Source organism: Nipponia nippon, unplaced genomic scaffold (genome assembly GCF_047370975.1).
Source record: "Nipponia nippon isolate SJK-2023a ecotype South Korea unplaced genomic scaffold, ASM4737097v1 scaffold_7, whole genome shotgun sequence".
In the NCBI taxonomy this organism is placed as follows: domain Eukaryota; kingdom Metazoa; phylum Chordata; class Aves; order Pelecaniformes; family Threskiornithidae; genus Nipponia; species Nipponia nippon.
This window is the reverse complement of record NW_028262391.1, coordinates 43,389,444-43,503,884: the sequence shown is the minus strand read 5'-3', so window position 1 is coordinate 43,503,884 and position 114,441 is coordinate 43,389,444. Positions and strand designations below refer to the sequence as shown.

The 114,441-nt window shown below is 45.4% G+C and overlaps 1 protein-coding gene and 1 long non-coding RNA gene across 3 annotated transcripts; one reads left to right on the top strand and one right to left on the bottom strand.

Annotated features, from left to right (window-relative positions):
- The first annotated feature begins 6,034 nt into the window (after positions 1-6,034).
- WTIP (WT1 interacting protein) lies at positions 6,035-90,458 on the top strand. 2 transcript variants are annotated; one of them, XM_087738823.1, is made up of 8 exons: positions 6,035-7,954; positions 39,334-39,435; positions 67,125-67,192; positions 80,751-80,813; positions 83,278-83,408; positions 84,515-84,566; positions 86,442-86,510; positions 89,339-90,458. In XM_087738823.1, the coding sequence occupies exons 1-8, from the start codon at positions 6,478-6,480 to the stop codon at positions 89,489-89,491; spliced, it is 2,115 nt and encodes a 704-aa protein (XP_087594949.1). In that variant the 5' UTR covers positions 6,035-6,477; the 3' UTR covers positions 89,492-90,458. The 2 variants fall into 2 exon arrangements, with proteins under 2 accessions (XP_087594949.1, XP_087594951.1); XM_087738825.1 differs by lacking the exon at positions 39,334-39,435.
- LOC148051045 (uncharacterized) lies at positions 89,298-93,571 on the bottom strand. Its single transcript, XR_015700352.1, has 2 exons — positions 91,557-93,571; positions 89,298-89,487 (listed from the first exon to the last, which is right to left on the bottom strand). It is a non-coding gene; the product is annotated as an uncharacterized LOC148051045 (long non-coding RNA).
- Between the last annotated feature and the right edge of the window lie 20,870 nt (positions 93,572-114,441).

Sequence of the window (114,441 nt, the reverse complement as noted above, 5' to 3'; positions counted from 1 at the left end):
CTGTTTAGATACACGTCATTATCTGTCTTTCTCATCAGCACACTTCTTCACTCACATGAGAAGAAGTGAGAAATTTGCAGTATGATTTCCTAACGAAGAGATACTTACGGAATTGCTCTGCCAGCCCTCTCCAGCAACGTTTGAAGCTACTTGCAAACATTAAGCAATTACATCAGTGATCTCAAAGCTACTGCAATTCTACAAGTAAGTGCCTGTAGGTAAGGAGACAGACCCACAGACCTACCTTCTGCGGGAGCACTTAGCCTTTTTAGGTGTGGTACGTACACACCTGCCTGCTGGTGGGTCCGTATGCAAGTCCACATGGGAGTTTGCTGTGTTTTGTTTGTCTAACCAGTGGTAGCTGGAGGTAGCAGGAGTGTGCTGGGGAAAAGAGGGCGGCTAAGATACCTGACTAGAAGCTTAGGAAGCTGCTAGGGGCTGTGGATATTACACAGGGGACAGAGAGAAGGTGTAGGTGGACGTGGGAGAGAATTAAAGATGATGTAGAGGAGGAGTGCCAGAGACGGAGGAGCACTGACAAGGCTATTGGGGGAGGTAGTGAATACGGTGGGAGGCACCTGGAGGTACTGCATGGAGTGGCTGAGGACTGGGGTAAGTCGTGTAGCAGTGGCAGAACTCTATGGGACAAAGCGGGTGACAGGCCGGCAGCATTGCTGGGGATTTGGAGAGGAGGTTACAAGCTGGAGAATGCAAAGGATGCAGAATACAGACCTGTAGGAGCCCGGCCTTCATTAGTTCCATTGCTTATGGAGCAGCTCTATACTTCTTGCAAATTTGTTCATTATTTTCACTTAACAAGTGTTATCTCTATAATACCATTTTATATGGAAAATACCATGAAATGTAAATGTAATTAGTGTTCTCAACAAACCAATGTCTTCTTTCTTCTAAAATGATCCTTCTCATCATAGCTGAAGTGCGGTGTACTGCCAGGTCAGGAGGTCAGTGCCCGTAGCCTGCCTCGGTTATCGAATGGGTATAAAGAGGCGCATACAGTCAGTCTGATACTTTTCACCAGCAGAGGACGGGGGGCATGTGTATAGCGGTCTGGCCCTCACGCAGTGTTTCTATTTTTTATTAAACGCACTAATGCTATCTGATTTCTTTGCTGAATGATGGTTTGCAGTATTGTAATCAGAGCTTTCTTTTTATCACGTCAAGAGAAATTTTAGCTTTCTAGAGTCCCTAGTTCGCTTTTACATTTCCAAGTCTCTGAAATAACAAGCTATATAACCTAAGACCTCCTTAAAAGTACTAAGCGGGTGCACTGCTAACTGAGCTGGCCAACTAAATAATGTATTTACGCAAATGTAGCGGCCGCTGTTAAGCTAACTGATTGGGTTTGAATATACGGTGATTACGTCCTGTGGTTGCAAGGAAGTATGACTAAGGCCATATGCAGTCCCCGAAGTATGAGCCCATAAACTGCTTTGGCCAGAAGTGTCATCATCTGAAATATGTCAGAGAAGTGCAAGATGAAACTATAAAAGAAATAAGATACATAAATGGTGTATTAATCGTAAGCGCTTGGACATATATTGTCTGCCTAACCTAGCACGTTCACAAAGTGCCTGTTGTGACTGGAATTTTACAGGGTCTGTCCCAAGTTAGATTTGTGCAGCACGGTGAATAGCTGCATTTGTAATGAATAACAAGAATGTAAAAAATGTTAAACAGTGTTTTATTGCAGATTTAGAATGAGAAATGACCTGTAAGCCTGCAGAGTGGTGTTAGTCAAAAATATTTTAAATAGTTGTGCCTAGCAGAGGTAGCCATTCAAATACAATGTGTTCTGTCTACCAGAAGATGGTGCCGTAAAACACATTCAATAATTTCAATTTTTAAAAGCCGTGATCAACCGCAAATGAGTATTTTCAAAAACACATCAGAGCAAGGTGATTTACAAACTAATCACCCAAGTCCAAAAACATACTAATATCCAAACTTAAGATTCCAAAAGCTTGCTTATACTTAAAGGTATCACAACACAAATTAACATACAGGACCCAAACAAGCAAAACAAAGCAATATCAAACACAGTACAGCTACCACTTCAAAGAAAATAAAAACTTCAGTCCCCCCCTCCCAGAATAAAAACATTCCTCAGCATAATTTTTGTATGAATTTCACAAGTTTTTTGGTGTTTGGGTTTTTTTTTTTTAAATCAGGCCTAAAACAGACCAGAGAAAAAGAATAATCATTATATTCCACACCAAGAAACCAATCAATTTTAAAACTGGAAATCAGAACAGTAAATCCCTGAAAAACAGTGAGTCTTTATTTACCTTGCAGACTTCAATGTATAATTTCATTGTTTTCTTATTGTTGGAGACAAGAAGGGAAATTGCAAAAAAAATGAGGCAGCATCCAATTCAATAAGCAAATCTGTGGAGCAGCTTCAAATTGTTAAATTGATGAAGTGAGACAAAGAACTCCCTCTTGCATTGTGTCAGTAAACCCCCGTCTGATAAAACATACACCGCAAACACAGGTCAGTGAGGTTTCTGCCATTGTCTTCAACAGGGCTAAAGTTTCACCCGTGAATCCTTACATTTACGGATTCTCTGCTTTCTTGGTAATAAACTGTTTGCAAACTCGGGGAGACAAAACCCCCAGCTGACCATCAGGTCCCCCTGCCTCTTGGCGTGGGCAGCATTTCCTTGAAGGCACTGGCAATTAGAAGAAACGGGAGCACACTGCCTGTGAGGCCCAGCCAGCTGATATTCACAGATCAATAACTCCACCTGGCTTTTTTGCTCCCTTTAAGTCTTAGACAAAGGAGTTTATTTAACAGAAGCAGCTGGCTTTCCTTAATATCTGATTTACTGATATAACTTAAAATCAGGTGTCAGGATTACCACGACAAATTAAGAAATGAAGTTCAGGTTTTATAATACTCCGTGACAGCTCTTGTGCTCTTAGTTGTACAAGTCTTTTGCAATATATACATTTTACTGCTGATTGTTAAAATTAAGCAAATATATTTAAAATAAAGTGGGCAGAAAAACATGTCAGGATTGTCAAGCTGTAATTGCCTAGTACTTTGGGTTTTCTTGTATATAACAGTAAGGAGAATGATGGGGCTACCTATTACAGCAACAGCAGCTTTAACTCTACACTTTATTTGCACAGCCCGGCACATATGGTCCTCTGTGAGAAATGCAGCAGTGCTTGAGTGTGCTATGCACCACTGCAAACATATTTATTTCACCCATGTGGGCTACATCTGTGGCTACAACGTGGATAAATGTTATGTTCGTTATGTGTATGACAGAAGGACAATTTACGGGGGAAGAGCGGGTCTGTAGTATTGCCCCTGCAGCAGGGCTGGGATGGGAATGCTGCAGGGATACGCTGGACCAGGGCTGCAGCAGGCTCGGCTGGGCCTGGCTCTGAGGGTTTGCTTATTGAGCATAAGCTTTCAACAGTGAAAGTAAGTGATTTTTTGTCATTTGATCCACATTGCTTACTGAAAAGGGCTGTTTCCTTAGATTCCCCAGATGCTCTCGGTCCCCAGTGTGTTTTTCCCATGAGTTCATTCTCAGCAAAGGTGCTTTAACAACTTACGTACCAAGAGGCTTTCCGTAGAAACTTGCTACCTGCTGGCGGCAGAAGCAGTATAGAACTGTGCTGCCTCAAAAGGCAGAACAAGGGCAGATTTGTGGATCAGGAGGACAGAGCTACAGAAGGACAACAAGCTCCTGCTATAGCTTACAATTCTGACTTCACACAGCATCAGCTCTGCAGTTCTACTGTAAAGACAGCTGCTCAAAATGCTTCATTGCATGAGCACACAGGCAGGGCCTTCCAGTATGTCGTACCTACTCTGCTAGATTAATAGTGAAGTTATCTAATACAGAGTAAACTAATTCTTCTTTACATGTGCTCTGATGGACCGAGTTCCCAGGTTGTCCGTGAGCCTCTCCTAGCTTCTCAGGAAGACAACCTTATAAAGAGGGGCCGTAAGTAGTTCAAAGCCAGTAGCAGGATAGAACATCCTCGTACAGGCCCCAGAAATGACTGAAGAAGGAGCTCTGCACCGGTGCACTCGAAGGCACCACCCCTGCAACACCCACAGCCCCAGACGGACTTTGTGCAGGACGCCCAGGTGGGGCAGATGAGGGCCCAAGTTAACGGTCATTTCCACGTGCTCTGTGGAAGGAACCCTCTTTGTTCGTGACAGGTACGTGTCCACGCTATGTGGCTAACGGCACAGTTTGTGTCTTTGCTGACAGCTTTACCAGAAAGCCCGAGGCTTGAATGGGACGGGGACTTGAACTGCTGCTTGGATCCCACTCAGCGCCCTGGCACATTTGCTGGGCAGCTTCTGCTGCTGACGCCGCGGGCCCGCGCTGTGTGTGGGAGCACCAGGACGCACAACTGCAAGAGGTGCTTTCGACCATCACGCTTCTGCAGACTGGAGGTGAAATGTAACTTGCTCCACAAGTGGTAAGCTGCAGAAGCAGATGGCAACAGCTTGTCTAGGAGATGGGCAAAAAGTGTAATGAAAGATGTGAACATGTATTAGAAAAGAGCACTTGACTCCCGGGATTGGTTGTGTTTGCACGCGTATGTTCACGTTGGCAGTGGACCACCTCTCCCACGTCTTAACAGATTCGCTTTTCAGGTCTTGCTCTGCACATTTCCATGGTTTGTTGGATTTTTTTTTTGCTTGCCACTCCTGCACACACACACAAACAGATTGCCAATCAGTTGCCCTCCACAGCTGGGGACATTTTTGAGTACACAGTTGCTTTTAATGTTTAATTAGGGATGATAACAGGATAAAATGTTCTTGGCATGGCAGAGTACCTACAGCTCAAACTTGCAACATATTTCTCTCCTGGTGGTGTGCTCAGCACCCAGCAGTGTAAGGACACCGCTCAGGTACCTACTGTTAGGGCTTCGCCAGCTTTTCTGCCATCAACACAAGTAATCATCAGGCATTTGCAGCTTAGTTGCAAAAAAATTAACTGTAGGCTACGGTTTAGTATCAGAGGTCTCAGTTTCATAGGCTTTTTGGAGATGTTGTTTTCCGACAGCCTTTTTCGTGTGTATACAGGTGTAAATGGCAAGCAGAGCTGGGTCTTGTTTGTTACTGGATCAACAAATGAAGCTCTTGCAAAGTTACACAGATAGTAGCACACTTTTTTAAACTCGTGTCAATTCATAGATTGCTTTAGGCCACAATATGTTTATCATGTGTCTTAGCACTGCCTTTTTTTTTTTTTTTAAAGGCTAAATAACTAACTGCAAATAATGATCAGCTGCTGCGCTAAAGCACAGGTCCGTTCAGCGGCGGCACCTGGCCGGCTCTGGGGATTCCGCACAGGTGTGAGTCATTCGCAGCAGCGGGGCTGGCCTGTACCCCGGCCACCGCAGACACCACCGCGATGCCGGGTATCCACCCGGCGCTCCGGGCCGCAGCCCCGGCAGGAGGCCGGGCGAGAACTGCCCCTTCCCGCGGCGGGACGAGGCCGCGGGTCCCGCCGGGAAGTTCCAGTCAGGGTCGGGAGCGGCGGAGCCCCCCGGAAGGCGGGAACCCCGGGCGGTCGTTCGCCGCCTCGCTCCCTGACAGACCCCTCCGTGCACGGCGTCCGTCAGGGCGCTCCGCCGAGCCCCCGCGCGGGGACTCTCCTCAGCCCCCAGCTTCCCGCCCGGCGGCGGCGGCCCGCGGCGCGGTGACAGCCCCGCCGCCTCCCGGTCCGCGGCGAGCAGCGGCACCGCCCGCCCGCCGGCCGGCCCCGGGCAGGGCTCGGCGAGCGCCGGCCGAGGAGGAGAGCGGGCGGCGCGGAGGGGAGCCGCCGGCCCCGCCGCCGAGCAGCGCCGCGGCCGCCCTCTCCCTGACTGACTCGGTGAAAATCATTGTTTGGCTCCGGCATTAACTACATTCCAGCGGGACGCAGCGCCCAGTCTCCTTCCTCGCATTCCTGCCCCACACAAAGGAGTCCCTGCCTCGCCGCGCCCCGCGCTCCGCTCGCCGCGCCGCAAAGCCCCTCCGGGCCGGCCGCCGCCTTCGCCCCCCGCCCGGGGGTGCGGGCCGGGCCGCGGCCCCGCCGCGGGGCGGCCGGCCGGGGGCGGCGGGGGCAGGGAGCCGCCGAGCGCAAATTCCTCCGCGCCGCGCGCCATTGACTGGACCGAGCAACTTATTTAAGGCTGGAAAGTGACACAGGGGCTCCTCGCCTCCGCTCGCCGCGCTCCGCCGGGCAGCCCGGCCGCACCGAGCCCAGCGCTGCGGCGCGGGGATGCCGCCGAGGTGACTGCCGCCCCGCCCGGTCGCCGGAGAGGAGCCGCGTCCCGCCGCTGCCCCGCCAGGACCGCGTGAAGGGGCTTTCTTTTGGGGTGTTTTGGGGGGGGGTTTTGGCTTCCCCCCCCCTTTCTTTCTCTGCTCCGGGCTGTGCTTTCGCGGAGTTCGCCGTCCCTCCCCCGCCCCGCGCCGCCGGGCTCCGGCCGAGCATGGATAAGTACGAGGAGGACATGGCACTGAAGGCCACCAAGTTCATGGAGGATCTGTCCCTCTACGAGCCCTGCCCGGAGGCTCCGTACGGCCGGGGCGGCCGCCGGGACCTGGCGCTGCACCCCGACCTGGAGGAGACCAAGCGGGTCATCGCCGCCCACATGACGGCGGAGCAGCGGGGCCGGAAGATGAACGGCACCGCCGCGCCGCCGCCCGCCGAAGCCTTCCCCGCCGCCGCCGCCCCCTGCGGCAAAGCCTACCCGCCCGCGGCGCCGGCCGCCCCGCTCCGCGCCGCCAACGGCCGCGCCGCCGCCGAGCCGCCGCCGGCCGCGGGGCCGCCGTGCTGCGAGGAGGGGCTGTGCACCCGCTCCGAGGTGGCGCTGCCCTGCTACAGCGGCTTCGCCGACAAGGGCAAGCGGTACTCGGCCGAGGGCTACCGCTACGCCGCGGGCAGCGCCTACGAGGGCGGCTACGTGGCCAAGGGCGGCGGGCGGGCGGCCGGCGGCCCGGACGGCAAGTACGGCGCCGCCAGCCCGCGGGCCAGCCTGGCCGCCTCCTCGCCGGGCCCCGCCGCCGAGCACGGCAAGTTCTCCAGCCCGCGCTCCAGCCTGGGCGGCGCGGCCGCGCTGCCCTACGAGAAGTTCTCCAGCCCCCGCTCCAGCCTGGTGGTGCCCGGCCAGGAGAAGTACGGCAGCCCCCGCGCCAGCCTGGTGCAGTACGACGGGGCCGCCCTCAGCCCCCGCTCCAGCTACGCCAGCACGGCCAGCGACACCAGCAAGCACTCCAGCCCCCGCGCCAGCCTCACCAGCTACGACGGCGGCGGCGGCGGCAGCAAGCCCAGCAGCAACCGCACCAGCGGCATCAGCATGGGCTACGACCAGCGCCACGCCAGCCCCCGCTCCAGCACCGCCAGCCAGTACTCCTGCACCACCAGCCCCCGCTCCAGCTACTCGGACTCCAGGTACGGCCCGCCGGGCAGCGCCGAGCCGGAGGGGGCGGGCGGCGCCGGGCTCGCCCTGGCCAGCCCCCGCTCCAGCCTCTGCGGCCCCGAGGGCCGCGGCGCGGCGGGCGCCGCCGTGGTCAGCCCCCGCTCCAGCATCTCCAGCCAGAGCTCGCGGAGCTCCCGCGGCTCCATGAGCGCCTACCCCGAGCTGCAGCTGCCCTCGCCCCGCTCCTCCCTGCTGGGGCCCGGCCTACAGGAGGACGGCGCCGTGCCCGAGCTGGGGGACGTCTACCACAAGATCTATGCCCAGTCCCCGCCGCGGCACGACCAGCAGCACCCGGCCGCCCCCGAGGCGGCGCCCCCCTACGCCTACAGCCCGACCAAAGGCTCCGCTTCGGCTCCCAAATTCAAGCTCCCCTACCAGGTGACGCCGTGCCGGGAGAGCGGCCCCAGCCAGGCGGAGAGGCGGCTGGAGGCCCTGACGCTGGAGCTGGAGAAGGAGCTGGAGATGCACATGAAGAAGGAGTACTTCGGTGAGTGGGCTGCTGGAGGGGGCGAGCGGCTGGGGGGCGGCGGTGTGCGGGGCCTGCCCGGACCCGGGGGGTTTGGCTGCGGAGAAGGCGAGAGTGTGATGCCCGGGGCTGCGCTGGACAAGGTACCTGCTCAAGTCCCGTAGCGCCACAAAGGCGGTTCGTTTAACTGGTGTCAGAAGCGCTTGCACCATAGCTCGTTCCTGGTGCTTGATCTCTCTGCCGTCTATTCCGTACGCCGTTTACCGGGGTGCGTGGTGCTTCCCCTTCCGCGTGCGGATGGGAGACTTGGCTGAGGTGTTAGAGAAGCTGTTCGTGCTGTTGGGGCTCCCGGTGACCCTCTTCACCGATAACCTCCAGCATCCCTGAGGCTGTGGCGTTTGTGGTCATGCTCTCAGGCCGTCTGTGATAACTTCTGTAGATGATAAGTGTGGCTGGTGAAGCAATTTTTAGTGCCTCCTTCAATAAAATCTTTGTGCTAGATCAGAGTGCCTGTGGGAGCCCCAGCATTGTTTCTGCCCCGCGAGGCCTTGCAGGGTCTGCTCAGCACGCAAGGCTGGCAGGGGTCGGTGTCATGCCTGGGACAGGAGGGCAGTTTGGGGGAGAGGAGAGCCCTCTGTCCCTGCTGAGGCTAAATCAGCCTGTTGGCCGTCTCCTGAATTTCTGTTGAGGCTTTATAGAACAAAAGTAACTTCTCAAAATGAGTGAACACATTTTGTAGTCACACAAGTTAGGATTAAGCTCCCCTGTCTTTCTTACTTTATACTGGGTGGAAAAGGCCAAAATGCCTTTGAAAGATGATCCTGGAGCGTGTAAATGCTGCCGTGTTTGTCCTGCACTGGGGACTGTGGATGAGCCTGGCAGCCCTCAGGAGCAGTTTGTTCCCTGCTGGAACGAGGAGTGAGGGCTCTCGCATAGGAGCTCCCGGCAGCGGAGAGAGAGAAAGGGGCCTCAGAAGATGCAGGGTTGTGGATGAGCCAGCCCTCATCTGCGGCCTTTGAGGGGACGGTTATCTCTGCCCCTTCGTGTGCTGCCTGGGCGCAGGGTGGAGGCTCCCTGGTGGTGTGTGATTTCTAACAGACATGAGCATTGCTGAGGATGGAGATATGCATTACCTTGGTTGCTGATTTAAACACGAGGATTCAGACTGCTTTTGGCACAGCATTAGTGTTCTCTGCATGGAAAGGAGGAGTTGTAGGGCTCCTTGCAAGCGTCTGCAAGATGCTTGTAGTGAGACAGATCTGTGCTGATCAGCAGAGGTAGCTGAGCGAGCAGTACCCTCTCCTACAAGGAAAACTTTTCTGTGCGCTGCAGTGGCATAGTTTCTACAAGCTCTTGTGCCCAGACAGAGGAAGCTGAATGCAGTGCTTACTGCCTCTCTCCATCCCATCTGGGGCTGATAAGAAAGCTGATGGTCCCCCACCGCATCCTTTGTGGGGCCTGGCACCTGGTGCGGTACTCCTCACCAGCTGAGCTACTCCAGCTGAGGACAATAATGGTTCACTTCTGAGTAGCTGCAGAAGCTGAGTGGGAGGGCTTGTTAACACACTAGCTGCAATAAACGTTGCCTTCAAAATTTCTGTGGTATACAGTGAGAGATTGAGAAATAAAGATGCATTCAGAGTAAGAAACAAGTTACAGCTGTCCTGAGCCTCTGAGAGGTGTTTGCAGTGGCCAGGGAAGCTGGGTGTGCAATCAGGGACTCCAGGAGCAGCCCTGGGGAATCTGTTGTGAGTGAGTTTTTCTTATTTATAAGAATTTGCCTGTTGCAAGTGTCACTACTTGCAGGTATATTCTGTAGCAACGTGTTGCAGCATGCCCTATACCTCAGCAGATGCATCCTATGTAGGATCAGCAGTAAGCTTGTGCCTTTATGCCTAGAGTGTACGTACCGGCTGCTCTGTAGGTATTTGTTGTAGCAGCACAAAGCACTGCTGTGACTTGCGCCCTGGAAGCAGATGAAACCCAGAAAACTGGGGTGCTTTAAAAGAGAAAGTTGATTTCTGTGGGTTGTTGAGGTTTTGATAAATCCTTGTGGGCTTGATCCCGCATTTCTGGTTCACATCACCCATGGAGGGCGAACGCTGAGCTTCAGCTGAGCAAGCGCATGAGCGGTTGGCAGGGACGATCACAGGCTGATGGGTCAGAGACAAGGAGGGCAAGAACAGGGTGGGGAGGAGTCTGCTATTTAGTTTGACTTACCTGAGAGGGTCTTAAACAAGGTTGATAAAGGGAAGCAAGGAGAAATGCATTGATTTGGGTAGCAGCTTGCACGTACCACAGCTGAAGTCTTTGCTTACGCATTCGCTCCCTTAGCGCTGGTGTCTGGCATACTCCGAAGGCAGTCGTGGAGTGCTCTGTGATGCCCATGGAGAACAGAAGTGTTGAGCCAGTAGCCTAACAAGGTAGAGGCAATGGAGGAGATGGTTTAGTGCTCCTTGATTAGATGAACTCAATTGTCTGGTGTGTCAATGCTTATATGAGGACACTGGTAATTTTACTGTGTTCTGGCCCCCCCGCCCCCCAAGAAGAAAAATTTGAAAAATTGAGCAGTGTGTTATTTTGAAACTGAGGTCAAGCAACTAACCGGTCCTATTTGGAGGAGCAACAACTCTACCCTGCCTTCATTCTGTTTGTGGGTCAGTTTGTCTGAGTGTTCCCCTAACCACGCTTGTGCTGGCAGTCCCTGGCTGTTCTCCCACACCACGCTGCTCCACTTCAGGAGGAACCTGTAGTCTGGGGCAGACACATACATGATGGAGGACATGTGCAGGGTCTGAGCATCTGGAAGGTGCCGAGGGGGCCAAGCAGCATGCAGCCCGGCGGGTCTAGGGGACTGACAGCTGTCTCTGCCCGTTCTGGTGTGAATGGCTTTGAGCAGCGCTGTGCTGGGAGCTTGGCTTTCCTGCCTCACCTTCTCCATCCTCCCCGTTCTTCTGGCAGGCTTCAGTGCATCTGTAGAGAGCTTGAAAACGCCCTTCCGCAGTTGGTTTAATCCGACTGAAGATGACAGTGCCGCAAAAGGAGTGCTCTGCATCTGCCCTACCCCCTGTTGCACAGCTGAGAGGTAGCACCCTGCCACTTCCAAGTGCTCCCACCAGCATGTTGCAGCCACATGCACTCACTGCTCTTGGAGAAAATGAAGCCTGCAGAGAAGGAAGGGGAGAGGGAGGGTTGTTTTGGGCTGGATTGGTGAGCTGCTCCAGTTTATCCCTGTTGATGAGGTGGCTGGAGCTGACGCAAGGGAGAGGGTGCAGACAGAGGGCTATGGGAGGCTGAGACCGTTCTGTTGGCAGCAGCCTGCGGTTGGATTGGGTAAAGCTGTGAGACTTCATTCCCTTGTAGCTGCTTCCTATGCAGCCCCTGCCCAAGCTGCTTCATCCGCAACCCTCTGAGATCCCCTGTCTGTCCCTTGTCAAGGTACCAGCAGTTCAGTAAATGTGCTCGGTTTAGTGGCAGATGCTGAGAAAAGAGGTAATAAAAAAGTGCTTTCACTCACTTTCATAACTGTTCTCAGCTGAGCATTTGTATGTGATGAGGTGAATTGTCAAAGTTGTGTTTCAAGGATGTTTTAAATTGAATGTGCATCCTGAGGTGTCAACAAGACATTTGTGGGTGTTGGAAAGTTATTGTCTCAGGCGCTGGCTTAAGTTCTATTTACTTTGCAGCATTCTTCAGTCTGATGTCTAGGTGTTGAAAAAGACAGTTTAAGGCAAAAACTGGATTCTGGCATGCTCATCCAAGTCAAAGCAGTCCTTGTGGGACTGACTGTAAACCTACGGCGTGCCATCTACCGGGCAGGGAAATGTCATCGTGTTGAACAGTCATGCTGATTTGGCGGCTGTTTTTGAACAAGATCTCTCTTTATGTCCTGTAGCTCTGCTGGTGTGCTGTCAGAAATGGAAGGAGACTCGATGGAGGGGTGCAGGCAGCAATCTTGTGCTCCCAGCAGCCCCTTCTGTGCTATAGCCATCACCCAACAAGGGCTGTCTGCTCATCTTGGTCAGGGTGGTGGGATCCAGTGCAAGAAGTGACTTAATTACCTCACCGTCTTGAACTAAAGAGGAGATGGAAAAGGCACCATGAGACTAGGGAGGCGGAGGGAGTGCAGATTGTTTCCTGCCTGTGCAAAGTCTAGAGAGAGACAAACAAGTTTGCAATCTTGCTGGCATCCTGCGACACCACTGTGCAATGCCCTTTGTGAAGGTGCTTTTCCCCATCTCTGTACGCCAAGTGTCTTCCCTGCCCCTTGCTGCCACCTCACCCCCGTATCTCTCATGTCTGATATGCAGAATACAGCAAGTCCATCTCGCATGCGGTACTCCTCAGTGAGAAACAAGCAGTCCTGTCACAGAGAGCTGTCCCCTTTCTTGGCTTCCACGGGCACCCTTGACCCTTCTCCGCACTGAGGGAAGCGGCCCCTTTCTCAGTACCCTGTAGGAGGTTTACCAAGCGAAGCAGGGGTTGGTTGATGTCTCGGAATGAGACAAAGTCTGGATTCTGTTACTACCTGCAGCCATCTGTCTAGTAAAAGCCTGTTCTTACACTAGCAAGTAGGCTTGACATTTGAGAGTTCCTGGATCTTTCCAGAAAGCCACCCAGTAGTACCAGCACATGTTTTTTGCAGCACCACCAAGAAATGCTGCTGATAGCATCCTGTTGAAAAGCCTTTGGCCTGGTAGGTAGGTGAAGGGAAGAAATAGATCCCTAGACCCACCTGGGCCCTTTCTGCACTTTGTGTACGTACTCATCCATGCAAATCTGTTTCTTTGCTTTGAGAAGTCCTGCTGGTGTTGCAGGATTGGCTTTTGGGCCCTACAGTGTGCTTGTGAGTTCAGAGTTGTATGTTCATGTTTCTTTTGTGTGTGCAGGTTGATGTGACAGAAGGGTGTATGTACAAGTGAGATCAAAATTAAGACAGGTAACAGTGCTAAGTCCCTAGAAGCTGCATTGCTTAAAGATGAAATTTGAAAATGAAATGAAATTGAAGTGAGCTTGCAGTTGGTGACCAGACCACTTGAGATATTTGCTAAAGTGGTGTTTTCTGTCTTATGATTTCCTGAAGCTTTCTTTGTGAAATATTAGATCTTTCCCATTTCCGTCAAAATAGAGGTAACGGTTGATATCTCAGTGTTTTTGGAAATAGGCAAAGATTTGTTGTCTGGGAATTACTTTGTATTTCTCTTTATCCAGGCCTAGAAATCCATTCAGCTTTGATAAGCAGTGGAGATCCTTCAGCTTTTGCAGTTGAGGCTGTCCTGTGTAAAATGATTTCTTTTCCACCAGATTTGAGCCTTTAATAGGCAAACATCTAAATAGAAATAAACTTACATGGTGTGGCCTCCTGAAGTGTTCAAACAGGTCATGTACTTCAGAGTTTGGTTTTGCTAATCTCCCAGTTACAGCTGGAAAATATATTGCTGAAACTGATTTGAAAGTGGTCAGCGTTTTTTAGCTGAAATGCAAGAAAGCCCTCAAAAACGGGGTCAGACAAGGGAGGTGTGCGTTCACTGGGGAAGGTGCAGGAAGAGATGCTGGGGTACGTGTGAATTAGCAGTATCCTGGTGGCTCGCAGCTGCCGGGAGCCTGCCCTCCCGTCACTGATCCTACACTGAGACAACAGGCAGCACAGACTGCGTGTGTGTCAAGGGGGGAGCGAATGGTGCTGCTGCATGTGCCTGGGTGCGTGAGAGGGGAGGAAGAGGGGAAGGGAGTGAATGATGGGCTGAATGAGTCAAGAAAATAATGGTAAATAGTGATAGGGAAAGCCTGGAGCTGGAGGGTCATCCAAAGGGAAGAAGAAGTAGGAAGGTGTGGGGGGAGAATGTAGAAAGAATTCAAGACAACGAAGAGGGATGCAAAAAATAAGTGTGATAATACAAGCCAACAGAGCTGGAAAAAAGCCTTTTTTTTGTCTGTGGTATGAAATGTCCTGTGAAGGATGTGGGAGTGGTTCTAGATGGCTTCTTGCAGTCCCTGCTAGCCATGCTTGTGAGTCTCCGTGAAGCTGGGAAGTGGTAAACCGTGCCATATGCAATAACAGGAGGGGAGAGATGGGGAATATAAGTGTGTTTATATTTTATTAAGTACTAGATGTACAATTAACATTAAATGGAAATTTGCACGACTATAATTTGCACCGAAGCACGTGGTGTAGATGGGGACAGCTGCTTTCTTACCTTCAGTTGCAGGAAACTTGACTGTGAATAGGGGTATTATTTGATGGTGAATGTTTTTTGCTTGGTTTTGTTGTTTGTGCTTTTACTCTTGTGTTCTCTCTGCATTGTTCCAAAAGCACTGCATGCAGAGGGGGGGGTGGTGACGTCGAAAGAACTGCCACGTGTTTTATTAGGGCTACCACAGGTGAGGTTTCTGATACAGAGATTTGAATGTATAATACAAGAGTTGGCATAGGCATCTGCACTGCTGTGGTATAGTAACTTCTGGTTTAATTGTTACCCTTTCCTGCCGCCTTATGGTTTGGGAAATGTACCCGTTCGCATACCCCTGCGGACATCGTACATGGTTGCTTTTGCGCCACGGGGTGATGCAGCAGTGTGCCAAGAGGCGGGGAAGGGACGAGCCACCCAGCTCTACGGGTCTGAAGTAAAGGAGATTGTTTACACGCAAAATGCGTGCGGAGAAGGAAGTTTCTTTTCCCCTGTTTCAAAGTGTCCGTATCCTTGTGGAAAGGATACTGGTTTGCAAGGGTTGAGTGGAGCCCGTGTTGCAGTTTGCTTTGGTTTGGACCGTGCTGTGCCTTTGGTGATCACAGAGCTACGGGGCTGCTGTGTGAAATGCTGAGCAGTTCATTAGATCTGCTCGGTTTTTTTTTAGGGCTCTGTCACAAGCTCCAAGCCAGGTCTGTATTGCATTCCGCAAGTAAGAGCCACTCAAATTCCCAGAAGTAACATCAGGCTTTTAAACACACCCTTCCCTCTGTGCCCACCCCGCAAAAAACCCCTATCGGGTATGCCCTCTTAAGGGAGTCAGGGAGACATCCTAAGCAAGATTCAAAGTAAAAAACTGTTCCTCTAGTGGAGTTTAACTAGTATTGGCAGCTGTTTACCTAGCCTCTGTGCCTGGTTGTCCACAAAGATTTATGTGTGCGAATGTCCTAGTTTGATGTTAAATGACGCACTGGAAATTTGTACGCAGTGGCCTGGGAATTGGGACTAAATCATTTAATGGATTCTGTGGCCGCTGTATTTTGCAGAGTAGAAATGTGACCCTGCTGTGAAGGAACAGGTAATTGTCAAAGTAGCTGTAGTTACGTGATTGAAGTTGATGCTTCTTAGTGGAAAATTTCCCTGAAGATGTATCATTTTTATGTTTAAAACATGTAAATGATACAATTTCATGTGTTCCCGCTGATGGCTTGGTGGCAGCAGCAAAGATACCAGTCTAGGCTGAAATCCTTAATATCCATGGTTAATAAATTATTATATAAATGTCTATGTTAGAGCCATGTGGATATTGGATGTTTAGGAAGCCTTCTCAAAGCAAGAGAATTTGCCAAATACTAAAATGGTTATTAAAAAAAAAAAGGAAAAAAAATTTGGCAAAGTAATTTCCAGGTGTTTAAAAGGGTTGTTCATCAATGGAAAGAAAATATAACAGCAGCAATAAGCCAAACAGTTTTACTAAAAGAAAAAAACTTTTGCAGAAGCTCCATAAGCTCTGGGCTTGGCCTCCTACCTACATCATATGTCCTGAAAGCCGTCACAGGACAGTGCTTCACGGCATGTTGGCAGAGTTACAGTCTGGGGTTTTCCTCAGCAGCGCCTGGAGCCCCGCAGTGTTGGAGGGATGTCATCTTTGTCCCAGACCCAGCTCGGGCACTGGCAGAGGATGTGGTGCCGTCTGGCGATGGCGGCCTGCCAGCCGGGTGCTTGGGCAGCTGTCCTTGTTGGGGTGAAGGTGGTGGGATCCCACGGGACCCTGCTCCCCAGGTCCCCCGCCCCACTGGTGGGAGAGGAGGTGCAGCCACTCCTGTGGTGTTTCAAAGTCTGTGCTTTGTCTTGCAGCCTGCCAAAGCGGAGTGGTTCTGCTGTTGGCATTAGTTGTGTCCAAAATAATTTCTTATTCTGTGGCTGGAGAAACTAGGTGTCTCTTAGAGTATAATGTGGTGTTTGATTTTTATGCCCATCCCGGACAAAGTGCCTCCTCTCTGACAGGGCTGGGAATGTATGATATAAAGCAAAACTCAAGAAGCAAAAAGGAAGAAATTCAGGATTGTGCATGGTGTCTGTAAATTTTATTATGAGCTTAAGGCTCGTTTTGGAGGGCTGTGTTCAACTGCCTGAAAGGTTCAAGTCCTGACAGGACGGAGGTACCTGGGGCTGTGATGTGGAATTGCTTGGAGATGCTCCAGGGGTGTGACGGCTCCCAAGGCTGGCAGCAGGATTCCTGTTGGCTTGTCTGGGAGCAGGACCAGCCTTCAGCTCTTAAGAAAATCAGCAGATGTGCTAGTGATCAACCAATAAATGTCAGTATTTGACTGGATTTTTATGTGATTTTTCACTGTGCCTGTGTGGATGCTGTCTCTGAAAGTGGATTTTGTCCCCCTTTTTTTTTTTACATTGGAGGAGGTATTTTTGTTGTGTGGTTATGTTATCTCTTTTGATTAACCTCACTGTGTTGTTTTAACTCCCTATCAGCATAGCCTTGTTTGTTACTGTGCCGTGAGACAGTGAAGCACAAGAAAATGGCCAAGCAAGTTGTATATCTCTTCCAGCTGGAGTATTTCACATTGTCTGAAACTTCATTCCTTGTTTTTTGGAGCAGTTTTACTAAATCTCTAATGTCACATTTATGTGTTCCAGCAAACTTCTAAGAAAAGGCCTATGACTCATTAAGGAAAAAGCCCCAGCACCCCAGAGCACAAACACTCATTTAATGCTCAGCTGAGAACTACTGTGCATATAAAACGTGTAAGAGCTTACACAGGGGGACTCAGCTGGGGGTGAGGATTTATCGCTAGTGACACCTATTTCCAAATTTGAGATGCTGGAAAAGTTCCTCTCCGCAGGTTTTGCACGAAAACCTGTAGGCAGTTGGGTTTAAACCTCTGTGATCCCGTGTTGCTGGGGTTGTGGTGGTGCCTGTGTGCTGACAAGTGCAGCTCAGCTGTCGTCTCGCCCAGCGTGGTTGCAAGCCCGGACGCTCCCTGCCGCTGAGAGAAGAGGGCAACAGTGGCAGCTAGTGTGTGACTTGGAAGAAGGGATATATATTGGGCTGATTTGGTTGGTGCTGCCTGTTGGGGTTGGGCTGGTGTGGCATTTGCTGATGGGTGCAGCACACTGCCCGCACACTGCAGGCATGCTTAGAGTTTTCCCTGTGATGAGGTTTTGGGAGCTGAGGTACCTAACAGAGAACTGAGTTCCTCGAAGTGCCAGGCATGAGAAGTCAAATGACTTTGAAGAAGGATGTGATCGGGTTGGTTCAACAAGGCTCAGTGCCAGGTCCTGCACTTGGGTCACAACAACCCCATGCAATGCTACAGGCTGGGGGAGGAGTGGCTGGAGAGCTGCCTGGAGGAAAAGGACCCGGGGGTGCTGGTCGACGGCCGGCTGAATATGAGCCAGCAGTGTGCTCAGGTGGCCAAGAAGGCCAACAGCATCCTGGCTTGTATCAGGAATAGTGTGGCCAGCAGGACCAGGGAGGTGATAGTGCCCCTGTACTCGGCACTGGTGAGGCCACACCTCGAGTACTGTGTTCAGTTTTGGGCCCTTCACTCCAAGAAGGAAATCGAGGTGCTGGAGCGTGTCCAGAGGAGGGCAACGAAGCTGGTGAAGGGTCTGGAGCACAAGTCTTATGAGGAGGGGCTGAGGGAGCTGGGGTTGTTTAGTCTGGAGAAGAGGAGGCTGAGGGGAGACCTTATTGCTCTCTACAAGTACCTGAAAGGAGGTTGTAGCCAGGTGGGTGTTGGTCTCCTCTGCCAAGTAACAAGTGATAGGACAAGAGGAAATGGGCTCAAGTTGTGCCAGGGGAGGATTAGGTTGGATATTAGGAAAAACTTCTTCACCGAAAGGGTAGTGAGGCACTGGAAGAGGCTGCCCAGGGAAGTGGTTGAGTCCCCATCCCTGGAGGTATTTCAAAGATGTGTGGATGTGGTGCTTGAGGACATGGTTTAGTGGTGGGGTTGGCAGTGCTAGGTTAACAGTTGGACTTGATGATCTTAAAGGTCTTTTCCAACCTAAACAATTCTATGATTCTGTGAATAACAACACAAATACTTAAGGCTAGATTTGGGGGAGATGGTTAATTCTGAAGTCTGTAGTTGCAGGCAGCACTGAAATGCATCTGGCTTGCTGTGAGGGTTAATGTGTGTATTTGTGAATATTGGGAGAAGTGCAGGGAAGGCAATGTGCAAATATAAAGAATATTAATACCACATATTGTTATGAAATAGCTAGGGAGTGGATCAAAAGAACAACGAAGAGGCATTTGATAGGTTACAAAAGGTCAAGTCCAGCCATATACCATTGCTTTTTTAAGAATTTGGCTGAACAAGGCTCATTTCAGTTCAGAACATGTTTATAGTTTTTGTGAAAAGTAGATACCTATTGCGGCAGAATTGCTGGGGTTTCTGAGATGTTTTCCTGTCCATCCAAACATTTATTTAATTGGTGAACTGTTTCACTTGCGACACCACAGAACTTCTGGAAAGTGAAAACAAGATGGTTTTTCCCTTTTAATGTGGCCATTTGGAAAAATTAGAAAATTTCAAAGTTAAAATAAAAAGAAACAAAAAGCCATTCCTAAATGCAGTTTGACAGTTGTGCATATTTAGATGCTCCAGCTTGCTTGGATCATATTTCCTGTGGCCCGCAGAGACCCTGTGGCCTCCCCCAGCCATGGGAAATACCCGTTTGTTCTGGCGGTCATTGCGTAAACCTTTCTTCTGTGCCACAAGCTCGTCCCCAAGCGTATGCAGTGCAGGGAACTGGGATCACATGAGTAAAGCTCCTGGGCTGGAAGTTGCATGGTTCTGCTGTGCTTTCTCCATCTCCTTCAGTGTTACCTCTGTGCTGGCAGTCCCAGCCTGTGGGGTTTTGGGGAGCATCGAGTAAGGCCAGTCCTGAACACAAGTCCCTGGTTGGGTCGGTGTGGTGTTGAACTTGAAACACAGGGCCGGGCAACTGTTTGTGGATGTCCCAAATTTAAATGTGAGTAATTTGAGGTTCATTTTTGTGCATGGACTTTGCATGTGCAAAACTGCAGCATGCGTGCAGGGAGTAGTTGATTGGAAACCTTCGCTAGAAGGGGACTTCTAACAAGGTGGGGAGAAGTATGATTGGTTTTTACTGTAATAAATCAAGTGCTGGCCTGACTGAATTGAGACAGCTGAGGTCTCTGCTGCTGTGGCTTGATTCTGTTTTCCTGGCCTTGCAGATATGACATTGCCTTCAGTAGTGTTAGAGTAGGATCTTGGGTTTGTGTTCTGTCTTTGTTCCTGGTGTGAAATTCTTGCTAAACCCATTTGTTTGGGCCCAATGTTGAATGACTGGAAAATAATCAGTTGGGGAATGGTTCTGAGCAAGACTTTGCCACTTATCCATGGTTTACTCTGCCCAAAAAAGCACACTAGCCCGGCTGTGTGCTGCTGTCTGCTGCCCTGCCTGTTCTTGTCATCGACATGAAACGCAGCAGGATTAGACCCATGATCTCTGTGGACTGTCTCACATGTCATTCTTCTTTCCACCTCTCTATAACTAAGTTCAAAGAGAATGTTGATTTTTGGTTTTGGTTGGTGGTGGTTTTTTTGTTGTTTGTTTGTTTTTAAAAAAAAAAGGTAGAAGAAGTGAAAGGTATTGGAGCCCAACATCAAGCTGAGACAAAACGACTGTTTATACCAGGCAGTGGAAAGAGCTATAATTGGTAAAATGTTGGATCTGTCGATGTTTCTGTCTGTGTTGAGGCAGTTGCCATGCTGTTAATCTTGAGCATCCCAATTCTCAGGTGTAGATGGGGGAAACAGGTAATTCCTCAGGGGACAAGTCAGAAGTTTTGATGAATGGCTAATAACTGTTGCAGCTCTTTTTTTGCCAAGCAGTTATGTGAAAATTCTCTGCAATTGGTGGGTTGCCCATTTTTAATCAAAGCCACGTTTCCCAGATCTAAACACTCAATAGAAAACAGAACTGCGCAACAACCAAGTTTGTTAGAGTCCAGATTTTGAGCTGGTTTGAGAAATAAGCATGTAATTTTCTGAAGTGTAGGTCAGTAGCTGGTCTTCCTAGAAAGTGTGTTGGGCTGTTGTACCTGTTCCTGGCTAGAGCAGGGCCGAGCCTTTGCGGTGCAGCCCTATGAGGTAGCAGTGGTTCACAGCAAGCGATGCCCTTGCTTTGGTGGAAAACCACTGTGGTTCAGGTGCAGACCTTAGTAACTTAAATCAGAAAAAAAAGCCTCGACATCTAAAAATAAAATTCAAACAAGGTATTAACTAATTACATTTTTATTTAGAAAATGGAACACCTATCTGATAAATCCAGACCTCCTTCATTCATGATAGTCCTGTTTAGGTCACGGGGGCATGTTTGACTTGTTTCTGACAGGTTGGAGTCATCTCTAGTTGTTTTTATTACATCACAGAGATCGGAGAGTAAGTAAATTCACATCTGTGTTTTACACTTGCCATGTTTCTCTGCCTGGTCTGCCCAGCTGCCTCTGTACCTCCCAGGACGTATCCACCATGGAGCTGTTGGGTATATGGCTGCTTTGTGCTTCAGCTGTGCGGTTTGCCTGGGAACTTGGTATCTTGACAGACAGACACCAATTTCCTGCAAATTATGATATAAATAACAACAAGCAGGTGGAGTTAATGGTGTGAAGGAGGGCTGTGATGTTCTGTTAAGGCCTGCTGACCTCTTTGGCTCTTATACAAAGCCAGCTATTGGCACTGAGTTCCCAAGTTGCTCTGCTTGCTCGCAGGAAGATGCATTGGGTTTATGGAAGATACATGTGAATCCTAGGAAAGCTCTTCACTGCAGAAGCTGGGATCCCACTGTCTCGGGGCACTGAAGTGTCAGTGTGAAGAGACTGGATCCAGAGCCCAAACCCGACTTTTCTGTGCATGTGATTTCGGCAGGGTGGGGTAGAGGTTGTGTCCAGAAGTGGAGTTCTGCATCCTCTGCTTTTCCTCTCCTTGTAGTCTTCTGCCCAGAACAGAAGTCACTTAAAGGTATCAAGACCTAAACCTGGAGAGGCTGTAGAGAGCAGAGGAACAGGTACGGACATGGGTGATGCATGTGACACCCATTGCCTCTGATCTGCAGGCAGTTGTAGAGAGCACCCTGACACTGTGTGTGCTGTGAATGCAGTACTGGGGGCTCTGGGTACTGTTGCCACTTTTTTCCTTTGGTTGCCTTTTTTTGCAGCAAAATAATAGGTCCTGCTTATTGATACTTAATGTTTTTTCCTGAATTTTGGGCGGCCATCAGGTGTTGTCTCAGATGCTGTTTTATGAACAATTAGAAAAACATTTGTCGTTTTGCTTGGCCTGGAAGGAGAATCTCCCAGTCTTATTTCTGTATCTTAGTTTTGAGGGAGACATTCCTGTGCAAGGTTGGCTGTGCCAGGAGGTGTTGCCCGGTCTTGGAGAGTGGTGCAGGCCTTCCTGGCAGCTGCACAGGCAACACCTGCAAAGCAGGTCACTGCTGAATTCAGAGGCACGAAAAAAAATCAAATCCACAGCAGGTTTGGGCTTGGAGCTTTGAACGCAACACAGGGCAGGCGCAAGGCAAGGTTTGCCCCTTGCTGTAGTTTCTGGCAGGGTGGAGGTGTGGCAATTCACTTGCCAAATCCCACATTGCCCCAGAGCTTCAGAGAGCCCTTGTGCTGAAGGGTGGAAGGACTCAGGAGTGCCAAACCACGCTCTTTAAAAGACAAAACCAAAAAAGCTTCCTGACCTATTAGGAAAAGGGGAAAAGAGAAGGGGTAGCTTGGGTTAGGCTGAAACAGCCTTGCATGCTGTGTAAGAGCAAACTGACGTTACTCTTTTGGGAAAAGGCTTTCTCAGCCCCTGTTCCACACCTGGGAGGAATTCAGGCCAATGAAGAACCACCCCAGAAAGAGGTGATCCCCAGAGGCTGATTTGCATTTATTCACAAAGAAAATACTTTGAAGATGCTCCAAGTGCACCCTTGCAAATCAGCTTCCTGGTGTGCCAAGTGTGCGAAGCTCTGCCTTTTCCTGCTGCCGCTCTGCTCCCCACCTCGCAGGGGCTCTGCCTGGCTTCCCCGTGGGGGTGGCAGGAGTGGCGACGGGAAGGAGCAGGGAGCAGCGGTGGCCTGGCTCTGGCTGGGCACCTTGTCTCACTTGTGTCCATCTAATTTCTGTAGCTCATGAAAGAAAAAAGAAAAACCAACAAAACAAAACATGCTAGCTCCTGAGCTTAAAGCCAAATCTTGGACTACTTTGTGGGCAGAACTTCCTTTGAAATTACTGGGTGTTTTGCTTGGTTAAAGACTGGCAGATTGGGAAACCCAGTGTTAGATTATTGCAAGGTCAGAGAAAGGGTGCATTGCAAGGTCTGGAGGAAGTACTTTCTTTTGTTTTTTCTGACAAAGTACTCCATGAATAATGAGTATTGGCTTAGAGTTTTTTCATTTCCAAATAGGTCGGTTCACACAGTGTGCCAGTATGGGGAATTTCTAACGCTGCTCCGCAAGTAGGACAGCAAGCGGAGGGGCTGCCGAAGGCCACTGCGCCTGGGTTGGAGCAGAGCGGGGGAGTTGCAGACCTGACTGCCCTGTCGACCAGCAGTGCTGCATGCCGTGCCTGGGGACTTTTGGCGTGGAGCTGAATCCCACCCGTAGGATGAACCGGAGGTCAGTGGCAGCAGCGCTTGTGGGGCGAGGGGAGGCTCTGGGCTGCTGCTGAGAGCACACAACCACACGCAAATGTTAGCTGGACCTGAAGCCACAGATGTCAGGGTAACAAGCGATACAAGAACTTTTTCCTTTCATATACAAGTGTTTCTTCCTCCAGCCCTTCCAGCCTGCATGGTTGGATGAGGACGATGTGCACCAGCTGATCCCAATAGCTGGGGTTCCTCTCTTCTGATCTTAACTCCTGTCCCCTCTCAACCCACAAATACAAGGCCTGTGCCGGCTTGTACGAAGACCATGGCTTCTGCAAGGAGGTAGCTACTCTGGTCCCTCAAGTTTGCTATGGATTTTGCTGTGATATTTAAAAGCAGAGAGGAAGAGGCATGCAGTGGTGGTGGGGGGGGCGGAATGGCTCTTCAGAGGGTGAGTCGCTCTGGCAGTGCCCACTGTGGCTGGGTGGCTCACCAGCATGTGCTTTTGGGGAGCTTTTAAATTAATATTCCTAAGCAATGTATAAAACTCAAGGGAGAACTTTGATTCAAAAGGCTGCTGAGAGCTCTGGCAAATATGTGGCAATATTTCCTTAAATTTTTGAGAAATATGTTATTTCACCTTTATTTTTAAGCTTACGCCTGTGCATTTGCCCCCTCACTGTTTTCTAGGCTTTTGCCATATCAAGGCATTGTTTGTTGGTCCAGAGCCACCAGCACCAGGGCTGAGCTGAAAGTGGCTGTAAAACCACTTTGTTTTCATTTTGAGCACAGAACCAAATTATAGGGGCACTGTGGGGGAACGTTAGGTTGTAAGTTTTATTTTGCTTATATATGTTTTAAATTGGATTAGGAGTTCAACCAAACTGCAGTGAGATTGATGGGAGTCTTCCCTTCTCAAAGGACAAGAACTGCACACCCAGGTGGCAATCACTTGTAAAAAACATCTCCCTGAACAGTAGACATTCCTGGTTTGAAGAAATAGCAGCAGCCAGGGCTGGGGTACTCTGCAGGCTCAGTTCTGTACACATCATTTCCACCTGTGATGCTACTGTGCTGAAAAAACTAGTTACTGGCCAGAAAAAGTATTCAGTAAGCCTGCAAACAAATTGTTGTTGGAAGTTCTTGGACTATGCAGCTTGCAGTTTCTCACAGAGCAGTTGACTTAAGAGAACAGACTAAGCGTTGTCTTGCAGTCTAAAGCAGAGTAAGACTGACTCCAAGGTCAAGTGTGACCATTTCATAACAAATAGTCGCGTGTTTGTGTTTTATCCTGCAGCTCAGGGCCAGGGCACTAACTTTCAAGCCCGGGTGGGGGGAAGGTGAGATAAGGTTGTTCTGTTCTGTGCAGTCTGGAGTGTAGATTTGAACAGAGAACGGTCCCCATGCTTGATCCTAAATAGGAATAAAATATTTCAAGTTTTCTTCTCTAAAAGAGCTCCAGGATCAGGTCATTGAGAAATAGTAGCAAGTAGTGCACTAGGCAATATTATACAGGGAAAGAAGAGGTTGGAGGCTGGGGGACATGCAGTATTTCAGGTCTGAGTTGAAGGTCCTGCTGCTGTCAATGATACTTAGCTATTACTTACTTCAGCAGGTAAAGCCCTGAGATATCTGCCAGGATTTAAACCTAGTACTGTAGAGGAACACAACTTTTTTCTAGGTACGGTGTAAGTTGCTTGGCTAACCCTTACGTGATATCACACATCTTTACAGCATGCCTGTTGGTTCAAGGAAAGACAGGGAAAAGGCTGCGTGTTCATCCTGTGTTCTCCCTGCTAGAGACCTGCGCTAGCCGTTCCTGTCAGCCTGAGTCGCTGACACCACTGCAAGATAAAAGCTGTTTTTTCCATCAGATGAAAACCAGTGGGGAGCAACCATTTGTAGTGATCACTTAGTTTTTCTTGCTTTGCTTAGAGACATCTCTCTCTTCCTGGCTGTGGTGGAAGACAACCAGAGAAGGCGTTTTGTGACTGGTACTGGATTGAAACAGAATCTGTTTTAATTGACGATAAACAATGATTCCTTCTCTAAATTGGACAAATAGCTCCTCTCCAGAAATGATAAAATCCTTCGTCTCTCAAAGGCACCAGTGGGAGAAGCAGGGGATGTGTAGGCACCAGCTCAGTACCACTCTTAACCTTACAGAGACAGCACAGTAGAGAGATTCTTCATAGATTTAGTAAAAGCTACTGTTATTTCCATGGATATAATTACAGAAGAGACTAGATTCATCTGGAAACAAAGGCTCTAGTAATTTAAAGATTAAAAAAGCCAAAAATAATTAAAAAAAACCCAAAACAACAAATACACTAATTCTTTCAGCTAGTTTTCAAAAGAGAAGTTTTGTGAGTGTTTTTTTGTTTTGTTTTGTTTTAATAAAGGGAACATTTACAAATGTATTTCTTAGTGGATACAGTGTAAGAAGAGATTCCAAAAGGGCTTTGCTGCTATTAAGGGAACAGTTGCATTAGGTTGTGCTGCAGTGATTTAGCGTGTGAGAAGGAAAATCCCAACTGAGTGATTTACACACTGATCCTGAATGTTTTGATTAAAGGTCAGACTCAGAAATGCATTTATGCTTATTTGGAACTCTAAAGAGAATCCACCAGGGAGTTAAATCTCTAAGTAGGAGTTGAATGTGTAAATATTCACAGGTAGCTCTTTACTTACCCGTGTCATTTTGTTGTGAATTTAGTTAGAGAAAGCTTTACTTGAAAACTAAAGTCCAGTCTCTACTATTACCTACAATAGGGGAGAGCATTCCTGTAGACTGTCCTGACTTAGGATATCGTTTATATATATAAGTTCTGTACCTTACTGACTTAAAGGAGTTATGAAGTAGCCAGGAAGAAGAGAAAAGGGGTCCAGGAGAGCTGGTTGATTTTTCAAGGATTGCTGTCTCCAAGCTCAGGAATTGTCCATTCTGACCTGCAGGAGGTCAAGCAAGAGTGACAGGAGGCCTGCATGGATGAGCAAGGGGCTCCTAAGAAAGAAATGAAAAGGAAATGTATGAGAGGTGGAAGCAGGGACAGGTGACCTGGGAGGAATATAAAGTCACTCTCTGAACACACACAGTTGGGGTTGGGAGAGCCAAGGCTCACCTGGAGCTGGATCTGGGGAAAGATGTGAAGGTCAATAAGCGCTTCTGCAGATGTATGAGCAAAAGGAAGACAAGGGAAAATGTGGAGCAGGGGTACTGGGGTGGCCTTCTATGATGAAAAGCTTGGTGAATAAGGAGAGAGCAGTGGGTGTTGTTGATCTCAGCTTTAGCAAAGCTTTTGATACTGTTGCCTGTAACATCCTTCTAGACAAACTGATGAAGTACAGACTAGGTAAGTGGACTGAGAGATGGACTGAAAACTGGTTGAGCTACTGGGCTCAAAGAGTTGTGACCAGCAGGACGAGGTCGAGTTGGAGATCAGTTACTAGTGGTGCACCTCAGAAGTCAATGCTGGGGTCAGCACTGTTTATCTTCATTAATGTCCTGGATGATGGGACAGAGTGCAGCCCTGCCAAGTCTGCAGATTGTACTATGCTGGGAGGAGTGGTTGATAGACTAGGTGTATGTGTTGTTATTCAGCAGGACCTTGACAGGCTGGAGAAATAGGCTAACAGGAACCTCATGAAGTTCAACAAAGGGAAATGCAAAGTCCTGCACCTGGGGAGCAACAACCTTGTACAGTGGTGTGAGCTGGGGGCCCAGTGGCTGGAAACCAGCTCTGCAGAAAGGCCCACTGGGGTCCTACTGAACATGAGCTGGCAGTGTGCCCTTGTGGCAACGAAAGCCAACAGCATCTTGAGCTGTTATTCAGACCTGCCCGTCTTGGATCATGGGAATACCTAAGCTGAACGTGTGCCCTGGATGTCTGCCTGGAAGCTGGGTGCCCCCATGCTCTGTCCATGCACTGCATATCCCCAGCATCTGGGCAGTTTGCCCACAAGAGCTGTGTCTAAACAGGGGACCACAGGGCTTGGAGGGTTTGGAGTGGGTTGGTCTTGGGTGGGAGAGGCACCAGCTCCCACCCAGTGCCCACACAGAAGGTCCCACTGCTGTGATGTGAGCCCACAGGGCAGCTCAGGTCTCATCTGGTCTTCCCAATAGCAGCCCCTCTGGTGCCTGCTTCTCAGGTGGACCTTCTGAAACTTAAAAGGCCACAAAATACCTACCGCATAGATCATAATCAGGTGTGAATTATCTTTTATTGCTTTTGTCATGATCCTAATATGAATCACTGCTTTAATAGTAGGGAAAATATTTACCACTGACGTTGTGTGTGGGGTTTCCACCAGGCTCTGTAGTGATGAACAGACAGCACAATTGAGGTGGAAAGGGTTGCCTCTCTTTATCGCTCCTCTGTGTTTTGCTGAGTATTTTAATTAAAACCAGATAGAGGAAAATTTTTCACACTGTTTCAATTTTTAGTGATTTCACCTGCTGTTGAAAATTGCATCAAGACATAACACTGAAGGGCTGATGTAAAGAGGAATGAATGCTCCTTTTAGCTGCTATGAATAGAGGCTTCTCATATCAGTTAAGTGTTGACGTCATAATTATGAGAAGATTACATGTTTCTGTTATTTTTTAGCTGGTCCTCTAAGATGTAAATTAACTAATATTTCACCGCTTCATGTAACCTTTCAAAATGGAGAAGGGAGGTTTGGCTGATAAATTGCATAAGACCACATTATGTGGAGATGTTTACTGTAACTAACAAAGTGGAAAATTACCTTCCTAACTCTTCAGTCTTTTCTGTCTGCTCACTCTTTCCCTGGTTTTGCAGTTCTCGAGTTTTCTTTTTGCTGCCTCTAAAAAGATTTTTAATGACTAATTGTCCTGGAGGTGTTTGCTCCACAACTGTGCTTTAGTTGTATTTTTGTAAGTGTTGCTAAAAATTTAGCCACAACTCCTTTGCTGTCTGACTGTGGGTGGTGGCTGCTGAGTTACTCACTAAATGAGTGATGTCTGGGAGGTAGGATGCTTGAGGGGGTGGTGGGATGTCAGGACTGGGAGAGAAGAGCGTCTTGCCTCTTGTTTGCCACTTTGACTTGAGTCTGGTATCTAGCTCCACAAGAAACAGAGTCCATCTTCTAGAATTCAGCTTAAAAAGAGGATGCCTTGCCACCTTGGCATGGAGACAGTGAGCAGGGTGGGTGTGGAGAAGGCACCCAGTGCTGGTTCTGGGAACAGGCCTGCTGTGTTGCGCCGTTGGGTCCCACGGTGCTGAGGGCTGGTTGGCAGCTGCTGGTGTCTGTTTCGTGAAGACAAGACTTGTTAGGCACTGGGGCGCTGGGGCCAGTGCTATGCACGGTGATCATTTCGATAGATAAATCCTTTCTCCCCTCAAGCAAATAGCCTTTGACATTAGCCATTGAGGCCAAAGTATATTTTGCTATTTGCATCTCGGTGCCAAGTGCTGTCATGGGACACGTGTTCTTTAACAGGAGCGGCTTAGCACTTTGGCTAAGTGGTTGCAGGTTTCTCTGTAGAGGTTATGGGCCAAGGGTTTGGCTACAGGTGCAGTGGGCAGGTTGCGAAAAGAGCAGATGCTGCCAAAACCCCCTTACAGTTGGGGTTTGCCTTTTTTTGCCAGGTCCTTTCTGAGATAACTCGCTGATCAGCATCTTGTACTTTTTTTCCCCCTCTGTGCCTAGCTTTTGCAGAGGAGCCAGGCGCTTCTACCATTGGTCTGTCCAGGAGAATGTAAAAGGTGGGTGGTAAAAAACCAAGTGTGTTTCTAGGCATGCAGTCTGCTAACTCTGGATGATGGTTTATCCCTAGCTGGGAAACAGTGTATAACTGAGTGCATAAGTAGAGTCTACGATGCATACTTCTTAGTTGAGGGCTATGACCATGCCCATTTCCCGCTGTTTGCATCTGAGAAAACTAGCTCTACTTTTTTCTAATTTTCTGGCCTTTTATACCCACTTTGTTCCCATTTTGTGTCAAGATGAGACAGGGACAAAGCAGGGGAGAAGGATAGTCCCGAGTGTGATATTTGTGCATTTCTGGATCATTCATCGATGCTAATTGGATGTGGATCAAGCGCGTGTTCACATTTCTGTCAAATTAGCCAGACAGACCACGTACCCTGGAGCTCACGCCAGCTGCTGGAGAGCAGACTGCTACCCGGTCCAGAACTTGACAATACCTGATCCAGCAAAAAGTCAAAGTAGTCCAGACAGACAATACCTCTGACCTAGCAGAAATCCTGCCAATATGAAGTTAACCATCAGTACTTTACACTCTGTGGCATCTTTTTATATGTTACTGAGTTGTAAAGCTGGATTTATTCAGTCATTGGAACATGGCCTCATCTACTGCAGTGCTGCTGCCTGTCGCAGTGGAAGGGTTGCTCTTGAGCGAAGTGAGATCTACCCACTCCGGGTCTGAGGGGTGCTGGCTGGCTGCAGCTGCCTTGGAGAGCAAGACACCGAAGGTAAAAGTGGAGCTCAGGTCCTTTCATGGTTATGTGAAGAGCAGAGTTATCCTCTTGTAAGAATCACTGCAGACAGGAATCTAGCTAAAGCCTGGAACAGCCACCACTTGTCTGCCTTAGGTCTGCAGTGGAGAGCAGCCAATGCATGGGACTGCCCAGGTCTGTAGAAGCCTCGTTTTGCTGTGGAAGTTGGCAGTGTGTTGATTTTCTGACTTTTACTTCCCCCCCACCCCCCACCCCAGCTGGATCCATAGGAAGGAAATGAGCCTACATATATAGTATGTAGTGTTACTCTTTCCCGGAGGTGGAGGAGGCAAAATTAGAATATCCTGTTTACATGTCGTTAGTGCTGTATTTGACCAGCTGTCCCAAGGGGTTTCAGCTTGCTAGACCAGGACAGGCTTTTCTTATGGCCTGAGAGTCTTCCTGTCCTGCTGGAGTAGAGGAGCGTGGCTGTTTGCACTAGCACTGAGCACCTCCCTGGCCTGGGCCTTACAGCTGCGGAGGAGACTGGGCTTTTCACTGTAGCCAAGGCAGGGAAAGTGAGGCTTGCCAGGATAGGTACTTTAGAACTAAAATCTTTCATGAGCTGAAGGTGGGAGAAACCTATGGCAAATGACTTTCTGAAATGGTTGTTCCTGCAGGATGTCCTTACAGGAAGGTATATCTCTCCTCCCCAGGCTCTCAAAGCATCCTTGAGTCACTTGACTTGCAGTGTCTGAAAAAAACCCAACCTGGTTCAGAGGGTTGAGGTGACAACGGTTTTTAAGATGTTTCTGGTTTTCCTTAAGCGAATAGTTCAGTCTTTCTAAACAGCTTGGTATAATACCTACCTAGATGCATGCTTTTGTTTAAGCAAACCTATTTATACTTCTGGAAATGATGAAAAACTTCCATGCAGCAGGTGGGCACTAGCGAGCCAGTGGCACCTTTGCGAGGTGGGTGGTGGAAAAGTGGGGCTGCCGTGGACGTGTAGTGCTGGGGTACTGCTTGTGGAAGGAGCTGCTGAATTTATAACCAAATGTGGTTGTGTAATGCCATGCCTTTTCCAGACTGTCGTGCTTGTTCTGGAAACAGACCGTTATCTAAGAAAATAGAAAAGTGCACCTGGAAACTTTTAGACTAGTCTCCTTGTTTAATCATGAACCCATTTCAAATATGTCAAGGAAGGCAGCTGTAATATATGACCTTTCTCTGCCATGTATTAGAGTGATGACTCATACATGCAGTGTCAGGAGAATGTAATGAAAAGTCTTTCCAATTTGACGTCTGTGCAGCTGATGTTTTCAGGTCTGACATGTTGTGGAGTTCAGGATATTTGGGCTGCATTGTTGGTGTCTTCACTACCACTGTTACCTGGGGATTGCAGGGATTTTTCTAAGCTGAAGCATTTAAATGGATTCTGTCTTCCCCGTGTCATCTCAGAAGGTTTAACTGTATTTTCTCTGAAGACCACACAGGTGTCAGTGGCTCCCATTTCATATAGAAAAGAGCCAAGACAGAGTGACTAAATGGTTTGCTAAAGACAACTAAGAAAGTCAAAACTGGAAAAGGGGGCTGGTATGGTAGAGCTGCTGGCTGGTTCTGTACTGTGATCGCTGTCATTTATATAGGAAAATCCATAATGTGTAGATAGATACACTATTATTAATGTGTGGTATCAGTAAGCAGAAATGAGGTGATGAAAATACAAGCTTTAAATATTTTGTTTATTGTTTATTTACTGTAACAAAACTGTCTTGATGTCTGTAAACCCTGCCACTAGAAACAGGTTAAATAAAACTTTCCAGGTCCGCATTCTGACCTGCATTATGCCAGAGTAAATCTAAAGTAATGACATGGACAAGCATCTCGTCCCAGAGCTCGGATGATCTCCAGTTGGTGCTACCAGCTAAATGAACTTGTAGAAATCAAAGTGCTGGTAGAAATTGCAGTATCCATGTTAATTAAAAACCAAATGTTTATGTGTGAGTGCATTTGCAACCTGAATATTTTTGAGAAATCTCCTCTCTCACCATCTGTGAACTGCCACGTCTGTTGCCCATTATTTTGGGGTATGCAGTGTGAAGGTCTGCCCTTTTCCTAAATCAGTGTGGATATACAGCTGGGCTGAATGCCCCTGGTGCTTTACACCAGCTTCCCAACAACAACAACTGGGGACCTTTGGATGTTAGCATTAGATCTTTCTGGACTGAAACCAGGACCTGCAGCAGCATCGCTCCTGCTGTCTGTGTGACTGATGTGTGTGTCTCTGGGCTGGCCTGGCGACTCTGGTTCTGGTGGTGCTCCTCTGCCAGCAGCTGTACAAGCTCAAGTTTTTGCTGGCCCCAGCCTGTCTTCACCTGATTGCTACTACCACTGTGCTACAAATGTTACACTCCTCAAATACACTGAATTATATGTGTGATCACACTCATGTTCCAGGCAAAATAAGCATGGTTTGAGCTGAAAGGCCTTGTTGACCTGGTCCCTGTGGGCTGTAAGAGGATGCATGTCCACAGCGAGACATTCAGATGTTCAGCAGTGGAGGGGCAGTAGGACAGGGAACGTGCTTTACAGACATGCTTTTCCCTCCAAGTCATTCATTCCCAGTGTTCTCCTTTACCACTCCAGCTGCATGTGTCTCCTTGCTTTGCTCATCCCAGTAATCACAAGGTACTTTTAGAAGCAGGATTTTTTTCTCTGTCTTTTCTTTGGTCAATAATTCAGTTGCTAAAGTTATTTGCAAGTCCTCTTGTGCTGTGGCTATCAACTTGAGCATGAAGCTTGAGCAGTTAGCTGAGCTCTGAATCACCGACAAAGCAACCCAAAGTGGCACAGACGACAGAGCAGCCACGAGAACTACTTGGTCTTCCAGTTCATTGCCTCAGTAGCAAAAGATCTTTCTATAAATGCCAAGTGAGAAGTATAAATCACCCTGGAACTGCCATGCACTAAATCAAGAAGCAGAGAAATGAATGAATATTTGTAAACGAAGTGTCAGTGTAACTAAAACACTGCACAGAACAATAGGCCTGTGATATGCCTTGTGCCATCAGGAGGCTCCGCGGCAGAGCCGGAGATCCACACAAAGGGAAGTTATGCAGAGGCACGCCGGCTGCGGCCAAGGCAGGATGAACTCTGTGCAGATAGTGTCAGTAATTTCATGGTTCAGAGCAGTAATTTCGCATACTGTATGAAGCAATAAGCATTTGCTGCGCTAGCTTCAGGCTTTCACTGCGCGACTGGGTGGATCTACTTTAACAGTAACAAAAGCCTTCCAGTTTTCCAGCAGCTGCTAAATAGAGCTGATACTGGCTCCCATGACATCTCCCACTCCACAGTGCTGACCTGGAGCTGCTGTGGTTTTAATTCACCAGCACAGACATGCCCTGGGCTCATAGCTGTGAAAATATGAAGTTGGGGAGGGTGGTGTTTGAGAGTTGTTTCTATGGTCTCCTATGTTCCCAAACTCTCGCCCATCACCTCACCCTACATTTGAAACTCTGGAAAGTTTCTGACAAAACAGAACAGCCCAGGTATTTACTGAAGCAAGTAGGAATAGGCTGAGGCTGAGCCCTGCTGACCTGCTGGCAGCGCTGATCCCTCAGGCAGGTAAAGCTCAGCTCCTGTGTCCTGATCAGCACTGTTGTTCCTGGAACTGGTCCCAGCACCTCCCTTTGTGGCCATGACCTCTCCCAGCAGCTTTGTCCTACGCGAGCCACAGCCTCATTAAGCAATAGGCAGAGTAGAGGTAACGAAAGTTATTCCAGGAGCTGGAGTTAGAACCCAGAGCTTGCTTCTACAAAACTTCCAGTTAATGTGAACTTCACTGTTTCTGTAACCAAACATAAATTAATCTCAAACTTTGATTTTTCTGAGTAAGTTCTACACACGCATCCCTCCTGCTCCAAGCCTGTCTATTAATTGAGTAAAGCCTCCTGTAGAAGGCAGGTGCTGAAGCGATGGAGATCTTTTAAGTCAGCAGATACATATCTCAAGGGCCTAAGCAGTTTATTGGTGGGGTTTTTACTTTATTTCCTTGAGGAGGAAAGTAAGGTTGGGGGCAATCTCAATAAGGTTTAACAATGACAGCAAAAAGTTTCGCTTTGCTTAAGCTGTGATTTGTGTTGGGTGGTGTGGCCCATCTTCCTCCAGTTTAACCTACTCCAGCCTCTAGCACGGTCGCTGCAGGGAGCACATGGGTACTTGCAAGCCAGAGTTGTGGTACTGGATGGGGTCAAGTCCCTCCTGGCTGTGGGGTGTTGTGGTGCCAGGTATGGATGGGCTGTGCCTCGGGAGGGGAGCTTAAAATGTTTACCTGAGCATTTCTCACTTTGCTTAGTCTGTCATTTTCAACCTTAATTCAAGTTGTGGCGTTTTCTGATCTTCCCCTGGGGGAGAGGGCAGTGCTGGTAGCTTACCCAGATGGTCCCTCCATCGTTCCTATCACAAGACAACTTAGGCCAGGTCTTCGTGCAATTGTTACATTGCTGCTGAGTGTGTCCATTTAGTCATGTATAACTTGTATATACCAGATTCTATTTTATGTAGGGTATTCAAACCTTGGTGTGTTTGCCAGGCATCTGCTAGCTGACAAATTAAAGCCCTCCAGTGAGAGGGCGAGGGCCCTCCATGGTGGTGAGGGCCAGGAGGGTTTCCCAGGCTGCCTCCCTCATTCCTGCCCACCTGCTGGGAAGAGGCTCTGCTCCTGCACCCTGTGTAGGTGCCTTGTTTCTTCTATCTGCCTCTGACTGGGAGATGACGTGTGTGTCGGAAGATTCCTCCTCCTGTGGTTGTTGGAAGGAAGGGAGCATTTTTCTTGCCTGAAGTCACCTCTCGGTATCCGAGCTGCCGCAGCCCAGGACGTCTGCACAGTAGCTGCCTTCAGCTTGGGCAGGTACTGCTGGAGTAGTGGCACGGCTGCCCAGGCTTGGGGCAGCTCTGATGCTTCACTATTTACCTAGCTTCTTAGCAGAATATTTTTTTAAAGGTAGTAGCAACACCCTGTGTAAAACCTGCCCGGGTGCGAGATAACTGGCTGCAGGCATTGCAGCCCATGTGGGAGCACCTCCCGTGGCCAGTGACACCTGCAGGGGTCTGGTGCAGCCCCTCCACAGTCCTCCCCATCTTGCAGCTGGCCCCTATTGCTGCAGTATGATTTCTGGAGCTGAGTTAAGGCTTCCCTCCTCATTTGTTCTTCCTGCTTCATGGCTGTAGGTTTTCATTTCCCTGCCCCTGCCCCTTGGCTGGGCCACAGGTATGGAAAAGCTTGTTGGGGACTTACATAGAGATGGTCTTTTCCTGCCCGAGGGAAGAAAAGGCGATTTTGCCCAGTGTTATGTTCACCCGCCCTTTTCCCAGCACTGCAGCATGAACAGAACTGTAGAGGCAGGGAGGGAGTCATTTGTGCCATGTGTTAGTTGTTAATTTTAGCTTTACCATAACTCTTGACGACAGGGCTTGGTTGTTTCCTACTGTAGGCAGCATGTAGCAGTTATCCTGGAGATACGGTGTGGCTGTAAGACAGTAAAGCTGCAGCTCATCCTGAGCTGTGGCACGCTGTCAAGGAGTGCGATAGCCAGATTCCCCCTCTGACTCACACAGCTGCTGCGTGCTGAAGTTGAGAGGCCATATGGTACCATTTTTCTTGCATTTGTGCTAAACTTTTGACTTCAGTCACCTTAAGTGAGGATGGTATTAGGCACAGGCTGCGTTCCACACGTCTGAGGACGAAGCTTGGCCGAAAGGTGGTTATATATCTCCTATTATATGTACTCCATTTAACCTTTGCCTACTGCCTTTTTCCCAGTTCTGGGTACCTGGTGAAGTCTGTATGAAGTACTAGCCTGCACTGGCATGGTCAAAAGAACATCCCAGGATTGATTCCCAAATGGAACTTCTTCTAATGCATAGGCTACTACAGGGAACTCTTACAAAAGTACGTTATAGCAGGCTAAACAAAAATTGTATAGCTTTAATATCTTCTCTAGGTTGTTGCTCATACCTTTGGTTGCTATAATGCATTACGTTCAGTCTCTTGCGTCTAGAGCAAAACAACTGACTACATCAGAAAATACCTGTCTTATTTTCTCCTGGTGCTGATATTAGCATTTTGCGAACGCATGAGTTACCCAGAGAACATCGTGCTTCTGACGGCTGTGTTGCAGTACAGTGCTGGCGGCTTGCCTGGTGGCGTCCGGAGATGTTCTGACTGACACGGTCAGGCTCAGTGAAGGGGACTGGCTAAAGGTGTGGGGAGCGCTGGCAGTGTGCTGTAGCTAACTCCAGCATGGAGTCTCTGGGAGCTCCTTCTCTTTCTACTGTCATTTTTGTTGGTGGTCTTTTGCTGCGGTCCACAGAGTGTGTTTGTTCAGTCTCTACTCTCATATTTGGTTAAAAACTACGTAAGGATGCAAACATCTCCTCACCACAGCAAAGGAGTGCTGTGACACTGTGCTCCTGCTCAGCCAACCTCTGTCCAAACTTTGGGTATATGCAACATCTTATAACATCTTTTTCTAGGTAAAGAGAGACACCAGATCTGTAGGAGAGTTGGTGACCTGAGTGGAAATGCAACAGTTGATGTGTTAAAGAACTGGAGGCACAGTGGGCTGCTTAGAATAGAGGTGTCAGGAGGGGCAAGGAATCGTGTAAAAGCTGAAGCAGTTGATCTGAAGTCATGTCAAGTGAAGTGTCAGAAACGAGACGTGCTTGCTCTGCAACAGAACATTCTTCATAGGCGGTTTAACAAGCTTTGGAATCAAATCTGGGGGGAAAAAAAAAGTGATGTAGCTGTTATGTCAAGGCTTTCACAAGCTTGCAGTGTGCAGTCTGGGCTGTGACTGGTGGAAAACCAGACCTGAGCAGCCATGTAATCAGTGCTTTTCCTAGGCAGTTATGAGCTCACGCTATACTCACACCACAGCTGCATATATATTTTCCAAAATATACTTTTGGAATTATACATGTGCTTTTTTAGTATGCTAATCGTCTCTGTGGTTATTCATTCCTGGAGTTAATGACTAGTCTCTTAGAGAAAATGAGTTAACGAACTGACAGCTGCTCATAACAGATCACTTGCTGGAGAGGCCAACGTAAGTTTAACATCCACAATAAATCCCTCTTTTTCTTCTGATGGTTCACTGGAGCAATGGCAAAGAAATGAGGCAATAACTTCATTTATCAAAGCAGTTCATGGCTGTCGTAGATTTGTGCTTGAGAGCTCATAGACAGAAGTGCCAGAGAATTGCAGACTGTGGATTTCTGCTCCTCTTTGAGTAATATTAAGTGTAAATGGGAAAAGGTAGATCTCTCAGTGTAACCTCACAGTCAGACAGACTATCAATAGCTGCCAGTCCCGGTACATGGTTGGCATAAAAAGATGGTTGGCATAAAAAGATAGCTGGGGAGCTCTGAAAGGGCTCTCTTCTGGTACCACTGCCAAGAGCGACGGAAAGGTCATACCAAGACCTGACGCTGAAATAACAGATTGCTCATTTCTTATGTGAGCCCCATGTTCTCTGCTCTGTGTGCAGCCCCTCCTGCCCCAGGGCCAAGAGGGACCAGGGTTATTGCAGTGCTCATGGTATGTGGTGAGACAGAGAGCAGGTTTGTGGATGCTGTGCTGCTGCTGGGAGCAATTCCTGCAGCTGCTGGCTGATGGGATGCCTTTTCTGATCAGTGTCCGCAGTAATCAATAACCATCTTTCATCAGCAGTTAACCATTAACTCATGGCAAATAGTAGACCATTTTCATAACCTTTGGTTACAAATAAATAAATAGATGTAACAGCCTTGGAGAAAGCAACAAATATTCTGAAATTCCTGTTTCCTATACCAGAGCTGAGCTAGCCTAAGGACCAGCATTTTCTTAATACTTTGTTTGCAATGAACCGATGGACCTAGCTGGCAGCTAGTTTGTGTCACAGGTTTAGCGTGGGACATTGGTATCTGATAATATTAAAGTTATAGTTCCTCCTTCACTGAAACACTGAAATCATATTTACGATTAAAAAAATATCTATTATTAATAGATTTATTGTTTTTTAAAATTATTGTTTCATTTGGCAAATGCGCTCATGGTCCAAAACGGCAACATTGTGCCAGGATGCTGAGCTAGCTGAATGAAAGGCTAACTCTCTTCATGATTTGAAATGAGGGAGTTAAAGGTGTAAACATGAAGAATCCCATGATTTATGAAAGGTCTTTCCATTTCAGTATTTGAATATTAGTAGCAGAAGAAGGTTGTTTTTTTTCTTCAAATACAATTTTTAACTTGACAGAATCCCATTTAAACCGCTCACACTACACAGCCCATACATAACACAGTGTGTTAATGCTGTACTGAACTGAAACAGCTTGGTTTCAGAAATGAGGTTTAAAATGTGTCTTGAATAGCTTGGGGCGAGGGGGCAGAGATATTCATGGGCATGGTATTGTCTACGACTGTTTCCTCATTGATAGCCCGGGTGAAGCCTAAGCTGTATTACTGGGTACTGCTCTCCTGCCAGCTTTACTCATCTCCGTACAGCTGCCTGCCGGGGACAGACAGCATTTCTGCCTCTGGCATGGCAGCTTACGCCAGTTCATATACTGGGAGTGAATAAAAGCAAAACCTATGGAAACTGAACTGACACACCCAGTGCTTTGTTAGCATAACTTTGTTCTTTCTGCTATTAAAGTTTCTACCAGTTCATAATATGCTAATTTCCCCTGTGAGCAGCTTGCATTTGTATTTTCTGTGTGTTTATGTGTATAAAATGTTCACAGCACAGCAGGGGAGAATTCTGGATTGTTAAAGCCTAATTCTGTAATTCTCGAGTTCTTAGACTCTTAAGTATATTAGCAGTTTTGTTGATGCTGATGATTAATGCTAAGCTTCTGCACACATTTGTAGAAATAGGACCTCAAACAGCACATGGAGCACAGCAGCTTCATTATAGACTTATATGAGGCAAAAATCTCAATTTTTGTTTTCTATTGTAGTGTTTTGAAAAATCACGCAGCCTTGTCTTGAGATGTACAATCAAATAGAGACCAATGGACATCTCGGAAAAATTTAAAATCGGTGGTCCTGTGTATGTGACAGAAGGACATAAATTCTCCAGCATTTTGTTTCCTCTTCATGGAGATACAGAAGCAAAGGCATTCTTGAATTATCTCCCTGCCCTGGTTTGAGTGTAGAGAGGTTATGCATAGAAATAAATAAGTGTAGAGGCAAACGACTCTTAAAGCTGTAACTATGAGGAAAAAGCTTTTTAAAAACAAACAAAAAACCACCCCAAAACCCCTCTTTGTAGCGCTTATTGAAATCACGACCTTTCTGGTGAGTCTGCCACGTATGGAGCTAACTGCTGACTCTGCCAGTGCTACACTACAGTGCTCTTCGTATTTTGGTCTGATGCGGACTTCATGGGAGTCATCCCCAGCATCACCAAGAGCAGGCTTGGGCAGCAAAGGTGAATTTCTGACCCCACTGAGGCAAAACTGCCAGCTGGAATTTTTGCCCTTAGCCCATTAGCAAGGTGGAAGCCTTGTTCTTCTGTTTTGTAAGGTGCCAGGTTATGTTTATGAGGTTACGTACTACTATTTCTGGAAAGTTAAACAATTATTAAATGTGACTGACAGATGCGTTTTCCCAGTATTCCATAGATTCTACCATGGACCAATGCTGTTGATGTTGCATTGCTGGAGAGGGGCAAAGAGAAGTGTTTTGGTTTTGGACTGAATTGTTTTTTTATTAGTGATTATTGAATGTAATGTGGTGGAGCACCTAGTTGTGAAGGTGTCACTAAATTATTTCTTGGGAAAAGGAATTATTTCCATGGAGTGTGCAGATTTTCTGTCCTCTCGTTGCACCTGCCTGCTTTGAATTTCTGTCTTTAGCCAGCCTCAGTCTCCATGCGTTGAAACACCAGCAGAGGCCCCCCCCCCCCCCCTTTATTTTGGGTTCATTTCCATGCATTTGTTTCACTCAAGCTGCCTGCTGCTGTCTTGGGTACTTGAATCTATTCAGGATGAGGAGCTCATTGATTTAGGGCCTGATGGGGGTATCGTGAGTGTTACAAATCAATAGCTTGGAGCTGTTTTTAGGAGCTGTGGAGGATTCTAACTTCCATTCTCTTTCTGCTTTGTAGGTATTTGTATAAAATGTGGAAAAGGTGTGTATGGAGCGAGCCAGGCTTGCCAAGCAATGGGTAACCTCTATCATACCAACTGCTTCACGTGCTGCTCTTGTGGTAAGTCAGATCTACTGTAGCCTTATTAAGTGGCTTCCTTTTCTAATACATATTCCTGTAGCAACCAGTGTACAAAGTGAGACCTCATCTTGCCTTCTTCCTGAGGCAAAATTCCCATGCAAGACTCCAGCTTCAAAAGTTGTTTTTTATTTGCCATCTGTAAGTGTTCAGTGGTGTTTCCTTAAGCAACAACCCCAAAAAGTAGCATTTGGTTGTTTTAAGGGCTGCGTTTACAGAATGGCTTCAACCTGGCCATTATAAGCACTACATACTTTAAAATCACTTGTGTTTAGGGAACTGTAATGTGCATTTATCATTTTTAAAGAAAAACAATAAAATTTGTGTAGTCAAAACTGTATTTTCCCTCACTTTCTATTTGCAAATGCAACTCTAGTCAAGCACGTATACTTGTAATTTCTGTATATACATAATGCTCGAAAATTGTTCTCTTATGTTGAATGTGATAAGAACAAATAGAAACTGCATGTTTCACCTTAAGCTATTACAATATTTTATTTTTGTAGAGGAAAGCTTGCAAGTAAATCACTGTCTCCTCCTTGCTGTTCTCAGGACCTTTTTAGGTTTCTCTTTTAATCTGAACGCATCTGGAAGTGATGCATTTGGTATGTGATTTGGGGAAGTCATGGCTTTGCTGGGGAAACAGGACTTGGAAAATTGAGGGCAGCACTTTCGGAAGTGAGAGCTCACAAATTCCCATCAAGTTCAAGGGAAGTATGAGAGCTCAATTTTCAGGAGTCGGGTAACTTTTCTTGATATACCCACACATTTATTTAGGTTCCTAATATATGAAAATATTTGCCTGGATGTTGAAGATCTTGTTGCAATACATATACACAGCAAAAGATTTACTCTGAGCAGAATATGCCGAGCGTAAATTGTTTATAAAAAGGATTAATGAATGATTAGAAAAAGAGTAAAAGATTATTGGCATAGAACCAAATAAGTTGATAATGAAAAGACCATTGTAAAGTTCACTTGTGAAAGAAGTGTTGTCTTTTCTCCTGAGATTTGTACAGATAAATATTGGTTTAAAGAAACCTACAACCTGGGCATAGAATTTAGTGACCTTTATAAATGACTCTGGACCATTACCAGGTTCTAGAATAAACTCATCTGAAACCTTCAGGGATCGCTCTTGACTTTGCTCAAGTCTGACAGTGAATGAGTAGCTATTTTGTTGGCTCCCAAAGCATCCTGCTTAGCAGAGGATTACAAAATACGATATCGGATAATATCTATCCACTCATTGCCAACATTAACCCAACCTAATTGCATGGGTGAATTCCAGCTTCCTCTCTGGGGCAGGCGTGTTTTTTTTAAGTAGTGAGGATGTGTGTTTTCTACCACAGGGGTCTGTACACAGGTCACTCTGTTCCTCAGAAGAATGTATAAGGGCCGAGGAATGTATTTTAACAGCAAAGTACAAACCCAGCTCAATTATTCAAAAGCACAACAAGCTTTTCTGACCGTCCTGATGTGGTGTGTGTGGCCAGTGTACATCTACCATAGGGCAACTTGAGACATGTCCATTCAGAGTGTAGTTTTGCCCCACCCCACGGTGCCTGTGGAATGTCGTGATTCACACAGCCTTCCGTGAGTCATGCACACGCAGGAGGAAGTGGTGCTCCAGGTTGTCTTCTGAGCTTCTCGCTGTACTGCTTGTGGGCTGGAGGGTCCAGCTATCATCTGCCAGGATGTTTCGCAAGCCAGAAGGGCTTGGATTTCCTTCTGTCTGCAACCTCTGGTACAATCCCATCGAAAGGGGAATGTGGGGGGGCTTTCTTCCATTAGGCACTGAAAAGGTGGATGTGCTGCTAGTGTGGCAGAAATGCCTGAGTGCAGGTAAAAAAACTTGATCAAAGCTTAGGTTCAGCTACATGCAACTGTGAGTCAAAAGCAGAGCTTTTCCTCTCCAGTAAGCTCTGAAATAGTATCAAAATGAGCATAGCTGGAAAGGGGGTGTTGCATTAACTCTTTGGTTTCCCACTTTATTTGGGGCTGTGCGGTCCTTGGCAAAACCAGAGTGATTCAGGACAGCGCCAGTAGATCCAGACCTTAGGAACGAGGCATGCAGGTCCCACCTATGGGAATTGCATCCTGGAGTGTGCTGCTGAAAAGGCTTTACAGGACCTCTCGTACAAGCAACCAAACACAAACTTCTCTCAGTACTGCAGTTTATGAACAGGGAGTTCATTTTACCTTCAATGTGACATTGGTGGGACCCAGGTGAGAATGCTGCGCTTTGGTGCCCGCCTTTAAAGACATGAGGAAAAACTGGAGAGAGTCCGAAAGGAGTTACGTAGATGATTAAAGGCTGGAGGAAAGCTAATCGTGAGAGCCCAGTGTATTTTGGGTATCAGAAAAAACAGGAGGGACATGTGGCTGGAGCTCGTAAATACTTTTACCAGAAAACAGCATTAGAAAGTGGTCTCATATGTACTAGAGACAAATGCAAGAGAGATCTTTTCTGGAGGCTGAAATTACACAATTCAAATAGGAAATCATAAGACAGTTTTTATACGATGAGGATGATTAACTGCTGGAATGAAATAGCAAGAGAAGTGGCAGATTCTCTGTTGTTCTTTGTTTTCAAATTAAGACCGAATGTCCCTTTGGAAGTGTTTTAAGTTGAGCCAAGCTTTTAGATTCAATACATAGGTAACTGGGTGATCATTAATGACCTTTGTTAGGCAAGAGGTCACAGCACACGGAGTAACACTCCTTCTGAGCCTTTGACAGGAGAGTGGATAAGTACGTTAGTTCTCTGCCTAAAACAGTTCCTATGCACTAGTTCCTATGTGTACTTGGAAATCTGAGGGTAGAGTAAGAGCGCAAGCTTGCCTTTCTTTTTTTCCCAAGTAACAGGAATGATCCAAACTCTCCTCCAGCAGTTATCAGTCTTATTTTCGATATAATGAATCTAGAAGTAGAAGGCAGTAACTGAAGAAGAAAAATTCTGTACCTGAAGACATCTGATTTAGATAAGGGACCAATATTTAACCAGCTACAATTAAAAAATTAAAACCAAAAAATATTTCAAACCCTTGGGAAAAGTTGTGGTTTGGAGACCACTCAGGCTGAAATGTGATAATGAGTGATGGAGCCTCCAAGGGCCTCGTTTCAGCACTCGGCAGTGAGTATTTTCAGCTCAGTAAAGTGCAGTTCTGCAGAGAAGTGGGGAGAGACCCTCAGTAGGAAAGTCTGCCTGAGTCAGAGTCCTTTCTTGGGCACTTCTTTGAGTTTAACTTTGGTTTCAGTGCCAAGTGCCATCTGTCAGGGTGCCCTGGTTGAAACGGGGAGCATGTGGCAGAATGGGCCATCCTGCGGCTTCCAGGGAGCATACAGCGCTTGCCCCAGTGCTGTCCCTTTCCACTCCCGCTGTTGTATATCACACTATTGATGGAGGGTTTGTGTTGCTTGTAATTAAGAGGAAAACCTAAAGTACGGTCGCAGGTGCAGGCGCCTCTGAGGGGAGTCCAGCCTTGCTAGCGTAGAAGTGTGAGGATGCAAGGATGGATTCTCAGGGCTCTTCTGCAGTGATGGTGGTTGGCTCTTGAGAACATGAACACAGAAAGACGAGGAAATATTTCAGAGATACAGTAAATAAACAGAAGATTTCTGTCCCCTTTAGACATTTTGGTAAAATGCTCAGATGGTAAATATCTTCATTGTCTTCCTAGGTTCTGGCAACTTTGGGATAAAACTCAGTAATATATTGATTCAGAGCTGTACAGGATCTCCTCAAAAAAAGCAAATCTTGCCAGTGAACTGAAGTCAGAAGAAGAATGGAAAGGAAAAGTAAATGACCTACCTAGCAGGCATATTTTATGTTTTAAAATAAAATGCTGCATTTCTGCCTCTTTAACATGTTCAGCGGGCTTTGGATAGTTGAGCCTTGCTCCCATAACTGAGCAAGTTCGGCATCTCAGAACTTTGCTCTGTCAGTTAATTTTTGTTATGTCTCTGTGTAAACCCCTATTGCCTTCTGCAAAAAGCCATGCTTCCCAGATAGCTTTTTTTGGAGGTCAGATTATTCTCTTCAGGTAATGTAAAAGCCAAAGCGATCTGGTTTCCTTGGGATAAAATAGTTCAATGTAGATCTTTATCCACAATCTCTTAGAGGAAACAACTGAAGCTTGTTAGGATGGTTTTTAAATGTAGGTTCAAATCCTCTCTCAGCCCTAACACCAGTGGAATCTCTTTTAGGCCTTGATTGAGCAAAACACTTTAACATATTTAAGCACTTGTCTTATTACTCATATGTAAGCATGCTTTGCTGAATCTTAAGTAACCGAGATTAATTCAAGCAACAACATACACTGTCCCTTCTGTTAAGTGTAGAATTTTAGTTTTGGCAGGAGTTCAGTTGCAGATTTTGCTTATGGAAGACGAGCTGAAAAACGTCTGCCTGAGAAGCTCATCATCTAATTCCTCTTGGTAGTATTTCAGAGCATGACAGGATTTCCTGAAGAATAATTGCAATAGTGCCAGATCGCTTGTGTGCTCTAAGTGCAGGTGATCGGTTGCAGGAATTAATGGGCTCTATTTAATACACATTACAGAAGATAACTTATCAGGTGCCTCCAGTTTGCAGATCATAATGCCATCCACAGCATCGTTTCAGGCTGAAAATTTTAATCCAGTGGCAATGATTGTAGAAACTGCAGTAAGATATATCTTTACAATGAGGAATACTGGTTTGTTATTTGTTACTCTGAGGGTGTAGGAGATGGGCAGGGAATGAGCTTTGCAGAGCTAAGGGTCTGAAGTTTCTGTACTCTCAAAGCTGAGATGTATTTCACCATAAAAACCAGGGACACGTTCTGCTCTCTTACATGAAGGCAACGTTTGAGCGTGCCATTCATCTTTAACTTGCACTTTTGCCACTGGTTTTAAGGCGCAGGAAATCACCACAAGATCAATCAGAAGCCTAAAGCAAACTGTATAATCCCAAAGGTATGCAGCTCATTTCTTACCTGGTAGCTATCGATCAGACTGGAGCACTTGCGCGGGTTTCGTACAGCAGTTTGATTTTAAGGGACAGCTCATAAAGGTATCGCAGTTCAGTTGATTACTGGCGCTGCTGCTGCCTCAGCACCAGCCTTGGTCCAGACTTCGCAGGCTCATTGCTACAAGCCTCTAAGAGAAGGATCACGGCGAGGGCTGACAGCACTGCCATTTTAAAAGGCCCAAGTGGGGCAGCTGTAAGTATTGTTACCCTGAAGGTAGAAAGAGCAGTTCTGAATTAGCCTGTGCCCTCCAACTGATGTGAAAGGGACGCAACCTGCCTTTTGGCTCGTATTAAGTCTCGGAGGCAACAGCTCCATTCTGACTGAGGCCTCTCAGTGCTACTGTATGTAGATGTCTATTAACGGGAGGTTGCTCATGTCCCGGCTTGTAGGGAGAAGTTCCTTGCGACACTGGAAATGCTTTTGCGTATTTGCTGCCCTGGGTTGAACCTTTGTTTGCTTTTGGTGGTAGTAAGGCACAGAACATCTTAAAGGAGCTGTGTCCCTTCAGTGTATATTTATCAGCAGTTGGTGAGTTTTTAAAATACCCAAATTCCCAGTGGAAGGTTCATTTTCAATTCATATTTGTTCTGTCCCCACAGCATATTTATAAGTTTGGCATGAGTCACTGCATCCAAATTGCACACTGCCAGTACTTGCTTTGTAGCCTTAAATTAAATTCTCTGTGAATGTGATCTTTGTGTAGACTAAAACAAAATTCAGTGTCACATCTATGAGCTCTACACTGCGTGTCCACCAACGTTAGAGTTGGTGATCACAGCGGTACAAATATGTGTGTGTGTGTCAGTGGCTTTTAACTCTTAAGTGCCTCGCGGCTGACCTTTGGGTGGTTCAGCTGCAGGTTCAGTATCTGTTCATCTGACTGCCACCGCTTTGTGCAGCTATTCTGAGCACCAAGGAAACATGGCAAGAACACTTAAGGGAGAGGAGCTAATGAGTATTGCTGCGAGGGGTGCATTGCTGTGCAGTGAAAGTCTGCTGGGTAGCTCATGGCCTTGCACACTTTTCCCTGCCATTTTCTAACCACATACTGTCGGACCGGAGCAGACTGGAATTTTGGGATTTTTGGTCTGTAATCCTGCCAGAGCCATTGGCTAATACCTGGTGCTCAGGGGAAGACAAGCCGGCGGGTGATTCAGTGCAGTGCATGTGGGAACATTCCTCCCTGACCCCCATGGCCTGGAGCATGAGAGCTGGATGCCCTCAACTTGCATAACTGCGATTGTTACTCATCCCCGACTCAGACCCTGCGTTCGGATTGAATTCATGGCCACCTGAATGTTTGGTGGTTTCCAAGCCATAACTGGAGCTGGCAGTAGGTCCTGACGCACTGTGTGTGGGGCAGTTACTTTGAGGTGTGATTCACAGGAAAAGCCAAGCACTTTGGAGAGGTGCGAGTTTGGTTAGGAACGAGGACCGAAGGATCTGCTCTATGTGCTGCTAAGACTGCGGTTTGTGTAGACGTGTAGCTGAGATAACTCACAGCATTGCTGCAGGAGTGCAGAATTTTGCCTGAGTCATTCTGAGTCTTTGGGATAAGTTACAGCCTGTGCTTAGCCCCGTGCTTTCTGTTTTAACACCTATCAAGACAGATAGTTAAAAGCTATTTCAGGTATGTCTGCAACTGCAGTCCCAGACGAACCCATTAATGCAAAATTCACGGAAAGGGAGGTGCTTGCTGTAAAAAGAGGCAGTTGGATGGTAGAGATGACAGCTGGCTTCAGACGGTTCGGGTTCACCTTGTGCAAGACTGAACCATGAATGAGTCTCAGCAAAGGAATGTAATCTTGTCTTCTGGTAATTAAAAGTCAAACTTGGATACCAGCCCATGTAAGAGCCCAAGTACCTTCGGGTACCGATTGGTAGAAAAATGTTTCCTTTATCTTGATCCATGGTTAGTCTGATAATATTCCAGGCTTTAGAAAAACAAAAAAAGAGGGGATTGGAAAAGGGTAATCAGAAATGTTTGAGATGCAACTGACACAGCAAACTCTCCTTTATTTAGAATGGATTTAGTTGGTTTTCATATTTTAGGAGGTATTTAGTAGTTTCTCTGCATTGCTCTCTGTTGTCCCAGCTAGCTCTGGTGCAGCAGGGCACTGATCTGTGTGCTTGACTTAAGATAAATACACCAGTCCATTGGCTGTGCCCCTTCTACAGATGATACTAGTAGATGTTATGTTACAAAAGGTTTTCAATTCTGTAACTACTTTAAGTTAGTTCAACTCTAGGAGAGAACCTGTTTTTAAGGGGGGCTCATCTGATTGACCCAGTCTTGGGCCTTACTTCCATGAGGACATCTCAGATGCTTGAAGACGCATGCGCTTAAAGGTTTTTTTTTTTGGTTGGGGACATGTGTGTGTCTTAATACAGAGTATCGCTCTTCTCTGAGGGCTGCCTTAGCAGCTAGCGTTGGTAGATCTGGAGGCTTACGCCCAGGGAAAGGTGGTGTTGACAGATAGCTAGCCGACAGAGAAACGGAAAACATTTCCATTCCCTATTTCTGATTATCAGAGGGCACGCGATGAATAGTTGCTGGTGGTTTGTCTCTGTCTCCTTGTTTCCTTGAAAGGTAGTAATTGCGTTCTGCTATTAATTATTGCAGCATGAAATGCATGGCTTTTGATGGTTATTTTAATTGGTGGGGGTTGCCTGGCAACTAATGATGGAAACTTTTCTCTGTGTTGATTGACTGACCATAGATGTATTCCTCCCACAATATTTTTGTATTCATAATGTGGAACCAATCACTGACAGCACCTGTGATCCTTTCAGGGGTTGGAAAACACATAAAGTACAAAAAAATATACTCTAATTAACAAGGTTTCTGCCTCTGTTTTTTATTTCTCTGTAAAAACCACAGAGAACCTAATCACTTCCTTGCGTACTTTTGTGTGTTTGGAATGCCACCTATTGTTTAGTGTAACGAGATTTGCTAAAATTTCCCTGTTTCCTTATCAGCATCTATTATCTGCAGGTCTGGATTGTCTTAGTCTGAAACCCCCATCTCTTCTGTGTTTTTTTCGTCTTTCCCTTCTACTCTTTTTTCTCCCCTTTCTTGCCTTTCCTCCGCCCAGTTAAAATGTTTTCTTGGAACATATCTCAGTTTCTCCAAAAGAAAAGATTCCCTTGGGCTGCTGTTGAGTTCATCTCTCAAAGGGGAAGAAATCCAGATAATCCAGAACAGAGCGTAGGCAAGTCACTGACATTATCAACAGATGTTTCTGTTTCCTGTTTCCAGGTTCTGTAATTTTTAAGTATTACCTGAAAACAAAGGGAAAAACAGGTGGAAGGAAAAAAGTGAAGAAGAAAATTAATTAAAGGCGATAAACACAGTTGGCTTCCTGTAATTTTAATGACCTAAGTTTCTGTTATGTATTGTCCCTATATATTTTGCAAAGTGCCTAATCAATGCTTTAGTGATGTACTTGATCCTTTACTCATCTGAAAACTAGACCTCAGAATGCCATAGCTCTCTGAAATAATTTCTAATTTAGTATAGATCATCACTTCAACAATAAATGAACTCTACCTCCACACATGCCAGTTAATCCGTTTTGTCCTTCATCGCTTCAGCACTCAGTAACTCAGTTCTTCCTCCCACAACCAACTGATCATTTGTTTTCTGGTGCCTGTCTCAGTAAATTTGGTCCTCACACACAAACCTGTCCATGTACACAAGCATGTCGGTGCTCATGTGTTTAGCCTCCCCTCTAAACATGTCACCTGGATACTCTCCTATCATTAGACTGAATCTCTGTCTTTCCTTTGTCCTACCCTTTGGATGTGTGGACCTCTCCGTTACTGCTCTGGACTGACCCAAAGCGTGGTCTGTGGGCCACCGTTGTTCTCCCAGTGTGCTGGAAGGATTGAACTTCAGTTTTTGTCTCTGGTGCATCTTCTGTGAAGAAGGGAAGGCCAGCTTTCCATCTCCCTTGACTTTTTCTTCTTCCTTCTTCCTGCCTATGTTCGCTGTGGCATGTGGCTGTTCTACTACTGAAGAATTCAGACTTTATTGTTATTTCTGCGTGGGCATCTTCTGTTCTTCATTTCAAATGAGCACAATGGATTTCTTCAGTAAAGATCTTAACTGCATGTCAGTGCCTTTTTCTCCAGAAAATAGTGAGCTTGCCCCCTTGCCCTTGGCACTGTTTGAAATCTTACTGTACCCTGGTCATTTCCCATTTTGACTTGTTATGCATATCTTAGGCTTTTCCTGGGTCCCTGAGTTCCCAGGGTGTAAAGACTCCAGACTGCTGGCAGCTCATCATCCCCTTGCCGAGGAGGCAAGATGATACCGCTTTGCAGCCGTGGAAACTTCAGTCTGTCCTTCTTCCTTTTCCAAACTTCCCGTGTACTTCTACAATGGAATAATTTTCTGTTCTTATTCTGGTTACCTGTTACCCTGCTTTCTCCAGTCTTTGACTTCTGGCTGTCCCTTCCCCTGGTGTGGCAAGACCTCTCCTCTCCCCTCTTGCCAGGCCACATGCCCACCTCTCACTCCTGCCCCGCAAGTCCTGCGTCACGCGCACAGGAGCTCTTAGCAAAGGACACAGTGTGGAGTGGAAATCTGTTTTTGATGCTTCTGTTATCTTCATCCTCATGTGCTGTCTAACAAAAGGAGTCCCTTGTTTTGCGCCTCATCCATGCCTCCTATCCAGGCTAGGTTACTAACTCATCCTTAACAGTAATTCTTGTTTACTGCTTATTTCAAGGGATAGATGTCTGTATGTCCTGAAAACTCACTGATGTTCCACACCAGAAGGCAGCCTGGGTTTTATCTTACAAATTAATTTTACAGATCAAAGGTTTCTACTGTGACTCTTCACCTTCAGGATGCTTTTACTTCTTGCAGGTCTAGAAAAGCTGTTTCCCATAAGAATCTTTCCATGTACAAAACAAAATAAAAGATCTTTTTTTCGTAAAGTTTGTCTTCACATTTATAAAATAAACAGTGGCAGCGAACTTTAGCATTCTGTCTTTCAAGCTTTCTTCTGGCAGAGGGTATTGGCAAACGACAGACAAAAAGTTTTTAGCTGAGAGGATTGATAGGTTGGTGGTCACGAAGGGGTAAATCGGCCCTGTGAGTCGGAGGACAGGGTTTTACTCCACTTGCTGTGGGCTTCCTTGTCATCTTCGGCAGATCACTTAGCCGGTCTGGCGTTGCCCATGTGGAGGTAATTCTTCTCACCTACCTCACATGGGTGATACTGTTCTGATTTCATTAATACTCTGAAATTATTTGGAGATCCTGAGGGTGAAGTACTGGAGAAGTGTGAAACTTCATAAATAATTAAATGATTATTGTTATATCACAAATAGATGCATTTGCTGGAGGAAATACAGTGTCTGGCAGCCAAGCTATACAGCTGCTGCGGGATGCTACTGAAAATAATTACTTGCTCAAATAATGCGTAGTTACAGTTTATGGAGGACCATTTGGAGGATTATATATCATTAAATACACGGACTAATGTAAGATTTTAAAAAGACTACTTTCCCAGCACCACTCCCCAGAGCCCTTAGTGCCTGGGCCACATGAATAACGTTCCCATTCCTCTGTCCAAACTGAACGTTGTGTTTTTAATTTATTTTAAGTATCTAAGGAATGCTGTCTCCAGTATTTAGAGGACTCTAAATCGGATGTGAGACACAAATGCACCAGAGAAGATTATCAGAGAAACGGGCTTGGCGCAAAGCCTACATAAACAGCCATAATTTTTTTCTCATTTAAATGACGGGACTCGGGAGGATTGGCCGATGATAGCTGCAGCGGGCTGTCCTTGGGCACCAAGGAAAGTGCTTTGGTGTGACCCCTGGTATTTGACATGAGGTGAATGTTTTGCTTGGTCATAAAATTACTGTTACAGAACGACCAGCTTTCTTCTGGTAAACAGGTCACTTTCCAGAGTTTTTTACCAGTGGTGGATGTTTTCCTCCTATCCTTGGACTTTTCAGGAATTTTTAGCTTGGTTTTAACCCAGGTAGGGAAGAGCTCTTGTTCCCAACCACTCTTCTCTGTCTTTCTCCCTCAAAACACAGCACAGGAAGAAACTTAAGTAAATTTGATCTTAGCCAGAAAGCACTTTTTTCCCCTTCCAATAAATATCTCATTTCCTGAAAATCCTGCCTTTGACCAGAACTTCTACTGGGACTTTTTAGATTTATCATCACTCATGGCTAAATCCAGTTTCAGTTAGCGTCAAAGTATTCTTGACTTCGTGGAGAGAGGCGTGAGCCGTTAGCTGGGCAGCAGGAGCCTGCTCCCATCGCACCGACATTAATGGTGTGCCCTAGGTGAGTCTGTTCCCTGTACTTGTATAAATAGCAGGTAATTTTGCAATATAGCTTTGATTATGAACACCATGCCAGAAATAGTAAGGAATGATTTAATGGTTTTACTGAGAAACTCCTAGTATTTTACCAGCGTGAAACCTACAGCGGGTGCCCTACATTGAACCTGACACAAATCAAAATAGGAAATCTTCATGCTTGCAAACTCAATCCCAGTCTTGAATTAGGTACAGTAAATACTTTCTAAAAACAAACCTGAAGCAAAACCCTGCCACGGCCTCCCTGATGGCCAACATCCAGTCCGTACTCAGTACTCCTCCAGTTATAGGATTATTGACTCCATTTGGCAGTTCCCAGGACCACTATCTGATTGAGCGCAGGCAGCATGCTTTGGCAGCCAGCAGAGATAATGCGATACGCTGGAGTGCCGGTGCGTGTCTGGAAATGGGTGCTGGGCTGCAGAGGATGAAAGCAGTCTGCCTGGGGCTGGTACCCGATACGCAGACACTCTGTGCTGTCCCTTGAAGAGTCGCCTTCTCTTGATGATCTGCCCTCTCGTGAGAGCTCACCAGCTCTCCTGGCTCAATGTTCAAATAAATTAATGAGAGTTATTTTCTTAAAGTGGTGGAAAAAGCAGTAGTGTAATAACTTTGGGTGTAGTCCTGTGTTCCTTGCCTGCCCCAAATGTCCCAGCAGGCTCAAGGCATGCACGGACTAGTTCCTCGGGGAACTGCCTTGAGTGTTTGCTGGACACTTGGTCCTCTCACTCCTCTTATGGATGTTTAGTACTTGAGGAACAGGTCCGTGTCCTGTGGTCCTGGGCTGGTATAACCTCCTACCATCATTTTGGGGTAGCGGGGGCTCAGATGCTCCAGCATTTCACCCACAACATTGCTGTTCCTGGGTGATGAAATGACCACCCTGCAAGCTGAAATGCCAAAGAGCATTCCAGTCTCTCTGTGCTATGTCCCACAAAGCCAAGTGGTGAGTGAAGGATGTAGCTCAGTATGTTTGCGTTTAAGTTTTAGTTTGTTTGTGACATGACTAGAGAGACGTGAAAGCTTACTGGAGGCAGTAGGTGTTGCTTACTCTCTAAAAGCATCTTCTGCCGAGTGGTTTTGCAAGCACTCCTGTTGGGAGTGCAGTTTGGGAGGAGTGCTTCAGCACAGGAGGGTGCAGGGGAGGCTGCTGATGGAGTTGTGGCCTTAGATGGGGTCCAAGCCCCATAGGAAACTCGGTTGTTTGCGAGGTTACTGGGGGCCTTGCAAAGTCATTCCCAGAGTCCCCTGTGAGTGCTTGCTGCCTCGTGGTGTTAGGGGCGGGCTTGTGAAAACAGGTTTCAAGTCCCACAGATACCCTCCCTTTCATCGGCCCGTTCATCCCATGGAGTGCAGGTGGCACAGAGGCGTCGGGTGCTTGGTGAGGGGTTCCCTCGCTGCTTTGTGCGCTGTCCCGCTCCTTTCTGTCTTCGCAAGCTCCCTTTATAGATGCAAAATCCCCTGTATTCCTTCCCTTCCCTGTTCAGGGCCCCATATAACCTCATCCTCACCGCTGTATCTGCTGTTCTTGCTTCTCCCCCGGTGACTCAGCTGGTCAGTCCCTAGCACTGGCATCCCCTGCCTGCTCCTGCAGCCTGCCTGTGTTCGGGAAGGGGCTCCCACCTCCTCGCTGCCCAGCTGCCCTGCCTTGCTCTGGCAGGGGCTCTGCTTCCAGCAGTGCTCTCTGCTTTGGATGCCTCCTTAGGCTTGCTTCTTTCTGCTTCCCTTCCCCAGCCACCAAGCTGATTTTTCTTGCCTAAAACCATCAAAACTCTTTGTTTGCTACGCTCCTGTGAACTTGCACTGTGTTTGGAATAGTCATAATAAAAGTGAATGATGAGCTAGGCAAAAAATAGGCAAAGTGGAGGAGAGAAGCTTTTAAAGTATCTCCTGTAAGAAGAAATAAAATCGGCAGTGGCTGCTGGCTTCTGACAGCACAGCTGGCTCGACTGGCGTGGGTGACTTACGGCGCCAGTGTACGTGCAGAATACGGCGGCTGATACCTGCCAGCTCTTTTAATTGTACCTGTGCAGAGTGGAAGGCATCTGATTTAACACATATTTAAAAGCAGGAATGGATTTAGCAATCATTTTTGATTGCTGGTTGCTGTGTCTCAATGGTTGTCTATCAATGTATTTTAAAACGCAAGTGTGGTATGTCCTACTATTAAATTGGATATGGTCGTAGAACTTCAGTCACTTAACTCAGCTGGCTGCCTGGGTACTCTACACTGTCACTCTTCCAACTGCGTTCCCTGCAAAATTCTTCCTGGAAATAATGCAACTAACTTACTTGAGTGAGTCAGTGGATTACCAACCTTAGGAACCACAGCAGTGTAAATTCAGACCTATGGAAACAATTTGCTAAGTCAGTATTAACAACCCAGTGGTCTCTAGAGCAGCGGTCTCCACAGGGGGTGCATGCACCCTAGAGGGTGCTCAAGACGATCCATTGGGGTGCGCAAAGAAAATACTTCAGTACTACATGTATATAATGTATAAATAAATAAATATACATGCATTGGGGGGGGTGTGCTGAAAACATTTTTTACTGATAGGGGAGCACGATCAAAAAAGTTTGGAGACCGCTGTTCTAGAGGAAGAAAGCCTAAAGAATATGCAGCCACCGGGAGTTGTTTTGCTGTTTCCACAAGTTATTTGACAAAGGAGAACATATATGCTTAGGGAAATGAGGGTGGAAATCATCTACTTAAACTCTTAAGAAGGCATGTAGGTGAGAGCTAGAGATCATGTTTTCTAAGCCTTGTTTTTGAACAGATGTTATTTTTTATTACCCTGGTTAAATTCTAGTAGCAAATCATGCCTGTTGTTACAACTGTTCTTTCTCAGGCAACGCTGCATGAGGTTGGTTCAAGTAAAGTGGCCAGCAGCTAATATCTCAGAAGTACTGTGGTGTTGAGATGATGATGGCGAAGATAATTTGGTGTTACACATAGAAATGGTACAGTGCAGATACTGGCAGATGGAGGCATACGGTATCTGCACATTGAAACCTCAGGGAGGTTCCAGTTAAATATGTGTAAAGAGGAAATGTCCTTTATCAGTGAAGTTCTGCAGCTGATTCTGTACAGTTTTGAATTATTAACTTTGGGCTTTACAGCAGCCAATGCATTTGGTGTTTGTGGTTTGCTGTATAGCCGCTTTTTCGTATTTGCTGTATAGCTGCTTTTCCACCTAGCCCAAATGTTGGGCTAGTGAACAGGATATGTGAAAACAGAAAACGAAGGGAAGATCAAAAGAAGGAATAGCCAAGTTTGATGTGAGCATGGCTGAAGGCAGAGGTTTTCATTGTCTTAGTCACCACTGGCTGTAGTGGCGAGCTGATGTCTCATGCTGGGTAGGGAAGAGAGGAAGGAAGCGGATTTAGTGGAAAATTGATTGCATCTACTTGGGCTCTTTCCAGCTGAATCCTGAGTTAAGTACATTCATCCTGAACTAATCGTTGGGGAGAATTGGCTGAAATCTCACATACTTCTTAAAAGAAAAGCTAAGCATTAAAGGAACAATATCCTTATTGTACCTGAGCGCCGAAAGAAGTGAGTGTGCTATCAGGAGTCCTGCCTATTCAGCTGTGTGTCTTGGAAGCTGCTCGTGGTTTTAGTTCTGATGTGGCCTGGTGCAGGAAGCTGTGGTCAGTCCACCACAAAACATCAAGGACAGGACATTTTGGAGGACTGATTTCTGATTATATTTTGAATTGGCTGAGCAAGCCCCTGTTTGTTTCAGTAATTCAGTACAACTATAATTTTCAGTTTTATTTGCGGCAGAGTATACTGGAATAGTGTCTAAAACACATATCTAACATCCTAGCAAGGTTTTGTTTGAAGTTACGCAGAATAAATCTGAAGTAACATTATTAACATCAGTATAATTGTTCACCAGCATGAACAAGAGAAGAGTTGTCTCTCTGTGCAGTTCTTTTAAACTTACTGCTAAATAATCTAAACCCAAAGAATGTGCTTCAGAACTGGCAGAATGTTTTAATACTTTGCCATCCTGAGAATATTTAGATTTTTTTTCCCACTATGTACTAACCTTTCTTTGCACTTGTGGTCCCGAGGACCATTCCCCCGACACATTAATCTATTATCGCATGAAGAAAAAAGTTTTAGCTGTTGCTCAAGATGCCATCTCTAGGCACTGTGGATCTCAACAATCTCACTTTATTACGAAGATTTATCTCAAGGGAATGAGAATTGAGCACTGTGAGCTTGATTTCACAAACACGTGGGTGCCATTCGTGTTGGCTGCTGAACACTTTCTGGATGTGACTCAAATTGAGCACTGCTGGTGTGTTGAGGTTCAGCAGCAGCACCCTTTGATGCTGCTCACACTGAGGTGCTGACACATACGATGCTGTTGGGAGGAAGAAAGTAAACTGTTCCTGTGCAAATCCATTCTTGTTTTTCTGAGACAACGCAGAAGATAGTTTAGGGAAATTGCTCATCTCCCTTGAGGCTCTCTTGCATGTTGCCACAGGATTGGGCTATGTCCACTCTTTTTGTTCAACATACTTTTATGTACGAAGTATTAAGAGAAGGTGATGCTGCAGCTCACTCTGTGCAGATGACATTAAGCAATCTGACTTGCCGTTCCAGCTCTTCATCAGATTTGTGATCATCTGCTTCAGAGCCAGGCTGAGCCATGATTTTTAGTTGAGGCTGAACTTGAATGAAGAAGAGAATAATGACGTGCAAGAAAGAACCTGGTAGCAATGGTGAGGGGTCTGCAGTGCCCTCAGTTCAACAAGTTTACCTAACTTTTTCTAGTTAAGTTTGTCAAGTGGAGTCTCTGGTGGGTTCTTGCGCTGCTCTGAATGTCCAGATGGCAGTAGGGAGCAAACTTTCCCCCCCCCGCCCTTTTCCTTCTTCCTTTAGTCTTACTGGAATACAGTGGCTTCTTCTATTGGATGTTATTTTCATAGAAATTATCTCCGCTGTGTATTATAGCAGTTCAGTCCTCATGAAGGCTGCTCATTAACTTCAGGCAGTGCAGAACTTGGTGGCTTGGTCACATCTCCTGCAGGGAGCTCACACACAGAGTGTGAACTTTTTGAGTTGGGGACTATCAGTTCTACTTACACGTGTCCACTTCTCTGTTGTGCAACGAGGACCTGAGCAGAGTCTCAAAAAAACGCTAGATAAAAATACCAGTTGTGCCTGTGACCTGTCATCCCATTCACTTCCAGGCGCAGTTGAAGACTGAAGTTTCAGGCTTTGACTTACAAAGCTCTTCTCTAGTCTGGTGGTGATGACTGTAGAAGCTGCTTTGTTCTTTAGGATGCAACAGAAGCTCAAGATCAGCAGAGGTTTAAAACAAACAAAAGAGAACACTTCATACAATGCATAATGAAATTGTGGAACTCATTGCCATAGGGACAGCGTGGAAGCCAAAAGTAAAAATGATCTCATAGAGGAATTAGACAAATTAAAGAAGGATTGGTCCAGCGAGGCTATTAAACATAATAGTTATGATGCAACCTGTGGTGCAGGAAGGCCTTAAGTGCTGGCTGCTGGAAGCTGAGAGGTTATTCTTGGGAACATATCAGCCTGTGCGAGCCCTGTTTCTAGTGCTCTTTCCCATTGAGCTTCCACTCTTGGCCAGAGCTGGAGACAGGATACTGTGCTAGATGGATCCATGTTGCTGCCATTACGATGGTTCTTACTGGAGCTTGCATGAAAACCACCCACCACGTTGCATGGGTAGCGGCCAGCAAGGCTGCTCGGGAAGGTTGCGTCCTGCAGAGTCAGGAAGACTTGGGCTGGAATAGGCTCCAGTTTGGTGATGGATTTATGTTGCCGTAGAACGGGCTGGCACTGGGACTCTGGGATAGTGTGATAAGACAGGTACTCTTTTAAGTCCTGGCTTACAGGCAGCAGCTGGAAAAGTGGAATTCTTTGCTGATAACAAGCAGGGTCTGTGATGGAACCATGAAAGCTTCCCACAGTGGAAGCCACCTTCGAGGACGAGCTGTACCGCCTTCCCTCCCAGCTTGCTGAGTGGTGGGGAGGCCTCTCGTGGTTTTTACCCAGTGGTCTGTGCTGCTTTGCCCTTGGTCTTCACATTTTTATTTTTTTTTCCCATTTGTAAACCCAGCCCTGGAAAAAAAAAAAAACCAACCTTAATTCAAGTACATTTCGAGCTTTATTTTACGTTTCCCTGTTACTGTGTCTGCTTGCTAGCTTAATAAGAAATGTATTTTAAGATATATGTTAATATATAGGCCCAAAATAGCTACTAGATCAATGCAGGCTGTTGTATGTCTGTTTTTAAATATATGCTTGGCTTATGTTTTTATGAACTCCTTTTCAACATAAGTTCTTCTGTTGGAGCTCCATGGAAATATTTTATGCCTTAACCCTGAAATTGATGGGTGGTATGGGATAGAATAAATACGTAAGTGGGAAAGAAAGGAAACATCTGCCAATTTTAACTTTTGCAAATTATATGGAAGCTTGAAAGTATCTGCTAAGTTTATAATACAGTCTGCACAGGAACGCTTTGCCCGAGTACCAGAGGTCAGAGATCTTCTTGTCCCTGCAGCATTCAGTAACCTTTTGGTTAAATATCCTGACCGAAGAGTAGGAGGAGAGAGAAAGGAAGAGAGAATTCCACACTAGAGTAAACATGGCGTGGAGATTATGGATACCCTGCCAAGAAAGGTGGGGTTTTCCAGCAAGGTAACAAAAGATATTAGCTATCTATCTACATAATCCTGCTGGAGACTGACAGTGTAAGTCATGCAGCTAGGCTGGGGCAGAAATGTACCCTCCATGTCCTCTCCACCCCATCTGGGGCTTGCTGGCTTTGGTGGTGGTGAATGATGCAGAGTGGTCAGAGCAAGACACCTTACCTGCCTCAGTGCAGAACTGCGAGGTTTCTTGGCAGCAAAGGCGTGCTTTCTGGATAGAAAGGTGTTTCCTTCAATGCGATAGCTGACACGAGGCAAAATCCTAGGGAAGATAATGAAGTTTTTCATTTTGACGTCATGGCAGGTTAAGGTAAACTGCAGAGGAGAGTCTAGAGTTTACCCTGGGCTACAAACATGTAAAAATGATGAACTGCCTTGTTTTCATCTGGATTTTACCACACGTTAGTGAGTGCATAGCAAAGACAGACTTCTTTCTGGCGAAGATAGTACCTCGGGGCAGGTCTACAGCTTCTATAAATGGTGATGAATTCAGTGATGCTGTCACGGCTTACACCAGCTGCAAATTCAGCTTAGCGTAGTCCTCTGCGGTGGGAGGTGTGTGGTACTAGCACGTTCATGCGGCAGAAGCTGGCACGCTGCTCCCGCGCTGGAGAGGTGGCACAGAGCAGAGAGCAGCGCAGGGCCTGGATAACAGCCCAGAAATGGAAATGATAATTGTGTTATACACAAGTGTACATCGTGAGAGTCCAAGTGAGAGCTGGGCGACGGTAATCGGGAGGAAAAATAGTTAACCGCCATCTGCCTCTCCAGGACAGATCAACTTGAAGTAGAGAGTGAGAATGAATACTGACTTTGTAGCCACAGTTAATTTGCACTGAAGGGCTCTTTTTTAGTATACAAATATGAATTAGTATGGAACTTAAACTATAGAGGAATTTTCAATTAAGATTGTAAAAATAGTTTATTTTAAATGATAATTCAAATTATAATTTTAAACAATTTTTATGCTTTCCCTGCATCGATATTTTTAAAAAGTAAATCTCCTGGTCTCTTAAAAGTGTTCGCTCGTATCTTGCTATGTCTTCCTACCTGATGATATTTGATTAGAATTTATTCACAGATGCTGAATACTCTATCCTGAAAGAATCCATGTAAAGGGAGAAAACAATACACATCCTGTACTCCACCTTCATAGGCCTCTAGCATACGATGCCACCTTTTGTTTGCAAGAGTTTAAATTTCAAATAAAATCCCAGCATTCTTTTGAAAAAAAGGAAAGGGCCTCTCCCCTGCTTAGATTGTCAAATCCCAGACTAGCCCGGAATTGAATAGGCCAAGTCAGTGACCTCAGGCAGAAAGAATGTTGGTTATTTACGTAGGGCTTCTGCTATTTTAGCAGCAAACCTTTTCTTCTGAAAGGACAATGTATACTGTTTTGTGTTTATGGCCAAGTAAAAAGCTTGTACATTTGAGATTTGCATCGTAATAGCCTCATAACTCAATATACAGCATCCTCAAAACTAGCAGTGCAAGGCTCTGTTTTGTCTCAGCCGGTGCAGGTCTTTTAGAGGCTTTTACAAAAGTTCTCTGAGAAACTGTCCTAAAGATTCAGCTGCTGATGTGTTTGCTTTGGTGGCTTTTTTTCCCCCCGGAGTTTTGCTTTTTTTCAAAAACTAAAATTACACGTGGTTTCTTTATGAGCTATCAGGCCAGTGCTCAAAATATTTTGATGCATCTCAAGCTAAGCTGTGCCTGCAACTTGAAACCAGGAGAATGTGCGAGTGTGCGTGTAATTCACACACCGAGCATTTTTCCTGAAATAATGGAAGATCTTTACAGGCATTCTGGCCTGGTGGATGAGCCTGCAATTCCAAATGGTTTTTAAAGTGTGCCTTTCTCAATAGATCGTAACCATGAGGAGCTATTGTGTAAGTAAAGCACACATTTAGGATCCAATCCTGCATTCCTTAAAGTCAATGGGAGTCTGAGCGTGAAAGGAATGCAGGATTGGGTCCTGAAACAGGGGAGCAAAATTGTGTGCCAGATTGCTTTGAAAAGAAGAATACAGCACATCCACAGTAGCCACTTTTTAGTGTTTCAGATTTCAAACGGCTGGAGTCTGTGAAAAGTGGCTTCTGCCAACATGCAGTATCTTCTATTCAAAGGAATTTGGCATTGATTTTTTTTTTTTTTTCTATCTTAAAAACCCTGAAAGCCCTAGAAATTCACCCCTCCTTTCACAAAGCCTGAGCAAGTGAGCATTGTGAGGAGGGGACGGGGCAGCGGTGGGGGTTTCTCCGAGGCCAGGGGCTGGGGCTGGGGCGCAGCTCTGCTCCTCACAGCCCCTTCCAGCCGCCGAGACCCTGTGCAGCCCCGCCACTGAGAGCTTGTGCTCACCTTGCCTGGTGGCTTTGGGCGAGGGCCCTGGAGGAGACGGAGGAGAAAAACTTAATTAACGGTTATTCAGGGGCTAAAGCAGCCTCGGTGCTCCCCGTTCTCACGGTGCTCCCCGTTCTCACGGTGCTCCCCATTGTCAAGCGGGTGGAGTGACAGAAACCCAATCTAAAGAAAATATCTGTGCAGATAGGCAGTCCTAAACCAGAGAGAGGGATGGAGAACTGCGGGCCCAAACTCACGTGTGAATAAAGGAGAAAGGGTAACAAATAAAGAAAAAGTATTGGAAGCTTTTGTTTTCTTTTGACACATCTTTAATTCCTGGGCAGGCAAACCTCTTCTACCAAGTGAAAGAAAACATCTCCTGGGTGCAATTCTGCATCAGTTTTATCTTGAGATGACTGGGTAGAGGAGGTAGCAGAGGTGGGTTGTTATTACTTAATGTTTTCAGTGATTTATTCCATGTTTGTAAAACTTGGTATGTCTCTTGAAGTTTCAGCTCCTGGAATCATCTGGTGACTTAAACTTTAGCTTCCACTTTTCAGAAATAGTAGTTGTCCAGCCTGGGGGTTTGCGGAGAACAGATTGGTTTCTGGATGTTTCATTTGCCCTTCAACTTTTGAGTTGTTTTGGTCCCAGTTTCTCAGTCATTCCAACGTGTACTTAGAGAGCACATAGGCGCTCTTCAGAGGGCAGCTCGCACCTTGCACGGCAGGAAGAGCTGCAGCATCTGTGCCAGAGTTCAGTTTAAGGCTGTGGACGGTGGTTCCCATCGTGGTGCCCTGTACTGTCATGACGGTGTCTGCAGGTGTATGGGAGTTCACTTGGTCACCGACCGCCCCTGCTTGGGCTCGGTGATGGGCCCCGCTGCAGACCGTGGGTGGCACGTGGGGTATAAAAGTGCGTTTGGGTGCTGTCTGCATTTGGGAGCGTGAGCAGCCCCTGGATGGCCACCGCAGACTGGCTCTGAATCAGAGCAGCCCCAGACCTATGCCAGGGGCTTTTGCAAAACAAAATTACCAGGTTTGGCCTGTTTATGTTTCCCCTGAGCAGTGATGGAGGCTGTGGCTGCAGGTGCACAGTGGGCATGGAGATACGTTTGCTCAGCCCAGGTCACCTTGTGTCTAGTTTCACTTGCACAGGGCTTTGGGGCAATACATGGGAATTTTCCTTCCCTATTATGCTAGCTGGGAAATATTTGGGCAAATGTTGCGTATTAATCCTGCGTGTATGTTTACGTGTCGCTTTAGTCTGAATGCTTTCAGAGACTGTCACTTAAGGTGCTAACATGAGACCAGTAACGATGCTAGTGTCACATCAGGCACTGCAGAGATGGTGTCTGAAGCAGTTAACAAGCAATTAGGTCCATGTTTAACATCACTAACTAAAACAGATATACACAGTGCTTCGGTCAGTCGGGCATGAAGAGCCAGGGGCTGCCATGCTCAGAAGGCTGTGCGAGTCGTGGACCAAAGCTTTCAGAGTGCAGAGATTCTCACCGAGTGTCGCGTTCAGCCTTAGAACTGACAATTCGTAAAATAAGAAGTAAGGGGAAGACATCTCAACGAAAGAAGCAACGTGATATGCTTTTTTTCCTCCAGAAAGAGCAGTTAAAGACGGATGCTGTGTATTTGCGTTGTTGCTGTGAGACAAGCCAGGAGCTCGTGGTGCCCCTTGCCCAGCAGGAGCAGCACGTGGCCGTGCCGAGGGCTCGAGCGAGCTTGAGCGAGCCCCCACCGTGGCGGCAGGGCAGCCGCAGCCATCCTGCCCGGTCCTGCCGCAGCCTGCACCTTGCTCGCTGCCTGCGCGGGAGCTCCCGGGGGAGAAGGGGCAGCAGAGCCGAGGTCTGGGCTCGTGTGTGGTCAGACCTACCCAGGCATGTCCCCAGCCAACAGGAGTGGCAGGTACTTGAATAATATTCCACGGCGATAGCTTTGGCTGTTCAGGCTTTTAATTAGCACTGCTTTAACGAATTTCTTATCTTTAGCAGCGGTACCTACAGCTGAACTTCTCGATTGCACTCCACATGGGGAGGTTTTAATTACATTTTCTGACTAAAATACAGGCCTCTTAGTCCTCCTCCGTTAGAAATAACAAGGACATTATTAGTCATCTTGCACTTTGTTCCCTCTAATGCTGAAACTCTCCAGCATGAAGTTACGAGAAGAGGCACATATATCGTGAGAATATCACAAGAGAGATTATGGTGGCGAGGAGGTACGCTGGTGTATTTTTTTCAGCGCGCTGGTAGTCTCGGGGCCATGCCAGGCGTTATCTGGGAGGCGAGGCTGGGGCTGCAGCATTCCCATTATGTCAGAGGGGAGCTGTTTGTTTTTAAGTAGCGTCAGGCATTGAGACAATGCAGGCTTCTCACATGAACTTGCTTACACTACAATGCTAGTAAATCATGATTATTACCCAACAGTTGTGTGTTTTTAATCATCAAAGTACTTAAAATATTATAATAATGCTTGGCACTTCTCAACTTCAAAGCACGCAGCAAACAGTAATTAGGTCTAATAACCACGCTGTGACAGTGAGACATTGCTATCTCTTGTCTTACAAAGGGGAGGGGGGGTGTTAGCCCCCGACGCGGTTGCATCATCCCATCTGAGACTGGAGATCTACCACTGACGGCTGCGACTTGATAAACTCACCTCCCTATGGGCAAATACCCACTGCCAGCAGCGGCAGGGAGGGCTTTGAAGATGCTTTCCGGGCTAGTGGGGAGGGGGCAGGACATTTTCAGCGCTCTTTCAGAGTACCTCCTCAAGACCGTAAAACCCGGTCTGATTCACATTTTGTTCCATGAGGGCCTGGAGCAGCTTTTGAAACAGCATTGGAAAAAGTTTTACCCCGTCTTGGCTTCGTGGCTGGTGTGTTTTCACCACCCAGCGAAGTGTTGTGGAGACTGGAGAGAATAGTTGTGGACAGCCTGTGTCAACTGCGGGTCATTTTTCCTTTTGCAAGCCAAATCTTTGAGTTGAGTCCTTTGCTAAAGCAGCAGCTCTCCCGTTCCTTCCTTTTAGTTTGCAACACATAGGGGAGAAAAATTTGTGCAGGAAGTAATTGATAGATACATTTAAATACTAGAGACTCATAAACTGGTTAAATGTGAAAGTTGATCTTTTTAGAGCTGATTCTGATTTGATTTTATATATTTTTTAAAAGTTCCAAAAGCCTGCTTTCTTTTGGATGTTTTTCGTGTTGGTTGCAAACACCAGTTGTGATCGTTCCTTGGGACAGAGCAATTCCTAGCTTGCATTTTATTAACAGCTAGATTATCTACATGAAACTTCGCACTCTTTGCTGGAGCATTTGCGAGGTCTCTGCCTCCCACCTGAGGTGGTGGAACCCCCTTGTCCTGGCACTCTCTACCCCTCAGGTGTGTGGGTATCAGTCAAGAAATGTAAAAGTTATTTGCAACAGGCATTTGTTGTTACCGTGAGCACATAAGCTTTGTCTTGTACAGTAAAACAAGGCTCTAAAGAGCACTCAGGGGAAAAAAGGGCTTCCCTATGAAAGCCAGCGTTAAGTGCCTGCGTGCGGGCTGCAAGCTGGGCGGCTTCTGCTCTGTCCTGTAGTCCCCCCGCGCATTCCTGGCCGACCTGCTGCTCTTCTGGTCGGGTGTGAAACAGAGCCTCTTCCTCACTACTGTTGAAAACTGGTCTGACGGGGCGGACGTGCCAAGGTGGGTATCCAGCAGGAGGAGGAAAGAAGCAGGGTGTTTGTGAAACCCCATGCTTCTGAACTCTGCGCTAGGCTGCTCATTATAACTGCTCATTATTATTATAATGAGCTATCGGCAAGTTGCATCAAGTTGTGTCAGAAACTCTTGACTTTTTTGTTTCAATATTATGAAAGCAAATAGTAACCCAGGCTTGGCTATACTCGGTCATTCAAAGGAAAGCCAAGCAGCAGGTTCTGTGTACCAGTGGGCAGGATGACATTACATTGTCTAGCTGGCCAGGCGTTTGACAGAGCTGGCTAAAGCAACCTTAGGTTTTTTTAACTGGTAATTTCTGCCTGATCAACAATGGTAGGTTACGGCTACACGGAACAGGCTGGTGCTGTGCAGGCCCCCGAGTTACTCCAGGACCTTGAGAGGTGAAACCGCCTTGTCCAGCGCCTGGAGCTCGGGGCAGGTACCCTAACCGCGAGGCGATGCACCCGCCCTGCTGCATGGCTGCCCTGGGCTGGCAGGTACCGAGGCTGCGTCTCCCTGGGCTTTGCATCTCCCTGGCTGCCACTGCCAGCGCCTTCCTCTTGGTTGCAGTTTTCACGTGATGCCCAGGCACTCGCGGAGTTTGGTGTTTGACCGTGTTCAACGCCGTCATTTAGCAAACTCTTCTGGAGGGCAAATGGAACGTGTGTTTTTGCCTTATTTCTAAAATGTAGTATGTAGAAGCCACTATACTGCAGCCATGGCTATTTGTGTGATAACTTGCTGTTTCTTGTTTATGAGATAATTATTGTACGGTCCCTGAATGAAATTCCTCTAAGGTAAAAGGCCTGTCTATCTTATTAATTATTGCTAATAATAGTAATTATCATGTGAGCAAGCTGCTTGCCTGCTTTATGAGTTTAGGCAAGTTGATTCCCTAATAGGTGGCTTGGTTTTTTTTTCAGCTGTAAAATAGGGAAAATGGTATTTTTCCTCAGTTTCGGAAGGTGTTGCTATGTAAAACAGAGACGTTTTCACCACATCAGCTGTATGGAAGGGGAGGGCAGCTGTCTGCATTTGGCAGGCGGGGGGGCTTGCGTCGCGGCGCGTGAGCGGTGAGCCGGGGCTCACAAGCTGTGCGTGGGCCGGGATGGAGGCTCGCAGCCTTGCTGTGCTGGGGAGAGGTGAGGTTTCATGTCGCGGGGCAATCAGCGGCCAAATGCACCTGATAAGATAAGCATCTTTGAGAGCCAGTCCAAAACATTGGTTTTGCCTTGTTTGCTTTGGGCTGTAGGCTTCCCACTCCTTCCCAATCCAGGAAAGCTCTGACCCCATGGGCTTCTGCCAGTGATGCCATGCTAAGGAAACAACAGGAGCAGAATTTGGGGCATTTCTGTGAACCTGAGCACCGGAGGCTCTGCACACTGGGATACCAAGCGGGACGCACGGGTCCTCATGCACCTGCTGCAGTGCCTCGGGAGATGCTGACGCCTTCCCAGATCAGAGCATTCCTTTCCTGCAGAGATCCTTCCAGCAACGGAGTTCAGGATTTTTCCCTAATTATCTCTGCTGCTTCTAACCATAATGGGTGTGTGGTGAGGGCGATGGCCAGCGCTTCTCCACCTGAAACAAACGCCCCGGCTCTGCACCGGTGGTGTGTGTGAGCAAGGTGGAAGTGCTGCATCAGCACGTCCAAGGCAAGTCCCTGTTCTGGGTGCAGCCACACAAGTTGTGTATTAAGGCTGGGTCTGGCAGAGCCTACATGTCCCTTAAAAAGCCATTCTGGCCTCTTTCCTTTTCTTCTCTCCCTTCCATTTACCTTTCCTTTACCTTTCACTGGAGAGGTTTAAAAACAGCTTGGATAAGCAGGAGGGAAGACCTAGGGGTGGTTGCTCCTGCATCAGTCGAGAGAGGCCCTGTGACGCCTGACTGCTGTCTCAGCCCTGTGCCTTGTTTCGGTGATGTGTAGGGTAGACCAGTTTTACCTAAGAGTCTCAGAGGAGATGGGACAGTCCCAGTGCATTGCCCACACCACCAGGCTCCTGGTCCCCACCGGAGCTACCAGGCAGCTAGAAAGACAAACAAGAGCAGACTCCACCTACCAGCAGTATGGAGACAGCAGCCCGTGAGATCGACAGCCCAAGAATGTGCACACAAAAGAAGCATTTCCCTCGGCCACGACAGTAAAACCGCCAGACAACCACATGCAGCATGTGATTTCCCAAAAGCATCAGCCCAGATCCCAACTTCTTTGTGCCACACACTGTTTCCCAGGATCAGATCACAGTGGCAACATGTGAAAGGCACTTTCAAGCACTGAAAATTAATCATATTTTCCTCAACGTTGTTTATAGAAACCGTGGAGAGCACTCCTGCCCCTATGTGCTTGGCCAGCTGGCTCAGCTTGCTGGCCCTCAGAGTCAAACCCTCCACAAAGATCGGCGGTGTTTATGGTGGGGCTGCTGCTCTGCCTCGGTAGGAGATGTCCAGGATTATTCTGTGGAGTAAAAGCTTTGGCAGTGGCCTGGGAGGGGTCATCTGTTGACCTGCAGATACAGACCCTCTTGCCCTCATCCTAGCTCTGTGCCACTGCTAACGGCAGCCGGTACGCAGCCCGTAGCACCGTGCCATCTGCTTGCCAAGGCTGCAAACGGCTTGTGAGAGCACCCAAATGTTTGGGAGCTTTGGCCAGTGGGACCCTGGCACAGAGTGGAAATAAGGTGAGTCAGGATGAGTGCGGTTTCCCGTCTCCCCCTCTGGTTTTACACTGATAAAACGGCATTGCTTTCCGTGAAGCAGCTCGGGTGTAAGACAGACCTGATCTGCTGTATCTAAAAACTGTTTGGGCTCAGTGGTTTCTGAATTCCTGGTGTAATCCTTTTTGTTGGGACTCTCTGGAGTCTGTTGTGCATTTCTTAGCTGTAAAGGGAGCCATCAGTTACCGATGATCGCAGGCTTTGTCAATAGAGTTCCGCAAGCGCTAATGAAATGGCAAATGTTCAAACTTGAACATGAAATCTCTTGTTTTCTGTGTGATTTTTCTGCCCTTCCCTCTGTCACGTGTGCTTTGTACTGCTTCAGTATCGCAGGGAGCTGTGGGTGTAGCTGCTGCGACATTGATTAATGTATTAATATTTTTAAAGGTGACAGGAACATCCATATGCAGTATCCCTTGTTCGGTCCTTCAGAGACAGATGCATCGCTGATGTTGATTGCAGTGGATGTATGCCTGCTGTGATTTCACCTGCTAAGAAAATTGTCTCAATTTACAAATTAGCCTTTCCCCCCAGAATCATCATTTTTGGGTTTATATTTCAAATTTTCCAGGAACTGATATCAGCTGGGTTCCATAACCTGCACTTAGAAGTAACATTTAGTTGATAAGGAATCTGTGAAGGCAGGATGGAGCCGAGGACCCAGCCCTCACCCGCTGCTCTGGATGGACGCTCCGGGGAGGAGAGGGGCCGGGAACTGGCCTTGCAGCCAGGGGCAGCAGGCCGTGCTTTTCACTTTGCATCCTGAACAACTGGGTTTGGGGACGGAGCCCAAAATTCTTACGGTACCGTATTTTAACAGGGAGAAGACTACGAGGAAAAGCGTTCTACAATGTCAATGGCAAGGTGTACTGTGAAGAAGACTTCCTAGTAAGTAAGATTTCAGGCATTTTTTTATTGTTTTTAAACCAAATTGTTCTTTTATGTTGGCTTGTTTGCTTTGAGAGACGGTTGAGTCATCTGGGGCCTCCTGCCAGTGCTGGAATTGGGAAGCATTTACCACTAACTCCATAAAGGCAGGATCAGGCCCTTGGTTTGAAGTGGTGGCTATGAAACCAAGTACATAACTGTCCATAAGCCATCACAAAGTGTAAATTATGAGAATAAACACTGGAGCTGCTCAAGCTTGGGACTTGAATTGCAGCCACAAAGCCTCGCTTGCCAAGCTAGAGCTCAAAGTCAAACATCTGGGGAATACCCCCAAGAGGGGAGACGTTTTTGACTGGAGCACGTCATCGCTGTGTACAATGTTGCTTTGTTGCAGTCGCAGTTTTAATCACTGCTCTGCTCGGAGTGATGTGGAGCTGCATTGTGATTAGCTAAGAACTGTTAGCCACGGAGGAGCAACTAATTTTCTCTCCATGCGCCCAGAGCTTTTATAAATGCGTTACTTTAATAGAGACTGAATCATGAAAAGAAAAATGAAGCTTGTTGCTGAGCTGTGTTGTTCCAAAAATAAAATATTTGTGCAATTAAGGGTGACGATTGTGCAGTACACAGAGAATTATTTGATAAGTGGCAGACCATTTATAATTAAGATTAAGAGGATAGCATGGCTGGGAATTGAAGTCCGAGAGGAATGATATATTTTAGCTTAGAGGATGATGAATTGGAGAATCAGTATGTTGAATTTATACCACCTTTATTTATTGAAATACCATTCATTTAGAAGCTTATGTCTTCCAGAATGACTTTCCATTTCTAATGAATATATGGCCATGCTTTTTGCAAAGGAATTATTCAAAGTATATCCCACAGCAAAAATGTTACTGGCAGTTCAGAGTGCACAAATGCATTTCTCATCAATGCAATCCATAAAAATCATGGAAATTCCTAAAATATAAGCCATATTTGCCTTCATGTGTTACACCTTTATTCTCAGCCTATGAGAGTTGGAGCCTGTTGAAAAAAGCAAATTGTATTTTGTGGAGAAAATAAGTTTCTTGTTACAATTGAAATGTGTTACTGTTTTGCGTGCATTTTGGAGAGAAAATTTTTTCTCCCTTTTCTTTCGAGAACATTCAATTTTCAAGGAGGGAGGCAGCCTCTTTAGTTCTTAGACATGTTCTGTAGTAGGCTTCTGAGGGGAGATACTTGCAATGATTTTCCTAAGAAAACTGAAGTTAAGGACCTGATAGCAATAAACTTTCTGCAAGTTAGGGAACTGTTGGGACATTTAAGGCACAGATTTAAAAGCCCAAAATTCCCACAGGTGTGTCTTAGCAGATTCCCAGTAGCACAGAGGGATGGGAGAGAGGCTGAGCAAGGGACTCACTGCTGCATAAGTCAGCAAAAGAAACCAAATTCTGACGTGGTCCCGCCCTGTGTTAAGCCAGCTGCTTCCCAGAAAGTGATTTTTCTCTCCTCTCAGCTTCCCCTGAGCAAACGTCATAGCAAGAATACTAAGAATTGTCTTGTTTCTCTAATAAAGTAAAATAACTTTGCCTATTTTAGAGTTCTGTGGCCAGAGAAAGCTCAAAGCTGTTCTCAAAGTCAGAGGAAAAGGCTGCAGAGCAGCAATTAATGTGGTGCTTAGGGACATGGTTTAGTGGTGGAGTTGGCAGTGCTAGGTTAACGGTTGGACTTGATGATCTTAAGGGTCTTTTCCAACCTAAACGATTCTATGATTCTAATTAAAAAGGAAATTATTTTAACTACTTGGGATTCCCAGGTCTCGCCTCTAACCACTTGGAAACCCCAATCCTTTCTAAAAAGAGGTGTTTTCAGTCCAAAGCAGATAGCCAAATGCTTTTTCTGTATAACTGAGAATTTCAGTCTCTACCATAACTCCAAATCTTAGTGCAGCTTTATATATGGATTCCTGCTGACAGTGTGGTAGTGGGATGTTATGGAAGTTAAAGACTCGGGGCAGGGGGGATGTGAAAAAAACACATTTACTTGGGGGTGAAATAGGCTGATGTTGCACTCTGTCCTCTGCCTCCTACCGTGCAAGCTTTGCAGGCCAAGAAGAGAGCGCAGCAGAGCTATAGGAGCCGCTATGCATTATAACAGTCTGTGGAGTTGTCCCATAGACCTGAGCCCACAGGTCTTCCACAGTGTCTCCTCCCTCTCTGCAAGCCTCTGCCCTGCCCTGTAGCAGCCGTGTGAGCACATGCTCCTACCTTCAACCATTCTTGCACTGGGTGACTTGCCTCTTAGCTCGTTGCAGCCTCTTTCTGGCCAGTAAATGCAGTCAGAAGCAGAGTGGATCACATTCTGGTCTCATTCTTAGGTAAGAGCATAAGAAAAAGATTATTTTAATTTGGGGAGGTAAACGGAGGCAGCCTACCTATGTTATAATTGTATTCCTGCTAAGAAAATACTGTCTCTCGTTGGTGTCCTTGTTCTTCCTTGGCTTTTGTTTGCCTGGGAACTGATCAGGTGAATTAGATGCTCCTGTAGGTATAGGAGCCTGGTCACAGCTCTGTGGAGTTGCTTGTGACCAGGTTATCTCAAGTATGACACAAACACAACAGGAATTAGAAAGCAGAGCAGCTTCATAAAATTTGGGCAGGAGGTACTGTGCTGTCACGCTGGGGTCATTGGTGAAATCCATGTAATAACGACTGTATTGGAGGGGCCCAGGTGCAGAAGGTTAGGCTTGCAACAGCAGGATGATCTTTCCATGGATTTCCAGGGACAGATGTGAGGAGTTGATGTTTCATTGCTCACAGTCCCACCACAGCAGCAGTGGTCCGAATGAGCCCTTCGTTTGCCCTCCCAGCAGGAGACATGCTGATGGGAAGCAGCTGACTTGCAAATAGGGAGCAGGGGTGGTAGTGGGCTGAAGCCCCCCTGCTACCTGGAGGAGAACCCATCCCCATCTCACCTTCAGCAGGCAGCACGGGGCAGAGCTGGGGGCTGTAATCCTCGCAGAGCTCTGTCCATCCCCACTGCTACCTCTGTGTACCCCGTTAATTTGCTGCAGGTGCTCCTTCCCTGTCATCCCTGGCATCGTACTGGGGATGTCCTGCAGGCCAGTCCAGGCAAGACACAGGGACTGCGGTTAGGTCCCGCTTTGGGACTGCAATAATTAGCACATGAACAATGATGGGCAGAAAAGCTGAACTGGTTCTTGCTGTGAACCAGTCCATGTAGGACATTTTAGGGAGGAATGGACATTATTTATGGGTTTCTTCTTATTGTAACTGTTAGAAATGTTTAACATCCTATAGATGTATTTTAATTCTCCTGCAGTGCTGCTGTTTTCTGTGTCAGAACAGCTCCTGGCAGAGCAGAGTCTCCGGAGCTGTAGCTGATGGCCCATATCCGATACCTGGCTCTTTAACTCCCACTCACTCAAGACAGATCAGCTCTTTCTCTCTATCAAAGGTGATGCATGGAATTCACTACAATATTATGTATGGACCTTGAGAAAAGCCAGTATCTGATCCTTATAAATGCTTGACACCTCTTGTAAGAGCAGGGCTCGCCCTCCTTAGCTAAACTGTCCCTTTCAAGGATCAGCACAGCGCTAGTGCCAGCCGCTCCAGGGTGTCTCTTCCACGCCAGAGGCAGTTGCACTTCAGTGGTGAAATGCTGTGTGGGTCACGTTTTTTAAGAGAGCTCAGTTGTCACTTAAAGCATAGTGAGTGCCAGAGAGCTTTGGCTACCAAGTTGTTTCAAAAAAAATCAGTCCGTAAACGTGTGACATGAGGAGCTGCTAGCATCAAGCATTCAAATCCGGCCCTTTCTTTGAAAAGTGCTTTTGATTTCTGGACAAAAGGTGTTAGAGAAATGTAGATGTTATCATCCGTTATGAGCAATTTCCACTGCACAGCCATAAAGCTATCCAAAGCACAGATACACCCGTCAAAACCTTTGGCAATAGCCGTAAGGTACATTCTTCTAGCAAATAGTTTTCCCACATGTTTGCTCTTACTGAGGGCACAGATTATCTTTCTCTGAATCAGGCGGCTTATTTTACTCATTCTTTCCAGGGAAGAAGTGCTACAAGTTTTTAGACCCACTGGTGGAGTTGCAGACAGGGAAGGGATGCCACATGCCACAGTCGAATGGTGCTGGCCTTCTGCGTGTGGGGCTGCGAATCGGCGGCTGAGGGCTGGTACACCCTCACCACCCGGAGTGCGGGGCGTGCCTCCTCCTCCTTTGCTTATTTTGGTCAGCCTCCTGCTTCCAGCCCTGATTAGCTGCAAATTCTCTCAGTGCTTAAACCCAAGCCATATTGGCTAAATGTAGTGAATGAATCAGATTTAAAAAAAAAAAAAAAAATCCACAGGTAATTCCACTTCTGCCTAAGCATGGCGTAGAGATTGCCTCATCTATGCAGTTTCCAGTAGGAGCGCTTCAGTAGCGAAACTGCACGTTACAGAGTGTAAGGAGTAAAAAGAACAAACCCAAACCCCCAAACTTTTCATTGCTTTGCTTTAGCTCCAGGGAAGATCCAGTTACTCTTTTTCATGCCACCTTAAGGTAGCAAGTCCAGCAACATCCAAGTCTTGCCTCAGCCCTGTTAGGATAGTTATTTCATGAAAGGAAATAAAACAAATGACAGTTTAATCCTTCCCTGAAAGCTCTTAGGACACAGATGGTTAGCTAGCCATAACAGGGACACTGTTCCTGGTGAAGTGAACAAAAAATAAATGCCTTACTGTATAATAAATAATCCCAGTCAGATGTTCTTGTTCCATTTTGTTGATAAATTGCTGCATAATCATGGGTGAAGGAAAAATAGCTCGGTAATTTTGTCTTTCCTTTTCAATGCTTAAATATCATGGAAAGAAATTTAAAAGAAATTACTGTTTTTCTTGGCAAAAAAGACTTTAAAAATGTCACCAAAGCAGCCTGAATCTTAGATCTATTATCTCTCTTTTTTTTTTTTTTCTTTTTGATAGGCTTTTCCTTTTTCTCTTGAGGTAATGAACATTATTGAGTGGGGGTCCAGCAGAGGTTAAAAAATGAGAGAATTTCCCTCCAGGGAGGAGATGAGAGGAAAAATGAACCTTGTGACAGATGTACGTTACATTGCTTAATGCACTACTGGAAGACACTCAGATGCTCTGGAAATAACCTATCACAGACACCACAAGCTGCAGTGCATAGCATTAAGGTCATCCAAAACTTCCCCTTTTAAGATTATCTCTTTCACTGTCTTATAACTTTGCCAAATTTAATCATTTAGGCTGAACTTCTTCACGCCAGGTTTTTGCCTCCGGCTAGCTTTGCTGTCATTAGTTGTTGAAAGTTTCATCTAAAGCTGTTCATCCATTTCAGTGAGTAAGACTGGAGGAAGATCTGTCACTTTGCCCATAAATCCTCAAAGAGAAGGGCTCTAAAAACTTCATTTTGCATATGCCAGCCGTAGAGACTTAGCGTGTTGCAAGCTGCAGGAGGCCTTTGGGTGCCCCCTTTCTGCCCTTCCCAGCCCGGGGGGTGGCCAGCCCCTCCGATGGTTGCGCGCTGGTGCCACTGCGGCTCCCTGCCCTGGCCCCGTTCCCCCTGCCAGGGAGAGGCTAGGGCTGAGGCTGTGGCAGAAGGAGGGCAAGCAGCCCACAGCCCCAACAGAGCCGTGCCTTGCAACCCCCTCTCAAGCCTTCCTTCTCCTCCCCATCCAGTCTGCTGGGCTTTCTGATCCTTCCCTCCCCTACACCGGCGGCTGCTACCTGCTCAGGACACTCTCCTCCCTGCTGCAGCTGTAGCCTCTTTGCTCTGCAGCCGGCCACTGCAACGCAAAAGTTGGCTACAGAGAACATACAGGGCCTCGTCTTATATCCACAACTGTAAAACTCTCAGTGGTTTTAAAAATGCGAAAGGATCAGGGTGTGCAAGACTGGTAGGGAGGTGGCAAATGGAAATGATCAGCCTTTCATGGGGGAAAGAGACAGGACATCAACGGAGGACTAGCTGGGTGATCGGCAGTTCATGAGAGCAGGGCTTGCACCTTCATCTCCTGTAGCACCAAACATAACAAGACCCTTACCCTAATTTGGGCCCCTGGGCACGGCTGCAATGTAAATATTAATACTAACGAGGCTATTCTTCTCAGTTTGTGCACATGCTGTTTTCCAAGCCTGGCAGTGTGGGAAATGGCCCGTCCCACTTGCTGGGGCCCTAGGAAGATAGTTCTTGTTTAGTGTAATGGAAGCTGGTGTCAGCTGGAGTCAGAGGTTTGATTTTCCATCTCAGTGAGTGTAAATGTTTGGAGATCCCCCTCGGGAGGTGAGCGCTGGGACTAGTGCGTCAGTCAGAGAGCCCACTGCTGCTAAGTGAGACTCTCTCAGAAAAAACAGACTCGGTTGCAAAGGTAAATGATTGAAGTTGCAGCTTGTGTCCTTTTGAAATCTAATGGGAATCACAGAGTAAATGGAGTTCTAGGTAACTGTGAGGATGTTGTATTTAGGAGAGTTGCTATTAAAATGCATGCTCCAGTCAGAGAACAGACAGACACGGGTGTTTATTGATAAGCTTAACAGAATGATGGAATCAGAGCTTGGAAGGGGATTTGCTGCAATATTCCTGATGTGCAGAAGCGTAAGGAAGTCTGTGAGCGTTTCCAAGGTGCTGGCGGCTCTAGGTTGGGACAGGAGGTGCTTTCAAGTTCAGAGGCATCATGAGCACCGAGTGTTGCTGTGCTCCCAAGTACTGTCCCTGAAAACAAAGGCCGACAGCTTATAGCCTGTTACTGTAATCGGCGCATGAGGGTGTGAAGTTCGTGTTGTTACTTGTGCGTGTCTCGCTCCAGCCCCTCCCTGCCAAAAAAATTTGAATACTTTCCTTCCTTAGTTTTTCCTAAGTTTGTAGTTTGCCAGTGGTCCTGGTTTTATTTTATAAATGAATTTGACAGTAATGATGATTAATTGGGGTATTCTGAATCAAAGTGTTGCATTAAACCTATAGATGGGCTTAAAATTCGAATTTCAAAATATTTAGGGATAGTCAAATATTGATTGGCCTCTGCACTTTGGACTTGAATGTGAATCAGCACGAAGAGTGTGTAGAGCTGGCAGTTTGGGTTCACCGCTCATTGCAACACAAAACTATAGCGCTGTATTCCATATCAAGAAGTTACAAGTCCATTGAGGCTGGTGGCAGAAGTCCCGTTGCCTTCGGGGGGGGGTCTGGATTTTCTCCCAGGAATTCATCCCAGAGGAGAAATTTTTAAAGCTAGGGCCCATATAAAAATGTTGGCACCAAGGCTGAGAAGCGAAGGGTGAATGCTGCAAACACTGCATAGCCCGGCAAACTGCGCATCTGCTAATTGAAGAAAATCGGTGTTCTGAAATAGGAAACCAACTGGAGTCCGGAAAAATCTCTCAAGTTTATAAAAGAGCAATGCACAGGCGGTACCTAGGCCCAGGTGATCATGTAGATAAACATAATGCGATGAAGCGTCAATGTGTGAGTAGGTGTGTACTCACTAAAAGGATGCTCAGCATTTCCTGAACTGGGTTACGGACTGGTAAACGGGTCACAGGAGTCGTTCTGGGCCATGACAAAATAGACAAGGAAAGACAAAGATGGTTTTTTTTTTTTCCTGAGTTGTGTCACTATGGGCTAGCTTTTGCAACTATCCCGTACTTCACATTTGCTAGTGGAATGTTTTGAAGAGCCTGTTACAAAGTCCAGCTGGTTTCATGCCAGATAGTCGCTCCCCTATTTCCTCTTGAGATGGTGATCCAAAAAGTCAGATTATCCCATTTTTCTTAATATTACATTGAAAATTAAATTACAATAACTGAAGCACACTTAAAAGAACTAGAGCTCTTTCTAATTATGTGTAACTCCTGCCAAACACTTGTAAGCAGACAGCATTAATTTTTTGCTATGGGAGAGTTAGAAAAAAACCACGTGAGAAAGTGGTGTGTTTGCACTTCTGTAGTAAATGTTGGTGTTAGTTCCTGGTATGTTTTGAATTGAAATTGTTCAACAACCATTTTGAATAAAATCCAGGTTTTTCTTTTTTCCCCAGGAAGGTACGTTCTAATGTAGACATTCTTTGGCAGCGTACATAATAGATGGGAGCAGTGACAATAAATAACCCACAACAAGAGCCTAGTGCTGTCCAATATGAAGTACGGTGCAATGTGAATGAAGTTAACAGATTGGGGCTGTATGATATGATGCAGCGTTTAAGTTGTTGCTTTAGGCTTTTTTCTTGATCACTGTCACTGCAAAGCTTCCACAGGAGTTTGTTTAAGGAAGATCTGGGTAAGAAAATCATTATTGGCTCTAAATTAATCAGACAGAAAGTAGCCTTGGTGAGTGCTCACATATGGGTCTCTGTAGGCTCTCTAGGAAGTAAGTGGCTATTCCCTTCTCCAAGGCTATAAAATGCCTGACTGCAAAGTTAGCTACCAGCTGAATTCCTGATTTTTGGCAGAGTTTTGTGCATGGCCAGACCAACTGTTACTGCTGTGCGGAACATGAAGTCCCTCCTCGCCCTACCCATGTCCTTCAAACATAACGAAGTGGAAACGCAGACGCCAGATCAGCTGCTGTGGTAGCGCTTCCTCCCTGGCAGCGAGGCAGGGGAACCCACAGGATCTATGAAGGGGGTTCAGCAAGACGAAGAGTAAAGTTCTGGACTGTTTTCCTTTAGCTTAATCTCTGCCACCTGCCATGAGGCTCCCATATCTTTGAGCCTGAGAAGGCCCCATTTTGTTCAGTTCAGTTTAATCGCTGCATTTAAATATGTGTGTAAAAAAAACAACAACAAAACCCCATCTGCATGAAACCAAATTTGATATTTTGTCCCTCTCCTGATGTGATCCCATGAATTTCTCGCATTGTTGTGTCCCATGTACTAAGGGTCCCATGCAGAGAGCAAACAATAAAGCAGCGAGAAGACAGATGCTCTGCTAATGGGAAAGCAAGGAGAAGAGAGTCTGTGAGGGATTACAGGCAGCCTGGGGTTGGAATACGTTATTAGCATAGCACCCAATTCAGAAATTAGTTTTCAGAATTAAATGCCTGAAGCATTTTGGCAAAAACTCCTGATCATCCCTCTCAAAAGCCCTTAAAGCATGAAAGAGTAGGAATCTCAAGTCTAGGCCGAGCAATCACATTCAGTGACTTTGCAGTGCTGTAGCAGTGAATTGTAGTTTTTACAGCTTCATACCATTACCGGGGCACCGACTGCCGCACCTACTGAAATGTAACCCACTCGATCTGCTTGCACAAACCTTCGGCAGGTTTTGAACATCCTCATCAAAGAAGAAAATGGGCCTGAATGAGATTCCAGGGTCTGTTTCCAGGAGGAAGGTTTTGTTTTGCTGAGTGCGTAACAGCAGGGAAGTGCATCGGCCTCTCCTTGGGCACGGTTAGGCATGCGAAGGAGAAGAAGTGACACGTCTTTTCAAAGATCTGACATTGCCTAAGGTAGAAACTTTGGGTCCTGAAGCCTTTTTCAGGCATGCTATTTTCTGAATGTTTTTGCCTTTGAAAATCATGATGAGAACATCAAACTTTAAAAGACCCTGGGTAGGCAACCAAGATCGGTTACAGGACTGAGGGCAGACAGGAGAAATTGTTTCTCATAGTACTTGGTGGGATTATCCTCCATGCAAAATTGTTCATTATATGCTCAAAATTCATTGTTAATTTCTTTTGGATATATTGCACATTAGACAGAAGAGTTATAAACCCCAAGATTATCACAGGAGGACACTAACAGGCCTAAATATTCAGGACAGAAAGGGACTTGTTTTCCTCTTATATTGAAACAAGGCTCTTGGACAGAATCATTAGGGATTTTTTTGACCGTTTGATAATCAAAGTATAGTGGACAGCAAACAAAAGAAAAGTTCAGCCGACCAAGTCTTCTACTTTATTTTTACTCTTCTATTCTAACATGATTAACATATTTCTCAAGGTTTATTTAGCTTCCTAAAGTCTTACTTTATGTAAGTATCATTGGGGAGCTTGATTACAAAGTCTTGATTCATGCACATAAAGTGAGATTTTATTATCCTGGGAGAGAAGTCAAGGACAAGATAAATATGGGAGAAAACAGTTGGGAACCAAACTAAGAAATCAGGAAAAATAATACACCAGCCCTTCAACATGCACTTGTTTTCTTTGCATCCTGGTAACTAGCATCTTATTTCTAAGTCACAGGAGTGAGAGTACAGGGTAACACTTCATTTTCAGCTTTGAATTTTCAGAGCTGTTCTTTTTATAACAACGTCTTTCAATGGTTTTATATATGCTTAATGAGCATCTATAATGAGTAATTGGGGAAGTTCAAAATTATGCTTCTTATTTGTCCTGGGTACAGACTGTCTGTAGACTTCTGAACATTTCTGTCTAGTTTGAGATTGGCCTGTATTTACATCATCTTACTGGTCTGCCAACAAAATTAAAAAAAAAAAAAAAACCCAAACCTGGCACATACGAAACGTTTATAGAGTAGGGCTAGAATTGAGCCCAGTGCTGCTTCCATCCCAAATGAAATTGTACGTATAAAATACCACGTGTACAGGAAGCATAGCTGTGATTTGGCTTCTCCGCTAGGCTCTGGCCTATCAGCCTGTATTACTTCACTGTTTCACCTCAGTCTGTTTTTCACGTCTCCAGACTGTGAGGGAGGCCTGGTGTGCGCAAAAGCTCTTTCCCCCCTCCAACTAGGTCAGTAATGAAAGAGGCTACAAGTCTGTAGAGCAAAACCTCCTCTTCTCCGGCAGTTACCTAGTTCACAAGCTCTGGGGGACCAGTGCACCTTCCACCCACCCGCGCTGGGAACCCACCATGGGGGAGGCTCTTGGGTGTGCTGAGGGATAATAGAGAGGCCGTTCTGCCTTGTTTGCAGTCTGGTGCAAGTTGCAGCTTCTCTCCTGTTGCACGCACAAGGTTCGTGAAGGTTAATAATAACTGAGTGCTTCAAAGACAGAGGTTGTCAATTTTAATTAGTATTTTAAGACTTCGTTTGTAAGCTCTGCTTCTAAAATTGAAAACTTAGCGCAACAGCCCTGTTTGAACTCTCCCATGTTACGAACAGACACTGCAAAGCAGAAGTTGACAGGTGAGCTACAAAAACGTAGAGAGAATCATGCATTGTTTACTGTTCAACAGCAGTGTCCACGTTACTACCGTCATGTAGAAAACGGTGCTGCTGGCATACGAGGCTGTTACTCTTTTCCAGTCCAAACAGATTTAAAGCACAAACAGAGCTGCATCCAAAACCCTGATCTCACTGAATCAGGTCTCCAGTTTGTCTGGGATCGATCCTGTGATCAGAAAAGAGAAGAGTGTAGTGGTAAAGGGGAGCTCCCTGAGCCCATGAAATATTTTATCACTGCTGTTAGACTTACTGCCATTTTGCAAAGTCTTCTCAGTTGGGTAAGGCAGTTCTGGATGTGTTTGACAAATAACAATTCTCTTGTTAAAAACAAATCATGGTTTTAATTTAATAGGGTTAGTCATATAAAGAGTGATCTTGTGTCAGCAAAACCTTTCTTTCTGACAAACAGTGTAATTTATGACAATCTAGTTAGCAATAAATGACATTAATCTGACCACTGTGCCATTCTGTTCCTGGGGAATAATGTTCCCTCTTAATCAATAGCTGGGTAAATGCTCCTTTGCATTCCTTATCAAATGACAGCCAGATGGTACTGGTAAATTCATTCCAGCAGGATTTTAGAATTAGCCGGGTTCGTACTATTGTTAATCCTCTGCTGTCTGCGCCACTAGGACCTACCCACCTGTTTCCAGTAACCCTCGAGTTCGCAACCTTAGGCAATAGTCTAGCCAGATGGTTACTCAGATACAGCGCAGCCAAGAAGCATCCCAAGCAGTGAGGCCTTTTTTCTGCATCAGTAAGAAGAAGAAAAAAGCAAAAATCAGTATCTTGCAGAAACAGCCAGCTAGGACTGCCCGCCTCTGTATTTGTTCCCCAACACCCTGCTCTCTTGTGATGAAGTTTCAAAGTTCCTTGAGATCGCGTGAGCTGTGTTCCTTAGCGCGCAGTACGTTTGGAGCTGCGACAGCTGCCATGCCATCGTTTACTGACTTTCTGGGCCCGTCAAAGTGGCTGCGAGACCTTTTCCTTCATAATCGCTTCGTCACATAGCAACAATAATTTTGTCTCCAACCTATTGATCTGGAATAACATGTAATTCCCTCGCACCCATAAAAAGGAAAATATATGGCAGCTGTAGGCTGGGAGCCACTGGCTTTTGAAGCGAGGGGACAGTTAATCCCACTACATCAAGGGAGAATGGAGCAAGCCGTGACCTCTGCTGGGCTGAGGCTCTGAGGGTGCCTTAGATGCCTGAGCCAATTCACCTGTGCTCTGGGAGAAGAGTCCAGTTTACACTCATCCTCCCCATTCCCTGCCTTTTATCTTGTGCAACTGAAGTACATTTCAGGTGAGCTTTGCTACAGCCTTACTTGCTGAAATAAGCATCGCTGTGCAATCCCATGCAAAGAACTGGGCACCCCTTCCCTCTGGCAGGGAAGAGTGCACACGCAGCACCTCGCTTACATGGGACTGCGGTGGGGGAGGAGGGTAAAGTTCAGCCACTGCAATGACCAGTTTCAAAATTACATGGCTGGAGTTCTTCAGGCAAATGCCTTTTGCCTGTAGGGTAGTTGTTTGGTAGGTCGGTCATCTGGCCTGATAACCTTGATATTTTTTGTATACCTCTAAACACAGGGCTAAAGACAGACTTTGGCATCTGAAACGGGATCTGCTTTGGGGATGCAAGTACAAGTTCAGGTCAAAAACACTCCGGCAGGGAACACAGAGCTTTGATCCCAAGTGGGCAAAGTATCTCCCCGCTGCCGTGCCCCCGGCACCGAACCCGAGGGGGCTCTGCTGCCAGGCCTGCCCAGCCTTCCCGTTTCCCACCGCAGGCTGGAGCGTGAGCTGACGGCTGGGGTTTCTGTCATCTTTCTGAGGTACCTTACTCTTTCCCACATTGTGCGGGGAGCCCAGGCTCCTACAACTGGACTTCTAGATTCTTCCCTGGATAAAAAGCTTGGTATCCATGAGGCAGCTAAATCCTCCTTGGGCCTGTCCTCATTTTTCTAGCCTGCATATAGCACTGGGTGAAACATAGGTCCAAAATCTGAGGTCAGTAAGCATCTGGTCACTCATTTGAGCAGGAGTCAGGGGGTAAGTCCTATGCTATTTACTTCCCCAACAATGACAACCAAAAGAGTGAATTCAAGCTAATGCCAGCACACCAAACGCAAACTCACCAAATAGGCTTCAAAAATGAAAATCACACTTAAAATAATATTGTTACTTTGGAAACTCAGTGGAAATCTTGCAGTGGATCAGAAGGCCAAGCTGGTATCTGAGCGTGCTGCAAGAGCAGCTTCTGAGTCGCTGTCTCCCAAACCTATTGTATAGTTTGCTCTCATACAGCACCGGCTGGAAAATAGCGCAGCATTCACTTAAAAGGTATTTCTGCAGCTAAAGGAGTGGCTACTAATAATCCTTTCTTTTCTGTCATTTGAACAGTATTCAGGGTTTCAGCAAACGGCGGACAAGTGCTTTGTTTGTGGACACCTCATAATGGAAATGGTAAGAGACCTAAATTCCTAACCGCGGGGTAGCTTGCTTTTCACGTACTTTGGGTAGCGCACTGTGAGGCATGGCGCCGTTTCCTGAGTCAGATTATCGTTGTCTTCGCTGCTGTCAAGGTAATCTTTGAAACTGAGGCAGTAAATAAACAAAAATACCTTCGTGCTCTATTACTATTAAGTACGGTAAGTTAGGCTTCTTTTCTCCTTGAGATCATGGGAGGCTGTTGTTCTGCCACATGCCAGTTTAAAAGAAAAATAGAATTTTAATACTAAAGGGGAAAATACAGCACAGCTTTGCATGAGAACATGGTAAAGGAAAAGAGAGGCTGTACTCTGTCAGACAGCAGAATAGCAAGAGCTCTGTCAAGTGGATGGAATCTGGGCTAGAGAGAGAGGAGGGACTTTATCAACAGTCCTGAGGTTTGTTACCCGCTCTGACTTGCTTTATTTACCTTCTGCCACTTGCTCCACGTCAGATAAAATGCGTTATTGCCACTGGGATTTGTAGGGAGCTGGTAGTCAGAGTTACTTTTATAATTAAAAAAATCAAAGGGCTGTGGGTTGGGCCAGATACTGCTGGCGTCATTTCAGTGGGTGAAAGTAGGAAGAATTTAGTCTGTTCTTCCTAAGCAGAAATTCCCAAACAAAATGAAGTGGCTTGCACATTGAAGAAGTGCAGATCATGGAGTATAGCTATTCTCCTCTTGCTTTAAAATGTATGTGAACCTCAGTATGCCTAATAGAAGTAGCTATTACGTCGCAAACACAGAGGTTCAGCAGGAGCTGGAACGGAGACTTCACTAATGAGGATTCTGGCTCATATCCTGGCACCACTGGTTGGACAAGGATATTGTTCGTTTTAGCCCAAGAGCAAATTTCTGGAGTTGTGTCATGCTGGGAGGGGGAGGGGTATCCTGACTTGCATGCTTTGAGCTGGCCCTTAATTGCAGAATCCCAGGCAAGAGTCCATAACATCTCGTCGGTGGAGCTCAGTAGCTGGAAGCTTGGCAGGTGCTTGTCTGCCTTTCTCCCATCAGCAAGTGCGCTCTGACAAAGGGAAACAGCTCTGGGAGCTCCAGGAATTAAGCAGTCTTATTTGGCTAATTCCTTCGCGCTCCTCCCTGGGAGTGCACAGACGCCAAACGTGCCTGTGCGGTCGTGGCGCCCGCGTACAGCTAAGGAGCAGAGTGCTGCAGCCCCGCAGGCCTGGGCGCAGCTGAAGCTGTGCGAGGCCCAAAGTGCAGCCGAATTAGGAGTTGCTCTGTGCAAAGGGGTGGCTGCACGACCACGCCAGGCTAACAGCGTGTTACACACCTGCCTAGATAGCAACACGCGCGCAGAGATGAGTTGTTTCTGGCTAGGAACAGGCTTGCAAACCAAATGCCACTTACTGAAGAGAGAGCTATAGGGCTTCATTAGAGGGGGAAAAAGGTTAAATTAAATTGACTTTGTGCATTTTTCCTATGCTTCGCTTCTTATTTCCTGTTGATTTGATCTTTATTCATAGCATCATCTACAGGGCCATGAGAGCTTGGCCTGTGGAGATTTTTAATCTCCAGCTTATTAGCAGCTCCAAGCTGAGCACTGCTGCTAGCAGATACTTTTTGAAATTACCTTCCAAATGTATTTCTTATACCTTAAACGTATGCAGTTGGTGCTATAACCTGTTAAGACCTGCCTGAAGATCATACCATGTCTCACGCTTCCCGGAGGCTCGTTCATGGGCTCAGTGCATCCTCCTTGACGCCCCCGTGCCACGCTGCGCGTTACATGCAAGGACGCCGGGAGGCAGGGGTCTGTTCTGTAGTAGTGTAGCCGAGACTGCGTCAGGCCTTTGCCTGAAGCCTTTAAAATGCAATAGGGAAGGTCAGCATGGGAAAAGCCTGGGCAGATGGATGGGTCTGTATCCAAACACATGGATACAGATGGAATTTTAACAGAAACCGATGGGCCCCTATGACTGAGTGATAACCAGTCAGTAACTGTGGTGGGTTAGGATCCTTAATTAATAAAGGGCCACCTGTTTATTTGCTTGTTTTGTTATTTTAATTTTTGAGTAATGACTGGTTTGGATTCTGTCTGTCACAGCCTGTTAAGTTTTGTGAATTAACTCTGTATCCCAGTAACTTGTATTTGGCTGCAACAGAAGTTGCAAGAAGTTTTCCAAGAAGTGGTCTCTGAAGCCGTTTTTAATTTCTGTTGGCAGTATTGGCCCTGCAGAGCTAAGATTCATGGGCGTTAGCCCGATTTTCACAGTTCTCTCTCTTTGCTGGGAGCCTACTGAAACCCACTGAAATAAGCAAGTGGATTGTTTTAAAAGGCCCCTTGCTGACAGATCTGCAGAGTGGTAATTTCATCCTGAAGTGCTTTTCTCACTGTCATCATTAAGAATCAGACACAGCAGTATATGGGGGGATCTCATGTAATCATGCATCCACTTATTTTGCTGTTTGCCTCTTAAGATCTTACAGGCCCTTGGAAAGTCGTACCATCCTGGCTGCTTCCGCTGCGTGGTGTGTAACGAGTGTTTGGATGGAGTCCCCTTCACTGTAGATGTGGAGAACAATATTTACTGTGTCAAAGACTACCATACGTAAGTACGCAAATCCATTGCATACTTGGAAAAATTGCAGTAGTTAAATTATTGGTATAGTTATAAGCCTTGTGTTAGATAAAAAGGGTTATTCCTATTTGCTCAGGTGTCCCTCAAGTGCTGCTCTCATATGTTGCATTTGTGAAGTATTTTAAAGTTACGTTAAAGGCCACTTCATGGGCCCCTGTGGCATACAGCGGCCAGGTGAGGTTGAAAATCAAGTTGTGTCAGAGGATGTACGTCCCTGGTGGCCGTTTCTCTACTGCTTTCGGGACTTTCAGTACTAATTAGATCAGGCCAGTTCTGCAAGCGATGGTAGGTTCTGCTGGCTGTTTCTAAGCATTGAGGTTCTGGTAGTGCGTGACACTTGCGAGTGTAAGTAAGTTAGGTTAACCTGGACTGGACAGTAGACATGTAATTAGCAGCTAGTGTTAGAACGATTTTAGCCTCACCTAACAAAAAGTTTTGTGGTTTAAGTGATTGCTCTTGGAGTGCTTTCTGCTCCCGCTCAAAGGCAACACGAATGCTCTTAGCTCCAGTCAACCGATAACTCAGCTTACGCAGCAAGAGTAAATGACTCTGAACTCAACCCTACTGGTACCAAGCTGACCGTGTTACAGGGACAGAGTGAATGTTGGCCCAGTCATTGTCGTAAAATGCAGCTGTGGATAATAATTCCAGTTGATGTATTCGGTTTAAGTAGATCCTAGCCATGACCAGCCCCTCTCCTATTTAGCATGGTTATGTCTTCCTGACGTCAGATGGTGACAGTCCCCAAGTCAGGAGCTGCTTTGCACTCAAAGCAGTGAGTCTCTGGAAGAATTTGAATGGCTTTATGAGTAAAGGAAAGTAAGAGAAAGGGCATGTGTGGGAAGAGGGCTGGATTCCCTATGCCTAGAGGTCAGGAAGACCTAAGCAATAAAGCTGGGGTAGATCAGCCTCTTCCAAATCTCCTTTTCCCTGAATATTATCAGACATTTAGAGATGTTTCAAATGCTGTGTATCCACATTTTGCTAAAAACAAGGCATGGTTAGAATAGCTCTCTTGGTTCTACTTTTTGAAGAAGCTTTACATGTGGTTTGAACACTTTCTTCTTGCACCCTAGGGTTTTTGCACCAAAATGCGCTTCCTGTAACCAGCCGATCCTACCAGCACAGGTACATGTTAATGTGCACTGACTCTTTAGACAACAGCTGTTGGCATAGGAACACTCTAAAAACACATTAGGTGCTTTTCCTCCCTCTTCCAGAATCTATACTATGTCAGATACTCAATTAAATACAGTTCAGCAGTAATGTCACTCCCAAACATTCCCAGAGGTTGTAATAGTCATACTACTTATGCAGCGTAGTACTTTGTATCTTTAGGGTGCTTTCCAGGTCTTAATTATGCTGTTATAAATCTCATTTAATTGAAAGCCCTGACTGGGACTCCAAGAACAACCCAAGAAGTAAATCCCTGGTTATTTTTAGAATCTCCTATTAGCTCAAGTAGCAATTTTCCCTTTCTGCTACGTTTACGTTTCTGATGTGGATCTGTTAAGATGCCCAAACTTGAAAAGATGTCTGAGGGTTACGCTGACCCTGTGAAAAGGCCACGCAGTCTGTTGTCCTGGGGTGGCAATGTAATGAAAGTGCTTAAAGGGGTGGAAAAGGCAGCAGCAAAGTTGGCCCAAAGGGAAGCCAGGTGAATGACCTGCTTGCAGCCGCAGCCTATCCTGGCAGTAGAGTTAGCACGATAAAGACTTCTGCATTAAGACATCCCTTTTCTGCCTGCCCGCAGCGGTGCTCCCTCATACTCTGGTGGGTGCAGGACCCTCAGTTCTCATTGCTGAGGTCACTGACCAGCTCATTTGTAAGCAAGGGCCTCAGCACCTCCCTGCATTTCCTCCTGTCATGTTCATAAAGCCAGAGCTTGCATCCTGTAAGCTGCTGTGCCCTAGTAAAGCCCGTGGCCAGAGCCTCTCAGCATGCCCGCCTCCATCACTCTGCACGTTCAATCTCTATTTGTCATTATTATTTCTGTTAAATGGCCAGGTCTCACATAATTAAAAACCTTATAAAGGCTGAGCCAGAACTGTTTGTCCTCGTGATGGGATGTGAGGAGGAAACCCCTACATAAATGTCACTGAATTTGTGTCTTACAAAATGACTTTAAAAAAAAAAAAAGGAAAGAAAAGAAAAAAAAAAAAAGAAGTCCTACTGCTGACTCATCTGATGGCTAGCAGGATAGACTGCACGTTCTTTCCCATGGAGGTTTCTTAGGTTAGTTCAAGTCTAGCAGTGCAGGTACTCACTTGCCCACAGCTTCTCTCAGACATAGTCTACGTCATATCTGATGCTCTAACCACACCTGGAACTGGAAACAATGCAAGGCAACGAATTTAATGAGCTCTGTCTTCAGAGTGGATCAGGGAAAGAGTCTGTGAGGTTACAAGAAGGGTACAGGCGGCTCTGCAGGGCCTGGGGCTCAGCCAGGAATTACACAACTCCACTGCATCCACCCTCATGCTGAGCTTTTGGCCTGTGCACGTAATTACCTGCCGGACTGGTATGTAAATCCCTATGGGGTACATAGAGTGACATGTGCATGTGCAAAATAGCTGTGCAGCAGATGGTTTGAGGGGAATGCAAATCCTGGAAAGCTCAGGCCAGGATGTCTACGAGGAAGAATTACTCCATCAGCAGGTCATACTTTTTGGCTGGTAATTTGTTTAGATCCTGGGTGCCCTTGGAAAATTATTTGATTTCAAGACTAATTTGTCCCTTGAGGATGAAGTTTTGGCTACACTTCCCAAATGACCTCTACAGCTTAGATATGTCAGACACCCACGCTGCTGCTAAACAGCAAAAACAGCGGTGCAGTGCTGTGCACCAGGGGACAAGACCCTCAGCGGTCACAGAGCTGTGCTCTGCAGAGGAAGGGGGGATCCCCCAGGGAAACAGCTCTCCAAAGTGATAGGGTGGGCGCTGAAAGATTGAGAAAACACCGCTTACAAGCCCACTCTTACCTTCTCTCTGCTTCCCCAACAGGGCTCTGAGGAGACCATTCGGGTGGTGTCAATGGACAAAGACTACCACGTGGAGTGCTATCACTGCGAGGTAAGCATCAGGCGCCTCTGCCGGCCCGCCCCACGGCAAGGCTTTGCTAATAACTGGCAGCCTCTTGGTAGGTGCCTGACTCGTACCCCCGGGTGCGCTCGCTGGCTCTTGCATGCCTGGGCAGGTAGGGCTCTGCCCCGCAAAGGGATGAGTGCTAGCGGGGCTGCAAGTGGTGCTGCCATCTCCAGTACCAAATTAGGTGGGTTTTTTTCCCCCAGTATATTAACTTCACAAGCTGAGTTTGGTTGTTTGGGTTGAATTCTCTCAATACTTCAGACCGGGAGAGAACAAAGAGTAGGTGCCAGTTCTCTTTTTCCTGATCTCTCTATACAGCTTGTGAGGCTCTGATCTGAGGAGACGCTTGAATTCACATTGCCTGTGCAGGGAAGGACCCTCACACCTACACTGGAAGGCTTTTCTAGGGGATCTGTGTTTTCTCCATGCTGAATGAATATTGATTCTTTACTAGAAGAGAGACAGGGATACCACTGACTTTTTTGTCATTTTTTTGGAAGTAGTTTCTTTTTGTGCAGGACATTTAAATGTTTGTTGGAGCAGATCAGCTGTGGGACTCGTGCTCTTGCTTTGGAGAGGAGAGCTGAGTTCAGTCCTAGCTCTGCATCCAGGAGCATGAGGAGGGAAACAAACTCTTTAATTTGGGATCAACCCAAAACTTCCCTTTTGCTGTAGGTTTGGCACTCTGATACAACATGCAAATGTCCACACAGATCCTAGCTGGCTACCTACCCATCTTAGCACCACAGGCAAAAATGCACCAATACTATCTTCCATGCACTTTTGCACAAAAAGGTTTTTACAAAGAGCCTTCTGATTGAGGGAGAAAATAAAATTCAGGGTCTCTTGAAACACACATGAACGTAAACCTAAGGAAGACCCCATCCACTCAGCTGTCTCCTTCCACCACAGACACCTGATACTCCATCCTTCTCTATTAATTTTTAAAGAGACCTTGGCACAGGAAATGGCAGCATTTTGGAGCGCTGTACTTCCCTCCTCCTTCTCCCCCCATCTATTGCTTTGTGCAGGCTTCACCTAAGATGACAGCTCCCTCCCCTTCTCTCTCAGGCTATTGACTTTATATTAGAATGTCCCAATGGGGGTTTATTTTCAGTTCTGTTTCATTATTCATTTCCCCATTCTCCTTCCAGTTTGAGGCAAATCAAGCTGCCTCCACATCTGCCCAGAATGGCAGAGTGCATTTATGTACCGAATCGGGGGTTAGCCACGTGTTAACAGGGGTAGGCACTGCCTAATGGTCTCACATCAGGCTCGCAAACTGTACGCGCTGGGTCACTGCTGTCTCCAACTACTGCTAGGAAATTTAGTGCCCGTATTTTGAGGTATTCACAGGGAGACTTTCGCAAAGGCTATGATGGCCTACGCAGCCACTTCCAAAATGCCATTCGTTAACGTCATCATCGCCTGGTGGCCATGCAAAGTCAGGAGTCAGTTTGGAAACTTTGCTGCTTTTCTGTATCATCTCTTTCTTGTGCAACCACTTAACTTCTGCTGAGAAGTTCAAGCTGGTTTACCGATCGATAGACCCCCATTCGGAAACCGAAATCCACTGAGAAGGCAGGCTTTCTGATTGCAGAAAAGGAACACAATTTTGGAGAGGGGAAAAAAGGTATGAACACTTGGCACATCTGTAGGGTGTCTGAAGTTGTTAAATTCTAATGAGGAACTGAATTTTAAATCTTAAATAAAGGACTATAAAGTAATTTAATAACATATAGTAACACACAGAAAACTACCTTGGCAGAAACTTTGCTTAAAGCCTCCCTAAACTAACACTCCAGTTTTAAAGCTTACTTTAAAACCCATTTTTCATTCTTATTTCAGCATTGTAAAATCTGAGGATTTTAACTTGAGCTATGAAAGCTGAAAAATTGTACTTTGTGTCAAATCAAAAACTTTGCATCAGTTTTCAATACTAAAATGACCTATACGCCCAACTTGTGCCATTTTTTTTTTTTCTCCTTTCTATTAAGTGTTCCGATACATACTCAGAATCTCTGGTTTGTCAGGTCTGGTCACAGGAACAATTTTGAAGCATTTAACAAACCCGAAACATTAAATCCAAGCACAAAACTGCCATGACTTTCAAATGTCCTCAAAATTATAATGATGACAACTGACAACCAGGGTTGCCTCTCTTGCAGCGTACATAATAGTCAGCGGGCAGGATCATTGTTTGTTGTTTTTCTTTTTATCTCTGTTCCTCCACTGTTGTTCACTCCTGTCGTCCCTGTAGTTACATGCTGGTCCCAGAGGTACTAACGTATTTCCACTAAAGATGGACCATTGGCCTTGAAGTCTTTAATTTTTTTTTTCAATTCCAAATTAGAGAGAAAGTGCAGCCGTGCTTCAGAAGTAAAACATGTCTCATCTCCCCTCTTCCCCACTCCTCTCATTCTCTACTTAGGCTCCCCCATTTCTTGCTCGCTGCCTTGTTGTGGAATTAGCTCCTTCTCTGTTCTAACCTCTTCCAGGTTGTATGTGTCAGGGTCAGTGTTTGGCCTGGTTTTGTCTGATTTGCATCAATGTTCGTTAGACGAAGAAAAGACCAGAATGTGAAACAATGGGGAAGAAGATGCTGGGCACTACTGTGGACTGTCCTGTTTGATTTCAGTGATGGCATCTTGCTGAATATGAGATAGTCAGGGTCCACCTACCAAAAAGGCTGCAGGTTGCTGGTTTTGGAGGTATGGGAGGGAGCTCTTGGGGTTATGCAGGATAGATCAACATTGTTGTGAGATGACCTACCTGAATCACTCGCTAACCTGGGATGTGTATGTTTCTTCTAGGATTGTGGCTTGCAGCTCAATGATGAGGAAGGCCATCGTTGTTACCCGTTAGAGGGCCACTTGCTCTGCCACGGCTGTCATATCAGGCGCCTTAATATTAAACTGCCATCACATCCACCTCCGAGCTATCCAATGCATGTCACAGAACTCTGAAAGACATTTCCATTACCAATAAGCTGTTTGAAAGAGAAGACAAAAATCTAAAAATGACTTTCCTGTTCCTTTAAAGATGTAATTCCAGTAATAACCATCTAAACCAGCTATTTATTTTTTAAATCAGAGGTGAGGGGTCTTTTTCTGATCTTGTACATATGCGTTCTTTTATCTAGACGTTTTCACTGAGACACTGTCTACTTGAACAAATAATTCACCACTAAACTGTAACTGTAAATGGCAGCGTTTCTAAAAACAATGGTACAAAGGGCTGCTCTGCACTCCTTCCTCACTTGCCTTCAGTGGAGATTTCTCCCAGGTAAGGAGTGTAGAATTACTTTCCAAAAGTTAGCACCTTATCATATTGCAGCAAGCATGATAAGAGAAATGCTAGCATTTTAGCTATTTTTGTTGAATTCTGGTCTTAGAGAATACAGTCTCACATTTTTTAAAACTTAGACTCCCAGAAGTAGTGAATAGGAAGCAAACAAGTGTTTTTAGCAATGACAGTTTTCAGCGTGGGTTAAATAATGGCGTTCTGTGAAGAAGCGTCAGGGCCGCTTTCCATCCTACAAGGTTCCACAGTCACCCAAAGACTATTTAGCTGTTAAAGAAATAGGGCAAGCATCTCATGTAAAAGCCACATACAGAGGAACATATCCAAAAGATTGGCACATGCAGGGTCGTCACAGTTGACGAAAGTTACAGAGCTCTGTAATTGCTTGCCACGTACAAATGTAGCCGTGGTTTCAAAGTGCATTCATATCAACTTGATGATTTGGCACTTACTTACTAAAGAATTAATCTTTTAAACCTGTTTCTTTTGTTTAATAGGGTTAGCAGCCCCTTTCTATGCAAAGGTACACTTGTCTTTATGCTACTTACTTGTTTTATACAAGACTTCATTTGTTACCAACTGCTTTATGATTGTATGTCGATTCGTTATTAAAAAAAGAGGGGGACAGTGGTTTTTGTAGTATCTTTTCAGCTTTGTGTTCTTTTCTAGATGTACTTTTGAACTGATTACGGTGATTGTCTTCATTGGAAAGCAAAGTACGGTTTAGCAGAAATAATAATTTAGAGAGTCAGACCATTGAAACATTGCTATTTTATAACAAGTATTAGATGTACATATAATGTACACACTTTCATATTTTGCATAAGCTTTTACAGTAACCTCAGAGCTCTGGGGAAATGTATGTCTTCCATATAGGAAGTTAGATGAATCTTTTTTATGGTTTGTTTTCTACCATGTGTTGATGATTTACATGCAAATCACACATCTGTATGTTTAAAAAATTCCTTGCATTCTCATGAGAATTGATCCAGCCTTCCTGAATTTACATTTTAAATAAATCCATCATTGCTGTCTTTAACTGTATCCAAAATTACAATAAAATAAAATTCTGCTGCTCCAGAGGAAGTGGAAATACCAGACCAGATTCTCTGCATGTGTAAATTGGGACATTTCCATGCCAATTCTCAACATGTCGAGAATCTGACCGATCCATTTGGAAAGGATCCCATGTTAAATTCAGCACGCAGACTGATGAAATGACTTATTTGGCAACACCATTGCAGTTTAGTTTCTTCTGCTCCATTGGTTTTTTGAAAGCCATTTGTGGTGCTCTTGCGAAGTACAAAGAGCATCCAATGGACACTTAATTCCTAAGTGGAATAATTAACTCCTGTAACAGAACTTTTTGATAGTCTGGAATTTCCTTTGGGGGAAGGGGTGGGCAGGCAGGAAAAATTCCTGTGAACTGATTTTTTTCTGTTAGTAAGGAACAAAAGGTATGTTTCCTGAACTTTTGCCAAACTTCCATTGGCCTAGATTAACCTGTCCTACTGAATGCTCCTCAGCAAGGCAGATGCTCCTTTAAAACGTCATTTTTCTAATTAATATATATCAGTTTACAATTAATATATTTAATGCGATAGCCATGTTTTGAAGGCATTACAGTGCAACTAGTGCCCCGTTTCTACAGTGTCACCTGAGAGGCCTGGCCTGCAAAAGAGAGGACACGGGGTCCATGCATGCTTTTTCTGCATTTGCAAACATTACCTCTGTGCCCATAGTCACCAGCCCAGCCTCAGAAGGAAGGGGAAGTACACGTGCCTCTCACCCAAACAGCAAATGCTAGGAAAGGGGAAAAAAAGTTGTCTTAAATTGGATTGTATGACTAGGTCAATTCCTTCAGGTTATTACAAACATGGAAGATATCAGAGCTTCAAGATAAACTTTTAGTGTCAGCTGCAATGTAATACTTTTTCCATTTAAGGAAGCTGCTTTGGACCACATTTAGCTTTGAGGCATTTTTACTTGCTTGTCTTTACAATATATATTAAGGAACCCAAATTAAGAAAACGATCATTAAAACACACAGAGGAGGTTTGGGTCTGTTCCTGTGAGCAAGTCCTCCCATAACAGTACTCGCTGTACTGGAAGAATGCCTTGCTCTATCAATATAGAAGCAAAACCTTCAAAATCACAGCGGCCAGAGATGGCGGTGTCTTATGCTGGCGTTCAGCCCAGTCTTCTGCCAGTGCCTGCCTTAGCACCTTGCCTCCTTCAGGGGCAAGTTTAAGTTTCCACTCCAACGTACTTCTCGAGGGACAGCACGCTATCTATCTAACATGTACATGCCATACCTTTTCTTCTCTTTTGAAACCAATCATACTGTAGAACAGAATAATATTTAATTTCATTTCACATGTTAATTTGTCCATCTCTTGTAGTTCTACTCAGTGTTAAGTATCATCATGGTAAAAATATCGAAAGGTAATATTTCAATATAGAAAAAGCAATTGGTTTAAAACCAGAAAGCAGCAGTTGTTGTTCCAGTATTTTCTAAAGACAGGTGCATTCCATTACTGTATAATGAAATACAGCTTTGCCTTTCCAGCATTTAGTATAAAAACTGGAGCTTGAGTGAAATTTGCTAGTGGCTTTTTTTTTTTTTCCCTAATCAAAGAGAAAAATAAAAGCAAATCTAAAATAATGACATGCTGTACGCTTTAGTGCTAGTGACAGTTTCTGCACATTTTACCTCCTGTTTGGGGTACTATGTAAATGAGAAAGCTTCTTTTAATGATTTTCTTAAGGAATATTCTTATGTTAAATCAGTTCAACACAGAAGTAAACTTCCTTTCTAGAGTTCATTTTATTATGTGATTGTTCTTCAGAAGCCTTTGCTGTACTTTCAGAATATTTCCATAAAGTTAAAACAATAACAACTTGTTCTCATTTGCATCAGGACTACACCTTTCCATTTTGGTAAGGAACCGTACAAAGTCCCTGCAGCACAAACCTGTTTGTTGTAGGCGATTCAGAGTCCCTCGTGCACTGGAGGACGAGTTCCAAAGGACCAAAATAATAATCTGAAAACGAAACAAAAGAATGCACTCAGATAATTGAGCTTTCAAAGAGGATTTGTTTGGGTTTCTTTCCTTTTCCTTTCACTTGTGTGCACGTGTGTGTGTGTGTGTATATATTTTGTAAGGTGGAGCATCAAAAGGAAAACATGGTTAGAGGAGCTCTTTAAGACCAGAAATTCCAGAGTAGTTAAAGTAAACCAAAGCTCTAAAGGAGACAAAAGCTGCTTTCTTGTGTTTCAAGAGAAGTTTAAAAGTTTGTGATTCATCCTGTAACTAATGCCGTAACTAGAGTATATAATTTGACTTAAATTAAGTTTTCATTTGAGAAATATTTTCATTTTCTTTAAAAGAATATAGTTTTCTTCCAAGAACTTGGACCAACGTTGATTTTTATTTTGTAGGAAATATATAAATTCCCAGTTTGTATATCATGTAACTAGTTTACATGCTGAAAAATATACATTAGTTTAACTATTTTTGTATATATATCCTTGTAAAACCTTTCAATGTGCTTCTGTCTTTTAGTCTTTAGAATTACTTGTGGTTTTGTGTATCAGTGTTTGATTCCCTTGATTGTTGAAGAAAAAAATTGGGAAATGTAGATTTATTTATCTAAAGAAGAAGCTACTTGCTGTCATCCTAAGTTATTTAATATTAAAAGTCAGAAGTTTCATTTAACCTTAGATGCTATAATCTGCTTTTTTCAATAAAGACATTTTGTAGTTATATTTGGTTTTGTAGTGTGTTGCATATAAGTTGGTGTTTTTTTTTTTAATCTAGGTGGGCACTAAAACAATTTTCAGGAGACCCTTGTATTGCCTACAGAAATGCCTAACTGATATTAATTGATTGCAGCTGCATTCATGAAAGATTTTGGTCCTCCAGTGCAAGTGTTACTAATTAAGGTCTAAAATATGCCCACAGCTAACATTTTGCAGCTGCACTTAGAAAAGAATTTAGCCACTCTGGCAAATTTTAATTAAGCTTCAACCAGTCTGGCTCATTCACATGTAGGACAGTCAGTATTGAGGAATGCTTCCTTTTCAAGACTCCCATTAGTTTTTGGAGTGTTCCAGAAGAGAAGTGCTTGCCTGGGCTATGAACTTGCACAGCTTTAAGCACTTGGACCTTAGTTTGGGGAATTTTCTCAATTTTCTTGCTAAGTGACAGTAATTCAGAAATGTGGCCAGAGCTCTGACAGGATCAAACAGACGCTTTTTTATATATTTTACCTTTCTGAAGCTCTTTGCCACTTTCTTGTCTCCAGCTTCATGGCACAGATGGGTGCTTGGTCGCATTTACTTTCCGCACACAGTGGTCCTGCAAGAGCAGCTCTGTCTGTCAGGGAAAAGGTTCATCAGCACTGGTATCTTGTCTCCAACTATGGCCAAAAGTAGATGCCTGGGGAAAGAGTACAAGAACCAGTTTCTTCCTGGTTTCCTGATATTCAGTGAGTTTCCTTTCCATTAAGCTGGTCTGTCCACCATCCTTGTGGATGCTCTTTCCTCCAGTGACTCACAGAAGCCAAATACTTACAAGCTGCTATTTCAGTGTGATGCCACCCTCTCCTCCAAAGAGGCCTGCTCTGCAGCTCTGCCACCCTGGCTTTGCAAAGTACAAATGACTGCATGTTTGGAGATGAAGCTTACTGGTGGTTTTCACACAATGGCTATTTCGGCAAATTTTTCTTCTGCACAGTCAGAATGGAGAGAGTTACAAATGATGCAGTTCTTCTAGGGACACTGTCTGCACTTCTGTGCTTTGAAAGAGATGTACCACACTGCTATAGGGCCTTCACATACATGCTAGTTTCTCACTCTCGTGATTTTTAAAATTCATTCAAAAGAAGCAATTCACGCCCTCCTTGAAGAAAAACAAAAAACAAAAAAAAAGGCACAAAGACTGACCAACTCAAAGCATTTCACCACATGGGTGACACAAATGCAGTCAATAAAATCTAGGACATATTCTTAATGCAGCAAGAATTTATACCAACCTATAACCAGCCTGGCTGAAAAGAACAGAGTACTTAAAAATATTGTCTGCCCCTTGTGGGCCTCCTTGCAGGAAGCACATACTGGAAAGTGAACATACGTTCACTGCAGGAGGGGTGTGAGTCAGGAGCCGGCTCCCAGAGGGGAGCACCGCAGAAGTCTGCAGTGTCATAGGACTCCCTGGCACGGCAGCTGAGGCACAGGGCAGTGTGTAACTGGAAGCTGTTGCATGATGCATGGATGCTAAATCTGGCATGCAGATTATTTGGGAGGGCTTTGGTAGCCCTGCTCTTCACCTTACCAGCCGTCCCCAGGTCTGCGCCCTTCACCTCGCAGCTGTTGAGTAGAACAAGGATTTTTCCAAGTCATCCCAGGGCTGAACCAGAGACACTTGGCTAGTGCTAGGAACCATTAGGAATACGCGAACTAGGCTGGCAAGGCTTCCTGCAGCTCGTGTCCCTGTTATGCAGCATTTAATCCACCTAATTCATAGACTCATAGCATAAGTGAGGTTGGACAAGAGTTGAAGAAGTCATCTGGTGCAACAGCCCACTACCAACACACACACATTCAAAGCAAAATACACGTGCGTGTGTATATATATATACACACGTTATATATATAGTGCCTTATATATATGTAATACCTTGAATATTCCCTTGGCTGTGTCATTGGGGAAGCTCATTCCTACTGCTACAGCATTTCTTAATCAGCCCGCTCTGACAGGTAATAACAAAGCTGCTCACCGTTCACATTTGGCGCTGCGGGTTTCTTTCCAAGCCACTGGCTGGCTGGCTCACTGACGCCCATGCCTTTAACTTCACACCAGCTACGAGGAAAAAAAGGTGGCAGAGGCTAGCAAAAGGCAAGGAACCAGGGCCCTGCTGAAAACAATGCAAACAACTTCAGATCAAGTATGAGCGCTGCAGTTTGCCAGCCTTTTGGGTTGGAATGTTTTTTGCAGAGGCAACATCTGTGATTTTTTTTTTTTTTTTTTTTTTGCTAAAACATCCTCATTTCAATCACTGATCTATTTACATTAAACATTGGAACATAGCAACAGACAATTTAAAAGCAAAGGACAGTAGTCTGCAATTACAGCCACTCTCCAAGAACTCAAACCCCGTTACTCTGAATGCAGTTTAGGGCAACAGCAACCTGCAAGCTTCTTCCCGCTTGCTGCCCCACTTGTAGGTCTATGACTTCATGCAGCCTTAAAAAGCACCAAACTTAGCTGAATTTGCCAGACTGTGATCCCCATTGGTGCTGCAACCTCATGCTTGGGGTTCACTTACAGATAAGAAACTTTCAAGGAGGAGCTACTAAGCAAGGTCTGGAAATAGTCAGCGAGAGCTGGACGTTGACACACCAGTCTTCTCTGGATGCCTAAGCTGGACATGAAAGCGTCACCCATTAAGCAGAGGGCATTGGTTTCTGGAAAAAATTGCAGGTCATCCCTCAGTCACCACCACTGGGCTCATCAGCGGCTGAATTACGTATTTTTAAAGCTATGGAGTTAACCACAATATTTGGTAAAACTCCAGAAGACCAAAAAATATTTTCTTCCTGTTCAAAACTAATTTAAGATCCTATTCTAGTGCTCAGTGCAGTTCCCACCATCTCTTCACTTAACACTGAGACAGCAAAAGTAAGTTGCCATATTGTTCATTAAGAACACCTAGTAAGAACTAGCGCATTTCTGCTGTACCTGCGTTTTCCCTGTGCGGCCAGTTTCTGTTCCACCAGGAGAAAATACGCTACATTAGATAGCATAAATCACTGTGCTCACACACACAGCATAGGAGAAGTACAAACTGAAAACTGTACAAAAAGTAAGAAACCATATGGAGAGCTAGTTTGCCAGAAGTGATAAAATAAGTATCTATCCAGCAGCACATTCAAGGACAAGTTCTTAAAGGTTTGTGTCACAGCTGAAAAAAAAAAAAATAAAAAAAATCCACAAAACCCCCGCACTTGTATGTACATGCCTGGGAAGTCATCACCTCGAACAACAAGTACGACATTGGTTAGTTACAGTAATTCAAGTGGTTAAATGGACTATCAAAAAAAACCCTGTTCATTAAAAATTTGGCACATTTAAACTATTGCAGGAATGTTAAAGCCAACCGATCGGTTAATTACTGGCTGTTCTGGCGAGGCAAATGAAAGCCAGAGGCACCCCTCAGTGCTTCCAGGCACAGTAAGGAAACCGTGACATGCGCAGTTCCCAACGGGTGTAAATGGGTCTTGCGCCACTAAAGCCAGGGAAGCTGTGCTGGTTCATGCTAAATGAGAGTGTCTCATGCCCTCTGTGACACAGGGTGTTAGGATAGGAAAGAGAATTATTGTATCAAGCTGTGTCTTTTACCACCTAAATCCTGCAGCTGAAAGCTTCATGAGTCAAATGTGACAAGCTTACCAGAGGGGGAATAAAGCAGCAATAAATTCTGCTCTGTAAAGGTCAGTTATTGTGTGGCTCTGGTCTCACCTAAATGCCTTTACCTGAAGTTTGCAAAGGTCACACAATGCATGTAAGGATAGATGCAGCGACGGAGTAGGGAAGAAAATGAAAGTGGCATGCGTGGCAACAAGACTTACCTGCAATATCTGCAAGCCACACTAACTCCACTGACCTCTACCAGTGGACATGACTCCCAGAAATTTTTTTCCACAAAGCTTCTTTAAAGTGGTGAGGGAAAAAAGGGCACCAGCGTCCTGCAGCAGGAACTGCTGACTGTCTTCCAAAAGGATGGCGGTGGCACTCCTCCACACCTGGCTGTGCCTGGGCTCACCTGGGAGTTGGTCCTTTTTCTCACTCCTCCTTCCTATATCAGAAAAAAAATAGAAAAGAAAAAAAAAGTATCACAGCTTTCTGCACCATTCACTTTTCCATTCCTTACCAGGGCATTTCCCAGCAAGGGAGAAGAGGAAGATGGCACCCTGCCTGGCACAGGGCTGTGGCACCTCACACAGGCTGCTTGCCAGTGGTCACTCTGTCACACGTGAATCCCTTTTATCAAAACGGCAAGTCTTGGTCCAACAATCGTTATGGTCACCTTAAACACCTCCTGTTGCTCCTAGCAACGTCTTATCATTTAGAACAGACCATTTGCTACCTACATTGCCAGCCGATAAAAGCTATACCTACAGTTTATTTGGCTCATTGTTCTTTTATCACCTCGATATACCACACTTAACGGTAAAAGTGACAGGCATTCAGCTGTAGTAAGATCTGCCTTTAGTTGGCTATAAACATTATTTCATTCTCCATTTTAAAATTTAAAATTTACTGCCAGTTAATATGTAATTGGCCAATTATTTTCCAGAAGACCCATCAGAATGGGAAAAAAATAGTAAAAATGTCTATATGGAAGAGCCCATGAATGCCTCCGAAATGGAGCAGAAGTCCTAAAAGAATGTGCCGCTGCATCTCCCAAACAATCAAAAAAGAAGGTGGAGCAAAACAAAGTGTTCTTTAAATATTTCTTATTTTATTCTGCAACATACAGCAGGAAATCTGCTAAATCAATGGCTCTGGCAGCCACCAGGCAATGCTTTGGTAAAGCATGCTGGATTTCATGATATAATTTAACTTCGACTTGATTTTTTTTTTCATTAGTCATAATATCTTCAAAGCTGAAATCTTTTCCTTTGCTGATGAGCCAAAAGATAATATGAAGCTAGGCACCTACTGCACTGCAGTCAGTAATTTCCATATCACCTTTCCCAAAAATTTTATGGCTTTATTATTGGCATGCCAGGTCTAAGGATCTCCTGCAGCAGGAATTCCCTTGCAGGCTTAGCAGGCACAGTCAGGGAGTGCAGAGCAGGAGGTACCAAAGTACCAGAGACTGCTGTTTTCTTTGAGCTGGATCTTCAGCCACAGCCTTGTATGTAAACACACAGCCCAAAAGAACACAGCACTGTAGAGAGGATGCTGCAGAGACTTGGCAACGCTTTCATATTAAACAGGAGTGAAGAGGTGAGCAGGCCTGTCTGTAACATGCCAGCTGCCATCCCTGTTTGCAAAGGAACAGTAAAGTGAGCTATTAGCTCTTGCTGTGGTGCAAGAGCAGCCTCTTGACGCTTCATCCAAAATCTCTGCAGCGCTGCTGTCACTGCACGTGGTCCTTTGTATCTGCTCATGGAAGCAGCAAAGGTTTTGTTTGTCCTAATAGCACCTCCCGCCTCAAAAAACCCAAACCCACATATATGAACTTAGTGTCTCTACTGTACACAGTATATATAAATAATAAATCCACATGTAGAGGTGTAAGTGGGCTGAAGGGCTGTTTTGTGCAAAGACTGCATTTTAGAGGGAACCAGGCCACCTGAGAGCCACTGGCAAAGGGTTACAGAGTATTTTAAATGTATCCCAATATTATTCTTTGGATGCAAGCGATAACACCACTTGCATGTACACAAGCGCATTTCCTCGCACTATCTGGCAGCGCACATTATTCCTTACTCCCTCTCCAGCTGAGGTTTACTAAATATCCCATTTTACCAGCGAGGCCATTCTCCCTGGCCGAGCTGCAGATATGCGCTCAAGGACAGGCAGCAGAGGCGGCAGGAACGGGACCCGCGAGCTCTGCCCGCTGCAGCCGTGGCAGTGCGCGGGCCCGGGGCCAGGCTATGCCAAAAGATAGGGGGGGTCAAGCTGCTGTGCTGCTTTGGGTGATTGTTTCTAGAAACCGCCCCGCAGCCTGCCGCAACAAAGCACGGGCTTGCGAACACAGCAAAAGGCACCCTCCTGGGTTTTGTCATGTTTGGGTCTCAGATGAAAAAAAAGTTGCAGCACGTTGAACTAAAATAAAGGTGGCCAGAAGGTGGGAGAGCCAGAGGTGACCCGGCCAGTGGCTCGGTTTGAGGAACCGCTCAGCCTCCCGCACGGTGCCAAGTGCACCGACTTTGAAGGACATGGGAATGTCGCCAGAGGACCTTTTCCAGTGGAAATATCAAAGTTATTTCAAAACAGATACCCCTGAGGAGCATACTCCATCCTCCCCAGTGCCTCCCGGAGTGCACAGCAGAGCCAGCTAGCAAGCAAGCACTAGAAAGGCAAGAGCAGCACCACCAGCCCCTCTCCTCCTCTTCCAAAATGGCTGTTTGGAGCCAGGGGCTGGCACAAAGCCTCATCAAACCCCCCACACTGTGCAACCCTGTCAGAGGCCTGACAACACCTCTGCTGCATTTCTTGCCTGGAGGAGATCAGTAGTTATCATCTGGGAGGCCGTGGAGGAGACCCTCCTCTCGCGCCTGCTGCTGTGAATTGCAGTGAACTCCACTAAGTTCCACCACAGCAAGTCCAGGTTTAGCTGTGCAACTATCTCGATATTTTTTTTTTTTTTAGTAGAAGCTTCTGGAAGTCACTAAAAATAAGTTTGTTTGGGTTTTTAAACCTAATCCAAGACATTTGTGTCGTCTTTCAAGATGGCACTTCCCCCTTGTCCCTATTTGACAACAGATTTTTCAGTCATTAAGAATGCTCTGCATGCACAGAAATACCTCGGGTTATTTTTCCCATAATCAAAAGAAAACAAATCCCAGAGCAGCCCTGGCAGGCCGCTTCCGGCCGGCGCCGCTGCCCCCCAGAGACCCATCATGCTCGGCTGCTGCCTTCAGAGGGCAAACAAGAAAGTTTGCTCTCAATACAAAATTAGACACTGAAACAAACCGACTTCCCCCCCCCTCCCCCCCAAAAAACAAACTCTTGCCCAACTACTTTGCCATTAAACATATTCCAAGACAGTAATTTAGATGTATATGAGTGGCTTGGATTGTATAAGCCAGCACTTACGTTCTCTCCCCACTCCCCTCCTGCTGTCAGTACCATTTGATATATTCCTGGCCAGTGCTGGAAGCTCCCATCATGCAGCAGTCACTTGTAAGCGTTTGTGGTACAGCTCAAACCACACTGTCGGCTATCGGGATGCCCTCTGCTATTGCCTGCTTGTTTTCACGTGCTTTCTCCTACAAGGCCCTTCCTGATTATAAAGGATTGGCATTTAGAAGGAACTGCAAAGTTATTTACCTCATTATCCTCCTTTAAATCCCTCCCTAATACCCTCATCTGCTGTAATATCTAAATGAATTTTGCCAATTAGAGCTGGTAACACGCTATGGCTACCATCTGTACCCATCTATCCCGTCTTAAATTTGGACAGTAAGTTTCCGAGGGCAAAAAGCTATTTTTTAATTACAAGGAAGACATTCTCGCAACTCTACAAGTAAACACCAACAAATCTTTCAGTATTGCCAAAATCTTCTTGGCCTGATGTAATGGCAGCTCTGCTATCAGAAGTATTTCTATGTCTAGCACTGAAAGCTGTCCTTATAAAAGAAAAATAAAAATCTATCACAGCCATCCTTAGTAGTACCATTCCTGCAGTGGGTTTAACATTGCCAAGTATAAATTAAATTTCTTAAGCAGTTCACAACAATTTACCCAATTAGTCTTTTGCTTTCACTGTCCATTACAGATAACATTGGCAAGAAAACTGCTGGCCACTATCTAGAATTGTTGACGATAACTTCTGAAATGCTTTGCATTCTTGTGCTGGGGACCTTAGCAAGAGACCACTGTCGGCACTCTCAGCCTTGGGTCTACAAAGGTCAGATGAGTCACTGCAGCGTCTCCTTTTCACGTCTGATCAAGTGTGCAAAAACCTGGGGACCAATGCTCCTGCACATTACTCTTGCGTCCTGGGGATCTTCACTCAAGAGCATTCAGAGAAAGCAAGCCTGAAACAAGGCTGCAAAGTGACATCATTTAAAAATTTAAGCAAAGTTACAAAAACATCTGGGGGCCTAAACCAAGCTTTTGCTATCCACATACAGTACCCAGCACCATGGAAACCTAATGTATTACTGAGCCCCTAGTCTTCGTGGCTTAATAAACATTTTAATTTTAGCAGATCTGCTAATTCATTAGATGTCCCACCTTCTGCATTTACAGTAGCTTTGAGCACTCCCAAGATCTTTAATCCTCAGCTAGGCTTCTTCCCTTAAAAATACATATCATCATACTGGATGTGCTGCCACGAGAATGCAAAATAAATGTTTCGTGTCATCACATTTTTCAGTGTGGAGTTGCATGAACTACACTCCAGAGAGCTCTGGAAAAGAAGAAAATTACAGTAGCTCTGATCACTATAAAATATTCAGGAGGTGAAGCTCAAACACATAAAGGATCCTGGTTGTGAAAGGTTCTCTCACTGCTATTAACTGCAAAGAAATAACCAGAGGCACCACTGAGTATTGCCAAACCCCAACTGCATCAGGCTTTATACATGTAGGATTACACAAGCTACTACAGTAGGATTTTATATTCCCTTTTAACCTGAAACCTAGTTCTTGGTCTTGTTTTTTCCTAATGAGAGTGGTGTCCTGGGCAGGGAAATGCACAGAGACTAGATCATGGCTGAGAGAAGAGCCAGGAGAGAAGACAGTACTGCAACGGGGAAGAAGCAGCAGCACAACTGCCTTTCTTTCATTTGGAGACAAATTGCTTCTAAGGGCTGGGCTTCGTGAAAAAAAAACCCAACAGCTAACATGGCTCCCGATGTGGTTTGTTGGCCTTGGCAAAGCCACTCGGCCTGGGGGGAGGCACAGCCAGGTCTTAGGACAACTTAATCCTCTCCAAGCTTGGTCCATCAGCAAGTCCGTCAGCAAAGCTTAGTGCAGCTCCACACCCATCAGGGAACTTGAGGATCACCAGAAGTCAGGGGCCTACCAACCACCCTGTGTCCTCTGGCAGTGTGGACACCCTCTGCCTAACTGTCCTCATGCCCCATGTGGAGCACCAAGCAGCCTCCAAGTAGCATGAGCATTTGGAAAGATCAGGACCAGATATTACACACATAGACTCTCCCTTTAATTCTCAAATTCAAGCCTTTAAGCAAAAAGCAGCAGCAGCAACACCAGCCAACTGCAGCAATCACAGTCCAGTCACCAGAGTCACTTCTGTGGTGATCTCCATACCCCCCTGGGCTCCACAGAGATGAAGGTGTCTGCAGCCAGTGACAAGCTTATAAAAATAAAATTCCTTTAGTCTTTGATTTTCTAACATGCTTTAAAAAAAAAAAACAACACCATACTGAAGAAGAGGTGTGAAAAGGCAGAAGCTTTTCCATTTGAGAATGGCCCATTCCCCAACTTTTTAAGTATTTGTTTACAGGATGCTGCAGAACTCCATACAGCCACCTAGTGCTGGAAAAAAAGCACTTCCCCACTTCTGTGACTGTCCTCTCCAGCCCCATAAGTGTATTTGAGACTAAGTGTCCGGCAAGGAGGAACAAAAGCCAAGTCTCTGCAAAAGTCAAGACTGCGCACTTATAGTTATGGGCAGCAGCAAGTCTGAGAACAAAACGGCCAATGAACTGTGCACACAGGAAACATGCTTTTTTCCCGATAAAAAGACAGACATCCTACAAAAGACATGGCTACTGACTGTGGATTCTCCAGTGGTCGTTATCTGTGGCATCTCTCCTCTGTGCTCCTGGGCTAAGCGGAGTAGCAAGTAGATCTGCTTATTTTTAAGGGTACCTGAGCTGCCCACCCCACTGCCAGCCCTCCCAGCTCTGGCTCTCCAAATACGTTGCTCTCTTCTCTTCCTAACAGAGAACTACCAAGATTTGCTTCAGTCAAATCCTTCTCATTTCTCAGCAATTCCTTGCCATCGCAGGACCGAGACTGCCTGTCCTCATATCTAATCATGGCTATAAAACAAAAATGTAGCATGCTCCTTCCAAGTCACTTGCTCCTACGTTCACACCACCTCCTCCCACGTGGTAGCACAGGCAATCGTGCAGCTGTGCAGTAGAGCAGATCAGGGAACCAAACTGGTTTGCGTTCAGCCAGATCAATTACCTGGTTCCTGTTCACCGCACAGGTGAAGAGATGCTTGTGCCAGCAGGAGACGGGGGGCAGCACCAGCGCAAGGTGGTGGCCTGATGTATTCAGCAAACTATAGCCCAAGTCATCATCTCTGCCCCCACCGCAGGAGTCTGGCATATGCCCTGCAATTAGGGCATAACCCCGATTAAAACCAGGTTAGTTACTTAATACCTTTCTTTAAAGTCATTATTTTTCCACAGCTTTTAGACTGGTTGCCTGGAAGACGGCAGAGCTAACCCCACTCAGGAAGCGTGCTGTTCGGATGTCAGTTTGGAATATCCAACTTTATTGGTTTTTTCCCCTTAGAATTCAAAATTATTTTGCCATGCAGCTAGCTAACCAGGTCTTAGAGGGATATGGTTTCTTGTTCTCTTGCTTATAAGGGAAACTTGAAACAAATTAAAATTATTCTGGCCTCGTACTAAAGGTCAGTGTTGTGGGAAAAGATGACTTGTTCGGAATTCAGTCAGGAAGTTTAACACAAATAATCCAGCTTGAAGTTCTGTGAGAACAAGTCCCAGCCAAAAAAAAAATATGTGCTGATAGAACTAATTTAAGTACTAAATCTCTCCTTTCCAAGCATTTTTTCCACCGATAAACCCAGAGGCTTTTAAAGCTACCATGTGAACAACTATTTAGCTGAGGCGTGAAAGAGATACTATTGGTACCTTCCCAGATAAAACCAAGCTTTTATCAGCAGGCTTAAGCAGAAACAAGCAGGGGAAGCAACAAAAGGTATTGTTGTAAATTGCTGTGAAGATGGACAGCACTGTACAGAGTGTCACCATTACTTGTTGTAAAGCATTAGGCTGCATCAACTTTTTTAGCAAAATGTTCATGCCATATAAAATAGAGAACAGCTGATAAAATCCAACAGCTTATTTGCAAATAAATAACTAATTCTTTGTTAGTAAAGAAATGCCTTGAAGGGGAACAGATGCCTTCTGTATCTGTAAAGCAACATTTGCCTCTCTGAGGCTACATCATGTAGTACATTTGGAAGTGTTCATGACTTAGAGAAAGCCCAGAAAGACTTTAAGATATTCTATTCCCACTAGAAACAGGTATTTAAAAACAGATACTAGAATTGGTAAAAAAAACAGTAGATGCTCTACCTTCGTGTCACTGCCAGCCTTGCAAGGATGACTTCAAAAAGAATTAGAGAGAAAGCATTTACATTTTAGAGAATATGTATGTGTTTGTGTGTATATAAATACATACGTACATGTATTTTTTAATAAAGACCATAGGGACACAACGGGTCAGGAGATCCCTCCCAAAACTCTGGAAATGAGAAGAATGTGAGTTGTCGATTCCTCACAGGTTTATACCTCTGTGGTTAGTCTGGCTGAAGCCAGCAGGGCTATAAAAGCATCTGCATCCAAAGATTCACATCCAGACTTGGACAGTGTGGTTTTGTTTTTCTGGCTGACCAAAACCTGTTACCAAGAAATAAGCTTTTCAATCCCCTCTTGTTACAGAGCATTCAGTTCCACCAGCAAGTGGCTGCTCACATCAAACAAGTTGTACCTGCGACCAGAGAAACATCAAAACCAAACAGCCTGCAACCTTCCAGTAACAGTCAAATAATACAGCAAGTGCGGAGTGCCACGGTCAGTGATGAAACTGTCATGCAGATAGAAAAAGCCATGAATCGACTAAGAAGCCTATGTAGTTCTTAAAAGAATTTCAGTGCATTTCCAGAGCTGCTGAGCTGGAATAATAATCAATTCACTTTGAAAATCCACTAGTAAGCTTTAAATTCAGTTTCTATACCTGAATCTAACAGGACAACCTGCCAAAAAAGCCTTCATGTTTTATGGACAAACATTTTGATAATTTTGCAGGAAGAGCTGCTGCGGCCTACATTTCATGAGCAAACATGGGCTTTGTGAACACTGGCACAGTGTTCTTAGCACAATTCAACACTTAAGTCTTTCCAAAGAGGTGTCTGCTGTGTTACCTGCACACCCAGTTTCATCCCGTCCGATCCTGCATGATCATGACTCGCTGCTGCCCTCTTTATTCCAGTGTCGGCTCCGGTGCATGATAAATACAGCAGCGCCAGCAATCTCTCTCCCACTCGGTGGCTCAGACTCCATTACGTGAGTATTTGTCCTCTCTTCTCAGCAAAAATCACCTGGAGAAAGTTACCCTTCATTCAGAAAAAAAATATCCCTGTAGTCCAGGGACACACACACACACCAAAAAGCACAACTGACTCACCGAGTGCTCCCTTCCAACAAGCAACGTGATGGTTTGCCACCCAAGGTGTTGCAATCAGACCATTAAAATGTGGCTGTTTCCTTTCAGCTCTAATGAAGCATCAGCAAACGGATAACATATCTATAGCCTCTCTCTTTCCGTCTGCCTCTGGGAGGCAGGTGCAGACTCAAGTAAGGTTCATAAAATGGATTCAGATGTGACCAATTTGTAAATTCCCAGGCAGCTATCCGGAGAAAGCTTACCGCTGCCAAAAATGTGCACTTTGGAACATCACTGAACGTCTTCTGTGTTTACAGTACTGGTTTTGCTCCATTCAGTTCCTCAAGAGAAAGGATTAGAAGGACATTAGAGAAATATTAAATGTTACAGCGTTTAAATGAAAGTGCCGGCACCGGTGCTCTCAGTCCAGCTCGTTAGCAGGGAGAGACACCCACACACAAGTGCTCTCCCAGGGCAACTGCGGCATTTTTCGAATGTATTTTGAACAGTTATTTCAGTGGGAAAACCCCCATGTCTCAGTTTCCTAGATAAGGTTACATAATAAAGTATAACCACGAACAATCATCCAGCTCTGCCTTGAATAGGAGAGACTTTTTAAAAATGGCAACATTAGCTGGAATTGGAAGGTTAGTTCTCCTGTACCATGCAAAGAACCAGCTTTGTGTTAGTGATAGGGAAATATGAATTTAATTCATGGTCAACTTACTTTTTGCCAGTTGACTTGCCTGGGATGTTCTTTTCAGTTTTGTTTCTCAAACCAGCAAAAATGAAAGGATTCACTGAAGTGTCATTTTTAATGATGAACATTAAAGACAAATGTTCCTTTTGGCCAAACCCAAAAAAGTTCCTATGACTCTGCTCTTCACTTGTAATAAAGCGTCAGACAGTCTATTATTTATTCTGTTTCATGATTTAGTCTACACAATGTACTGAAAAACAAGAAACAGTAATGCTAACCCAAAGAGTAAAATTCATCCCAAATCTTTGTTTATACATGCAATGCCAACAAAGCCCTTTGGCATGAATGTACCACAGCAGCAACCCCATTTTTATGCTCTGAAGGAAGAAAAGCTTTTCCAACAAACCAGTTAAACTTCAGCCAAATTTACTAATAATACCTGTATGTTTTCTTGTTCTTTGCTTGTGTATAATATCCGTGAAACAGAGAAATGTGGTATCAGAGATGCCTTAAATGGCACCGTATCGCTGAAAGATAATGACAGTGAACCAGATGCAGCAGAGTATTTTGGGTTTCCCCCAAAATCCTCTTTCTCCAAAAAAGGATATCAGGTAGAGTCCTAATGTATCAGCTTAACTTTAAGCCTATGAATCGTGCCATAAGCAACCAGAACAACCACCATTTCCAAGCACCAAAGCCCAACAGTCGTCCGCTGAGCAGCAGAGGGGTTGGAAAGGCAATGGTGTTCAGAAACAGCAGGCAGTCAGGAGGCTTGGAGTTTGCCATTTATAACTTGTTACATCTAAAAGACAGTCCCACAGCAGAGTACAGTAATATGAAACAAGCGGAGTCCTGAATTAATGCATGAATACTTTGACCATGATTCCCTTTGTATTTGTCAAACTATCCTTACTCACCGAACAAGGGTGAAGCTCCCCGTATGACCGGCAGCGAGCAGCTCTGTACAGCTCCATCTCCCTCCCATTACTGCTGCCTCCAGTTAAACAACAACGTGACAGCAGTGACACAGAACAGCTGCCCCCAGAACGTTTACTTTTGTGGGCCTGCGAGAGCCTACCATCCGTGGCTCCCTGTACAATGTCACATCTACCTTTCATGCTGCTCAGGGCTTTTAAAACTCTCCAGAGCAGCAGTGGTGGCATGCAAGGGGGAAATAGTAAACCTCCTACCTCCAGATTACTTTTGCAGTTTTGAGGGTATTTTTTGCCATCTTGGAGGACTAAAATAGATCAGAAGGCCTGTTTTCCCACACACCCCCGCCCCCCAATTATTGACAAAGTTTCTTCATGGTTGTGAATGTTTCATAGAGCTCGTAAGGAATAGTAAATAAATAAATAAAGCCTAAGAAACACTCCCCCCTCCACATTAATTTTTTGCTGTAGCCTCAAGCTCTGAAATGATACAAGGGAGGGAAAAGGAATTTGAATGTATACATAGAGGTCTATATAGCTACAGCATAAATACTTGAAAATGTAACCCATGAGAATACTGACTGCATGCTCAAGAAGCCAGTTGCACGTAAAAAGATTTCATTTGCTAAGTTAGACTCCAGATGAGGTTTTAAGAGCTTCAAGAATTTGTATTCAGGTGCCTGCCTACTTTATTTTCTAGATATTTTGTTCATTATCACTTTGCCATGCACACTTGAGCCAAATCAAGCAGCTTTGCACTAGGCATAGATACATTTCTCCAAGAGAGATGGACCAAGATGACCTGTGATGGACACCTGATGTGAAGAAATCTTGCTTGCACCTCTCCTAGCACATTTGACCGTCCTCAGGAGGAGCTCAGCCCTGTATCCATGTCTGTGGCAGTAACATGCCACACTGGTACCAAATACCAACAGCCAGACCAGCTGGCACCACTGCTGCTTGCACACTTGACTTTTCCTGAAGTTCCCTGCTGCCAATTGTCATCACCTGCTCATTTACAGGGATCCCCCCCTAATCCCAGTCCTTCTTTTCCCTTCGGATATTTGCATGTTTTTCCTCCTGTAGGTAACCAGTGAGCACCACAGCTGGCCTCACCAGCAACATCAGTAATGATGAACCTTGTTTGCATCCAGGAGAGCCTCTCTACCCACATGCAAACCTTTGCTGACCTGAACTATGTATTTACTCTTTACTTGCTTTGCTTGTAGGACAGCAATAAGATAATATTGCTAAAAGAGCAAAAGCTTATATTCTCTCCTGTGACTTTTTAGAAATGGGACATTTCTGGTAATCCAGCAGAACACTCTGGTTACATCCTGGAAAAAAGTCTCCCACGTCCCCCACGTGGTTGTCTCTAAGGGTGCAGGTACAGACTGTACGAGCACATCATGGTTTACTGTGCAGTAATTGTTGGTGTGCCCCTATCACAAGATAACTCAATACCCCATGACTGAGTGGAAAAGCCTGGAGACAAAATGGAAAGGTACAATCAGTAATTTCCAAATACACACACCCTCTATTGTTTTTCATTTGTTTCTGCATGCTTGACCTTCTGAAGTCTCACTCTAGAAACTGAAACTACTGCAGATGTTTTTATGATGTAAAAAAAAAAAAAAAGACTGTAAAAGAGAAGAGTCTAGGAGAAGTCACAAAGATATCCTGTTTACACATCAAAGCATCACTTGGTGAGTATTTGAAAGTGGGTAAATAATTTTTGAGAAGTATAGCTGCTAATTTCAACTACATGAATAGCTTCTTGCAGAAGCTAAGCCTTTATATTTGCCAGTGTAAAAACAAAGACTTGCTGGAATCCAGGCAGCAATAAAGCTGTTGTGTCTAAAGACTTATCCAGGTAACGTTAAACACATACCTCTCGCAAACAAAGCAAAACACAGGTAACTTAGTGCTATCATAGCAGAGAACTGACTCTCTCAGATACTGCATCATTTGTAATTACACTAGCATTCATCATAAGAAGCTGAACAGGCGAACAGCCTACAACCATGATCACATTGTTACACTGGGAAAGAGAATGTATGGACAATATTTACACACAGAACCCAAAAAGCACTGCAGCTCTACAAGTAAGTATGTAAAACTGACATTCTGAAAGAAATTAAATAGGCAAAGTAAGAGCAATTCTTAGGAATCATAGAATGCTTTGGGATGGAAGGGACCTACGAAGCTAAGTATTATATGGAGAGCAATAATAGCTCTTTCTCTTAGGGAAAAACCTCACATAATGTTGCAGAACATTTTGCCGAGTCCTGCACGCATACTGAAAAGACCTCTCTGCAATCTTATTATGGCTACATACAAGCCGACACCAAACCTCAGAGCTGAAGAGTCAACAAAATGACAAAAAAGATGAGAACCGCATTTTGAAACTTGAGCCTCTCTCTAATTCTGTGCAGAACAAGTTTCCACAGTTGAGATTTCCAAAATGAGTAAGGCTCAAAGTGCAAAGAGACATTTGTTTCCAAGTCTTTTTGTGGATACCGCAGATGTCTGGCCTGCTGACATAGTTTAAAGTTTTGAAGGCAGACAGCGTCATCCACAAGAGCGGGTTCCCATCAGCTGAACGGATAGCTCATTTGCGCAGCACTGCCTGAAGAGTGGGTGCAAGGACAATACTTAACACTTCTGCTCCTGCCTTCTCTCAGTGTCTTTCTTTGAGCCATTTTCTTAATCCTCACTCACCCATCCACAAAGCTGAAATAGCAGTATTTATCTCCCAGTAGTATCACAAGAAATAATTTGTTGATGTCTGTAAGCTGTTTTGACTCTGTGGTGATGGACACCAGAGAAAGATTTAGAAACAGATGTCTGTGGAGAGGGAGGAAAAAAACCTGTGAATGTATAAACACATAATATTTAGTACTTATATAAATCCTACTCTGTCTAACAGCAAACTTCTACTTAGCAAACAAAACTAAAGGATGGTTTCCGAATTAATTGAACTACAACACAAAGTCTATGCGATTTTTCCTTACAGAATTCAAACAGAAGGACTATACTTTCCATGATAGTATCCCCAGCAATGCTTGTGAGATAACCAAGAGGACATTTTGCACTGGACATTTCTTCCCTCCTAAGAACACAGACATGGATAAAAGAAGAGAGCCAGTCAAGTTGACATAAGGACTGTACTTCAGCAAGCAAACTTTGTGTGAAGATTAACCAAGGTCAAGATCTTCTTCCCTGTTAGCAAAGACCCTCACATACCATGTGTGAGAATCACACAGCTGATACTTCAGGAGGAAAGATTTCTGGTATAAATCAATAAAGTTAGAATGTTATCAGCAAATGTTAGACATGAGACTCACAAGAAGTTTCTGTACACAACAAAGCCTTGATCTGGGTTTTCACAGGACTGCTGGCCTTAGACACCAGCATATTCCTGGTGTTCCATTCCTAAATGTTAGGATCCAGAGAGTGGTGCCTCGCTGAAGTCAAATGACACCACAATAACCTGCAAGCTGGCTCTTCAACACCAGCAAAAAATAATGTTGCCCCATTTAAAACCCTAATCAAGGCTTGAAAACTGGCTGGGTAACGTGCGTTTACTCTAACTTCCAAGGGAGGTACGATTTAAAAGCATTACAAGTCAGCCATGTCAGTGAACCAAAAAATAACCAAATAATAAAAGAGTGCCTGGGGCAAGCGCTTCTGAGCTACTTATCTGGGACAGTTTTTAGTTACTTAGTTAGTCATTGGTACATTCTTGTTATTATCCCACACCACTTTTTACCTCAATTAAGGACAGCTGACAAAGTCTTGCAAGGCATAGCTGAAACAAATCACAAGCTCTTCTACAGTACAGAAATTGTTGCTATTATTTCACATCTATTTTCCTTACTGTTTTTCTTGCATTAGTTCTTGCCCCTTTCATAGCTTCAGGTTCACTCTTTTGGAAACCAGTCTGCTCGGTAGTCCCAATCTCACACATTTCCCAAAAATGACAGCAAAACAGAACAAAATCTCTTCCTTGATGTTTCCAATGGTGGAGACTGGAAGGAACACAAGGCTTGCAGGAGAGAAACGCCCTTATACAGAGAGAGGGATGACCAAGATGACTCCAACCAGAAGCTCCCAAAGAGCAGCTGAGCACTCTTCACTCCCACAGAGATCACACCCAAAGAACAGAGCCAGCTCCAGATCTAATGAGTAGTTTGACTCAATCCTAACCAGTACAGATCAAGGACAACAGGCCTTTTCTGTGGCAACTATAAAGATCTGTATCTTGTACTCCTTTTTTCTTTTTCCCTAATGCCACACAGCACAAGGAACAGAAGTCCTACAAACCATGGATATTTTGGCAGAATTCCTCTGAACAAACAGGAACGGCCATCAAAACACACAAAAGAGTAGATGTTGGGGACTTCAGTGGGATGTGGGATCCCCACATTCAAGGCTTGTCTTGCCAGACTCCAGTGCCCTGGAGTGAAAACCTCTTCTTTGTCTCTGATGTAGTGGGTGCTTGTTTCCTCACGTCCCAAGTGCAAGCAGTCTTTCTCCCAGTGATTCCTCTCTGTCTCGCTTGTCCCAGAGATGTTCCTGTAAAATGATACATTTCGATTACATTTCATTCAGCCCAAAATAGTCTGACAATCTCTAATCTTAGCATTTATCTTCTCTCCTTACTCCCTGTGGTCACATCACTTTGAATTGTCCTGTGTGAAAAGTTATTGTCTTGGATACAAAAGCACAGAGCAGAATATTTATAATACTTAGGAGACTAGCAAATTTGTGTGTTGCTGAACATAGAGAATCACTAGATAAAATCACATGCACAAGCAAAACTGGGGCAAAAATCTTAGTTTTAAAGTTAGGGAGAGCCTTTTACCATGGATCTTGAAATGAACTAGCAGTAACCTTTGGATCAGTGCACTGCGTGTATTCTGTGCACAAGAAACACTGCCTAACACAGACCCACCATGCGTTTAATACAATTAATACTTTTATTCATGAAAAAATTATATTGTGTTTAAAAACACTGATAAATACACCCCCTCCATATTTTCCTAAAATATAATTATTAACATTATATTATCTTGCATCAAAACTAGGTGACACTTTAAAAGTCTTTTATGCAAATTTCACATTTACATGGCCATTTCTCAGGTATTGATGTGACTGAGCCAAAACACTGAAATCTCAAAAATATAAACATTAGTAATGAAATAATATTACATTTGGCAGAGAAACATAACAAATGGTTACATTTACTGCAGGAGTGTTTGAATACAAGTTTTCCAAACAGCAAAACATGAAATCACCTTGCGTTCAAAGAGCAGCTGTTCTGCTATTAAGTAGGAAATAGACTTTTTAAACTAAAATCCTGTTAAACATGTAGGGAAAGTTTTGGCAAGACAGATTGTTTTCCATCATTAGATGAAATTTTGAAAGCTGTTTCCTAGCAGAACATTTCGTTGCAAATATTTTGGACACTTTCAGCTGACTTTAAAGTCAACTGAGATCAGTGCTTGCATCTCTTACAGTTACAAGATGAACAGCAGATTTCTGAAGATAAAAATAGGTCTCCCTTCCAAGGCAAAACCAGGTTTTCAGAGGGAAAAGTGCTAAAATAGTTCACAGGAGTAGATGCACCTTTTTCTTTTAAAGAAATAAGTCCTTCATATAGTTGCAGTTGTGGAGTGGTTTAATTTAATGCCCAAGATCTCATTTAAATCAAAACTTAACTTCTAGAACATTAAAAAAGCCCACTCTCTATGTTTAAGTGTCTGGTAGACAGGCAATATCCACTCCCCAATTTAATTTCTATGAACCTACAGTTAGGACTTTATTATCCTTGAATACCTGAAGCAGTGCAGCTTATCCCCTTCCTTGGAGACATATTGATGCTTCGCAAAAAGAAGAGAACACAACATGTTTGTACTGCAATATCACGTACTCTCATACATTGGCGTATTTCTTGTCCGGCGTTGCATTCTTTGGGACAATTGCACAGAGAAACTCACTCTGCCCCTTAGAAGCTCAGACCTCTCAGAGAGCAGATTCATCTCCAAGGTAAGAGTAGGCTACTGGCTGCAGACTGCTTTGATAAATGAGAAATCAGCAGCAGGAGCAGGTAATTGTAACAAAGGGCTCTATCATCCCCATTAGAAACCAGCCAACCAACCCACCCAAAACCCACTTAAACACATTGTGTTTGTATGACCTCAAGCAGTGAGACAAATAAGCTGCTCTTCAGGGGTGGGAACTCTCATGTGCAAGGGGGAAAGCAGCAGGGACTTCCTTGCTGACATTCAGGGCACAACGCAGGATTGTCCTCCCAGGCGTGGGCTTTAACCACAAAAATCCACCTGAGTAACTCCAAAGTAAAAAAACAGACTCAGAGCTTTCAGCAAAGCATTAGAGAGTCCTCAAAAGCATTAAATATATTCCTCAGTCAGTGCAATGAGAATACAGTCATCTTTCAAAAAAACGGACTGAATTTATCAAAGACTTTCCTAGGATCACAGATAAACATCTTTTTGCAAGTTCAAATCTGAGATTTCCTTTGGAATGACTGCCTTTTCTACTAGTTATGACCCATTCTAAAATTAGGAAAAAAAAGTGTGAAAAACTAGGCTGATCCAGAGAAAACAAAAAGGGGGAAAAAACATCCCAGTACTTATTTTATTCCTCTCACGTCTTAGAGTATTTTCACCAGCCTTTCTAGTACAGGTCTTAAAAGGTTTTGTTTCAGATCTCAGGACATGCAATGTCACCACTGCACTGTCTAAGCAAGAACTGCACTCAAATTACAAGACCTCAGACAGGGACATTTTCTTGGTGTTTTGGGGAATGGGCAGATCA

Excerpts from the sequence above, each read along its gene's own strand:
- WTIP (XM_087738823.1), top strand. The coding sequence starts at position 6,478 with ATGGATAAGTACGAGGAGGACATGGCACTGAAGGCCACCAAGTTCATG. Across the intron at positions 39,436-67,124 it reads CTTCACGTGCTGCTCTTGTG|GGAGAAGACTACGAGGAAAA; the intron begins GTAAGTCAGATC and ends GTATTTTAACAG. Across the intron at positions 83,409-84,514 it reads TGTGTCAAAGACTACCATAC|GGTTTTTGCACCAAAATGCG; the intron begins GTAAGTACGCAA and ends CTTGCACCCTAG.